Source organism: Amborella trichopoda, chromosome 13, assembly GCF_054954075.1.
Source record: "Amborella trichopoda isolate Santa Cruz 75 chromosome 13, AtrichopodaSantaCruz75HAP2 v2.0, whole genome shotgun sequence".
NCBI classification, from domain to species: domain Eukaryota; kingdom Viridiplantae; phylum Streptophyta; class Magnoliopsida; order Amborellales; family Amborellaceae; genus Amborella; species Amborella trichopoda.
This window is the reverse complement of record NC_142348.1, coordinates 45,228,826-45,350,721: the sequence shown is the minus strand read 5'-3', so window position 1 is coordinate 45,350,721 and position 121,896 is coordinate 45,228,826. Positions and strand designations below refer to the sequence as shown.

Below are 121,896 nucleotides of genomic sequence, written 5' to 3'. Positions count from 1 at the left end.
TTTTTTTTTTTTTTTGGGGTAGGCCTTACTTCTTTTTAAAAATAGTTTAGGTGCTGGTTTTTTTTTTTTAAGGTGTTAGTGGTGTAGTGTGTGGGAACGGAAACCACCATGGTAATATCTTTTGTTTTTTAAAAGGGTGTAGTTTGTATAGAGCCGAAGCTCTAAACAATCTAAGTAAAACATACCTTCAAATAATGTCGAAAAATGCAGTTTCAATACTGGAAATCTTTGTGTTAGCCTTAAAATATATTTTCATCTTTGATTATAAAATTTAAAGCTTAAAAAATAGCGTAGATCGAACACGTCTATGAAAACTTGAAAATCTTAAAAATTGGCTGTCTAAAAAAATGTTACAAGATGCACTATTTCCAAAACTTGGAGTCCATTTTTTTCTCATGTCCATGAATCTTAATGTCGAGATGATCAATTTGAGGATATTTGGGTATCTAGTGAAATTTTTAAGATGGGCTCTAATTTGATTGTTTAAAGCCTCGAATCTTTATAACCTTTTTTCTTTTTAAAATAGTTTAGGAGTTAGATTTTTTTAAGTGGTAGTAGGGTGGTGTGAGTGGGAACGAAACCGTAAAATTTTTTGTTTTTTTTTTTTTTTTAATTACTCATTTCATCATTATAAAGTAGATTTCATCTTTTGTTTTTTTCTTTTTCCTATTTTTTTTTATTTTTTGAAGTACTCAAGTAGATTTCAAAATTTATGATTGAAAAAATCTTCTTAAGTAGGTCATTGGTCCAACAGAGTAAGTGTATAGTATGCTCCATCAAGAGCATGTTATTCTCAATCAAAAGAAAATAATCAAATAAGAAGTATTAATAAAAACAACAAAAAAAATGATCAAAATAAAAACATTAAGGTTAAATAAGAAAAAAACATCAGCTAGTCGATGTGAGAGAAACATTGGACATAAATGAAGGCACAAAGCTGTGGTTAAGAAAAAGAGAGACATCATTCCTTTTCAAAAGACCTTATTCAAATATGTGCACTGTTAAAATAAAGAGCAAACCCTGTTGGAAGATGGAAGATGCAGTTTTGGTGCTGGAAACTCGTGATTGTCTGAAAAAATTTGTTTCTACTCTTATTATAAAATTTAAAGCTCTAAAAAAAGATGGTGGATTTTTAAAACACTTTAAAATCTTAAAAATGATTGATTCAAATATTGTGTTACGAGTTGAATCATTTTTAAGACGATCTTTTTTTTTATTATCCATACTTATAGATCTTGATATCGAAGATGACTAATATGAGAGTTTTCTAACACTGCAACAACCCTTTTTAATAGATTTTCCTTCAAATTTTCATTTAAATTTTATTAAATATTTTATTTATTATTAGGACCATTTATTTGAAAAGGAGGAAAGAGGATGAGGAGGCCTCAAAGAGAAAAAAAAAAATATGGGAAAAAGGAAGAGAGGAGATGAAGGAAGAGAAAGGAGGAGAAGATAGAGGAAACTATTCTATTTATTGTTCTTGAGAAAATTGGCAAACCCATCCAGGTACATGTCACTAAGCTCCTTATTACCAAAAATTGGCTTCATCTCTCTTGCCTTGACCCTAAGGGGTTCCCCTTCCTCTTCCACCATAACAAACCTCAAGGCCTTGGCAATTGAAACCTTAGTGAAACTCCCATCATCTTCATTGCGCTCTACCTCAAAGCCCAGCTTCTTCTCTCCCAAGAGCCTAGCATTGATCCCTTGGTCTATAATGAAAGGGAGAAGGATCAAAGCAAGGCCATGACTTAGGGCCTCTATGATAGACCCCCACCCAGAGTGAAATAGGCACCCCCCAATTGAGGGGTGGGCGAAGATCCTCTGTTGCGGAGCCCAACCGATGCAGATGATCCCTTGCCTCTCAGTTCGACCTTCGAATCCTTTTGGTAAGATCTCTAAGCCATCGTGGGTCTCGAAGGGCTTCCTAAGGGCCCAAACAAATGGCAGCTTAGAGAGCTCTAGACCGTAGGCTATCTCATGCACTTGTTCTATACTCAGTCTACACTCACTCCCAAACCCAACAAACACAACTGACCTGAGGGGCTGGGCATCTAGCCACTCAAATGCTGTGGACCACTTGTTCTCATCAATCCAGCTATTGTCGTTGCCTTCTCTCTCTGCTTGTGAAGGGGGGAGAAAGCCTAGAGGGAATACAGATTTTTCATAGAGCTTCTCGAAAAGATCGATATAGTCTCCGTCGAACTCCTTACCTGTTCGAAAGGCCACAACTCTACAACCTTCTAGGATGGACTGTACACGGTACCAGTCAGAGACACCTGATCCATTGTGAAGGTTTGTGAGGACTTGTTGAAGAAAAGCTTGAGCTTCATGGCGCCTGAAAGCGATAGTTGAAGGGAAGGTGATCCACTCGGGTACCACCATTAATTCGTCGACAGTCGTCGTTCTACAGAGACCTTTCAAAGAGTGGGGAGGACCAAGAAAGACAGTGAAAGCCGTCGAGACAGCATTAAACCAGCAACAGGGGACCCCATATTTGGAAGCAATGGAAGTTGCCCAATATGGTGCGAAGTCCACTACAATCCAGTCTGGAGAGACCTTGGCAACGAGCTCCTCAAAGGGTGCTCGGAGGCCATCATAGGCTTTCTTGAGGTAGGGCACCTTCTTTAAAGGGATGTCTGTGGTGGCCTCTGCATTTTTTGGGAGGCCTTCTACTGAGGGTAGGGGGAACCCCACTAAATTTATCTGGGGTGCTAATTCTGGTGGAGTTGGAGGCAATCTTTGAAGGTTCCTAGGAGTGGAAATGAAGGAGACTGTAATGCCCTTTTGAGCTAAGGCTTTGGATAGCTCAAAGAAAGGGATCATGTGCCCAAAGGCCAACCAGGGTACCATCACAACATGAACATTCTCCCGCTCCATTTCTCATCGCATACGCCTTATCAAAAGAAAGAGCTAGTATATGTGGGTCTGTGTCTCTGTGTAACTGTTTTTGATGTGACTGAAAAATTTATCTCTGGTGACAAGAAAGAGCTAGTATATATAGGTGTGTGTGTCTCTGTGTAACTGTGTTTGATGTGAGTGAAAAGTTTCTCTGATGACGAGTAAAAAAAATGAAATTGGAATGTACAATATTTCACAGGGAGAAGAGGTAAACATATTGGTTATTTTGTAAAAGACAAATGTGGTGGTATAAATTTGGGGTTGCCGTGGTAGTACTATGTGAGCCTTAGCTAACGGTATAAAATGGATAGAGGCTTGTATAATACCCACTGATCTACCCAAAATAAAAAATATGGTGGTCTAAAAAAGTCATAGTAAATATAATAGTTGAAGAAGCTTTTTTTTGGTGAATGAGTGGGGATATCAGGGCCTATGCCCTTTTTATTAAATAATCAAAAAAAAATATTATATGAACAATTCTTAAATAGCCTTTGGCAAGGGAACACTAACAACATCAGATAGAATGAAAGGCATTACAAAATTAGGGGCGTAAACACCTCACACCGCTGCTTCATTCATAGAAACCACTGCTTTGGCCAAAGAATCCGCAGCCATTCTGGCCACCCTATAAGCATGTCGGATCTTCCACTGTTGATCACAAAAAGATGCAAGCTTAGAGCTATAATTAGTCAAACTTAAGTGCAATCTCCAATAAGGCCTGCAACGACTACTCATATAATCAACAAGAAGCTTTGGCGTCACTTTCATTAACAAAAGATACACAGTTTAACTCCAGAGTGAATGAAATTCCTATATCAAGTGTATGGAATTAAGCAATGTTATTAGAATTGGTATCTAACGGAACTGCAAAGGTCATGATCAATGGTTTAAAAAACGGATCGGTGACACGGATCGGGCATCTCAAAAACCGATCCGGATCGGTGAATCGACGATCCGGATTGGGAATCTGCTGAATCGGTCGGATTAAAGCTTCAAAAAAATCCGAAAAAATTATTTAAATCCAATAAGAAATGAGGGTACTACATTATTAACTTTCATTTTTTTCATCAATTTGTGAATATTGAGATACTCTTTCCCTATATGAACTTATGTTGACCATTAAATTTACATCACACAAAAGAAATCATAGAATTATCATAGATTAATTATATAATCATATATGGACAACAATAAAGAGTTGACTAAATCGATGAAAATTTGGCCACTAATATCTCGAATTGGCAAAAAACCCCAATCCGCTAAAAAAACCCAAATTATTACAACCTAACTAACTATAATATTATATACCAACAATATTTTATAATTATTTTATTATATAAATAATAAAAAATCCAAAATATTTTATAATATCATCTAATTTAAAATGTATTATTGACAATTGTAAGAAAAATAGTACACTACATGATTTATAATACAAAAATTAATAAATAAAATAAAAGATTTGGTTATCAATGTAGAAATTATTAGAATACGTACCAATTTTCTTTAATTTTTTAGGTTTCTAGAATAAATTAGTAGAAAAGATTGTTAGCAGAAAGAGAGATTTCAAATGGCCTCATTGTATGAATCCTATCTTTAATTTAATATTACTAAATTTATGTTAAAGACTATCATGTTATAAAAATAAAAAATATAATTAGACCTTTTATTCCTAGGTTGTATTAAGAAATATCTTTTATTTTTTTGACAAGAAATACTTGTTGTGTTATCTTTTTTTTTTTTTTACAAGAAAAATATGATACTTGTTTATTATCTTCTTCTTCTTCTTTTGTAACAAAAGAAGAAAACATTGTACTACATTTTTTTTTGCTTGTTGTATTACTTTTCATTTTTTTTACAAGAAAAAAAAAAAATGACGTTGCCAAAGTACATTTTATTTTTTTATGCCTTTTGTTTTATTTTTTGCAAGAAATACTTGTTATATTACCTTGTATTTTTTTTACAAGAAAAATAAAAAAAATATTATATTTTTTATCTTTATCTTGAAAAGCCTTTTATTTTTTATTTTTTCTAATTTTTTACAACAGTATTTTCTGCCTTTGTTTATTTTTGTTGTCAAAAATGTTTTTTATGCCTTTTGTTTTATTTTTTTGCAAGAAATACTTTTTATATTACCTTATATTTTTTTTACAAGAAAAATAAAAATATGTTGTATTATATATTTTATCTTTATCTTGAAAAGCCTTTTATTTTTAAATTTTTAAGCTTTTTTTACAACAAGAAAAGCTTTTTATTTTTTCTATTTTATTTCAAGTTTTTTATTTATTATCTTGAAAAGCTTTTTATTTTTTATCTTTATCTCTATTTTTTATCTTTATCTTAAAAAAAATGTTGTATTATAAACGACGACGCGCGGGGTTCGAACTCAAGACGCCCGCCCAAAAATTCAAGGTTGTCAACCAACATCACCACATCACTTGATGTGTTTCATTAGCAACTACAATATAATACATATTGAATCATCTTGCTTGAATGGCTTTTTGTGGGAATTATCCCACATTGAAGGATGAGAGACCCTTTGTTCTCTATAAAGTGTTGTGTACTAGTCATTCAGTCACGCGTGTAGAAAAGCGAGGGGGGCATACGAGCGAGGTGAATTGCCACGCGTGGAGGGTTTGTAGGTGCCACGTGTCGCTCTCGTGAGGCGGCCACATGTGAACCCAAAAATTTTCGGTGAAAATCCCAATTTTACTATTGGAAATCGCCAGGAATCGTCCGGTTCTCTCTAGACACGGGCGATTCCCTATTTTTTCGTGAAACCGGCTCGGTAGCCGACGATTCCCAAGTCGAATCGGGCGTTTCCGGCTCGACTCGGCGAGTTTTCAAACATTGGTCATAATGAATCCTCCTGAGTCGAACCGGGCGTTTCCGGCTCGACTAGGCTAGTTTTCAAACATTGGTCGTAATGAATCCACCTGCATCATTTCTGATAATGCCCCCATAGCCAACACTACCCGGATTCTGCCTAGACCGATTTTTTCGTGGAACCAGCTCGGTAGCCGACGATTCTCGAGTCGAACAGGGCGATTCCGGCTCAACTTGACGAGTTTTCAAACACTAGTCGTAATGAATCCACCTACATCATTTCTGATAATGCCCCCATAGCCAACACTACTCGGATTCTGCCTAGCAACCCCATCAATGTTAAGTTTAAAAAAGCCTAAAGGAGGAGCCAGCCATCCTACATTATTCTCATATATCTCCATTCAAATTTTCATGATAAGGGTAAAAGGTCTGGGGTCCTGGTGGTAGCACCCCCATACCCTAGTCATCACAGACACTACCCCACTAATATTTTAAAAAAACTAACTCTTAAACTATTTAAAAAATTGATAGAACATATAAATTTATTCAAATTCTTAAACTAATGAAAAAAAATAGCTTCCAATAACTTGTTATAAATGAAAATACTACTTAATTTTCGTAAAGCATTCTAAAATTTGTCGTGAGAATTTGAAACGTGGGTATAAACTATTTTTAGGTAATAAATGTTTTACTAAGAAAATAAAATTTTTTTTATTTCAATAAATCTTAAAAAAGTGCAAGAAATGAGTTATCAATGAAATTTTTGAGCACTAACATATGCTTTAGAGTGATTGATTAACGACTAAGGTATGAAACAAGTATATCAAAAAATTAATTTGATTTTGGACTAGGGAGGTTAACAACTGATGTTGTTTTCATATTTGGACAACTGATTGAGAAAGTTAGGATGAAAGGAAAATACCTCCATATTATTTTTATTGATCTAGAGAAAGCTTATGATAGAGTACCTCGATATTCAATTTGGTGGATATTGAAAATGAAAGGAGTCTCCAGATACTACATTGACTTGGTGGGAGATATGCACAAGGAAGAGCTAACTGATGTGTGAATAATTAGTAGAGAGATGTGTAAGTTTTCAATGACAATAGGTGATGCAGATAAAGGAAAAAATCAAAATTATAATTTTATTATTTTTTTGAGTTATTTTTCTTAAAAAAAGAAAATGCATTGGAGTAAGTTAGATGGGAAGATTTTGTATGTGAGTTTTAGATAGATAAATAGATGAAGATAGAGATTTACGTGGAAGTTCGAGAGAGAGAGAGAGGTGGTAGGTGACTCTTATATATATATATATATATATATATATATATATATATATATATATATATATATATATATATATATATATATATATATTTGGGTTTTTTCATTTGTTTATTTTTATTTCTTCTGAGTGTATTTAAAAGGGAGATGTCCATTCTTTGTAAACAGAGCATTGGATTTGAGTAAAGAATTTACGTCTTATGAAAAGATCTTTTAGGGTGGACTCCCTTGTCTACCTAGAGATGGTATATTCTCTCACTCTTTATTATTATTTTTGTTTCAATTATTTTTCCCTTCATCTTCCCCATATCAATTGGTTTCAGAGCCTTAAGATACATGTTGATCAAGTTGTGAAGAGTTTAGATTATTAAACATATATTTTCTATTTTTTGGATTTTTTATAATATTTTAACCTTTTTTTGCTACAGTACTTGACACTACTTGAGCCGTGTTACTCGGACTCGGTCCGAGTACATCGGGCACGGGCCGAGTACTAGGTCTGAGTAGTAGTTTCCAACATTGGTCATTTCATAAAATGCATAGGTATTATAAAAAAATCAGACAAAATATATAGTTGATAATTTTCAATATACAAAGAAAGGGGAACGACATTGAATCAGCACGGTCTCAAAAAAAAAAAAAAAAAAAAACTTAAAACACTATGAGCAAAACTCAATAGTTAATTTATCTATATACTATAGAAATCATTTGGAGATAGCTTTTATAAAGCTTAGGATGTCTATCTTAAACGCAATGAACTAAACCGACCAAGAAAAAAATTGTTTCAAAACCTAGACCTAAAGAGATCCATGTCGGATCTCTGGATTGATGATCCAAATCGAGTCTGGATTGGATCAAACCAGTGTGATTCTAGTTTAAAAACAAATAAAATAATGTAAAATCTAAACTAAGAGTTTATGGGCCGGAGATTTACAGGGACCTAAGATAATATTAGATAATCTTAAAGAGAATATATGCATAGGAGAAAGAAGAAGGGGTGGGATGTTGGGGATATAGGGGCGAATACAACCGAGACCAATACTATACTAGAACCAGTTTAATCCTAACCGATTCTTATCCAAATAGATGATTCAAATCACAAATGACCGGGTTTTAAATAACTGCAAGTGAAGCATGTACACACATGAGACAGATCACATCAATTTAAAATTTTCTATGACGAATCAAAGGCGAAAAGCATGAGAGACTTGTCACATTCAAGTTAAAGAACAAATAACATATAAAATACCAGTTTGGTTTATCAATAAAGAATAGTAGATGTCTAGATCCATGAAAATTGGTTTGTTTTATCAATAAACAATGGTAGATGTTTAAATCAATGATGGTGCATAAAGATCCACTAGCAATTTCTATGGCCCCTTGTGCCACTGAAAATATAAAAAAGCAATGTGGTAGTGGACCCAAATGGTTTTGCCCTTTTGGCCACACTTGCAACTACTCTTACTCAAATTTTGTCATGTTATAGTGCCCTATTTCAATACAATGAATGGAAGGACTTCTACACTCCCAATTCTAAAAGTATGACATGAAAGGAATTTAGAGGATAGAAAACAGTGGAATTGTGATCCCAACCCCTCCATTATCTCAACAGTGATCTCAAACAAAGTCCAATTGAGTAAATCATGGGAACCACTTCTTCATGGACAACTAATAATTAAGGGCAGTGTTTAAAAAATCGGTCACTCGATCCAAAATCAGGTGATCTGAATCGAGTATCATCCAATCTGTCTTGAATTTAAGTATAAAATGGGATATGACTGAGTCCTTACCATAAATAGTCTAGATGGTCTTTTTTTTTTGAAACACGTCGAGATGATGTCACGAACTACAAACACCATTTTTTTTTGTGATTCTAAAATAGTTTTTAATATGTTTGTCTCTTTTTTCCTTTTTTTTTGTTTCCAAAAAACAATAACATCTCGACGATTTATGACAAGGACTCACTCGGATCCCATTTTATACTCAAATCCGAGAGGTACTCAACTCGGATGACATCACGAACCATAAACACGTTTTTTTTTTTGTGATTCTAAAATAGTTTTTTATATGTTTATTTCCTTTTCTCTTCTTATTTTTGAAACACATCGCGTCACGAACCGGATTGTGACCTCACATATTTTGTTGCCTTTTCTTTTCTATTCTTTTTTTTTTTGAAACACGTTTTTTGTAATTCTAAAATGGTATTTTATATGTGGGCACTCTGCAACATGGTCCATGTTGTACTGCTGCTTAAGTACAACCTCTTAAAACAAACGGCCTTGTTGCTTTTAAAGAGCTTGGTTCAATAAAATTACCGATGTGGGACAATTCCCACTTAGCTTCTTGCTATATGCAGGGCAAAGAGAGAGAAAAGGTTTAAGTAGAATACACCAATAAAAGGTTAAAATAATACCATTTTTTAATAAGATATTTTGGTTACAACCCACCCATGGCTTTTATCAAAATATAAACAGTTTGAATCGCAAGTTATTGCCTTCATAAATCTGTAACTTTCCTCTCTCTCTCTCTCTCTCCATGAGTCTCGTAAACGATATTCTATAGACAAGTCTTTTTTTATAGACAAGTCTCCTTCATAAAAAATATAAACAGTTTTTTTTTTTTTTTTTCTAGGCTCCGAAAGATCAGCCAGAGAAGTTTTGATCTTTTTTCGGTAAAGGTCCTTTTGATTAGATGGAGTAGACGAGGACGATGGAGAGCGTGGAGGTAGTAGACGAGCACGATAGAGAGTGTGGAGGTAGTAGACGAGGATGATGTAGAGCGTGGTGATCGTGTTCAGAGTGTGGAAGGTTTGAAGGTGGATGTGGTTAAGGTAAAGTATAATTTGTGTTTTGGTCTTTTTATGGATGTTGGTTTTCCTATTGAGGGTTCCTTCTCACCTCCATCTACTAACATCTTCGGATTGAGTGCTTGGGCTAAGAGGGGATGGAATCTCTCTTATGCTCCAAAGGTTAAGATCTGTGGGGAGAATAAGATTGTTTTTTTGCTTCGATCCAAAGAGGATGCGGAGATTGCACTGTCTAATGGGTTTGTTTGCATTAGAGGGAAGTTGTTGTCATTGGATACTTGGAAAGCTTCATCCCATTTGTCTTACATGCCTAAATAAAGCCTCTGGATTCGTTTAGTTGGCATTCCTTTTCAAGCGTGGATAGTGGCCAATATTTGTTTGATAGCAAATTGTTGAGGGGAATTTTGTGATGTCGATATGGACTCCTTTACTAGGCTTGATCTTCGAGCGGTCAAAGTCCGTATTTGGAAGTTGATTGGGGTCCCATTCCAAAGACAGTTAGACTTTTGGTGGGTCACGATTACTTTGTTATTTCCATCTCTTCTGAGAAGCGGATTCTGCAACCGGTAGCGATGATCTCTACAGCTGAAACTCAGGAAGAATGGAAAATGGTTTCACATCGGAAAGGGAAGATTCAAAATCTGACAGCGGCCGTGGGGAAGGTTTTTCCACTGGCCAATAATCGGAAAGAAAACCGCCGGTCGTAAAGAAAAGAAGGTTTCAAAATTTAAAAATTCCGAAACGGTGGATTCTTGCTTTCAAAATTTAAAAATTCCGAAACGGTGGATTCTTGCGGGCCTTTTCAAGGAAGATACAGCGCTTTCTAAGTAGTCCATTGAAGACAAATCAAATGATCTCGCGAGAGCATCGGTTTTTGGCAGTTCTTCTAAAGTTGATGGGATGGCGGCACAAGATTCGGAGAAAAGGATCGACGTGCCGGCGAATGAGGCACTGCTATGGTCTGACCATCATTGCTCTTTCTCCTTCTTCTCGAGAACAGCAGCGTTGCCTGGTTTTTCTCCCCCTTCTAAGCAGTTGTTTCCGAAGGTGCACGATGGAGTTGGTTCTGACCATTGGAGTTGGTTCTTCATCTTCTCGGCTCTGGTGGAGGTGGGTTACCAAAGAGGCTCAAAGCTGCTTGTTCATTATGTGCTTGCCATGATGTACCCATTAAGGCATCGTAGAGCGGCTCTCAGGACTAGGGTGTCTTCTCACCCTTCCTTCGACGCGTTGAATGTGGATCGCTTATCTTTTGTGGTGATCGATGACATTGAGGACAACCAGTTGGTAGTCGGGGATGGTGTGGATCATCCAAATCTGGATGTGCAAACATTGATGGAGCTGGATTCCTCTGATGATCTTGCGATGGTTGGGGTGGAAGATACTCCGCCATTGAGTGTTATCCCAGCGCCTGTGCGCCTCTTGCTCCAGTTCTCTACCTCTAGGACGGAGACCATGACTGTTCAGGAGGAACCAGAGCTCTCTGCTCCTGTTGAGGTTGCCGCTACTACCCTTGCATGATGGCTAAGGTTCATTCTTTGGTCTCCGACTCAAGGATGGACTTCAATATCCCTTATTGGTATAGTTTTCAAGGATATCATTGAGAAAAAGAGGATAGAGAATAAGAAGGTGGATGAGATAAATAATACTATGGCAGATGTTCCTTTGGTTATGGGTCAAGGTTCTTCGACTTTAAACGCTTCCCTTATAACTCTGTATTCTAGGATTGGCAAATCTAAGGGCAAAAGTAAGGCCATGGCCAACCCTACAAGGTTTTCGGCGAGGTTACAGGCACGGTAGAGAATTCCAATGAATGCTACTGAGAGAGGTATTATTATTGCTGATGAGCCTGCTGAAGATAGTTTTGTTTCTTCTGCTGATGTAGAAGAGTTGGATGAAAGCTTGGAAGAGGCCATGATTATGGAGGAAGCCTTTGCTGCTTCTTTTAAGGATGGTCTAGGTTCGTCGTCTGCACCTTCTTTTTAATGTTAATTCTATCATGGAATGTTCGAGGTCTAGGTGACCTCAAACGGAAAAAGGATGTTAGGTTTTTAATTTTTAAATATAAACCTACTATTGTAATTCTTCAAGAAACTAAACTGCCTGCTCCTTCTGTTATGGGAGTCAGGGAAGTATGGGGATCATGTGGTGTTAATGTTGTTGGTTCTGATGTTGTTGGTGCCTCTGGGGGTTTTTGGTTTTTGTGGGATCCTTCTGTGGTTCAATCTTTTACTGTTATAGTTAAATTGAACCTTTTATTTGTCGGTTTTGTGGGTCCCCATGCTGCCTTTAAATGGGGACTGGTGAATGTGTACGGTCCACACACTATTGCTATTAAGGAAGATTCTATCTCTGATTTGTCTGATATTTTTCGGTCTACTGATTTACCGCTTTGTTTTAGGGGGGACTTCAATTTCATAAGATGGTCGGAAGAAAGTAGTAATGGGGGGGCTATGAATAGTTCTATGCACATGTTTAACCAGTTTATTGAGTCCAATGCTCTGGTTGATATGTCAATTTCGGGGTCTCGATTTACTTGGACCAATGGAAGCCTGATTAACCTTTCGATCTCCCAAACCCAACAAACACAACTGACCTTAGGGGCTGGGCATCTAGCCACTCAAAGGTTGTGGACCACTTGTTCTCATCAATCCAGTTATTGCCATTGCCTTCTCTCTCTGTTTGTGAAGGGGGGAGAAAGCCTAGATGGAATATGGATTTTCCATAGAGCTTCTCGAGAAGATCAATATAGTCTCCATTGAATTCCTTGCATGTTCGAAGGGCCACAGCTCTACAACCTTCTAGGACGGACTGTATACGGCACATGTCAGATATACCTGATTCATTGTGAAGATTTGTGAGGGCATGTTGAATATAAGCTTGAGCTTCATGGCGCCTGAAAGCAACAGTTGAAGGGAAGGCGACCCCCTTTGGGTACAACAATTCAGTCCTCCGCAGTCGTCCTATTATTGAGAACTTTCAAAGAGTGGAGAGGACCAAGAAAGACAGTGAAAGCTGAGCTGCAAGCTTTAAACCAGCAACAAGGGACCCCATATTTGGAAGCAATGGAAGTTGCCCAATATGTTGCAAAGTCCACCACTGGAGGGACCTTGGCAACGAGGTCCTCGAAGGGGGCTCGGAGGCCATCGTAGGCCTTCTTGAGGTAGTGCACCTTCTCTAGAGGGATGTCTATGGTGGCCTGTGCATTTTTTGGGAGGCCTTCAACTAAGGGTAGTGGGAACCCCACTAAATTTATATGGGGTGCTAATTCTGGAGGAATTGGAGGAGGTTTCTAGGGGTGGAAATGAAGGAGACTGTAATGCCCTTTTGAGCTAAGGCTTTGGAGAGCTCAAAGAAAGGCATCGTGTGCCCAAAGGCCAACCAGGGTACCATCACAACATGAAAACTCTACTGATCCATTTCGCATCGCATAGGCCCTAGGCCAAGAAATAGATAGTATATATAGGCCAAGTAGCTACTTAATTAAGGAAAAAGTTTATGTAGAGCGGAGGCTCTAAACAATCACTTTCGAGCCTACATCAAAAATTTCCCTAGACTGATATTATTTTGATGCTAAAATTTTTTCAAATTGATCATCTTGACATCTAGATGCATGGACATGAGAAAAAATTTGATTTTAAGTTTTGGAAATAATTTATTTTGTAATGCATTTTTTTATCGTCAAATTTCAAGATTTTCAAATTTTCATAGATCTGTTGATCTACATCATTTTTGAAGTTTTAAACTTTATAAATAAAGATACAAATATATTTTAAGGCTATCACAAAGATTTTCAATGTTAAAATCACATTTCTCGACATTATTTAAAGATAGGCTCTAATTTGATTGTTTAGAGCCTAGGCTCTATAAAAACCACACCCATTATTTAATTAATTGTTTAACACTTAGACATCCTAGGCTCAATTCCTACATGCCCTCTTCCTAATGACTCACCCAAAAAAAGTTTGAAGTACCTAAAAAGGAAAGTGACTCTTTAATCTTTATGCATATGTGTTTGTTGGTGTGTATGTGTCTGAGGCTCTGAGCTGGCGTATGATATTTTATCTTTAATAACAAGTAAAGAAAAAGAAATTGGAATCTTGCAATATTGATAGGAAAACGAGGTAGACATATAGGTTATTTCCAGCGTTCGCAAAGTCGGCCGAGTTATTCCGGCTCGGGCCCATGCGAACCCTGAGTTGTCCTAAGTTGAGTGTCTGACTCAAGGATATTAAAAAAAAAAGAAGTCATTAAAAATCCTAAAGTAAGAAATTTATTTGGGATATGTCATTTTGGTAAATATTGGAAAGTGTTTTGGTCATAAATACTTGTTTTTATATTTTTCACTCATTTTTAGATTATTTTAAAAATACCCTTAGATAAAAGTTGATTTTTTAAAAAATCTTTTTTTTTACTATTTTTAACCTCATTTTGATGTGTTTTCTTGATCTTTCTTTACAAATATATTTTCTATTTTTAGATTTTTTTTTTCCTTTTATAATTTCTTAACATTGGTCATTTCATAAAAAGAAAATGTGTATTGAGTCTCCAAAAAAATTAGCGAAAATTATATATACCTTTTCAATTTCAACTTTCTACACATCCTACTCCCTAATACTTTTTGTATTATACCCTAAACCCCAACATTATTTTTTTCTTGTATTTACCCCCAATCAAATAGTCAAAGTATTTTGAGACCAAAATACCCTTTTTCATATCTCTTCTCTTTTTTTTCTCTTTTATTCCTTTTAGACATATAACCCTCTCTTACTTTCTTTCTCTACCCCTCTCCAACCATCCTCTCTTTCTCTCTCCACCCATTTCTCTTTCTCTAACTACTCTCCCTCACTTTCTCTCTCTGCCCTCCTTGATTTTTTCTCTCTCTACTACTCACATGCCCATAATGCGGTCCAATACATTTTTGTGTCGGACCGAAAAGAATTTTACAGTCCAGCACAAAAACGTACCAGATCACCAAACAAAATTCGGCTTGGCACAAAAACATGTTGGACCGCATCAGATTCCAATAACTTTCACATGCCCATAATGCGGTCCAGTACGTTTTTGTGTCGGACTGCAAAAAACTTTTCGATCAGGCACAAAAACATGTCAAACCGTATTATGGGCATGGGAGTGGTAGAGAGAGAAAGAATGAGGGAGGGTAGACAGAGAAAGATAGATAGAGAGAAACGATGAGGGAGGATAGAGAGAGAAAGAGTAAGGGAGGGTAGAGAGAAAGAGAGAGAAGATGGGTGAGAGAGAAATATAAAAAAAAATGTTAAAAAGGGGAAGAGAGAGAGAGAAGAAAAAGGCATTTTGGTCTCAAAATGCTTTCATTATTTGATTACGGGATAAATACAAGAAAAAATAGTCTTGGGGTTTAGCGTATAATAAAAAAAGTATTGAGGGGTAGAAATGTAAAAAGTTGAAATTAGAGGGGGATTTATAATTTTCCCAAATATTTAAAACTAAAATTAAAACATTATGAAGAAATGCACAATCAACAAATAATTTATCTATATATTAGAAATTGTTTGAAGATAGCTTTTATAAAGCTTAGGATGTCTATATTATAAAACGTAATGAACTAGACCGACCAAGAAAAAAATGAAGTGAACAATCTTTCAAAACCTAGACATCCATGTCGGATCTCTAGATTGATTATCTAAATAGAGTATGGGTTGGATTGAACCAGTGATGCAAAAGAGTATTTAAAAACAAATAAAAAATGCAAAATTTAAATTATGGGGTGGAGATTTAAAGGGACCTAAAATAATATTAGATGAGCTTAAAGAGAATATATATATATAGGAGAAAGAATAAAGGGGTGCGGTGTTGGAGATAAAGGGGAGAACGCGGCATGGGACCAATACTATTCTAGAACCAATCAACTCCTGACCGATTCTCTTCCGAATTAGCAATCCAAATCAGAAATTGTTGGGTTTTAAATATATGCAAGCGAAGCATGTATACACATGAGAGAGATAACAATAGTTTAAAATTTGATATGAAGAATCAATATGAAAAGCATGGGACTTGTCAAAATCAAGTTAAAGAACAAATAACATATAAAAAACTAGTTTGGTTTATCATAGAGAATAGTAGATGTCTAGATCCATGAAAACTGGTTTGTTTAATCAATAAACAATGGTCGATGTTTACATCAATGATGGTGCATAAAGATCCACTAGGGATTTCTCTGTGCCCTTGTGCCACTGAAAATATAAAAACAGTGTGGTAGTGGAACCAAATGGTTTTGCCCTTTTGGGCACACTTGCAACTACTCTTCCTCAGATATTGTCATGTTGTAGTGCCCTCTTTCAAATACAATGAGTCGTAGGACCTCTACACTCCCAATTCTAAAAGTGGGACATGCAAGGAATTCAGAAAACAGTGGAATTGTGCTGCCAACCTCTCCATTATCTCAAGACTGATCTCACAATTGAGGTAAAGGAAAAAGTTTATATAAGGATGCAACCTTATAATGTAGAACTAAGGATGCACTTCAAAAATCCATCGGAAAAGGTAGTTTTAATGTTGAAAAGCCCTTTGATTGACCAAGAAAAATAAAAGATTTTAAGTTTCAGAAATAGTGCATTTTACAACATATTATCTACACCGTCCATTTTCAAGATTTTCATATGTTTATAGATCTACTTGATTTTAACCATTTTTTAAATTTAAAATTTTATAATTAAATATAAAAATATATTTTTTTATATAATCCTAATAACATTTTACATCAAAATTATATATCATGATAAACTTTGAAGGTGCACCTTACCTCAACAGCTACGGATGCATCCGTATTGGAATCGCTTCTTCATGGACAACTACAACAAAGTCCAATTGAGTAAATGATGACTTAGGTGAAGCTAATGATGACTAGATGGATTACTTTTAATTATGTCTCAATGTTGAAGATAAATTTGATATAGAAACTTCCTTAACATATGCAAGAAGTTTGGGTACAAATTGGCCATTGCGTCGGGCGATAGAATTCGCGGCGTTCGGTTCTCAGGCTCGAGTCTTACAAACGTCAAGGTAAGAGGATCTTACTCCCCACTGAGCTATGGAAAAAAAGAGAAAAATAAAATAAAAACTTCCTTAATAGGCTTCAAACTTCTTTATCAAAACTAGTTACAGGAGTAGCATTATAGTTACAAGGACGCATGGGTCAATCATTGACCATGGACGATGGATGGCCCTTGTGTGTGGCATACTAGAGATGGTGTATATTGTACAAGTTCTTGGTGAAATTGATGATAAAAATTTTGGATCCGTGAAATTTAATTTTGAAACTAAGATTTATGCCTCGCTTACAAAAAAGGAAAAAGTTTATACAAGGTTGCAACCTTAAAATGTAGAATTACGTATGCGTCTCAAAAATTTATCGTAAAAGATTGTTCTGATGTTGAAAAACCCTCTAACTAATCATCTCAACATCGATATTATATGAATATGGAAAAAAAAAAAATTGATTTTTAGTTCCAGAAATAGGGCATCTTACAACACATTATCTAGACCATCCATTTTCAAAAACATTTATATGTTTATAAATCTACTTGTTTTTAACCATTTTTTAAGTTTAAAATTTAATAATTAAATATGAAAATGGATTTTTAGATAATCCTGAGAATTTTTTACACCAAAATTAAATGTTATGATAAAATTTGAAGGTATGCTTTGAATTGTTTAAGATTGGAACCTTATAGAAACCACACCCTATGAAAAAACTAAGAAAGACAAGGCAAAGTGGAGATTTTTAATGCAACGGGATTGAGGAACTTGCATCATTGGTTTTGGCCCGGAGATTCTCAAGAAACATCCAGGGAAAATACCTGAATAAAAATAATATAAGTGGAAATTTAAATGATTGTTTGTCATAAAAGTAAGAAACTTTATCAAATTACCTATGACAGATGAACAATTTAACGCTTTACCCTTATCTTTTATTTTAGCTTCAAAATACCCATAAAGTAAACATATGGTCTTGAGTTGGAATAATTCCAAACGGTAAAATGTTGATTAGTTAATCCCATATGGGCCTTTTGATAAAGGGAAATTGTTTCATGCGGGCTGGACTTCCTTTCTACATATGCGGTCCAGAACGTGTAAAGCATCCATCTTAAAGATGGATGCAAGTAGGTGTTTCATTTAAAAACAATGGAAACTAACAGTCCAAATGTTTTTTTACTAGAATTATTATTTCTAATTTTTAAAATTTATTTATCTTTTCATATTCATGATTTCCGTGTTAGATATTACGTGTCCTTAAAAATTAAGTCTTAAAATCCATCTCAAAAATAGATTTATTAAGAGTCCTATATTTCTACATATGCAGGCTCGGTCGCATAAAATCCAGATCCTTTGATAAATTTACCTAAAAGAAATTAACAATCCTCCTGGTCCAAATATAAAAGGAATGTCATGATGAGACTTTTAACTGATAAAGGAGATGAAAAGAAAAGCGAAAAGATTATATGCTCCTGCATCAACAATCTTTAAATTCAATTCTAAGCTAAAACTCCCCATTTTGATGGATGCAACCTCTTCAACTTAGTGATTTATTTTAAAAAATAAAACACTATAAAATTAAAATAAAATAAAATTTTTAACATGATGTGCCTGTTGAATGAAGAATAATTAATTTGATGACCATCAAATCTAAGTGCTTAGAAACTTAAAATCTTTTTCTTTCTTTCTTTTTTTTTTTTTTCTTTTTTTTTCCTCATCTGGTCAATATAAAAAAAGAGATAGTTGAAAGTAGTGAGAAAAGACATGGGGACTCATAGCATCATTGAGGATATGGCCTCTTATAGAGCATAATAGTTTGATTGTTGAGAGAAAAACACCGCTCGTCGGTAGAGAAAAATTAGACATGGATAAAAACAAAAAGACATGGGAGAGAGAAGCACATCATTCCTTAAACAACCTCAAACCCAATTAGAAGATGAAGTCTGATGCCAAAAGCTCTTAGGATAACATGAGAAATCTCAGTCAACTCCTAATTATGAAATCTAAAGCTCTAAAAATGGTGCAGAACAACTAGATATGTAAATACCTAAAAATCTTGAAAATGGATAGTCCATATAATGTGTTCAAAGATGTACTATTTTTAATACAAGAGATCTTTTTTTTTCTTCATATCCATACATCTCGAGGTAGAAAAAACTTTTCCGATGGGTTTTCCTTCCACTCCAGCTTATTAAGTATTCTATTTATTATCCTTGAGAAAATTGGCAAACCCATCCAGGTACATGTTACTAAGCTCCCTATTACCGAAAATTGGATTCATCTCTCTTGCCTTGATCCTAAGGGGTTCCCCTTCCTCTTCCACCATAGCAAGCCTCAAGGCCTTGGCAATTGAAATCTTAGTAAAACTTCCGTCATTTTCATTGCGCTCTACCTCAAAGGCCAGCTTCTTTTCTTCTAAGAGCCTAGCATTGAGCCCTTGGTCTGCAATGAAAGGGAGAATGATCAAAGCAAGACCATGTGTGAGGGCCTCTATGATAGACCCCCACCCAGAGTGGAACAGGCACCCCCCAATTGAGGGGTGAGCTACGATCGACTGTTGAGGAGCCCAACCGATGCACACGATCCCTCGCCCCTCAGTTCGAGACTCGAACCCTTCCGATAAGATTCCTGAGCCATCTTGGACCTCAAGGGCTCCCTGAGGGCCCAAACAAATGGCAGCTTAGAGAGCTCTAGACCATAGGCTATCTCATGCACTTGTTCTATATTCAATCTACACACTACCAAACCCAACAAACACAACTGACCTTAGGGGCTGGGCATCTAGCCAGTGAAAAGCTATGTCCCACTTGTTCTCATCATTCCAGCTATTGCCACTGCCTTCTCTCTCTTTTCGAGCTGGGGGACGAAAGCCTATAGGGATTACAGATTTTTCATAGAGTTTCTCGAGAAGGTCGAGATAGCCTTCCTCAAATTCATTACATGTTCGAACGGCCACAACTCTACAACCTTCTATGGTAGACCCGAAACGATAACCGTCAGAGACGCCCGAAGCATTGGGAATGTCGAAAGAGGCATCTTGAAAGATTTTATGAACTTCATGGGGCCTGAAGGCAATAGTTGAAGGGAAGGGGATCCACCCAGGCACCACTGTGAAGTCCTCGACCTTTTTCCTTTCATTGACACCGTTCAATGACTCAGGAGCACCGCCAAAAGCACAGCAAGCTGCGCTGAAAACAATAAAAAAACAACAAGGAATCCCATATTTGAAAGCAATGGCAGGTGCCCAATATGGTGCAAAGTCGACCAAGATCCAGTCTGGAGAGACCTTGGCGACGAGCTCTTCGAAGGGGGCTCGGAGGCCATCGTAGGCTTTCTTGAGGTATTGCACCTTCTCTAGAGAGATGTTTTCTATGGTGGCCTTTGCATTTTTTGGGAGGCCTTCAACTAAGGGTAGGGGGAACCCCACTAAATTTATCTGGGGTGCTAATTCTTGAGGAATTGGAGGCAATCTTTGGAGGTTCCTAGGAGTGGAGATGAGGGAGACTCTGATGCCCTTTAGAGCAAGAGCCTTGGATAGCTCAAAGAAAGGCAAAATGGAACGACACTGCCCTTCCATTTCTCTAAGCAATGGCATTATGATAAGAAAGAGGTGGTCTATATAGGTCAAGTGAGTCTCTCTCTCTCTCTCTCTCTCTCTCTCTCTCTCTCTCTCTATATATATATATATATATATATATATATATATATATATATATATATATATATATATATATATATATATATATATATATATATATATAGGTCAAGTGAGTCTCTCTCTCTCTCTCACGCACACACACACAAAGGGTAGGTATGAGGATGTTTTTATTGGCATGGGTTGTGTGAACTAGCATGTGAAATTTATCTAAAGATCCAAATTATTCCTGATCTCCACTAGCCATTATCGTTTTGGAATATGTGGTAGAGAAGCTAGTATTTATTTATTTTATTCTTGTTTATCTTTAGCAACATTTGTCTCTTTCTTCTTTTATATCTATTGCCCATTTGTATCTGGATTATGGATTATGAGGTATGTTTCCCTTTATCCTTTTTGGGAGCAAAAGACAGAAATGTCAATCCTGTGCAGCAGTGCTTGCAACCATGCTCTGTGATGCAGACTTATACTTGTATTGATCAGTGTGAACAGTATCATTGAAGGTCATGTTCGAACAGGAAAATTAATAATTCTATGAGTGTTATAAGGCTTGATAGATTTTCATTCTCTGGTTTTGTCAAAGAGCTATCTGATAAAGTGGGTATTAGAAGAAATAGCAAGTGCATCTTCACTGCAATACATGTTTAGTGTAATGAATTCCCAAATGGTTTTTGCCAAATAGATTTGTCAGCTTGTTGTGCAAGATGAATCAAATAAGTTTCCAGGGACTATCCTCCATTTGTTGCATGCTTTTACTTTTTAGATTCTCTTTGGCATGTGTTGATGCAAATAAGGACTCCACCTGTGTCCAATACTTTACAAACTTGGCACTCTTGTTTAACTTTTTTTCTTTGTCATTATGAAAGTACTATCATTATCATCTGAGCCGTATCCCAACTATTTGGGGTCTGCCATTATGAAACTATTATATCACTTAAAATCCTACATCTCCCGCCCCCCTTTAAATGTCCAAATGAAAGGTGAATTGAGGAATTGGCTTTTCTAATATGCATATATGTGTCGAAAGTCGACAAATGTATCCATGTCCTTGTAACATAGATAAGAAGTTATAAAGAGGATCGTGGCTGGAGGGACCGGATAGATAGTCATTTATGTAAGGTACATTGGACAAAGAGGTTAATTTTGCGAAGCAAACATCAATAATGGGCATCATGTCTGGTGTTGAGAAAAAAACATGTGCAAATTTGTATGATTTTCTTAGAATTTATCATCTTTACAATGTCAAAAATCTGGCATTAGAGGTATCTAGTCATCACTATGATTTCTTTTGAAAGGTTCTCGTCCAATCATCAAATGCCTTGACTTGGGCTAGAATTCAATATCAACATTCGAGATTCAATGATTATGATTTTAGAGACATTTTACATTTATACCCACTTCTAGATGAGAGAGAGCAGACTTTAGTGGTTGGCCATGTGTGCCGCAGACCTAGTACAGTATCTGTTAAGATGTGCGAGTTAGTTCAAGTGGAAGGCTCAAAAAAAACAAAAGGTAGATCCAAAAGACATGGTTAGAAGTAGCGAGAAAAGATATGGGAACTTATGATATCACTTAGGGTATGACCCTTAATATAACAGAATGGCAGACCAGGATTCGTGTTGCCAACCCCAAGTTGGGAAAAAGCTTTGACAATAACGATAACGATGATGATAACCCACTTCTATTGCAAATAATCTCCGGTTATGAAATTCTTGATTATGCTTTCTAGGTCAAAAACTGCCCCACTTAACAATGGTTCCTTTACAAACTTTCGAGTTAGCATGGCTCGTTGGTAAAATTTGAGTTGATGTAGGATGGTGCAAATAGTAGTTGATTGTTGATTTTTACCATTGAAGAATACTTAATCCAGCTGAAAAGGTTTTCCATTATATTGTTATTTGTATTGAATTGGAGATTATTCCATACCTTGATGGCTCAGTGAATGTATATGACTGCTAGTTATTACGTGAGAATTGACATAAGACATAATAGAAGGAAACATACCAAGCATATCCATGATAATGCAGATTGTGTCAAATAAACAGTTGGTAGTGGGGATTTAATAGCTTTATTTGATTAACGAGGTCAAATTCAAATGCGGTCTCTTTCCAAAAATTACATCTAGAGGAATTTAGGATCTGAAATACATCTTAAGTCAAATGCATTTCTGTTTTAGATCATGATTTTGCAGCTCAAAAAATAGTGTAATTTGATAATTTAGGAAAATTAAAATAAATGGTGATGAAAGGTTCAAAAAAAAAAAAAGAAGTTAAAATAGTTTCATGATCATGATGGTCAAAATATCAACAAGTCAAATTCTAGATCATCAACATCATCATCGTCATCAAAACCTTTTCCCAAACAATTGGGGTGGCCTACACGAATCCTACTTAGATAAAGAGCAAAGTCATTGAAAAAGTTTATTACTTACGATAAAAGTCGTTTGAATATCGCTTTTAGAAAGCTAAGGATGTTTTTTAACTTGTTAAATGCAATAAACTAATCTGAGCCCAGAGAATTTTTGGTTACTTATTAAAACCGTGGAGCTAGTCATCTACGCATTCCATATAACGAGATCATTTACTTTTAGCACAAGAAGGTCACAATCACTCGTGTCTTTTAAATTTCAAATTGGGTGGTTACGAACAATGTAATTGACTAGAATCAAAGTTCAAAAAGAATATTTCGATCTTCATAACACACCATAGCCATCTAAAAATGAAGAATAAGGTTTTAAACTATGTTTATGGGGCCATTAAAACAATTGGTGGAGGCCCATAGAGTTGTTGCCATTTGTTGTTGTCTATGCAATCATGCATGCATACCTATATATAGTTACATTGTTTTTCTTTGAAAAAAAGATAGTGTCAGTTAGGCTGTTTACATAACATTTTCAGGCAACAGTCCAAATTGAATTTATATCCAATCCAATGGTCACGATCTCATTTTGTATTTAAATTTTTTATTTATTTCTACAAATCCAAATCACTTGAAATTTTGAACATCTATTCTTTAAAATTATGATAATCTAATAAAAATATTAAAAATAATAATAATATGCAAAAAATAAATTAATCAGAATACCCTCGAAATTTTTCAGGGATATTTTAATCAATTTATATTTTATGAATTATTTTTTTAATATATTTATTAAGTGCGCCTTGATGAAAAAATGAACGCCTGAAATTTCAAATGATTTAAATTTATAAAAAAAAATAAAAATTCAAATATAAAATGAGATCGTAACTGTTAAATCAACCCATATTCAATATCATCCGTTGGATAAGATTGTTATAAAAGCAATCGAGCTTACTCAAATCTTTTTCCTTTTTCTTTTGCAGTTTACATATAAACATATTTATAGGCATACAAGCATACGAGAGAGATCACATCAAGCCATGTGATAGGTCATATCCAATGCATAGGAGGCATCGGATTTGACAAATTAAAGTGAAAGAAGAAACGACATGTAAAAAACTGGACAGATTTACCAATAAAAAATGTTAAAGAAATCCATTAATGGGCATTTGCATAAAGGTTAACGTATCAATTTTTTAACACCTCTAAGCTTATGCCACGAACTCAATGAAGATAGAGATGACATTGAACAAAGTTTCGACTCCCACACACAATGTTGCAACTACCCTTTATCTTATTTGGTTATATATTTCGTTCTTCTCAGACTTGGTCAATTATTCTGGCCCTATTTCAAATAAAATGGGTGGGATGGCCCAGCACAATTTCCCCACTACTTGGGAATGGGGTTGAGGTCGCAGTGGCAGCACCATTTGAGCCTTAACTATCGCTCTAGGTTTTCATTCTTACCTACACATTCAAAAACTATGATTGTTTCTGAAAATAGGTAGAGGCCAGTATTCCCCAAAAAATAAAACAAGAGGCACTAGTATGGTGGTAGGGCTGGCAATAGGCTAGGCGGCCCAGCACAATCTTAAATAACTACAGCCTGAATCAAAAAATGTGACTCGAGGGCCCAGCCAAAGCCAAGCCACCATAATCCAAGGGCTAGGCCAGATCGTGCTTTGGCCTGGGCCACGATAGGGCTAAACCAAATCTAACAACTTTGTAAAATTTTTAATGAATCTATATAATAGTGATAATTATCAAGACCTTGACTAGACCAGTCGATCCAATAAGTTGGAGTGCCATGAGGTGCCTTTGTCAATTTACTCCAAAGCAAAAATTGGATTTAATAAAAAAATTGATCAAAATTCGTGTTTTACTGGCTTTAGCCAATCAAACCAGCTGATTTCGTCTAGTTTAATTGGCCAAATAAGTTTTTAATATATTTCATAGCTCAAACTTGTCATTCTTATTTTTCTATGTTTCTAAAATCTAGTCAACCAGCAATCATGGTTTTGATTAAACCTGATCCCACATTGGTTTTTAGCATAATCAATATTGATAACACTATTCTTAGTTAGCTCGCTTCAAATTTTGTAGTCCCAATGCATATAGACCTAGAGCATACATTGTGCTCCTATGGGAGCAAACTATGCATTTACTCCCTCAGTCAACACCTAGCTAAGTTGATTATTTTTTTAGTCTAAAATTTTGGAAATCATATAACAATTATATAATTTTAAAAAGAAAAGAAAATGATTTTATAGTTTTTTGACGCTTAGATCTAACCCTTCAAAAATTAGATGGTCTCTATTCAATCTTGAGGCATTAGTTTTTCTAGTGCATAGAGAGTTTCTGTCCTTTTCTTTTTTTCTTTTTCTTGTTTTTCCTGAGATTATTCTTTGGGCTGTAGAGATTACATTCCCAAATTGTAAGATCTAAAGAGTATCCCCATGATGTATTTTGTCTAAAGGAGCAAATGAATATTATACTCCCCCAAGGAAAGAAAATATTTTGGTTATGGACCCATTCTTTTATACTGCCCAAAAAGGAAAGGTTAATATTTCAATAAAATATAAAAAGGAATATGCAAAGAGGGAATGTTGGCTGTTAGTTCACTTACCTGCAACCACTGCCCAAACCATGGTTGCCCAAAACTCCATCTTGGATAGTAATTCTTGACCCAAAAGATCCGGATCATTGCTAATTCATTTCTACCCCCCTAAAGTACTACCCAAAAGATCCGGATCATTGCTAATTCATTTCTACTCTCCTAAAGTATTTGGAGTCAAAAAATGGTGCATATTTGATGGATATTAACCACAAGGATAAAAATTCAATCTCATGCTGTCCTCGCCACATCAAAACGATGTTCATTCCGTTTTCATTGATGGAAGTGCACCGCAGGGGCAAAGAAAGAACTTATATATGGTGTTAATTTGATAATGTAGATGCGAGACATCTTACAAACTGATTGAAAAATGTTGTTTTGATCATCGCAACCTCGATGTGTATGGATATGGAAAAAAAAAAAAAAACGATTTCAGAATTATTAAAAATAGTGCATCTTCTAACACATTATTTAGGCCATCCATTTTCAAGATTTTCGAATTTCTATACATCAACTTGATCCACGTCATATTTGGAACTTTAAATTTCATCATTATGAGTAGAAACATATTTTCAATCAACTGTAAGAATTTCCGACACCAAAACTACACCTAACACGGTTTGGAGGTGCCTCTTTGATTGTTTACGGTGGGCGCCTCACATAAATAGCACCCTTAATTACATGGCAAAACCACTTTATAAAATTATTAAGATAGTCAAATCATCCCATTAACACTAGGACTGGGGCGGTTAACTAGTTGGTTTCAGACTTGGGTAGCCCAACCAAAAACAGTGTATGATAGACTTGAACCTGACCCTAATTCACGATGACTAGGCCTAAGCCTGACCTGATGCTAAAGAAACAGGTCAAGCCGAGCTCTACATAAATATGAGAAAATTTATTTTTTTATAAGAATTTTGAAGTTTGGCTCGGGCCAAGCCAATGCTAGCTTGGGCTAGGCCCAAATATATTTTAGGCCTCCCAAGCCTTAATACATGGCCCAAACTAGAAATAGCCCAACCCAACAACCACCTGGTTGGCCCAGGCCCATTAACAGCCCTAACTAGCAAGAATACTTTTTAAGTTTCATTACTCTCACTCTCAGGTACTTCATTAAAAAACATATATTAAAAAAAATAACCAAATTGCCCTATTAAAGTTTAGGACTTGAACAAGCAAAGCATTTCAAGAATTTTATTGATTCGAGCTAAATGATATAAATACTACTTATGATAAATGATATAAAGTTTTACCATTAAAGGAAGGGACCTTCGTGACAAAGGCAATTATAAGGACATCTTTTACGAGGTACTTAAGTGTGAAACTTATAAAGCATACATACTAATATCAAATTGGACGATATATTGTAAAATGGCATGAGCATTCAAGTAATATTTTTCAAAAGGGTGAGGCTTGCATGATAAGGTTGCAAGCCCAAATATTTAAAATAAGGCAGACCTCCAAACTTTCTCATAACACGCAATTTTGATGTCAAAAATTTTTAAGATGGCCCAAAAATCTATTTTCATATCTAAATATAAAAGAAAAAGTTTATTTTATCAATCACTCTTGGTTGAGTTTTACTGTTTGACTTCTTCAAAGTACACAAGATTCATGGTTCGAGTAAATGATAATAAGGCACCATCTGACTTTCTAAGCCAAATTGCAATTTGGGTTTATTTGAAATTTTTTGACCAGAAACTTAACTTCAATAGATATTTGATTTGCAAATTTGAATTGATTCCTAACCGCCATTGGGCTCCCCGAATTGAATATTTCACAAAATTACTCCCAAGTACTTTTGTGAAATATTATGCTTGGCTCTCTCTCTCCAACACCACCACCATAGCCAGCACCACATCACCACCACGACTACCACTCCACCACGACCATTGCCTAACCACCACTATTCCACTTCTACGAAAATTATTAAAAAACCTTTTTGGAAAAATAGAACGACCACACTGCCCCTCAATATTTTAAGGGTGTTTTGGTTATAAACTATCATAAATATACTTCAATTTTTGGCGTATTAGAAGAAGAAAAACAAACTTATACTTTTCTAAACCTCATCCATAACCATTTTTTTCATGTTTTGCCTTCTTTTTATCAAAATAGCACTCGCGGTAGTCGTATGACTGTGAAAGCATCACGGTATACTTAGTATTGTGATGGGTTGGGCTTAATGTTTTAAAGGATATCACAGTACCATGATGACCACGTAAAGTATCACGATACTTAAAATGTAATTATGACCACAAAGGAGTATGACGATGCGTAAAAAACCATGACAGTCTTTAGTCTATGTTTTGGTAGGAGAGGCTTGTGATTGTAAAAGTTCTTGAATGCGATGTTCTGGGCCGTAGGGGAAGTTTTTAGGTACGGTTTTGGAGGGACCAGAGACACCATGGTGGGATTTTGGGGGGGAGCTGTTTCAGTAGGTTGAATGACTTGGCCATTTGGGAGTAAAAAGATGAACGGGTGGAACAGAGAAGTTACTGAACAACACTTGCTCCCATCAGAGTTCATTTAGATAATTACCTTCTTAATGGATTCGAAAATGTTTGGTAGAGAATTATGAATCCAGTGAGTGGGGGCTCTTGCCTCCATTGAATCCACATTAACTTGGACCAGTAAAGACCCGTACAGTTACAGTAGAGCTTCAACGATCTCTGAGGATACCTTGAATCCCTTAAGGACAAAGGTTGTCAAAGGAGCTTCTGTAACTGTTAAGAGTATGATAGTGCCCTTTAGAGGTTTAGTCTGCAAGCTGCATGAGTTGAGTTTTCAGAAGCCAGCTATTTGCTCTCACATCTCAAGTACTGATTAAGTCCATAATTGAATACCCATTCATTTAAGTCCTAATTAGTACCCTAAGAAATTACGAGATCAGAACAGCCCCAATGGTCATCGAGGTATTTTAAGCGTTATACCTCACATAGTTATCGCGGTATTTTAAGCACCATGATACTTCACATGAAGTACAGTGATACTTCAAAACATTAAGTTCATTACGGTACTAAGTATGCCGTGATACCTTCACGATTATACAACTACCGTGAAGGTTATTTTGGTCAAAAAAACTTGAAAAATGCAAAAAAAAAAAAATTATGGACGAAGTTTAAAGAAGTACAGGTTTTTTTTAATAAGCCAAAAATTAAGCTACATTTCCGATAATTTCTCTTTATCTTTTATAAATATTTTTTTAAATATTTTTGTAGGTGAGATCCTATGAGAGGAATGGACACCCCGAATTTGGAGTCAATATGACTTACAAAAAAAATTAAAAATAAAATAGTGTTTTGGTCTGACAGTGTAAATGGAGCCATCTCAGCCATCAATATATATTGGACAACTAGGAGCCATCTCAGCCGTCCATATATATTGGACAACTAAGAGAGGGGTGGCCTATATAAATTCCCTGTACTTAGTGGCATATAAAAAGCTTTCTCTAAAAAAACTAAAGGCGAGTGCGATCATGGATGTATCGTAGACACATAAGATGCAACTGAGCAAGGTTTAAAAACATCGTTTAGTAACCCAGATCACCACTCTGGAAAACTAGTCTAGATCGATGGATTGGGGGTCTGGATCTGCGATCCATCCTAGTAAACCACAAATAAAAAATTAAAAATTAGGGAACAAAAAATTGAAGAAAATATTTAAAAAATAAAATGGATCTGGTTCTCCGACAAAACTGACTGGTTCCCAATATTTAGCGGGATCCAAATCGGCCGCTTTATGTCCAAATCACATATTTGTAAAACCTTGCTACTAAGGGTTGAGAACGTCCAGTTTTTTTATAAAAAAATGACATAATTTAGCATATTCTAAGTTTTATTTTTTGCACCAGCAACATCATCCAATCTAGGTAATACACTCTCTCTCTTTGGATTTATTGGGTGAATCGCAACGTCGCAAAAATACAAAATATTTGGATTAAATACAGATTACATACCTTTTTCGAATTTGATTTCCCTTTCTTGGTTAGTGTCGGTCTTTCTTTTTGCATGCAGCTCTTCCGGGTCGAGAGTTTGATGCCGACAACTTTAGGCCAATGAACAAAAAGTAAAATATATGAAGTGCAAAGCCTGAGCCTTTCATAAAATGCCTAAGAGCTCTTAAATCACGTATGAGTTTTCTTATTCTAAAGTTTCTAGAGATAGAAACAGAGAGAGACAGGTGCTTAAGGCGTACAGAAAGACGGTCACTTTTTATGAGGTAAAAAAATCCCATAAGAATGAATACTTCTCTCTCTAAACTCCTTTTTAATGGGAATGTCCCACAACGGAATCCTGAGGATTTATCTTTACTGTTTTGGATAATATTCACACCAGTCAACCATTTTTCTTTTTTCCAATAAAAAGAATGTCGTTGTAGCATTAGGTAGCAACTCATGATTCAGGTGCTTGTAAATTCTGCATTTGGAAAACAAGTATGAAATTTAGGTCCCATAGTTGCATCTCAAGTTGTTTGTTCATATTTGTCTCACTTTTCATATACAGCTCGTCCCTCCAGTTTGATGCCCTCTGTGCACAAAAGCGCATTAAAACAGATTCTGTACCTTAGACATGATACATTAAATGGAAGGAAATCTCCATACTCCTCTAGTTCCTCCGGCCCATGTCAACCAAAATATAGAGATGGAACTGTGTTACCACAAACCAAAATGGGTTCAGGAAACTTCTAACCAGAGGAAAACATGAAGATACGTGTTAATAGAAAGGAAGACTGTGAAGGAGGGGACAGACCATTCCATAGTTCATACTACCTTTCATCAGACGATCTCAAAATAATTCTCGGTGTACAATAAAGGCCAACAGTACGAAAATGAAAGCCAAAGTCCACAGAAGCAAGGCACCACATGAAATAGAAACAACTATGAACGGTACTTCATAAATCGAACCATTTTCATCTATCTAAAAGATGAAACTTGTCATGATCAAGCATAACGTAGCAACACAAACTATTCTGCATGCTGTATACTTCCTAACTCTCTTTTGAAGAAAATGCGACAAGAGTAGCAATAGAAAAAGACAGCTTTCTCCACACTTTGGGCGCGTTTGGTACACGTGAGTGTGAAAAAACTCCCTCATATGATTAGGGATGGGAGTATTTTCACACCAATGCCAATCACAAAATACTCATCCATTCACATACCAGAAGTTCATGTACAGATCTTTGAAAGGGTTGAGGGCCAATTCTAAAATCAATATCAGCAAGCAAAAATTTGACCTTCATAGACACCTTTCTAGCATTCACAAAAAGCAGAAATAACAACCCATAAGCAGTGTTTGGATCCAAGAAATAAAATTATGTAATGATTTTCACTTCCATGTCATATGTCATAAACACCACATAATGTTCCATAGATCTTCACATGGAAAGGGGAAAGATCTTCCACACCCTTTCAATATTCTATATGGATTAAAAAATTTCAGTTTTGTGATGATTGCCGACTGCAGCCTTAACTACTTGACTTAAAAGACAATAACGTTATTAACATAATAAGCGTACTATACGTTCACAATCATATATTGATGTCCAATAACTCCTGCATCCTTACATACATTTGCTGAAAGGAACCATAGCTCTGGAAGGATGTCTGTAAACAATCTCAATTGCTGGTCCATATCGTTAGATGTATTAAAATCAGTGGAATTCAATTATGTGTCATGTTTCACCTGACGTACTGCAAGACCAGGTGAACACCTTTGCTGTCAAAGAAAAGGTTTTTATTTTTTTTCCACCGTGAAGGAATAAATGAATTGAAAAAAATCAAATTTGTGGTCCAGATTAGATTCTGAAATATGAGCTCTTGCCAACCATCATCAATAACCTGAAAAATGTGAGGTTTCTTTTTTGGTAGTTGTGAGGAGAAATTTTATGCTTGAAATAGTTTTGATATGCCACTATTCACAAATAGTCACTTAGAGAGGCAAGAATTCCCCAATAGTCACTTAGAGAGTCCGTGCCTTTAGTATCTATAGTACACCTCTTTCTTGCTGGTGCGAGTGCACCGGTGTGATGTATCCTTCTGAGAGACCCTCCCCATCCAACTCAAGCATTGAATCAACAAGTGATGACCACCCCAGATATGAAGCCAAATATCCATTTTCAATCATCTCATTCAAAAGCATATGCGCCTCCTGAAACGACCCAATTTTACACAGCCCCCTAATGATGATATCATATAATGAGCCATTCACAGGCACTTTGTTATTAATCATTTCTTGAAAAATACAAAGAGCCTTTGACAAATGCCCATTTTCACAAAGCCCTGTGACCATAATACTATAAGTTGAAGCATCAGGTTTCCCACAACTTCCATCCATTATTCTCTCAAACAATCTCATTGCATCATTGAGTTGTCTTTCTCTCCAATAACCAGTGAGGAAATCATTGATCACACTAGTTGTTGGAACAAAACCACCTTTCGAAAGCTCATCAAAAAGCCCAAGAGCCTCATTTGTTTTAGCTATCTCACAAAGAGCCTTAATAACACAAAGGGTGATCTCCACATTTGAGACCCACCCCTTTTTCCTCATGGTGTTAAAGAATTCCATGGCCTCAGAGACCCTACCAGCACGACAAAGCCCTCTAATGAAGGAGCCATAAACACAAGTTTCAGGCACATTTCTCTTACTCATCAGTGCTTTGAGCACAACACCAGCCTCTTCTAACTGACCGACATTACAGAGGGACCTGCAATAGGCCTCATAAGCCATAATCTCAGGGATAGCGCCACTAACATTCAATTGGAAAATGGCTCTTCGACCAGGCTTCACGTTAGGAACTCTCAAAGTCGTTTCCTTGTTTATCAACTTTTTGAACAGCTTATCAGCTTCTCTAAGCTTACCCGATTTGCATAGCCCATGAATGAAGCTCCCATATACACATATATCAAGAGTGTAATTTTTCATAATCATACTTCTAAGAATTATATCAGCTTCATACACGAGACCCAATCTACAAAAACACTGGAACATCAATAGATGAGTGATGTAATCCGGTTGGAAGCCATTTTGCTCCATGGCTCGAAGGACCTCTCCTGCCAAAAAGGCCTCATTTTTCTGACAGAGACCCCCAATTAAAGCCAAATAACTCTGATATTCCAAAATTACATTCTCCATTAAAACTCGCTGACAGACATTTTTGGCCTCCCTGGCTTTTCCCAATTTGCAGAGATAGTTCATAAATGTTGAAACATTTATATTTGCCAAAGACCCATTACCTATAATCTCCTCAAAAGTACATTCAACGTCTTTAATTCTACCATCCTTTACTATACAGTGAATCACAATACTGTACAAGAAAAACCCAGAAATTTTTGGGTTCCTTGTCAATTGGCTCAAAACTTTCTTTGCCCTCACTAATTGGTTAATCTCACAAAGGCGATGGATTACCAAAACTGAAGTTGCAGAATCAAATAAAAGGTCATTTTTTAGCAATGAATCTAGAGATCTTAAAGCCTGTAAATTTTTGTTTTCTTTTTTGAGAACTGTGAATAGGGAGTTGAAGAGCTTCATGTATGTTAAAGGTTCAGTGACTTGTTGGGTAAGAGAGAAGTTTCTTGAACAAATGAGTTCATGGGTGAGAAGACTTACTTCTTTTGGCAAGTTGGGGAAGATGAAGGGAGATGTAACATGAACCAGAAGGGCTAATTTTGCGGAGAAGAAGGAAAGACCTTGTGAAGTGGGAAACCTTGTGACCAGCAGCCTCATAGATGTGTCGTGTAACAGACCAGGAGAACAGGGGGGGAACAAAGAGATGGTTTTCTTATACGCGTGTGCGCATTAGAGATCAAAGTTTTACAGCCACAATAAATAAAGAAACTTACACAAAAACTGCTATAATCACTATATTCTCAACATTGCCCAATTGTTTTTTCTTTTTATTTTTTTAGGAAAATATATCAGTATACCCACTTTTTTTTAGGTTTCCTTTCTAAACCGACTTAGAAATTAAAGTATATCTTACAACATTTACAACATAGGGATCTCATATAATATTCTAAACCAACCTAGATTTTAAAATATATCTTACACCATAGAGATCTCAAATAGTATATGGGAAATATTTCTATACTTCCCCTATAGGAAGATATATACTTCCCCCTCCATACAACCGCACAATTTAGATCCACTATTTGATCTAGATCTGATACTTCAGAGTCTTTTGTTTTTATTTTTATTTAAAATTATGAATATGAAATTTGGTACATGTCATCTTCTCAATGGGACGTACTTCAAAAAATATTAAAAATATTTTTTCGATAAAATATAATAACCAAAATACCCTTTAAATCTTTTAGGGGTATTTTAATTATTTTATTTATTGAGAAAAAATAATATTTTTTACAATTGCAAGTTTAAGATAGGAGTGGACACCCAAAAATTGTTGTCAAAATATTTTGTAAAAAACAAATTAAAAAAAAATTAGTATAGTGATGTGACTTTTATTGGGGCCATCTTAGCCGTCAATTCAAAATAGACGGTTGGATAGGGAGAAGTATATAAGTTTTATGTTGTAGCTGAAGCATAGAAAGCTAGCCCATAATATATCTTCCCAGCAAGCTTTCTATGTTTTCCCTGCAGCATAAAACTTATATGCTTCCCGATATCTAACCGTCCATTCTAAATGGAGGGCTAAGATTGCCCCAATCATAATGTCACGTCTCTATACTATTTTATTTTTAACTTTTTTTCTATAAACTATTTTGACACTAACTTTTGGACGTCCAATCCTCATTAAACTCGCACTAGTGAAAAATAGAAAAACAAATATTTTCAATAAAATAAATTGACCAAAATACCCCTGAAAGTTTCAAGGGGTATTTTGATAATTATATTTTATCAAAAAAAAATTAATATTATTTATAGGTGCGCCCCAATGAGAAGATGCCATGTACCAAATTTCATATTCATACAACTTGTATAATAAAAAAAACTAAAAATAAAATTCTTTGAGACGTCGGCTCTAAGATCAAATGGTGAGTGACTCTCTTGATTTCTCTCTAAATCCCGTCTTTCTATCTTCTAGTTTATTTCTTCCTTTATTTAACTTTTTTTTAGGAGTTTTATTTTGTGAATGTAAGGCAAAATGAAGTCGATAGACCATCTCAACTCATACATTCAACTAGGTATTTAGAAACATGGGAAGCAAGAAGGGGGTTTTAGAAAGGAACAGAAAATGATGTATTTTTACTTTTATTTGAACTAAAAAAGTGTAGTCAAAAGGAATAAAGTTAGTTCAGGGGGTTAGAAAATATACTCTATGGGATCTTTATACCGCCAGACATGTTTTCAAACTCCGGGTCTGTTGAGAAATGAAACCTAATGAGAGGGTATACAAAGATATTTTTCCTCTTTTTTTAAAAAAAATAGATAAATTGAAGATGATGTCACACATAGAATTAGTGTCGGGTGGGCAAAATGGAAATGTTCAACCGGAATTTTATTTGATGGCCGCATACTAATAAAGTTGAAGGAGAAGTTTTATATGACAGTTGTGAAACTAGCTTTGCTTTACACAACAAAAAGTTTGGCAGTCAAAAAACAACATACCCATAGGATGAGTATAACTGAGATGAGGATATTGAGATGGATGCGTAGCAAAACAAGAAGGAAAAAAATTCGAAATGAATACATTCAAGAGAACTTAAGTATGGTTCCAACAAGCGATACGATGAGAGAAGTAGACTAAGGTGGGTTGGCCATGTACAATGTAGACTAAGTACAGCACCTGTTAAGAGGTGTGAGTTGGTTCAAGTTGAATGCTCAAAGAATGTAAGAGGTAAGTCCAAAAGATCATGGTTGACTGTAGTAAAAAAAGATATGGAGACTTATGGCCTCACCAAGATATGACTATTGATAGGGATTCATGTAGCCAACCCTATGTAATTGGAAAAAAGCTCTGATGATAATAATGTTGATAATCCATTTTTCCTCTTTTTTATTTTTTTAATTTCCAACACTTTAAATCTTCAACATACAAAGTCTCATTTGACTTTAAATATTGAAGATATAATGTCACATTTAACTTTGGATCTTTAATGTTCGAAGAATGGGCTTTATATACCAAAATCAAATGTGACTTTGAATTTTGAAAATTCTAAGTAGCAACAATTTAAGTAATTAAAATAAATCAAAGAGAAAAAAATATATATTGGGCTAACTTCAAATCTTCAACATCCAATCCTGACAATAATCAACTCGAAATAGACTAATGAACTCTCACTTGAAGAAAGCAAAGGCCCAAAAAATCAATTGCCCAAAACCAATGGGTAAGTGTAGGAGCAATAGACAACACAAAATGTCATAGATGAAAAGGGGGAAAAGCCTGAAAGCACTTCGATTTCAAGCTTTCGCTATTTTTCATGGTGCTTTGTGCCTCCACTTATGGAGCTGTTCTCTGTCTCTCTCTCTCTCTACCAGAAAAGAATTGGATTCTCTATTGCTTATGGGATGATTCATTTTTGTGAACCAAGGCCATTGAGACGCTTATTTGGTTTCTGAGAAAGAAAATAAATGTAATACAGTTCTATTCAGTGTTACGGGACTCAGCTTAGCGGCCGAGTTGCCCTCCGTTGCGTGTATAATTCGTGGTATATAGAAAAAAAATTAAAAAAATTAAAAAATAATTTAAAACATGGAAAAACTGTATATTTTTTTTTATATGTAATTTACATCCATTTTTTATAAGTATAATTTCACTTTATTTTTACATCCATCATTTATACTTTTTAAAGTTTGCTTTTGTTTTTATTTTACTTTTACTACTTTTATTTTAATTTTCATATTTTTTTTTTTTTAAAAAAATTACTAGCTTCGTCAAAGTATCCATAAACCTCAAACCTTACCTCTAAAATTCAGTAAGAAGCCTTGAATGGTTAGAAACTAACCTATGAGCAGGTCTGGAATCTCGTCGGGATAGTTGCCAGGTAGGGCAACCTATCTGGCAACGCCAACAACTGAAGTGGGGTTGTTAGGCAAACAATTCAGCAACATCAACTATAACGCCATAGATGGCAGAGGCCTAGTTGAGAAGTCGGTGACTGAAGTTACGAGTCTGCAAACCGAGCGTCATGAGTCGCACCAACAACCCCATCAGCATCGCCACTATCTAATTGGTCAAAACAACCTCCAACCCCTAGGTCCTGAAATACACAAATCGCAGCCAAAAAGTAACTATCATTGTTTAGATGATGGTTGTTAGGACCGGGACCAACAACGTTGGAGCACAAAATTGATCTGGAAGATGCGAGTAGCAACGCCAACGACACCACTATTGTCGTTATTTGTTTTTTGTCACGCCACCACCAGGCCACATCGTTCGTAAGTCTCGCAGTTGCGTGTTAGCCAAACGATGCACGTCTCCAACTCCCCGGATGGCAATGCCAGAGAGCCTACTAGTGTCGTTAAGTGATGGACGGCCTAGATTTGATCCCAAACTTTCAAAGGTGATTAAAGGTGCCATTTGTTTATAAATAGGAGTCGAACCCCCTCATTTTGATGATCACACTCTGAACCATCTATTTAGACTCTGTCATACCTTACACTGACCCTAAATCTTCCTAACCTGGTAGACTCAAAACCCGATCTAGGACACCTGAACTCAATTTTTGATACTTTCAAACCCTAAAAAAAAAAAAAATTGACTTTGATCGCCTCGCGTGGTGGAATCCTTGAGGATTGCAGAAATCGACGCATCCACACTACTTTTGAACTGGCACTGGCTCCAAGTATCGGGCATGGGGGCCCAAGTCACGGTACACCCTGGTTTATGTTCTTTTCATTTATTTTCTTTCGTCTATTTCTAAAACACATCTTCTCAATCTCCCCCTCTTTTCTCGGAACTCCATTTCAAAAATTTTGTGCAAGTTTCTAGTTTTGTCATTTCAGGAGCCAACACCACTGGCGTTCTGGGCAAGGGTAGCCTTGTGGCCAATCTCTTGCCCAAATCGTAATTTGACTGAATCCATCCTCCACCGAACCCCCTTTCGACAAGTATTTTATAAAGATAACAATGAACTTAAAATGTAGTATTTATTATTAAAAATGGGATTGTGAAATTATCAAACATATCCCTATATTTTTCAAAAATTCAAAATTACTAAAAAAATATTAAAAAACTACATTCATACTCAACAAACTTTTTTTTACGACCCAAATGCATTTCACGGCCTAATTGGACCGTGATGCCGAAGTCCCTGTCGGGGTTTTCCTTGGGCATTAGGGCCATGTTACCTAATAGGACCGTGATGCCTAGGGCCCCTCACTCGGATGCCTTACATTCATCCAACGTGTTCTAGGGCATCGTGGCTTTAATAGGATAGTGATGGAGCATCACATATCCGTTAAGGCCATGATGGTGTATCATGGCTCTAATAGAGAGCCATGCTGCCCAATAAAATCAACGATTGGGAGTCCCTCGATATCACTGGCCTATTAGGACCGTGAAGGGCATTTTGGGTTAAAAAATTATATTTTGGGTATGAACATAGTTTTTAAAACTTTTACTGTGTTTTGAATTTTTAAAAAATATAAATATATTTTTTATAATTTTCCATTTCTTAATATTTTTAGACCACTCATTTTAACTTTTTTAGAATAATTTATTTATTATATTTATATCATAGGATATCTTAACGTAGACATTGGTGGAGATATTGTGCCATGTGAAATCTAAAATTCATGTCTAACACGAATTTTCGAGAGAAGGATCACCAAAACCTTTTTCCTTAAAGTTCACAAAACACGTCGTAGTTTGCCTTCCTCATCAAGGATAGGACAAGGCACAATGAGGTTAACATATCTTTTCAACTTAAATTTGTAGGGTGTGCTTTTTATCCTTTTGAAATAAATTTTAGGTACATTGTTTTTTTTGGGAATTGTATATCATGATAATATTTATTTTTTTGTACAAGGAGGTCATAATTATTTTTAACCATTGAAAATAAATTTTAATGGCAGAAAATGTGTTACAACATTCAAGAAATTTTGTTTTAGATTTTTGGCCCAAATAATGACATATCCTTAACCACCCGATTTCAAATCTAACGGTCAACCCTGATTATGACCTCTTTGTATTAAAAATAAATGGTCTCATTGTGTACATTTTCTTTTCTTTGGGAGCTGCATGATATAAAAGGTCCCACCGAGTCTTAAATATTGGATGTGAAATCATATATATCGCAATATTTGAACTTTATATCTAGAAAAAAAATTCAAAAACCTTTTTTCTTTTGGAATTGTATGCTATAAGAGGTCAACTGAAATTTGTAGGGTGTGCTTTTTATCCTTTTGAAATAAATTTTAGGTACATTGTTTTCTTTGGGAATTGTATATCATGGCAATATTTATTTTTTTGTACAAGGAGGTCATAATTATTTTTAACCATTGAAAGTAAAATTTAATGGCAGAAAATGCGTTACAACATTCAAGAAATTTTATTTTAGATTTTTGGCCCAAATAATGACATATCCTTAACCACGCGATTTCAAATCTAACGGTCAACACTGATTATGACCTCTTTGTATTAAAAATAAATGGTCTCATTGTGTACATTTTCTTTTCTTTGGGAGCTGCATGATATAAAAGGTCCCACCAAGTCTTAAATATTGGATGTGAAATCATATATATCGCAATATTTGAACTTTTATATCTAGAAAAAAAATTCAAAAACCTTTTTTCTTTTGGAATTGTATGCTATAAGAGGTCATAGTGAGTTTTAGCTATTGGATGTAAAATCTTACATATTCAAATATATTGTAATATTTGAATTTTTTATAGTTTGAAATAAATAAAATTTAGGTGTTGGGTGAGTGTGGCCATTAAAAGCCTTATGAGTGCTTGTAAAATGAAATGATATAGTGGAACATGAACTCAGTGGGAGTGTAGTCCCTCGTGGACCATACTAAGCAAACGATATTTGCTGATACCAGATTGTGCTTGACGGTCTAGGCTAGTCGGTTCCCATATTTCCTAGACATAGAGTATAATTCGATAAGGGTTCTATTGGGTCATCCCTTTATGAGGTTGGAGTATGCCCAGATGAGTGAGCGGATGGATTGTACGACCCTTGTATGTGATGGTGGCCTTTATAGACGAGGGCCAAAGCCTCATCCATGTATCATCACACGACATGCATATTGATATACTATTTCTGGAAAGCAAGTCACCTTTCAGGGGTGAAGTATATGCATGTACAAGAGATAACCCATGCGTCATAAGAGTCATGGTCGCTTCGGTTTAGGTGACTTTGGTCCGTCTCTAAGGGAGAACCTGAAATCCACATACTGGGATTACGACCCCTTAGCTCATCAGCCAGACTTTTGTGACAACTAATGAGTCCCTGCAAGGACTGTGGGTCATGGGAAACACTGGGTCGGTTTGATAAAGCAAGTGTGGTCTGTAGTCCACAATTGAATGTGGAGTGCTCAAGTATTTGATTGATTTAATTCTTAGACCATATGGATCATTTTCTCATGTAATGAATTTAATTATATTTGTTTTGTGATATATATGATTTTAGAATTATTATTTGAATTTTTCTAGATCTCTGAATATTTTATTTATCAAATTTGGATATATAAAATCAGAGATATTGATTTTACAGTAATTTAAATATTCAAATAAATTATAAAATTATATTGTTGAGTTTCAAAAATATTTAAAATTGTATGGGGGCTCATTTTACACATGGGCCCACCATGGCCTAGATGGTGGGGCCCATGAGATCCTCTCATGGGTGACACGCTCCACCCATCTAGAAGCTTTTTATTTTGTGATAAGTGATTGTGTTTTGGAAAAGTATTGGCTTGAGGAAGCTTTGAATGAATTTTTGGAAAGCATGAGAAGACTTGTGCATTATTTTTGTATGCACAATATTATATTTAGAATTATTTTATTTAATTTCCTATCGATGGAAAAATGGTTTAGAAAATGGGGATAAATGTTCTAACACCTTCCATAATGTTGATGACCCATCTATGGAATGAATGACTCAAATCTCTCACTTCATAAGTCACCCAATATTAATGGTTCATATTCAATCTCATGAGGCAAGTCTCTCTCCTAAGAAACCCCAATTTCACTCAAAACCTATAAAAAAAGGATTGTTTCTACCTATAATCTCTACACCTTATCTCTCCTGATAAAGTTTATCTCTCTCTCATGAAAGCCCAAAAGAGGCGCGCCCCACTCTCTCATATTTAATCTCTCTCTTCCACATTGTAAAAAGGGGCTAAGGATTTAGGCTATGTGATTCTTCTCTCTCCTATCTCTCAACTATGAATTTATGGCTAAAGGTTTTAAGGTATAGCAAAAAGATAATCCATCTCTCTCAAACTAGGTTGTTAAGAGAATTCACCTAGAGTTCGAGTTTATGATTAAAGGGGTCCATGTTCTATTGGTGCGGCGGCTCGGCCTAAACTTGTTTTTCTGGTTGAGATTGAAGGTTGATCATTGATCCTGCGCCATCGGATGATAGTGACTCGGTGTGTGGTGTATAATAAGCCCGATTGAGGTAATCTCTGACACTGTTTTTTTTTTTTGTCATATTTAATTATATTATTTTTATATTTCCAAGCATAAGAATTGTAGATATTTTCTTTGTTTAAATAAATTTTGTTTAATGACATCAAGGTTTTTAAGATCTTAGATTTCTTAATTTTATTTTTTTGCAGCAAGAATTATTGTAATAAGACTACTTGTAAGTGATATTTGCTAAAAAAAAGAAAAAAAAAAAAATGGGTGAAAAGAAAAAAAAAAAAAAAAAAAAACGTATTCCCCTACAATATCGCATTAATCTTTCTTTAATCAGGGACACTACTTCTATAGAGATTGTATGCTGATGTGAAATCTTTTATGTTGAAGCGTGTCCCCACATTTGACAAATTTTGTTTTGGACTTTCTATCGAGTCAATAATATATTACCAAGTACTTGATTTCAAATCTAGGGGTGAATTATAATTGTGTCATTTTTACATTAAATATAAATAATTCAATATTTCAATTTAATTTTCTTTAAAAATATAAATATTTTTTTAATTCATTTTTTCACCGTCCATTTTAACTTTTAGTGGACATACTTTTTGACATTTACTCTAAGATGAATGTTAGAGAGACAAGGTACGGTAATATGTGAGTCTGCTGACTCACTAAAACCGTGTCCTTATGAAAATATACAATGATGTAATTTACGTGGATGTGGTTTGCATAAGGTTGCAACCTTAAACAATCTAATTAAGGTGCACCTCTAAATTTTATCATAAATGTAATTTTGATATAATTTTTTTTGTTGGATGGCTTGATAATCTATTTTTCATCTCTAATTATAAAATTTTAAACTTTAAAAATAGTTTAAATTAAAAATATCTATAAACACATGAAAATCTTGAAAATAAATGGTCTCGATAATATGTTGCAAGATACACTATTTCCTGGATTCAAAATCTTTTTTTCTTTTCATATTCATACATTTCAATATTGGAATGATCAATTAGAGGGTTTTCCAACATCCAAACAACATTTATAATGGGTTTTTGAGGTGCATCTTTTATTCTACATTTTAAGGTTGCAATCGTATATAAACTTTTTTTTATTTACTTTTGGTACAATGAGATCTTAACCATTATTGACCTGTTCGATGCGAAGGGGATGTTTAATTGACTAGGCACGATATCCAGAATAAAACTTTTTGAATTTTTGACACACTTGACACATCTCAGTCCTTCAAATATCACATCCAATGACTAAATTGATTGTGACCGCCTTGTACCAAAAATAACTAGTAATATAATATACAATCCTTATTACTGTTCTCAATCAATTATGTGTTTTTTGATAAGTATATTAAAGTTAATTCAATACATATATATATATATATATAATATTAAAGAAATCTATACAATGACCGTTTACTTTTGATGCAAAGATGTCATAATTATCATTGATTGTTGGATTTGGGATCGGGTGGTTGAGGGTGTGTCATTATTTGGATATAAAGACCAAAACAAAATTTCTTGAATGTTGTGATACAATTTCATCTAATAGATTTCATATCCAATAGTCGACAGTGACCTTTTAATAAGTAGTTTCTTAGTATACAATCTCAAATATCAAATAGTTATGAAAAAAGTTTATATAAATGCGAGGCTCTAAATAATCGAATTAGAGCACACATAAAAAATTTCACTAAAAGAGGTTGTTGATGCTCAAATATCTTCAAATTGATTATCTCAACCTCAAAATGCATGAACATGAGAAAAAAATGGATTTTAAATTTTGGAAATAGTGCATCTTCTAACGTATTTTTCGACCGTCAGTTTTCAAGATTTTTAAGTTTTCATATATTTGTTCGATCTATATTATTTTGAAGCTTTAAATTTTATAACTTAAGTTAAAAATTATATTTGAAAAATTATCAAAAATATATTTTAATTTTTATTTAATTGAAAAAAAAACCCATCAACTTTCATAAACCCCATCCGCACTATTTTTTTTTTCTCAATTGGATATCTTATAACCAAAATAACCTTATTTTTTTTCTCAATTTTGATATTTTTATAACCGAAATAACCTTTACAATAAATATATTAATATAATGACTACCGCATTTAAAAATTTATAAAAGATCATTCTATGTAATACGAGTAAGGTTATTTGATTGAAAACAATGTCAAAATAAAAAACTAGTTGAAGGTGTGCTTTCCTTCGATTGTTTAGAGCCTCGGCTCTATACAAACCGCAGCCAATTTTATTTGACAGTGGTCCATTTCCGAACAATGGGAAAAAGCAGACCCAGGCACCTTTTAAGGTTCACGAGCGAAGCAAGCCAGAGTTTTCTCCTGATTTTAGAGAGAGAGAGAGGGTTTCTATGGAGGAAGGCAAGAGAGAGAGTTAGGGTTTCCTTTGGAGAAGCAGGAGAAGAAGAAAGCATTTCCCACCGATTAAGAGTGAAACAGCAGCATCAGTAAGGTTTTCGTTTCTGTTCAGATGAAAAAAGAAGGAAGCTAGGGTTTTCTGCAAGTCTTCTGTGAGAGAGAGAACCAAATGGCAAAGAAAAAACCAGAAGAGCTTTTATGGGAGAGTAAGAGAGAGAGGTCAAGAGATACAAAAGTAAACGAGATGTAATGGTTTCTCCGGATAACAATCGAGGAGAAGTAAACAAGGTAGATGGGTTTTCATTGAGAGAGAGAGGGATGGAATTTATCTAGAGAGAGAGGGAGAATGGAAGGTCCCGTTGTTGCAACACCAGAGAAGCGCGTATTCCACCATTTATCTACTGAAACAAATGGAACAATCCCCCCAAATGTCAGAGCTTCTCCTCCTCCTGTGGCCACCCCACCTGGCTCTACATGCTTTCGGATTCTATGCCCTGTAACTAAAACAGGCGCCGTTATAGGGAAATCGGGCTCAATAGTCCGACAATTGCAAAAGCAAAGTGGGGCGAAGATTCAAATCCTAGAGCCCATTCATGGATGCCAAGAAAGAGTGGTTCGCATTCTGGCCTCTGATAGGAGGGATCATAGTGGTCCTTCTTCTGCTCAAGAAGCCCTGACCCTAGTTTTTGAGAGAATTGTTACCGCTGAGAATGAAGGGGGCCAAGGTGGTGGTCCTGTAATTTGCAGGCTTTTGGTCCCTCAGGTCCATGTGGGAAGTGTTATGGGGAAGGGTGGACGAGTTGTTAAGGGAATTCGAAAGGAGAGTGGAGCGAAAATTAGGGTTTTGACTCATGACCAGGCCCCACCTTGTGTGTCTGCTTCAGATGAGCTGATACAGGTAACTCCCCGAGTTTTCTATGAATCGTGCTATGGATCAATCAAAGAATTTGTTTTTGTTCTGTTGCCTGCCTTTTGTTGAAGTTGAGAGTGAAACTGTGCTTTCGTTTTTCCAAACTATTTGAAACCAAATTTTCCTTTTTGTGAAGCTGAGACGAGGGTTCCTTCTCTTTTGTTTTGTTTCTTTTATTCCATATTTTGATTTATTTATTTGAAAATTCCATATGGGATCATTCATTTTTTGTTTTTCCATTCATTTGTTTCATTTCCGTGTTTTCTTTTGGGTTTGTGAATGGTCTTCTTTCTATTTGATAGTCTTGAGTTTTAATTATTGTTCTTGTGCCATTGAATGCCCGGACTAGTTTTTCCTCATGTTTATTTACATAAGATTGTTCTTATATGTAAATTGGAGATATAAACTTATTCTTCATGTTCTTATTAAGAATACCATTTTTCTACTGTTATGTTATTGTCTGTTTGTCCTAATGCGCATCATTTCTTCTGTAATTCTCTCATTAACAAAGTGTGGTGTTGGGTTTGTTGTAATTTTCTTTTTGATATAAGGAGTTGGGTGGCAGAGCCACAACATGAGATCAAGGGTTCCATTCATGACTGGCAAACCGAACCAATTATTCAGCAACTGAACTATGATATGTTGTCACAAACTGTATAAATGTGGGTAATATTTTACTGTTGAGTGGTCATATTTTCAGGTGATCCCATGCGAACTTCTGTTAACTGTAGGGACAGAGTTATAATGGATTACTGTCCTATCGACCGGAATATTGAAGGACATCTTGGATTAATTTGCCCCAGTATGGTTAATGTTGTGTTTTGTATCTTTTTGGTTATAAGAATTTTAGGAACCAGAGAGGAAAGCATTAACAACCTTCCAAAAAAAACAAAAAAAAGAGGTCAGAGGAATCTTGGTGAATGATTTCATGTGTCTTCTAATGGAGGCATATTGGTCAAATCATCTAGATGACATGGAAAAGTTATTGGTGTTGATGGTTGATGAGAGCTTTCATTGAGTTGGTCGAGGGGTCTGTAGTCCCCAAAATTTCATTGGCCTGGGCTTGGTTTGTAAGGGGTTCCCTTCCTGATGCATGATTCGTATAATTGAACAATAAAAAATCTCCAATTATGAAAGAATTAATCAATTTCAATAAGAATGGGTGGAGAAGTACCCTGAGCCAAACTTTACCCAAGACTGAAAGACTGCCTGGATTTGGTTTATGGGGTTGACGAACTCAGCTTTTTCAGTTAAAATTTATTTGGTTGTTTTTCCTGTTTAGTGAATTTGTGCGGATTGGTGTTCATCCTCTCTTCTGATGGCAAAGGAAGCTATAGATTTTATAAGAAAATCGAGCTTTCTAAAGAATCATTAAAGATAGAAATCATAGGATGAAAATGTATTTACATACACACGTGTGTTTGTCTGTGTCTGATTATGTGCCTGTGTATTTGTGCTTCCTTCTGTGTTTATGTGAAGTCTTCCATAGCATGTTAAATTTTGATACCTCATACACTTGTACACCTGTAATGTGCTTAGGCAACATAGTCATCGACGAAGTCAATGCTCTGTGAGCAAGCTAGAAACTGGTGTCACAACCGTGCTTTGCTGTCCGAAGAACACATCGAATTATACATTGACACAGATCCTATAGAATATGAAGTTCACATGTCCTTCCAAAATGTGGTGTTCGTGAAACTTTGAGGCATGAATTTTATTTTTTTTAATAACTTACTGAACCACTATTGCAAGAATTTTCTGGCGGCTGTGCATGTGATATAGGTTGCAATTGTATGGCTACGAATGTGCTTCATATCATGTTTTAATTGTATTTATAGATAATGCAATTGTCTTATTGCTTAGTTTATCATTAAGTCATTGAGTTCTCTGCTATTCTTTATTTAAAAAAATGTCATGTTAAAGTTTTCTTTTTTTAATTTTCTTCCTTTTGCAATTTTTCCAAAGTCTTCTTAGGGGAAACCAAAATTTGAAAATTCTATCAAGCAATTATTTCACTGCAAAATTCTCCAAAGTGCAAATTGGTAATTATGCATTCATTCAACAAATATCATCAACTTGGCGACAGATTATGGGAGACCTATCAGCTGTGAAGAAAGCCCTTCTCTCTGTTTCCACCTGCCTCCAAGAAAGTGCACAATCAGACAAAGCACGGTTTGAAGCAAGTGGGTCTGTCGGGTCAACCTTTCGTCCGTCATTTTCTAATGGGCATGGAGAGTCATTTTCTCAGTGGGGCCCACCACATGCAAAGGGATCACCTTCTTCAGGTTCGTCCACTGAGGGGCCTGCTGATTATTTTGTGGGAGGACTTCTTTCATCAGTGAAGGATGGTGTTGCCTCCATGGGTCAAAGGAAGCCAGAACAGGAGCTTGTGTTTAGGTTGTTATGTTCGAATGATCGACGAGGAGGAGTAATAGGGAGAGGAGGGACCATTGTTAAAGCAATGCAGAATGAGACTGGTGCAGCGATAAATTTTGCTCAGCATATGCCAGAATCAGACGAGTGTGTAGTTACCATATCCGCAATGGAGGTTTGTGAGGCAAAATGTAATCCTTAACTTTTGTGTTTTATTTTTTTACTTGACTCTGTATTGTTTTCCTTGTGAGTTTCCTCTTGTCCTATCATCCTATTTCTATTATTCTCTTTTTTTTTTTTGATGAAGAATTTATGGGGTAAGTGTACTGAATTCAATGGACAGTGTTACACTCATTATATACTGAGCTCATCACCACCTGATAAATTGATGGATAGTAAATGGGGAGAAAGTGGGACCCACGATCAGGATTATGTCCTGTTAGCGTGAGTTCCTTACTCTATCCATCGCTATCCATCAATTCATTAGATGGTGATAAATCTAGTGGATTACATTTTTATGGTTTATTAGGTTATGCTATACTTAACTTTTATTTTTAATGGCCGTCGAGCATTGCTTCCATTTGTTTTATGATGTGTAAATTAGCATTTCTCTTTTTCTTTTCTGATGAGTAATTTCTCTCCTTTTTTCTTTCTCATCCAGTGAATTCTTCTGCTTTTATCTGCAGAACCCAGAGTCACGAATCTCTCCAGCACAAAATGCTGTGATTCGTGTTCATTCTAGGGTAGTAGAGGTAGGTATGGGTAAAGGTGCCAATGCACGGGATGCATGCATGCCAGCCCGGCTTCTGGTACCAGCAACTCAAATAGGTTGCTTGCTGGGTAAGGGAGGCACACTAATTGCAGACATGAGGAGGGCAACTGGTGCAACTATTATGATTTTCTCGAAGGATCAGGTGCCAAAATGCGCTTCAGAGGATGATGAAGTTGTTCAGGTGCATTTGCATCTATGTCCTTTGTCAGTAATGCATACATGCTCATAGATCTGTCATGTTTGTAAACATGCGCATTTACCTTTTAGAGAAATTCTATTGGCCTAAAGTGAATCTGAATGTTAGGATTCCTTTGTTTTGTGTTACTGGACAGTTGTGGCCCTAATTCTTTGTCAACAATCCAAATTATCCTATAAGTTGCAGAAAATAGCACTAATTTTTTCTAATTTTCTAAATTAATGTTCATTCAAAGATGCTCAAAGTTATCATTTTCTTTGATCTTTGATGGTCAAAGGTGTTACCGTCCCTTCACACAATACAACTAAAAATCAAAATAGAGGGGTTTTTCCCTTTATAGTTGGTTTTTCTATCATATTTGAAAACTTCCATTTTCTCTAATGGAGAAGCGTAGGTATATTTGTATCTCTTGTTTCTTAGAGGCCCAAATATTATAGAAAACTCTTTATGGGAATAACCCAACACTAGGATTTCAAGTCTCCAATCAGCATAATTGTGCTGGCTGCTAGACTCTGATAATGATGAGGAACAGTGGGGGCTGTGCAGATTTCTGGCGAAGAATTCCAGATTCGTATTGGTTTGTTTCATGTGACGACAAGGCTACGAGACTATATTTTTGGAGCTGGAACTCCCTCATCAATGGCTGCTCCAGAGATTTCTTCATATGACAAAAATCGTGACCCTGACTCTTCTTCAATGTACCCTCCAATTGGCTTCTCCCATGATCTAGATCATTCTTCTTCGCTGTCTCACAGTATTGACCGGTTGTATCTTCAGACTAGTGATCGTCTTGGATTGTCCCATGGCTGTGATCGCCATGCTTCACTGACGTTATGGCCATCCCTGGTAATGTTTTTGTTTTTTTATTTTTTAAATCAAAATGGATTGGTTTGAATCAACTCAAGAAACTGGTTTATGAATGGTGATTGCTATTCTTTCATGTATCCTTATTGTTATCCACTTTTAAGGCAGTTTGGCTCTGGCTTTCTGGTTAGGTTCTGATTCCATCTTTGAGGCATGGAGAGTGACCTTTATGCTCCCAAGACTACTGATGTTTAGCGTTAGGGTGCTCTATGCCATTTCCTTATTAAGAGATAATGTAGATAGCAGTGATTCAAAAAGCGGACCACTCAGCGCCTAGGCTGTCTGAATGGCCTGGGAGCATCGCCCAGCACCTAGGCGATCCGGAAGGCCTGGGCGCATCGCCTAGGTGGTACGGAACCCGCCTAGGCGGGCGCCCAACGTTTGTGCCCCGCCCGCGCAGGGGCGGAAATTTTTATTTATTTTTAAGTTGTATTGATTTTTTTTGAAATATAACGGGTTTAAAGGATGGGTTTTAAGTTCATTTCAAACCTAAACCCACAAGAACCCATTTTAGAGAGAAAGAAACCTCAGTTTGTGACTTTTATTGGATCGAAGTACTTCTCAAAGTTACAGAAAATGGATCCAAACATCACCAAGGTAGATTTGATTTAGTTTTGGAGATTTATAATCCTATTGAAGGTTGTTTTTTATTATTTTAGCACCAAAAAACATCTTAGAGGTGTGCAAAAATTTATTTTTTAGATTGTTTGTTTTATTTTGAGATGTCTTTTTCAGGATCTAGTCAAATTGGAGATTCGAGTTGGAAATATGGATATAACTCGAATCCAAATGACAAGAAATGTATTAGATACAATTTTTGTAAAAAAGATATGAAAGGGAGAATAAACCGGTTTAAGAAGCATATTGTTGGTATTAAGGGGGATGTTGCCCTTTGTAAAAATATTTCTGAAGCTATCAAAGATGAGATTAAGCAATATATGAGTTTTGTAAAACAAAAACAGGAATAAAATCCTTGTCATTTGAATAGATATATTTCTGCTACTTCTAGAAGAAGTGATTCGGGTTGGAAGTATGGTTATAACCCAAAACCAAACGATAAAAATTATATAAGGTGTAATTCTTATGAAAAAGATACCAATGAGGGTATTAACCGATTCAAGAAACACCTTCCTGGTATTAAAGGGAATGTTGCTTCTTGTAAAAAGGTTTCTAAAGCTATTCGGGATGAGATTAGACAACTTCTGAATTTAAAACAACCAGAAAATGATAAGAATGAGTCTTGTTCTACATGAATATCTTCTCTAGGTTCTTCTAGAAGTGGTGATCCGGTTTGGAAGTATGGTTATAACCCTAATCCGAATGACAAAAATCCTATTAAATGTAATTATTGTGGAAATAATATTAATTGGGGCATTTATCGGTTTAAAAAACACCTTGCCGGTCTTGAGGGGGATGTTGCCCCATGTAAAAATGTTCCTGAAGCTACTAGGGAGGAAATTATATAATATTTGAGTTCAGGAAAGCACAAAAAGATAGAAAATGGTAGAGCAGCCAAGACTTCTAGGGCCTCATCTGCACATACTAGTAAGAGGGAGGTAGAAGATGAGGAGGAAGAGGCAGATTCAGAAGAAACAAAGGAAGACCAGTGTTATATTGAAGAGGGAGATGACTCTGATGATGATGGTCTCGATTCTGATGCATATGATGAAGTTGACCCTATTCTTTCTTTATTTCTGATGATGATGATGGCTGAAGACTCTTAGTGTTGAGTGTTGAGTGTTGACTATTGTGTCTGTATATTTTTTGAATTTTTGTATTTTTTGTATTTTTTTTCTGATTTTTAGTTTCTAGTTCTACTATTTAACTTTTGTGAGTAGAGTCTACAATGTATCTGACTATCAATGTGTGCTTGTATGGTTTTACTGTTTTAGCATTGTATGAAAAATATGGATTATGGATTATCAAAATACTGGGATTATGGTCTTAGGTTTTGTTTTTTTTTATTTTTTTTATTTTTTTATTTTATTTTATTTCAACTGAGCCACCCAGGTTCTGGGCGCGCCCGCCTAGGCGCTGGACGGCCTGGACCTCCATGGCCGCCTGGGGGCTGCCTAGCGCTTTTTGAAACACTGGTAGATAGTCCAATGGACACAATGAAATCATAATCCATTGGAATTATTGCCATCCAATGTGAAACAATGATGGTCATTGCGAAATATTTTGAAAGTAATCAATGCAAGCAACTGGTTTGTTGGTGGGTGGTTGTTGTTTCACTCGTGTATCCTTCTTGATATCCACTTACTTGGCTTTCTGCTTACCTGCGGATTCTATCTTTCGGAGCATCTAATGGCCGTTCTTATTCCAAGACTAATGATTTCTAAGGTGTTCTATACTTTCTCTTAGTTGAGAAAAACTATGTAGTGTCCAGTCGACTAGGGAAATCCATAATCCAATGGGTTCATCAGCATCCAATGAAGCAATGGATTGTGATGGAGAGAGCATGGGATCTATCAGAACAGGACATGACCACAATCATGGGTCCCACCTCTATCACCATCATTTGTTTCATAGGATTGGATGATCCCCAGTGAATGGTTGCTTTCTATATTCAATTGTTTTGTACTTCACTTTGTTCAGTGGCCAATATGCTATTAACTTGTTTTCATATGGATGTAATTTGATTTTGAAAATGTCTTGCTCCTATCAATAGAGCGTCCCAAGACCTCTCTCTTCCTTCTGGGATTATTTGCTTTTTGCTTCTATCTATTGATTTCTTTGCTAAATTGAATAATCGTGACGTTGCCTTGCATATGTATCTCTGGACAGTGAACATCAGGTTCTATGATTCTGTTTTAATTCCAAGTGTGCTTACAGGCTGTGGAGGGGGATGGAAACCCAAAAGCCATTCCAGATGTTGGGAATGGCTTGACAACCCTCAAAGGTGGCTTAGGAAGGTAACCAACCATCTTTGCTCTATGTTTATTACAGAGATTTGTCGGTGAAATAATGATAGTCATGCAGTTTGCTGATGTCATTCATGCCCTGAAATTTGTTGTCAATCGAAAAAAAGCCTTGATAACTGTCTCCACCATGCATCCTTTGTATTTATCTAAAGAAAATGTATACTTCCTCTTTTACGTTTTCCCTTATCCTCTTTCTCTAAATGGGTCAATAAGAAGGATGACTCCACTATTTTGCAGTTCCGAATAGGGTTATGATTTATCAAAACCTAGTGTATGTTAATTTAAGTTTTTGGACTAGCATGTCTTGTGAAGCCCATTGCTTCTGTCTCCTACTACAGTTTGGATCCAATCGGCAGATAAGTTTCCATTAGAAAATGAATTTAGCATTTCTAGATTACGGTTTGTTTTGTTAGAAATTTAAGGCTGGTGTTTTGCTTATATTTGGAGCAAATATAACCGCTGATTATGTTTTCTGTTATACACAGTTTCAATTGTGGCTGTTGGCTTTGGCAGTTGGCTTAACAAATTCCATCCATCATGCAATTTATTGAGTAATTACATCAGAGTTAGGGGGTCAGGTCTTGTTTTTATGAGATATCCTGCAAGCAATTTTACCGTGATGGAATGGAGTATGGCATACAGTACTCCAAGGGAAAATTCCCCATTTATTCCTGATTGATTGTGAAAATCAATCATAATTGGCCACAGCTATGATTGATTTATCCCCACTCTGGCATTATTGGGAATGGATGCATGAGTTTGGATTACTGGATACCTTACTGACATTTTTCATTGGATTATGGTATACTATTCCCTAATCTTGAGTTAGCTGAGAGGACTGATTTGTTGGATTTGGACGCGTTATAGTTGTATAATATTGTTTGTTGTATAATCTTGTAGAGAGATTGAGAGGTAACTTGCAAAGATAACCAAGAGAGATAGATATAGAGGTCATTTGCAATTGTTTTCTTATAGAACCCATCACTTAACATACTTTATTATTTGGCAAGCCATTGTAATTATTCTATCGAGAAGTATTTCATTGAAGATATGTAATGGTACTTTGTGCAGCGTAACCAAGTCGGCAATAGTGACAAATACAACAATAGAACCCATGACTTAGCATACTTTGTTATTTGGCAAGCCGTTGTAATTATTCTATAGAGAAGTATTTCATTGATACTTTGTTACTTGGCAAGCCGTTGTATGTAATGGTACTTTGTGCTACCTTGTGCAGCGGAACCAAGTCGGCAATAGTGACAAATACAACGATCGAGATTGCAGTTCCAGAACATTTACTTGGTTCTGTTTATGGAGAGAACAGGACCAATCTTAACCGAATCAAACAGGTAATTTATTTTCTGTTATGTAGATATGTTTGCCATAGGGTCAAAATAGTCCGCAATGTTTTTTTTATTTTTCTACTGAGTATTAGTTCATAGCTTGCTTTTTTGTGTGTTTGGTAGTAATTTGCTCTGGTGTTTTCATTTGCTGAGTAGCAATTTGCAATTAAGACAATAACAAACCCTAGTTTGTTTACTGACAATGATGGAACTGGAAGAAGGAACACCCTCTACATTTGTATATAACCTTTTTTTTTTTTGGGTAATTCAATGGGGATGACGAGCCCCTACCCGTTTTTTCAAATCGTTAGTGGTTTTTTAATGTGTTAGGTGAGAATGGAAGCCTAGACTTTAGCTGGGGCACATGTGGTATTACCATCACGACCTCAACCCCGTTCTCATATATAACCTATTCCTGAGGTAAAAATCCCAAACATTGATATGTGAGCAAAGTAGTTTGATTCAAAATGGATTAACTGATCCGGATCAGGAATTGCTAATTTGAATTGGGATTTGTTGGACATTGTGCGAACCTTGTCGGAATTGGTGGTTCTTAAAAATGTAAAACACTATGTCTCTCAATGCCAACTAAGCTGGAACAGCTTATTTGGCCAGTGCAAGCGCTTCGTTTGCATTATGTTGGGGGGTTCGAATCCCACTCCCAAGAGCTTTTGCTCTTTACCTTTTCTTTTACAATCATCGATCTGGATCATTAATTGTTGATCAAGATCGAGATTTGTTAGGAATAGGTGGTAAAATATTATGTTTCTTTCCATGCTTAGTTGGCTAGCATGAGGACACCATAGTTGGGGTTTCGAACCCTCTCACAAGCACTTTGACCCTTGACCTCTTTTTTTTTTAAACTTATATAAACAGAAAAAGAAGCGGGAGGTTTGACATGAACCATCATCAGCCACAGTACTAGGCAAACATCTGCCGCAATACTAGGCTACCTAAAATAATTGTTATCAATCTCTACATTATTTATGGTATCCTTTTATCCTTTTTCTAGTTGTTATCAATCTCTACATTATTTATGGTATCCTTTTATACTTTTTCTGGTTTGCACTGCCTCAAATCAGTGTTAGCAATCCACCCCACCAATCCATCTTTTAGAAAGCTGCCTCAGAACAAGGCCTTGGTTGGGCTTGGTTGATCATGATGTAGATTTATTATTATTATTATTATTATTGTTATTATTATTATTATTATTGTAATTGGATTTTTCCCATTTTCATTATGTAATTCGCTACCAAAATAAAAAAGAACAACTTGACCTTGTATTGGATTGAATTAGGCCTCCCTAGATTCCAAAAGTATACTTTTGACTCATCGAAAACCTATGTTATAGAGGAGTCAAAGGTAGCACCGGCAATGTGATCTAACTACCACGTCAACACATGTAAAGTTTTTTAGAAATTTTTATAAAGCTTCCAAAATGTTATGTAAGGAGACCTATGCAAATTCACTATATATATATATATATATATATATATATATATATATATATATTTCATTCAAGGAAGTTTGAAAATATTTTGTACTTATATATCATTTTTACCAAATTTCAAAACATTCGTGTTTTATGGCACTATTATGCAGTGGACTTGCTAAAAGGTGGGCTTGATTGGTAAAGTTTTTGGTATGACAATACTTATGGCGCGTTTCGATTTTGGAAGACGTGGTTTTGGCAATGTGAAGTGCTATGTAAAAAGTGGATATTGTGAAAAGTGGATATTGTAGTATCCACTTATATTATTTTTAATGTTGAAGATGTATGTTGTAGGTTCCATGGTTACAAGTGTTTCAAAAAGCGTTAGGTAGGTCCTAGGCGGATTGGGGGATCCATGCCACCTAGTGCCTAGGCGGTGCCTAGAACCTGGGCGGCCCAGGATTATGCAATTATTTGAGTATCAGATTATCAATTATATTCAAATTATACTATAACATTTAGCACACATTCCATAAGTATAAGCATAATCCATAAGTCGGTTCATACTCCATAATCCATATCCAATTAAAACTTAAAATATTCCAACCAACCAAATTATAAAACTATGAAAGTAATACTTGAAAACTCAAAAAAATCTTTAATAGTTCAAATGTTCAATACACAATACTTCAATCAAAGTTCAAACTTCAAAGTAACAAAGTTTAATAATTATTCAACAATCAACATTCATTCATCATCAGAAAATCTTGGGTCAGCTGCATTGGCATCATATTCATTGGAGTCGACGGAGTCATCACCCTTCTCGACATATTGCGACTCTTCTTCCTCCGTCTCTTGTGAACATGCCTCTTCTTCCTCTACCTTTGTTCTTTGTGTAGAAGCTCTAGTGGCCTTAGGAGGGTCAACTAATGTCCCTGAAACATCCATGACCATGTCCCATGTCAATCGTTCATGTCCCTCGACCTCATCATCATCAACTAACCACTCCATAGCATTGTCTATATTTTTTGATCTGATGGGGTCTCTATTATCTCTCTTAGCAAATTTGTCCTTTAAGAATCGATTGTATTTGACATAGGCAAGGCCATTGAGCTTTTTTGATTCAAGCATGTTTCTTTTCTTTGTATGAACCTAACAAAATAAAATGAAAGTGAACTAATTAAAGTTGGTCCAATGGCGATGAGGCAAAGGACCAAAATTAAACCTCAGCTGATGTCCCTGAAGTATCATTGAAAATTTGGGCTCTCGCTTTTGCATTTCTCCATAGCATCATATATGTAGCCCATAGAAGGATTGTCACTATCAATCATGCGAAAGACTTTGATAATAGGAAAAAGTACCTTAAGAGCACTCTTCAACCCTCACCATAAAGCCTTAGAAAGTATAATATCTGTCACCTTCTTCCCAACCTGAGCTTTAGACCACTTGCATGCTCTCCACTCATCTGAGGTAAACATCTGTCTCAACTACATTATCCTCGAATGTATGCTATTTAGGCATAAATACTGGGTTGCAAGTCTCGTGACCCAAGGCCTCACAATCTCTTTCTTCTTTTTAAAGGTACGCATCATGTTGAGGGTGATATGGTGGCTATAAATGAAATTCGTAACATATTTGGCCTTCTTCACTGCACGTGATATCTCAGTTAAAGCGCCAAGAGCCTCAAGCATGAGGTCTATACAATGTGCTGTACATGGTGTCCAAAAGATTCGAAGATAAGCTATGCGCAACAAATTAGATGCAGCATTATCTGTGACAACCTGTACAACAAGATGCTCTCCAACCTCCTTAATTTTCTTCTCTATTACTTGAAATATATAATAGGCATCATGAATATGATCAGAGGCATCAATAGACGTCAAAAAAAAGAGTCCCTACTGGACAATTCACAAGCAAATTCATTTGACTTCTTCTCTTCATATCACTCCAAGCATCAGTCATAACTCATAAGAGAAACCCCATACTGAGCCCATGCATCTTTCTTAAGTTCTACAACTTACTTTGTGGCACTCATTGCCTTTTTTAAATAAGGCTCTGAAAGCTCATATGGGGTGGAGGGTTTCATCCCAGGGCCAAATTGGCCAATTGCCTCTACTGTAACATAAAAGTTGCTCAAATGAGCAGTATTAAATGGAATGGCCACCTCATAAAACCATATAGCCAATCTATCTCTCTCTTCCTTTTTGATTCTATTTTCTATAGTGGTTTACTTTTTTGTTTTCTCTCCTACAATCTCAGGGTCAGATCAAGGTAAGAAATTATCCATAGGGCCTCTAACCTGAGGCTTCTTACTCTTAGAACTAGAACCAGAAGCAATTACAACTCCCTTCCCCTCTCCTTTAATAATGGATTGCTCAACCTCTTGACATCCCTCCCCAATCCTTTCCTCATCACTATCATCATCATCAAAATTGACTCGAGCCCCAGATCTAATCTCTGCTATAGAGGCAAAACTCTCATCTTTTTTCATTTTCACCAAGTTCATAAAATTCTTTATTTCCTCTTGAACAACATCAGGAGTTTTTTTACATGGGGCAACATCCCCCCCTGATACCGGCGAGATGTTTCTTGAACTGATTTATGCTCCTTTTTGTATCCTTTTCACAAAAATTGCATGCAATTTTTATTATTAGGATTTAGGTTATAGCCATATTTCCAATCGGGATCACCATTCCTATAAGATCCGAAGAAGACATCTTAAAAATAATGCAAATTATTAAAGCAATAAAAAAAATCATCTACTTTGAGTTTGATTGCTCAATCTTCAAACTTCCACTTCAAAGATGTTTCTAAATACTCAAAATCTTCTAAAACACCTCCTAATAACTTTGCAAAACTTTTAAAAGTAAATAGATGATGTTTTGATCAATTTTGGTTAACTTTGAGTAACCCTTCGATCTAAAAAAAATCATTGCAATCTAGTTTTTTTTGGTGGTTTTATCTCTTTAAATTTGGCTCAAACATGGTTTAGGTTTCAAATAAACCTAAAACCCTAATTTTTTGGTTTAAAAAAAAAAAAAATGACGTAAAATGCCTTCACGAATTTTTTTTCCGCCTCTGGGTTGGGCGTTAGGCGGCCGCCCAGGGATTGATCATACAAATTGGCCGCTTAAGCCTAGGCTTTTCGGATTGCCTCGGACTGCCTCAGCAGCGTTGGGCGGTCCGCTTTTTGAATCAATGAAATTTGCCCTATTAATTCCTTAGAAGATGCAGTTTTGAATCCGTGTCTTCCAAAAATTTTACATGATTTATAAACCATAGTGTGTATTGGAAGACGTGATTTTAGAGGCCGCATCTTTCAAGAAAATGGATATCGTGGGTTCTATGATCTCCTATAGAACCTGTACTATCCACTTTTTGACGTTAAAAATAACTTTAAGTAGATACTTTGATATCTATTTTTCACAAAGCACTTCCTATTACCAAACAGGGAAGTGCTAGTGTCCGGAAGATGTGGTTTCCAAAACCATGTTAGGCCATACACGCCTTATGTTTCAATCCTCCTATTGTATACCCTCCCAAAGGGTAAAAAACCACAAGAGAAATCGCAAGGAACACTTTTGCCGTAGGGTTAGAGCCTTTATCCTTACTATTCCAATGTCAAAACTGTTGATACGTGATCGCGAGGATCCCCACTGTGACTCTGGAGATCGATTTCTTGTATTGTGCACATTCTCATCTCTCTCTCATATTGTGGTATGTATTATCAGATCTCGGGGGCCAAGGTAACAGTGTATGATCCACGGCCAGGAACAACTCAGGGGACGGTGATCATATCAGGGACCCCAGATCAGACCCAGGCAGCCCAGAGCCTTCTTCAGGCCTACATTCTAAGCGGACCCGCCTCACCATAATATCAATGCTTGTCCGATATTATGCTGCTCTATTCAAACGGCCTCAGAGCACTTGGAGTCCTTGTGCAGATTATCTTACGGTTGTGATTTGCGAAATGCGTTTTTAATTTTTATTTTTTTCCTTTTCTTTTGGAGCAGGGGTCAGCAGTCGACAATATCTGTGTTCGATGGAAATTATAAAATTATAACATGACGTGTGGTAGCAATTTTCACAAGTTTATGTTAAACGAATACTTAGTTTGAAGGCAGCTCAGAGTTCTTGGAGTTATGGAGAATGAATCAAATAGAATAAGAAGAATGAAACAAAATTTTCAGTTCTACTTTTTCTCTGTTGCATGACCATCTGGTGTTGATACATGAGAAAGATGTTCATGAATATTATTTTCTTTTCTTAAATGTACATGAAGAGAGTGCAAGCGTGTGTGTGAGAGAGTGAAAGGAAGATTTGAGAGAATCAGACATGCCCATGAGCTTGTGTAGGCAAACCATTTGAGTATCAATTGAAGAAGTCATGAAAAAGTATTTTCATCAAACATCAGATGATTCCCTACATGCTGCCATAAATAGAGGGAATCGCAGCAAGCCACACAGATAACTCACACGATAGATAAGAGGCAGAGAGAGGGGCAAGCGAGCCATTCTATGCAGTCGTAGCAACTTGCGGCGGTGGCGGGTTTGGGGCTTTGTAAAGCAGTATTTCAACATTGTCATGCACACCTTGCAGTAGTAGTTCGCCTTCGTATGTTAGTATCTTCCTCCTCTTGGCTGCTCTGAGTGTACCAACAAGGGCCTCAAAGATATTTGCACACCTATCATCGTTGAAGAGGACGCCAAATTTCACCTTTGAAACATGAAAATCGAATAAAATTAGCTACCACGAAGAATGAGCAAAAACTTTCGGTTTTGATATGTGCATGACATATACACATGCTTCACATGTGCACATTCGAGCGCCGCTGCTAATCCGTTATGTGACTCAACCAATACAAATCCTAACTGAAGCTTCAAATACGTTTCAGTGTCAAAGTTTGCATGAATACACATACACCGCTAATCAATTGAGAAGCAAGTACGGGCAATTTAGACAGGAACTACAGTGTCCCATAGCCTCCGAGTAAACAATAAGTAAGGAAGTCTGGTGAAATCAAAGAATCATGAAGAACTACTTTAGTTTCCAATACCTATTTGAGATTGATGGTCAAGAACTTGGTGCCATTTCTTATTAGCAGCCCCCTCCAGCTGATCTGATCCATAGGAAATGAAATGAAGCCAGACTAATAATGAAATTCCTTGACCCAAGTAAGAGAAGTCAAATACTAAGACCCAATGGTGAGCAAGTCAATGAAGCTTGTTTAAAGATGTCATATAGGTCCCTGTAAATATTTTATATAAGAGACATCGAGCCTTGTGGAAATCGAGTTTTTAATACTGAGACTGATAAACTGGTGATGAAAATTGATACCATACTATGTATTGCATATGTGATATAGCTAGCCCATGTCCATTAGTTGGGAAAAGGCTTTGACGATGATGATGATATGTAATATGGCTATGCCTTATGGGGTTTTGCATTGCTAGGGCAATAAAAGCCTAAAGAGGTAAAGCATAGGAGGTTTTTTTAAAAATAAGTCTGCAAAAAGTGGTAGGAGACTTTAATTCTTCCAAACAATAGACTAGGTTTTCTAGTAGACACTACAGAGAAAGATGAACCAGCAGAATCACAACTCACAATTAAAGGCATTAACTGAATAATTAAAAGGTTAAGCATAAGTTAGCAAGAATGCTTTGTAGTGTTACAACACAAAAGTTGCATGATTCCATTTTATTTTAAGACAGGGTTTCCTTATCAAATTCAAATAAAAGCCTCAATGCCTATCCTTTCTAGGGAGGAAGTTTCTGACAATAAAACACACGGCTCTTCCTAGTTGCATGATGGCTTAAATAATTTCAAAGAACCTTAACCTCATGTCATCAAGGATCTAAAATGGATAAACCATAAATAACTTTTATGAGTCAATGAAAATAACCAAGTGAAATCTTCCTCATTACAAATGGGAGAGCGATGTCAACAAACAATGATCTCAGTGTTATCGAGGAGTGGGAATGGATAAAATCTGATGAATGTATGGGAATCAAGGAAAGAGTCACATGAAACCCTATAAAAGGCTCACAACAAGTTGGGATGGAAACCAGTGTATCTCATTCAGTTCCACATTTCATCAATTGATTCCAAACCTAAGGCATACAAATCTGACTTTGATGACCTTTCTTTCGAATAAAGCAGATGGGTATATTTGCTTCATTTCATTTTGGATGAGCACGTGTGTGATCATTAAACTCTGGAGCGCCTAGACCTAAGGGCGTTCAGAACCTGCATGCAGGATAAATCATTTGGACAGAAAAGCATTTAACCACAACTAAGTCATGCAGTCAATATGTTTCTGCATATGATAAGGATAGATAATGCTTATGTAAAAAGGAATTTTGGGGAAGCTTCCTCAAAGTTCCTTTTTTCAATCAAAACCAGGAACTCAGGGCAAGCAATGAAGGAGATCAGTTGGAAGATCCCTAAAAGTTTGAAACACCTGAGTGAACATCAAAGTTGTGGAAAGTAAATTGAAATGGGTATCTATTTGGGGAGGACTTCGGGCGTCTCACCTGCACACTTATGGAGCAAGGAATCAAACCAAAATGGTTGCGGTTAGATAAGAGTACTGTGGATCCATTGGACTTGTGCATATACTATAAAATAGGTGGCCTGCATAGAAGCTCATGCAAGACTTATCGAAGTACAAAAAACAGGAAGAGAGAAAAAGAATCAAGCCAAATTGAATGATAGTTGATTGAGTAAAGGGGTGAGTGAACAAGACATTTAAGAGTGGTACTTTGACAGAGATCAGAAGTGCTGATTGTAGAATTCCCTCTCTTTCCATGTCTAACAATGAAAGTTATGCTCGTCATATTTTCAGATCTCCATCCTTTCACTTCACATCTTTACTGTAATTTATGTCATATTGAGAGCCATTGGAACTTTGAGAAGATGGCATGGATATCTTATATCATGCACTGTGTTATTGAGCCTTGGGGAAGAAGGAATTCAAGACATCTCCAACCATTGAAAATATATTCTAGGAGCTTTTGACAAAGTTATTTGATTGGAAAAAATTCTTGGTGAATTACAAGCAAATAAAGATAACTATTCTTAGCACGGACAATCTCCATCTGAAATTATCATTTATTTCATCTTGGACTCAATTGACAATTGCGAGATGCCAGCATTGACTGCAACAAACATGAAGCTATAAATGACTCATAAACAGGGTAATAATGTGTCCAGTGAGGCACACTGAACAGAGGCATAGCCATGTAAATATTAATCAGCAATTTTTGTTTAAAAAGGAATATATATATATATATATATATATATATATAGGAAAAGTATATAAGGAGACCATTTACTTTTAGTACAAGGATGTCACAATCAAATCTTGTCTGTCAAATTTTAAATTGGATGGTTGTAAGTATGTTATCAACTACCCCGTTATTCAGTAACTTGGGTAATTAAGGAGCAAGGGGGAAACTTAGCATATATTATAATGGCTCACTCCAAGCTTTGGTTGGATAATGAGGTAGTTGAAATTTACCTAGAAATCAAAATTAAAATTTCGAGGCCCCCATGAATTAATGGCATTTTAATTTGAATGATTGCTGAAATGTTTTCTTGCATATATAGAGAAGCTTGATAGTACATATCCAATCACGATCATTTTCAATTCTTTAATTTGAATAAAAAGTAGTGTTTTCTAAGTATCCAGCCATTATAATTGCAATCGATCCAAATTACTTGAGAGTGGAAAGCGTCACAACCCTTGGATCACTCAAATCTGAAATTGAGAAATGGATCTTCCTTTTTTGTATAGTGGGAAAAGAATTAGATAAATTCGTTTTTGATAAATGAAATTCCTTTTACTGCAAAAGAAAAAACAACCAGCAAAAATGGTTTTATCAATAAAATAAAATGCAAACATGTACAGAACTTCAATGGACGTTCTTGCACCAGTGAATACAATCAACAGAAGCATCATGAGAAATCACACGTAACCCACATTATGAATCATATAAAATAAATGATAAAATGCAGATATAATAGTAAAAAATATTACGACAGTAATTTTACTCAAACAAGAGAGAGAAATTTACTTTTGAGCCAATTCGTAACAATGGTTGCAGCGATCAGATGAGAGCAAACAGACAAAGATTGATATCAAGAACCTTTAAATCCCCTTTAACACTGCATTTTGTTCTTGGAAAAAAAGGAAAGAAAAAGGAAAACTTTCCCATTAAAAGAAAGAGCAGAGAGAAGAAAAGAGAAATGGGGTTGATACCTTGTAAGAGCCATCGTTTTGGGGTTGACCCAATCGCTTGATCTCTTCTTTGAGCCTCTCCACTTCTTCATCAACATTCAAAGCCATCTCTCTCTGTGTTTATTTTTTAAGATAAAAGAAAACGGTGGAGAAATATAGATTTCGCCCTCCTTTCAAGATTAGATATAAGTTTTTCGCCTTTTCAACGGGTCCTTAATCATTTCCCCTTTCCATAAAGGGTGAGGTTTGTACAAGTTGACAACCTTATACTATTCAAGTAAGGTGCACCTCAAGACCATGCCGAAAATGCAGTTTTTGTGCCGCAATGCTTTGTGATGATATGAAAATATATTGTTGCCCCTAATTATGAAATTTAAAGTATCATTAATTATGTTGATCAAGCAGATCCATAAAATACTTAAAAATCTTGAAAATGGACAGTCCAGATAATATGTTAAAAGATTAACTATTTTTAAAACTAGAAATCCATTTGTTTCCATGTCTATGAATCTTGAAGTCAAGATGATCCGTATGAGGGTTTTTAAACGTAGAAACAACCTTTTCTAGAGGGTTTTTTAGGTGCACCGTATTCGTATAGTACAAGGTTGACATCTAATGTAAACTTTTTCTTTTTCTAAAATGAAAAATGAAGCCTAGAGATCTCTCCCTCCCTCCTTTGGGGATTAGATAATGACTGAAGTTTATATAAGGCTTAGGTTTTATGAAAATAAAATAAAATCTCACTTTAAATTCTCATTTGAAAAATACTTTCAGTAGTCGAAATCTCCATCATAACACTAAAATCAATTTCCAACACCAATAATAAAATTTGAAACTAAAAAAATACAAATCTTACGGATATATGAACACTTATTTTTAGGGCGAGATGGATGGTCTAGATAATTTGTTGTAATATACAATACTTTTAGATATTGAAATTGTATTGTTTTTTTCACAATCATAACTTTAGGCTGAGATGATCATGTAAATGTTTTCCAACACTTGAATTGCAAATTTCAATGAGTTATGAGGTGATGCTTTACTTATTTTGATAGTGTTGTAACCCTATCAAACCATTTTCCTTAAAACATTTCATTTTAAAATTTATTTTGGATTATTTTTTTTATAGAAATTCAAAGCTTTATTAATCTAGAACTAAAATAAATTATAGAGTTTGAGACGATAGTCTAAATTAAAAAGTACCTCCTTTGGCACGGAAGTCTGTTAAACCATCGGCCTCACGGAAGACATGCACGAAGGAGAAAAAGAAAGGTCTAGATATATCCCAAATTTGGAGCAACATGGACCGAAGTTCCCAATGTGGTTTTGACTTCACTCAATGACAGTAAGAGAATCACTTTCCACCACACCAAAGGATCCTAAATTCCTTGCCACAAAAAGTTTTAATCCACTGAAGAGAGCCATTAATTCCGCACTAGTTCTGTCTCCCAGTGGGAATGCATTGGAAAAGATAACAGCTCCATTCCAATCCCTCACCACTCCTCCAAAGCCAGTAGGACACGGATTAGCTATAAAGCTCCCATCAAAATTAAGTTTAGAAACCCCAACCGAAGGGGGTATCCATCTCCCCTGAGGCCTGCATTTAAAATGCCTCAAATGGAAAAGATTTGTTAAATTTCTCCTAACATCCACTTCAAGAATGTCTTTTCCCGCTTTTGTGATAGAACATGAAAGAAATGGAATATAAAATTTTCTCTAGAATGATTTCCACAGGCAAATAAATCCCATCAAACACTCTTCTATTTTTTCTCCTTCTAGACGTCCCAAAGAATCAACCCTCTCGCTATTTGCCAAATAACCACACCAGTTTGTGGAAGTCAAGAAACTGCGAAATTCGAAATAATCCCTTTAACTGTTGTAGGCATAACCATGACACTCCCAAGCTGGTCAAAGAACCGGTGCCAAATATTAAGCGTAAAAAAGCAATGCAAGAAAAGATGGGCTCCTGTTTCAGCATCATTTTTACATAATAAGCAAATATTTGGCAAGATATTTCCTCTTTTGATGAGGTTATCAACAGTGAGAACCTTATCTTACACTGCTAGCCACAAGAAGCCTTGAATCTTAAGCGGTACGGGCCATTTCCAAACAACAGTAATTTCCGACATAGACCTCCAACGATCATGGAAAAGTAAATTATACATAGACTTCATTGAAAATAGTCCATTTGAAGCAAGCTCCCAGACAACCTCATAAGCTTCGTTCTGCAGAATATACACCTATTGCAGAAGAGCTAACAAACGAACAAATTCCTGGTCCGAAATTCTATTATAGGGGAGGACAATATTCCAGAAAACCTGGTTACCTCTGATTTCAAAAATATCAAAAATAACGGCATCGGGATTATCCATAAGCTGAAAAACCAAAGGGAAAACATGTTTTAGAAGGGAATCACCTAGCCATTTATGATAACAAAAAAAAATATTACAACCATCCCCAAGATTCCACCTAATATCCCTATGGATCAAAGGTTTACATGACTTAATAGATCTGCAGCAATAAGACATCCTCCTTGTACCATTTTTTAATCCAGCCCACATATGAAATCTATCTTCTCCATATTTAACAAAAATAACTTGATACCATAGCCGGTCTTTGAAATTTAAGCTTCTCCACCACCATTTACACGGCAAAGCCTGATTAACTAATCTAATTTTCCTTATACCTAAACCACTTTCCTTTCTAGAAGTACACACCCTATCCCAATGGAGGTGGTATTTTTGAAATTATCAAAAGAACCCCAAAGGAAGTTTCGCATCAACACTTCAATTTTCTTGGCAACCCGAGGAAGAATCTATAGTAAAGACATTTGATAGATTGGCCAATTTGACAAGCAAGCTTTAACTAAAGTAATCCTTCCACCCAAAAAAAGATATTTATACTTCCATAAATCAAGCTTAACTTATATCTTTTGAATCACTTTATCCCAAACGACCATAGGTAGGCATCCATCTGAAATTGACATCCCCAAATACAAATTAGGGAAAACTTCTACCTTACATTCCAGCACCTCTACAATATCACGAATCAAAGACTCATCACAATTAATACCAATTGCTACAGATTTTTCAAAATTAACCTTAAGCCCCAAAGACACTTCATAGTATTGCAAGAAAGTAGCAATATTTTCAATTTGGTCCCAATTAGCCTCACAAAAAAGCAATGCATCATCAACGTATTGTAAGTGCGATATACATAGACCATTATTAGGCAGAAGAAATTCTTTAAAGTGTCATTTTACTTCAACGTTTCGAACAAAGCGATTAAAGCACTCAGCATAAATGGTGTACGGGAAAGGGGACAATAGATCACCTTGACGAAGACCACACGAGGCTCCAAATAAACCAGAAGGGCATCCTTTGAAAAGAATAGAAAAATGTGCAGATGATAAGCACCCATATATCCAACTTCTCCATTTGGATTTTTCATGATCACTCCTCAGCCGTAATTAGACTGCATCATTCTTATAATTGTGAATTCATATATCCAAGGGTATATGTATTATTTGTAATTGAATATGTGTTTCAAATCATAAATCCTTGAAAAATTAGGGCAGACATATGCATCCAGCCGATGCCCAATAAGATTTCGCAATATTTCCCGTTAAAAAACCAATGGGTGTGGTTTGTATAAGGTTGAGGCCCTAAACAGTCAAATTAAGGTGCATCTTCAAATAGTGTCAAAAGACGATTCATCACTAGAAATCTTGGTGATGTCTTTAAAATTCATTTTTATTTCTAATTATAAAATTGAAAGCTTGAAAATTAGTGTAGATCTACCAGATCTATGAACACTTAAAAATTTTGAAAATAGACGGTCCAGAAAGCATTACAAGATGCACCATTTTCAAGACTTAAAATCTATTTTTCTCAAGTCCATACATCTTGAGGTCGAGATGAACAATTTGAGGATGTTTTGGCATCAACACAACATCTTCTAATGGATTTTTGATGTACTCCTTAATTTGATTATTTAGAGCCTCACCCTTATATAAACTTTTCCTAATACGAATTCCCAATATTTGCAATTTCCCAATATTATATGTTGCATATCGTTGTGAACAAGTGGATTAAACAGTCCAAACAATAGATCGCACAAAGTTCGAATAACATATTCCGTGGAACCCACTGCCACCTTCATCATACAAACCAGTCCTGAACGGTGTCAACCGCATGTTTATGGTCATGCTACTATGATTACCATATGGAATATTTTCTTCTTCAGCTAAACTATTCTTCATAGCGATACCGGGACCGTTGATCGGACGATCAAGATGCAATTTTGGACATGTGAAAGATGATCATGCGGAACTTGTTTGAAAATTCGTTATATTTTTCTTCCAAAGCCTGGTTTGATGGTGGAACTTGTGTGTCAGGGGACGCACTTCTACAATGGCGTCATGCGGCTCCTGATGCACATAACATCATCTTCGAGTTGGATTTGAAAAAAGGGTATGGTTTGTATACGGCTGAGGCACTAAACAATTGGAACCTTCAAATAATATCAAAATATGTTTATTTTAGTATTGAAAATATTTATGATGTTTTGAAAAATTATTTTTACATATAATTATAAAATTTAAAATTTCAAAAAAAAATGGTGTAGATTGAGCATATCTATAAACACTTTATAATTTTAAAAACTGACGACGCAAAAAATACATTACAAGATGCATTATTTCTAATATTAAAATCCATTTTTTCTCGACGCCATATATCTTAAGGTCGAGATGATTTATTAGAGGATTTATGGCCATTGAAACAATATCTTCTATTGAATTTTTGAAGTGTCGTCTCAATTTGATTGTTTAGGGCCTTACCTTTATAAATAAATTTTTTCCACCAACAAAAATTTGACGTTTAAAATTGGAAAAAAGTTTATATAAGGTTGCAATCTTAAAATGTAGAATTACATATGCACCACAAAAGTCCATCAATGGATGTTTTAATGTTGAAAAACCTTCTAATTGATCATCTCGACAACGAGATATATGTATATGTAAAAAAAAAATATTTTGAGCCTCATAAATAATATATTTTGCAATACATTATCTAGACCGTCTATTTTCAAGATTTTTATATGTTAATTTTATAGATCTACTTGATGTTAAACGTTTTTGAAATTTAAAATTTTATAATTAAATATAAAAATAGATTTTAAAAAAATCCTAATAAATTTTATACAAAAATTTAAAAAAATTTGGAGGTACAATTCAATTGGATTGTTTAAAGTTGCAACCTTATAAAAACTGTTCCCTTTAAAATTACCTCACCTAATTTTTTCCTTTTTTTTTTTGTTTAGGTTCATGTTTATTATGGTTGAGATTTCCATTTCTTAAAATTTTGAATTCCTTTGTCCTTTAAATAGGTGAGTAATGGGAACCGTGTACTCGAGTAAAACAATATTACTAAAATAGCCCTATTTTATTTTTAATTGACGCTCCAATCCTTAGCACTAAGGAGAAATGACTATTACGCCCATGGTTATCCGTTCTCTTTCCAAACCTTTTACAGGTTGGATGGCATGCATAATGTGCCGATCTTAAACAAATTGATGATTTTCCTTTTGGATCATCGATCTAGATGAGAATCGATCAGGACTATATCAGTTTTGTGTTGATCCTAAACAACTCAATGATTTCTCTTCTGGATCATCGATCTAGATGAGAATCGGTCGAGAGTACATCAATTTTATGATAGTATATATCTTGGTTCAGTTCCTCTTGAAATCGCCTATATAATTCTCTCTTTTTCTAAGTTTATTTAATGTTTCTTTTGGTAAACTTTATATCCCCACCCTATAAATGTTTATTTTAATTTTTATATTGTCTTATTTATTTTAATAGTTTTTTTTATCACTGATCCAAATCAATCTAGACTTGATGTAAATTGCCAATCTAACCATTCAACATGAGTATGTGGGTGAACGATATGCCCTGCTTATTCAAATTTTGAAACACTGAATCAAAGAAAAGCATATCTATGAAGTGTATTGAACGATGTAGTTTTCTTTTTCCTATATTTTATTCTTGAAGATACTGAAATATATAGTTTTGTAACTTTTGTTGTTAAAAAACTATGTGATGGCCTAAAAGTTTATTTTTGGGGAAAATATGGATTTTCTAGGCACTTAACCCCAACCTAATTTTTTCTAGCAACTCTTCCCCCTATAAACTATGCTTCTTAGCAAATACCCCCAATACAAAAAGTTCATTTTCTTTTTAATTTTTAATTTTTTTTATTTATGAAAATACCATTCCGTTATATAACAAATCATTTTCGCTGGATACGGCGGATAGGCATTTGAAAGAGGCGATCGGGTAATTATTTTGTTGGAATGCGCGGTCCGGCATTTGATTGTGGTGGTCAGGGGATTGTGCTATTGGAGAAATGGGCAGTCCGGTGTTTTGAAATAGCGGTCTAGAATTTTGAAAGGCCAGTCCGGCGTGGCGGTCGGAGGATTGTGCTATTGGAGAAATGGGCAATCCGGTGGTTTGAAATAGCGGTTTGGGATTTTGAAAGGCCAGTCCGGCGTTTTGAAGTGGTGGTACAACGCAGTCTGGCGGCCGTCCGGCATTTTGAAGTGAGTAGTCCGGCTTTTTGAAGTGGCTATCCAGCTTTTTGAAGTGGCCGTCCGGCTTTTTGAAGTGAGCAGCCCGTCATTGTACAAGTGTAGTCTGGCGTTTCCTTTTATTGAGATCTGAAAATGATTTGTTATATACAGGAAATGTATTTTAGTCAAAAAATTGAATTTTTTGTATTTAAGGTATTAGCTAAAAGAAATTGGTTTTGAGAAAAAATATTTGGTAAAGTGCCTAGAAAATCTATATTTGGAGGTTTTAAGTAATTTTCCTTATTTTTGCCCCTAATCATGAAAACTAAAGCTCCAAAATTTGAAAATCTTAAAAATAAACGTCCCAAATAATATGCTACAAAATATCTTATTTTGAAAACTTACATAGTTTGTTTCATAACGATAAAACTTAGGATGAGAAGATAGATTGAGTGGTCTTATAGCAACAAAAAAACCTTTTCTGGTGCTACGAAAATTACACGCTAAATAACCAAAATGAGGCGAATCTGGACCGTTCAAATGTTGATGAATATAGATGTAGGACCCACAATGTAATGGACGCCCAGGCGTGACTTTCGAAATGTCCCGATATGGTATCTGGGCCGTCAATTCCCATTTGTGGGTCCCACATAGTTAGGCCGGTAAACAGAACAAAGAAAGAACGTTAGGCCTGAATATAATGAACGGCCTAGATTCGCCCAATTCTCTTGGCCTCCCTTCAAGGGTACAATAGTCATTTATGGTAAAGATCTAGGGTATTATAGTCATTTTGCTTTTAGTTTTTGTTTCTTCTGATGTTTTGTCGGTGTTATAAGCGGCGTACTTCAATTCTCATAAAAAAAACATTATATAAGAAAAAAAAGGAAAAAAAGACAAAATTCGTTATTTTTCATGAACGCTTGAGAAGAAGCAGAATCACGAAAAGGTGATACACTTAAAGTTTCTGGTATGTATATTTGTTCCATTATTTATTTTTTAAATGGGGATTTTAGACTGACAGAATAATGTCTCTGGTAATGGTGATCTTCCCCGTTTCAGGGTTTTTTTAGGGCTTCTATTGACCTTATTTTGAGAGAAGCATGAATATTTAGACTTATGGGTTCTTATGGTGATTTGCGTCTTGTATGTCTTGGAGTTTCTATGCAGACGATGTTTTGATGTAGGGTTTTGAGATTTTATCCTAGAGAGTGGGTGAAGGTGTTTTTACTGGGTTTTCATGTTAGAGAGTTGAAACCTGTCTAATTTACCTTGGGTTTGTTTTTGTAAGCTGTGATATAAACTGGGTTCGAATATCCATCGTTTAATGCATTGAGTACTTAGCAAAAGGAAGAGGAAAAAGTGAGAAGATTAGAGTTGTTCATTGCTCGACAAAGAGTTTTTCTGTGACCTTCTGAGTACGCTATTTTCTGTATATTCTCTGTGAATTTGGGGGTTTCCTGCAAAGCCAGCCCTGTGTTTAGGGTTTTCTTGAAGGCCGTTTTGTCTTATACTCATGCTTTAAGATTTTTGGAAGCGAAATTGATGTGTTTCCCTGAGAACCAATTGATACACAGAACGCCGAAGTTTTGTTTCAATTCTGTATGAACGTAAGGTTTTCTGCAAAACCAGAAAACCCATTTTCATTTTTTCTTTACAGAAACCGTTTTCTTCTCATTCTTTTTCGAGCTTTGCTGTTTGATGTATGTGATAAAAATTTCTTTAATTGAGAACATTAAAACAAAGGGACAGTTGCCCCGTTATCAACAAAGGGACAGTTGCCCCGTTATCTAAACCAGGTGTTGCATGATCAGAGATAGCCTTTAAATGGGAATTCAAGTGTGCCCAATGCCCACATTCGCATCATGAATCTAACTAACCAGATGAACGAGATGCAACCTGAGCCCCAAGACCATCATCAAATGGACCCACATTACATGGATGATCATGACCATGGCCTTGAGCATGCCGATGATGTCATCGAGGATGACGATGATGGTGGTGGTGGTGATGACACCATGGATGGTGATATCCCTTCAGACTCTGGCAATGTTCCTGATCCCAATGCCATAATTCCTATGAGGGGTCAAGGATCAAGTCAGCTTACTCTCTCCTTTCAGGGTGAGGTCTATGTGTTCGATTCGGTCTCACCTGAAAAGGTACGAGAATTATATTCCCTTGTTTCTGTGTATATGAAGCAATCTTATATTGATATATTTGCTTTGGGATATATACAGGTACAAGCAGTGCTTTTACTATTGGGAGGACGCGAAATACCTTCTGCTCTTTCCGCCATGCCACTATCCAGTCATCAGCTCAAGGTATTGATGTATATTTGGCAACTTCTCATAGCATGTTCTGATTTAGAATTTTCTCTTTTTTTTGATTGGGTGTTCTATTTTGGAGTTCCATCTTTTATTTTTCTAATATGAACAATTTTCAGGGCATTAATGATCTTCCTCATCGCTTAAAGCTGCCCCACAGAATCGCTTCTTTGATCAGATTCAGAGAGAAGCGAAAAGAGCGATGCTTTGAGAAGAAGATTCGGTACACTGTCCGTAAAGAGGTTGCCCTCAGGTGCGAGTCCCATGTCATAGTTTGATAATATTTCATGCGCTTCAAAACTGGAATAAGTTATGAATGTAATGGAAATGTACTGAATTTAAGGAAAAAAGGCTGTATCACTCGCTTATGTTAAACTTAGATGGGTATTTTGTTTTTGTTTTTTGAATATGTTAACTGTTGTATTGAAAGAGGTTGAGGAAGTACAAGTGTCTATGGAGGCGACCCACAAGTCGGGTCCCTCGGCAAAAAAACTTAGATGGGTATTTTAAGGACTATTATATTTTTTGATTATGCCATTATTTGTAAAGTCCTGTAAAGGAAGTGCATGGATTCATTATTACATGTCGTATTCTTTAACTATATAGCTCAGGTTAATACTTATTAAATAACATGAGACATAAATTCTAGTTTTGATACATTCTCCCACGTACCTACGAACCTACTGTCACCGAAAACCTTAGAGATGGTTCCCGCAATAAGGGACTTGAACAATCCACGGAAGTGCTATCGCTTATGCCAAGGTTTACGATTCGCATTCCTTATCTAGTTCTACTACTAGACTACTGAGATGAGTCAGCAGATGTGAGTCTTGTTTCCCTGAGATATAAATTATCGTTTTGTTAGACACAGAATATATATAGTAAAACAAACCTTATTAACTTATTGTTTGAAATGGAGGGTTTATGAAAACTTTGTGACATGGGAGGTCCCCTCTGGCGCCAAATATAGAACTAATTAAAACCAAATCCTAGCCAGTTGGCTTTTTGTTAATTGGTTAACCTTGCAATATTATTAGCACATCGGCCATTGTATTGGGTAAGCATGTTTACTCAACTTCCCTAAGTGATGTCTGTTCCAATGGTAATCTACCTCATCGAAGTCATTCCCTGTAATGGCTTTCCATATGTTTTAGTCATTCAAAGCCATAAGAGGAAGTAACCACTTGGTGTTCGATTTCCTGTTGTAATACTGAGACCTCCCTTGCTGTCTCATCCATTGGCCAGATTGATTAGCAAAACATGCAAGTCTTCCTAGCTGTGTCCTTCTGAGACCTCCCTTGCTGTCTCATCCATTGGCCAGATTGATTAGCAAAACATGCAAGTCTTCCTAGCTGTGTCCTTAGTGGGACAACTGACCATGGTGCTTCCTTCCTAGTGAAACCCAACACATGCTTAGTAAAATGTTCATGTCATCATGGTTGAATTCCATCTCTCTAACTTGGCAAAGTGGGGATCCATGGTTATCTTCTTAAGCTGATTATAGGGCTGCAGCATCAACCACAGTGTGATATAGTATGTCTTTAGACTTTACTTCTTGATTGAGGGGTTTTACTTTATTTATTTATTTTTATTTGACAAATGCGGCGTCATTAATGTCTTTGGCAAGATTGTATTGTGATAGGGTAACCACATGGGAATGCCAATTTGGGAGTGAGGAATGTTCTCCAAGTGCAAGGTTCTTGCAATTTAGATCTTATTCCACATTCCCTAAAGAAAGAACGGAAAACCTTACCTTTGAAAGTTCTGCTTGTCACCTATAAAATCTTGATTCCAAAAGCAATCTCCCATTCCTCTAGAAAAACCACAATGAAAGATTAAATGATTATATGTCAATTGCCTCCTTACCAACATTATAGCAAAACAGTAATATATTGTGCAGGTGTCCCTTGTTGACATCCCAAGATCATGGTTCAAAAACTTGGCTGGTCAACCTCGAACTCACCCAGGTTGACCTGACCTTCCATGTCATTAATTGGACTCTCTTGTGTACCCAGTTTCATTTTACTCAAGCCTGATTTTTTAGCTTCACTTGTTGACTCTTGCAACTTGTCTGAGTGTATGTAATTAGATGAGCTTTGTTATTTCACTGTTCGAAAATTCGACTGCCCGATCGCCTATGCGAAAAATTCAAAAAACGCCTAGGCGTTGTCTAGGCAGGGTCATTATGCGCCATGTCTTTGGGCGACCCCCTAAGCAGTCAAGGCGCTGCCCAGGCACTAATGTCTGGGCACCCACCTGTGACACTTTGCGTATGGGCGGAAAAAAAACCTCGGCGAGGGTCAAAAAATTTTATTTTTTAAGGGGGAAAAGGGTTTTGGGGGGTATACTAAACCCCCAAACAAAAACCGTGGCCTTTAGGGTGAGAAAACCCCCCAAACACCACTTTTTTGTGATTTAACGAAAGATCAATAAATATTTTTATTTTTTCGATTTCTTCCCAAAACAAAAGCAATAGTTTGTGGGTGGATTTGGAGCTTCGAGTAGTTGATTTTGAAAACTTTTGATGACCCAATCGATGAGGTTTGCACCGACATTGATTTGATTTTGATATTTTTAAAGTATTATCATATTTGAAAAAGGCTTTTGATTTTATTTTGCTACAATATATTATGTTGTGAATCATGTGTACTTTGTTTTACTTTTTTTTCTCTTACGATATATTAAATTGTTTGTAGGTAAAAGATTGACTTTTTTTTTGATTAATTGATTTTTTTTTTGATTAATTGATTTTTTTCTCATTTGGACAATGAAATTGTGCATATAATGTATTCTTTTATGAATAGTTGATTACTTTTTTTTGACAATATATCATGTTTTGTTATTCTATTATTATTATTTTATTTGATAAATAATTGATTACGTATTTATGTTATATCTTAATAAATTAAGTTTTAATTCTTAAGGTGAAACTAAGATCTTATATATTCATTTAAGTCTTATTGTAAAGTAATATTAAGTCATACTGTTTTTAAACTATGGGGGCAATTTTTTTGAGGATTATGAGGGAAACCTGTTCCTAAGCGGGCTCCTAGGTGGGCGGCCAGGCACCCAAAACGCCTAGGCGCCCGAATCTGCTTGTTTGAACATTGGTTATTTGATGAGTTTCTTCTTTGCTTAAATAAAATATTTCTTCTCCAATTTATGGCAAGGGTCTAAATGTTATGCTCGTATTTATCTTATTCCATTTTAGATTCTCTTGATTAGGAATGTAGGACATCTCATCTTCCACATATCCTTTATCATTAATTTTTAAAATATATTCTTATGATACTTTCTATTTAAGCCTTCTTTTTGTTTTTTAAATTGTATCATAACAATATCACTATAATTTCTGTTCTTTATGGCATTGTATAATGATATGATTATCAAGGAAGCCAATTTCTAACTTTACTTCTTTCATTTCTAAGCATGCAAGGCCTCTCTCTCTCTTTCTCTCTCTCTCTCTCTCTCTCTTACTCTCTCTTTCTCTCTCTCACTCACTCACTTACTCACACATACACAGACTCACACACAAAAAAAAAAACAGTTTTTTTTGATTTATAGATGGTATAGGTTGCCGAGTCAGATGGAGTAACATGTAGACCGAGCTGAGTTCGAGTCTGGAGTTTTCTAACCATACCCTAAACTTGTTCATGCCCTATAAGCTTGGGCTTTCTTCAGTTTGTATTCTGTTTGATTCATGTTATTAATATTTGGTATTTCAAGCGATTATATTTGTTCATTGTGCTTGGGAGGCATATTTGTTGGATTTTAAGCTCATGATTTTATCAGAAAATCTGTTTCAATAATTTACTTTAACGATTTGGAAAACTTTCCAGTACTTCATCAGTATTTTATTCTTTATTCAAAGCCAAACAGTTTATCTGAATCTTTTCCAATTTTCTCGATATAGAGAGTCAAAAAGTGGATCTCTATACTTTCTTGGTGGGTAGAAAAAAAAGAAGTATCTAAATGAATATTTGTGAATCTTTTCTCCACAAAAAATAGAAGATATTATCGGAATCTTTTGCCTGTAGGGTGGATAATACTCACTCTAAATCTTTTTTAAACAAATATCTAAAAGTTAAAAATATATTTTATCTTACTAGTAACAGATAACGTTTATTTTTTTTGGTATGAGCATACATTAGAAAAAATTTCTACTTTTCTCTGACTTGTTAACCTTTATTTTTAAAGCATTATGTATGTTGTATAATATATAGTAACTGTACGAGGGACACCTAGAACATTGGCATATGTGTTATCATGTACGTAACTGCTTGTTACCATTCAATAACAGTGGATAAGCATATCTGAATAGCATCTTTTCTAAAGTATTTTGACTCAAGATTTTATTGTTTCCATGTCTCAATAACAATTTATTGTTCCATGGTGCACACGTACAAAATAAGGAAAAAACAGGAGTTTCCATGATTTTACCACCTAGTCAATTTCAATAGTCCCTCTTCCATTGCCATATGTATTTACATGAATCTTTTATCTAGAAAAAGCCATATCGTTCTCAGCACTTTATTTGCCTTTCAATCCTATGGTGTTCTGTTAGGTAGGAAAAATATAATACCTCCCGGATGGCATATTAGAATGGAAAATCTGTTAGCTAATAACTATTTTTGCTAAGCTGTCTCTTGCAATAACCAACATGTTGAAGTACTTTTTATACTTATAGTTAGTGATAGCCATTGATTGGCATTTATATTGGGGAAAGCTTTCTATGTGACCCCACGCACATATAAATTATATGTGACCCACTTCTCAGCCGTTCGATCTAAATGGATGGCTAGGATTGTTTGTGTCACATTGTCATGCCAAAACACTGTTTTATTTTTTATTTTTTTCCCTACAAAACCTTTTTTAGTCCAATTTGGGGCATCCCACCTTCTCATTGGGGCGTACCGAGCAAAACAAAAAAAAAAATCTCGTGAAAATAGATAAACCAAAATGCCCCCAGAATTTGGGATTATTCTGATAATTTTCCACTAAATATTTTATATTATTTTTATCATATGTGCCCATGTCAGATGTATGCATGCCCCAAATTTCATTGCAAAATGATTTGTATAATGAAAATTAAAAATAAAACACTTCGAGCTGTCAAATCAAGATCTGATGCTCAAGAGCCAACTTGTGACATTGTGATCGAGCCCACCTAGCCATCTCTACTTAAATCTAACAGCTGAGACCAGGAGTCACATATGCGTTATATGTGGGTGGGGTCACATGTAAAGCTTCCCCTTTATATTGATGTTGGAGAGTGAGTTTTTGTAAGGTAATAGGCCCTTTTGGGAGTGGGTTGGTCATTTCAATAGGGAAAAGAATGGCCTTGGTAGTCCCAATTGAAGTGGCTTTTTGAGGAGAATTGTTGTTCTTGAAAGATCTATCTTGTGTTTGGTACTACATGGTTTGGCACTGTAAACCCAAATTATTCTCCTGAAACTCATCCTCTTTACGTGAAATGATTTGCTTGCCCCTAAATGACCTGCATTGATAGGGAATTCCAATTCCTTGTGCTGTCTAGTACATCCTAATAGATTGCCTTATGGGTGCCAGATTTTGGGTGCCCATACCATGTCATAAATAAATCCTCCTCTATCAGTTGCTGGTTCGGGGTTTCTTGTCCCTCTCTTCTTGGACCTTTTTTTGTATTTTTCATGTAGTCAATTTTTGTATCATATCTAATTGATTCCTTGGTTACCTCTTGGGACCCAATTTTATGTTCATAGATTTCTTGATTTCTCCTTCGTAGATGCCTGTGGTATTGGTGGTGGCCCGACAAGAAGACATCCACGGGATTGACTTGTCGACTCCTTGAACAGTACTAATACTCCTTGGATAGTACATTAACACCTCAATAGTGCATACTCCCCTTGCAACGATGTATACCTTTCTTGCCTCCCTTCCATGGTTGCTCCTGCCTAGGTTTTGTGGACGAAATCACTTCCTTTGGGATGATTGAATAGGAAATTATTTTTCCAATCCCTCAACATCCATTAATTAAATTGATTCAGGCTAGTGAGGAAGTCTATATATTCAATTGGGAATAGTTAGAAATGGAGTCATGATGGATGGAACGGCAAACCAAACCACCTGAGTTGGGAACACTCAAAATTGATCTGTAGCAGGATTTCATTGATAACTGTTTACTATTTTGACTTCTAACCTAAATGCTTTGAGACCCTTCTTAGATATATCAGTGAAATTTGGTAATACGAGATAGAATACACCTTTTGAACTTCTGCATATTTTCAGACATTGAAAAGATATTGCTAAGTCATTTCCCTAGAGGCCTGGATTTTTAAAGTAATTGGAGAAATACTTGGAGGAAACTCTTTTCCTATGCCACCTATTTGTTCAGAAATGATGGTCCCTTAACTAGCTTGGAACTTAGTTAGTGAAAAACTTCTGGAAAGCACCAACAGGAACCCTTGCAAGCATTGTAATGCTTTTGTTCTACTTATTTTAACCATCCTCAATTTGTGATCATAATCTATGCAAATGTGTTCTTTAATTATCTGAAGCAATTTTACATTTTACATTTCTAGTTCTTTATCCAAAAAGAAAATATTGCATTTCTATTATGCCTGATAGATGCATTGTAACACTGAGAAGAAGTTTCCACAGTTGCCCTTTTGATTGTTTTTATCGAGGTGTCTTATTTTTCTTCTAATTGGAAAAGAAAAAATCAACCTTTTGCCTTTAGCTAGGGTTGCTTTTGTCCCCCCCCCCCAAAAAAAAAAAAAAAGTTTCTAGCTGTCTGTCACTTTTACCCATGCCTGTAAGAGTTGGGATTTTCTTCCATTTTTACATTAATCCCATTATATTCTTCACTAAAGCTGCTATATAAGATTTGGTTAACTTTAGTTTACACTGAGAGCAAAATTATGGTCCAGTTAAATAATAGCAGAATCCTAGTTACATTTAAATAGTGGAAAAATTTTAAGTATCATGTTCTGCAATGGCTTAAAGTCAATTTCCATAAAATGAGAAACAAACAAGTTATATAATTATTGATAACATCATATTTATGGTGACTGGGGTGCTTGTTAGCTTTCTATTATTTGTAATAGAATTGATTTATTTCTGTTTGTGTTACAACCTATCAGGATGCAGCGAAAGAGAGGTCAGTTTGCAGGGAAGGGGAATCCTGACGATCCAGATGCAGCCAATGCTGGTTGGGACAGTCAGACTTGGCCTCAGGATGGCAATGAACCAAAACATTTTTCAAAGTAAGTGCCCAAATCCGATTTCCAATTTTTTTTTTTCATCTCTCAAAGTAAGTGCCCAAATCCTATTTTCAATTTTTCTTTTTGAGTCTCTCTCTCTCTCTCTCTCTCTCTCTCTCTCTCACGCATGCATGTGGTTTGCAGACTGTGTGCATGCATGTTTTTTCACATGATTCATCCACTTTTTCATTAACTTGTATATGGGAAAGGCTCGATATTTATGTCCCTTGATCCATCTAGACTGCTTGGATAAATCCTTCAAGGGCTTGCTGTATGGGAAGGCTTGATATTTGCTATTAGTTATTTCTAGTTTCATCATGATTGTCTTGGGCATCATACATTTTATGTTTTGGATAATTGAATTCATGGAGATTAAATTCAATTGACACCTTCTTTTATATCACATTATGGCCATCAAGAAGAGTTTGTTCCATGTGTTTTACAATATGTAAAGCGACTTGAGTTGAATCTTGCTCCTTGCACATTTTAAGTTGCATTATATGGATATTATAATATCTTTTCGAGTTTTTATTACAATCTAAATTGAAAAAAGTTCTATAGATTTTGAAACTGGTATATAAATCCATCCTCAGGTGATAAATAGAAGAATACGAAATTTGTTTGGTGAAGGTATTTTTGCAATGTGAGTCAAATGGATCTGTTCGACATATTTTACTGTTTTCCCCTTCTATATTTGGGATTTCAAAGTTCGAGCAAAATTTTTATAAAGGAAACATCTATTGCAGTTTTGAAATATTGGTCAAGTGAGAACAAAAAGTAAAGATATATAAAATTTTAGATGAATTCTACAAAAATGCTTTTGGTATTTCCAATATTAAAACATGGGTAAAATGGTTACTAAAATGGGGTTACAAGTGAAAAAATCTCCCATCTTAAGTTCCTGCATGAGATGAACACCTGCATAACCTATGCAGTTCTGGCCTGATATTTCCCCTTTTTTGTTACTTTGAATTTATGTTTTAAATGGTAAGCACGATTGTAAGATTTCTGAATGTGGATTAATTACTTTTGGCATGTTAGTTTTCCTAGTTTCATATCTCATTTTGGCCTGAATACTTCAATGTAGTGATTGATTATTTCATTTGATGTGGAACATAAGTCTTTCCCTATTATGTATGGGAAAATGATATCATGCAACCGTTGTATAGTAATATGATGCAATGACCTTAAAAAACCATGTTATGGCCATCTGTTTGATCCAAATTTTGAAATATACACTCTTTTCATTCTAATGAACAATCACAAAAAAAGAAAAAAATTGAAAACACAACTTAAAAAGTATTTTTTAAGCCCAATTAACATAGGCTGTTCATTTTGGTGAGATGATTAGATCTGGGCCTTAGAAGGATTTTTTCATTTCCAATTTTTTTTGGATGGCTTTATTATCATTAGATGAACAATGTTAAAAAAGGAAAAAATGATTTTGAGTTTACAAATGATTTTTGAGTTAAGATCTTGAAATTTACAAAAGGAATGGTCTAGATTCGTTTTTGGAGGGGACTCATTTTAACCATATCTAGGGTTCAAATTGAACTTTTTTTTTTTTGGGATTGATTATTGAGATGAAGAGAGAGTGTGCGAAATTTGGAGTCATACAAATACCACAAACATGGTTTTCTAGAAGTGTATTTCCATTATACTATAATACAACCGTGGCATTGGATCATTGCTCATTATGTATCGGAACATAATCGGTTACTTTAGAGCTGTAGGTGTGTTTTACCTTTTTACATATTAAATATATGATTGATAGTTTCAGTTAATCGTTTGTTGATTTTTATCTTTAAGTATTAAGAGTGCTTGGAATCTCTTTATAATTTGGCTTCGAATAAAAGTCTTGACAATTCAGTTCTTCTTCATTTCATAACAGTACTAAACACCGCCTTGTGTGTTCCAATGAGTAATTTATGAAATGGCAGAAATAACATCGTCATTCTAAAATCTATTGTGTTTATTGCCCTACGATAAAACTGCTTTGTTTTGCTGTTCTTTTCTTTTTTAACACCAAAGATGTAATTTGTACAAATTGTTAATTAATATGTTCAATATTTACATAGATCAACCCATAAAAAAAAATGCATTTTCATAACAAAAGGTTTTCAATATTTACTAAGGGTGCAGTTTGCATACGGATGCATCCGTAGGTGTAGAAGTAAGGTGCACCTTCAAATTTTATCATGGTATATAATTTTGATCTAAAATGTTCTTAGGATTATCTCAAAATCTATTTTTATATCTAATTATAAAATTTTAAATTTAAAAAATGGTTAAAATCAAGTAGAGATCTATAAACATATGAAAATCTTGAGAATGGACGGTGTAAATATATTGTAAAATGCACTATTTCCGAGACTTATATCTTTTTATTTTTCATAGTCATACATCTCGATGTCGAGATGATCAATCAAAGGGTTTTTCAACATTAAAACTACCTTTTCCGATGGATTTTTGAGGGGCATCCGTAGTTCTACATTATAAGGTAGCATCCTTATATAAACGTTTTCCATTACTAATGTTTGTTTCACCAACTCATTGGTTCTTGCTTCTGTTTGCAGATGTCAACATTGTGGCATTAGCCACAGGGCCACTCCTCTGATGCGCCGTGGGCCTCTTGGTCCCAAGTCTCTTTGCAATGCATGTGGGCTCATGTGGGCCACCAAGGTTGACTTTTTTTTTTTTTTTGTTTCCCCCCTGCTTTTTTGTTGTTTTATGATTTGGTAAGCTTTATTTTTTTTAGGTTGAATTATTTCTGGGTAGTTCAGTTATATAAATCAAACTGGGGACACGGTGTTGCAATTATCAACAACTTACCTATCAAGCCCAGGCCCAATTCCTAAGCTGGGCCCTTTGTATATTTTCGACTGTGATGTGCTTTTTAATTTATGGATTGAATTTCATTGGTTATGATGGATCGATCCATTTGAGGTTCCTTAGCTACTTTTAGAACTTTTTATTATTTTTCTCTGCTTAGTTCAGAGAGAGAGAGAGAGAGAGAGATGCTAGTTGTTTTGGAACTGAGGGAGATGCTGCAAGTTGTGATGCAAATTGAATTGCTCTTTTGGTACCATGTGCAGGGGACGTTGAAGGATCTTTCTGGCTCCAAGAGTTCAAATCCTGTTGTGACTCAGAATCCTGTCGATTCAAGTGAGAAGGTATCGTCGAAACATGATTGAAATGCAAAGGGGAAGATGGAAAATATTAATATCTTTATCAAAATCTTCTAAGCTATAGAATGCCTTACCTCTCTTTGTGTGTGTGAGAGAGAGAGAGAGAGAGAGAGAGAGAGAGATTTAAATGTGTTCTGTACTTTTTCAGGTTGAAGGTAATGTGGAAGAAATGAGGAGCAATAGCTGAGTTCGAATACACTCTATAAGTGATGACTTAAAATGTGATGAATTTGGTTGTTAGGGTGCACAATGTGGTCGATGTTATCTGCACATATATAGATATTTATGGGTTGAGATTTGTGTTGAGACTTTGAAATCTTTTAAACATATGAATACATGCCCTCGTGAACAAGTGCTCAGAGAGAGCACGCTTTTCAGTTTTGGTGCACCCTTCCTAGTAAAAATCCATGCCATGTTTGATTTTTCTCTGATGTGCTTTATCTGGGTGATGTTCCTGTGTGGGGGGTTGGAATGGGTCCGGCCAGGTCTAGGTAGACTGGAAACCAACTTATAAGTTGGACTTGGATGCCACCCGGGGTTGGGGCCGGTCTATAAATAAAAAACAAATAAAAAATCTAAAAACATTTTATAATATATACTTAATATTATGTATATATATTTATATTAATATACTGGGTCGGGTTAGGTCAGTTTGACCTTCGAATGGACACAACCTGACCCAACAACCAGATTTAAGCCGGAGTTGGACCCCAACCCAATCTGAGTGATGTACCAATCCTCGACATTTTTAAATTGCATTGACATTTATCACATGAGCAATTTAGAAAGGAAAACGTTTATATAGAGCCGAGGCTCCATTACCTCAAAAATTTCATTAGAAGAGATTGTTTTGATGCTCAAATATCTTCAAATTGATCATCTCGACATTAAGATGTCAAGGCATCAGAAAAAAATAGATTTTAAAAAATATTTTCATCTCTTATTTTTAGGTTTTATTTTATAATAGACTCAAGGTTTTAAAAGATATTTTGGGGCATAAAAATTGTAGACTTTATTGCTTTTAACCTTTTGAGTTAATTTAAATTAAACTTGGTTGTTTTAGACCAAATAAATCTACAAAGATGTGCTTTTTGTAAAAGCCATCGTCTCAAACTTCTTTCTCTCTCTCCTTGCATCCGTTATCTCTCTCTTTCCTATATGTCTCCCTTCACTCTCTCTCCTCTCGCTTTTTTTTCATATTTCCCATCTTTTTCCCCACTCTGTCTCCTCCCAAATACACAATGTATATCGAGTGAAAGAGAACAACAGATAGAGAGAGAAGAGAGCGTTGAGAGTTTCAGTATAAAATTATAGAAATATTCATGTCTGCCATGAAGAATTTGATCCCCTTTCATTCAATCTTTTGAGCCTTTCAGAGGTTGGGGATCAAGAGTTCAATCAAGGATATTTTTGAGCTTTAGATACCCTCATTTCAAATTCAAGATGATGAGAATCAAGGTAAAGACCCCAAGACCCATGATGATGAACGGGAGCTTGAATGGTGGTGGCTTTGAAATAGTGGTTGTGAGCTTAGGCCTGGAGGAATGCTTGTTCAGAAGAGAAGCCTAGCTTCTGATTAGGCTTCTTCTGCTCTAGTTCCCACCATTAGGGTTAGAGTAAACTATGGAGTGTTGATGCATGAGATCCACATTAGTTCTCAAGCCAGTTTGGGGAGTTGAAGAAATTGCTTGCATCCAAGACAAGACTCCACACTCAAGACCAAAAACTTCTCTTTACAGATAAAAAGAGAGACTCTAATGTTTATTTGGACATGGAGGGAGTGAAGGACAAATCAAAGATTGTCCTGATCAAAGATCCCACCTGTTAGGAGAGAAGGCATATTGAGACGAGGAAGAATGCTGTCACACCCCAAGAATTTACAGTACTGTTATTCCTGAGATGTGACAGACACAACATATATACATCTATTGATAGGACAAATTTACAGTGGCGAGGTCTTACAAAGTAACAAAAGAAAGTTTAAATAAAACTACAATATCTTCCCAAGGTTGATCTTGACGAAGACACAAATGAAACCGCAGTTATCCTGAAAAATGTTTACCATAGTTTGATGAGTTTGGCTACTCAGTAAGTGATCATCATAATCCTAAAAATAATCATGGTTGAAAGATATCAATATTTAAAAAAATGAGATCTATTAACAGAAATGCATCAATAGTTTCACTTTCAATAAATGCATAATTAAGTAAATCCGTGTAATTAAAATGCTTATAACACTTTTAACGGCAGTACATAATTCAAAGGATTTCACAAAATACCCTACTGGCGTCCCAAGTAGGTCACCTATATACCCCATCAGCGTCCTGATGGGTCCACTTAATCTCTATCGGCGTCCCAGATAGGTCCACTTAATCCCTGCAGGTCCACTTATACCTCACCGGCGTACCGGATGAGTCCACTTAATCCCTACCGGCGTCCCAGATAGGTCCACTTATACCTCACCGGCGAACCGGATGAGTCCACTTGTATACTTAAATTATTTCTAAATCTCTTTAAACATTCGAAAGCAGCAATATCATGTACTCAACATATCACTGAAACCATTAATATGAATTTCACTTAAACCATTAATAACAGTCACTCTTTATAATATTTCAAAAATAACCAATCAAATATTTTGGGCTCAAATTTAGAAAGGTAGCAGTTTGTAAAGGCATTCTAGCATAATTGCCAATTTAATATGTATAGAAAAACTCTTATAAAAATTCAAGAATACGGAATTATCACAATTTATGGGATGTTAATTTGCAAATAAACATTTCACAACAATACTATAATCAATTGCAAAAATGTCAATTTTTAAATAATACGGCAGTTATTTGCACACGAATTTTACAATGTCTAAATATTCAAAACAGTAGAAAGAAATATCACAATTTTACTAAAAGCAGAAATATCACATTTATTTCTAACAATAAACAAGAAAAATAAATAAATTTATTTTTCTAATTTACAGCATTCAAAATTTCTAACATAGATAAAATATCACAATTTTTATTAAAAAGATTATTTTTCAAGATAATGAGGTCACGTGCGCATAAAATTTATCGCGCCTAAAATTCATGATAATAAGCAGAAATAATTATTTCATTTTATTTTTAAAAAGAATGGATTATTTTTCGAGACAATGAGGTCACTTACACATAAAACTGATAAAATAAAGATCCTAGACGGAAATATCACTATTTATTAAAAATAGACTATTTTTCAGAAAGACGATGTCACTTACACATAAAACTTATAAAATAAAGATCCTGGAAGGAAATATCACTATTTAACAAAACTTATAAAATAAAGATCCTAGACGGAAATATCACTATTTATTAAAAATATACTATTTTTCAGGAAGACGATATCACTTACACATAAAACTTATAAAATAAAGATCCTGGAAGGAAATATCACTATTTATTAAAAATAGACTATTTTTCAGAAAGACGATGTCACTTACACACAAAACTTATAAAATAAATATCCTGAACGAAAATATCACTATTTATTAAAAACAGACTATTTTTCAGGAAGACGATGTCACTTACACACAAAACTTATAAAATAAATATCCTGAAAGAAAATATCACTATTTATTAAAAACAGACTATTTTTCAGGAAGAGGATGTCACTTACACATAAAACTGATAAATTAAAGATCTTAGACGGAAATATCATTATTTATTAAAAATAGACTATTTTTCAGAAAGACGATGTCACTTACTCATAAAACTGATAAAATAAAGATCCTAGACGAAAATATCACTATTTATTAAAAATAGACTATTTTTCAGAAAGACGATGTCACTTACCCACAATTATTTGAGAGGGAGCTTCCGATAAAAAATTCGGTTCAAGAGAGAAGTTCACTGTGTTTCGACCAGAGAGAGATCTCAAAATTTTGTTTTAAGGTGGGAGTGCTCACATCCCCTATTTAAATTCTTATAACGTATTATTATATTATTTTCTTACGCTCTACCTCATACCTGAGGTGTCGCGTTAAAAGCAGACTTTTATCGTACGAAAACCACGTCCGCTAAAGGACGCTGCCAGCTGCAAGCAGCAGGAGGCAAAAGCGGGCAAAGGAAAAAGTAAAGGCAAAGCAAAAGTTAATCCAAAGCAAAAGTTTTTGAAAATAGTGATGGTCCCCAAGGACCATCATACTCAAACAAAACATCACCTATTTATAAGCATATTTTCTCCTTTTTTTATTTTTTATTTTTTTATTTTTTGAAATTTTAGAATTGTTACATTCTTCCCTCCTTAAAGAAATTTAGTCCTCTAAATTTGTGTACCTGATTATTGAAAATATTTTTAAATTTCCTAAAAATCTTAAACCTATTGTTCTGATACCATAATTGTCACAAATGCAAAGATCAAGAGAGCTTCAAAATCCATTGTAGAGATTAGTTTAGAGGTGGAGAAGCCTGCGGCCCAGGTTGCTGCTCTTGAGATTGTTATTTCTAGACGTGGAAAAGTAGTTAAGAATGAGGTTTTGAGTTTGATTGAACTATTGATGAATCAGCTTACTTGATGGCGTTGTGGCTGACTAGCTATAATGAATAGTAATATAGGTGGAATGGGCTGTGATCTTCATCATGCGGTTCAAAATACATATCATTATTTTAATTTTAATTATTTTTTAATAAATCGGATCATAATGAAATTTAGACATGTATACTAAAAAATAGGGTGCACAAATAAAAAATATATAAAAAATATTTTCCAAAATATAAAATGATCAAAATACCCCTGAAAAATGATGGGGGTATTTTTGTCATTTTAAATTATTAAAAATAATTTTTTTTTATATTTTTATATGGTGCCCAATGGTGTTAGATACATACACCCAAAATTTCATATTAATCAGATTTATATATAAAAAAATTAAAATTAAAATAATGATGTACATTCGGAATCGCATGAGGAAGATTTAACGACTCTCATTCCACCTATATACTATTCATTATAGCTGGCAAGTTGATGTAAGGTTTACCCATATATATATATATATATATATATATATATATATATATATATATATATAGATATATAGGAAAATCTTCTTGTTAGCCCTTGGGTTAATAGGAAAATATGAATTAATGGTTTAGATTCAATCTGGGCCGATCTCATTTTGTATTTGAATTTTAATTTTTTTTTTACAAATCCAAATTACTTGAAATTTTAGACGTGTATTTTTTCTCATCAAGCAGCACCTAATAAAAATATAAAAAAAAATAATCTGTAAAAACAAATTGATCAAAATACCCCCAAAACTTTATGGAGGTATTTTGATCAATTTTTTTCATATATATATATATTATCACAAAAGCATCGGCTTCAAGCTTTTCGCCATGAAAGGAAGCAAATCTTTGTACTCCATTGCTCAGTTTTGACTTATTTTTGTGGAGAGAGAAAGGATTGGGTTGGATTTCATAGAGGTAAGAGGTTACTAGGAGAAGAGAGAGAGGTGTTTGGAAAAGCACGGGAGGAGAGAAAGTGAGAGGTATAGGAAGAGATAGAAAGAGAGAAGTTTAGGGTATATAAGTGAAGAGATATAAATGATTGGGTTTAGAAAGAGCATGTCTTTCTTACATTAATTTAGTTTAAAAAAAAGGTTTAAAGTGACTAGGGGTTGGAAGATATCTTTTAAAACTTTGAATTTATCAAGAAATGAAACTTAAAAATAAGAGATATTGAGATATTTTGTCTAGATTTTAAGTTTTGAAATAGTGCATCTTATAATGCATTTGTGGACTACCAATTTTCAAAATTTTTAAGTTTTCATAGATTTGTTTGATCTACACTATTTTTGAAGCTTTAAATTTTATAATTAATGATAAAAATATATTTTAAAACTATCACAAAGTTTTTCGGTATTGAAACCATATTTCTCAACACTATTTAAAGGCGCTCTACAAACCGCACCCATTTAAAAATATAAATTGAGTATTTCAAACGTTGAAACTTGTGCCTTTGTGAACTTTGTTTATTGTGAAATTTTCTACTTGATCATCCTCACCTGTTCAGCTCTCTCTCTCTCTCTCAAGTAAATCTTGGTTCCAACCAAATTTTAGGATTAAGACATACCAATATTTTGCATTACATATCCCCACTTGCACGGTTCAAAAGAAGAAAAAAAAAAAAGGAAAAAAAAAGATAAAAAATCCCACTTGCGTTTATTTTGCTCCTGAAGAAGCAAAGCGTTCATTTACTTCTTCGAGCAAATGAGGGTCGTCTTGGTCTAAATTTTGGGATCCGTTTAAGAATCAGTATGAGTATTTTTAAAAAAAGAAAAGAAATGGAAATTTATCAAACCATACCGAAAATATCAACTATTTAATATTTCATCCATTTGTCAATATATGCCAAAAGGCCCAAAACTATTGATTATTTTAACTCATGATTATGTGTCTTGATGTGATTTTTGAAATTAAATTAAAAAGTGGGTGAAATATTGGTTGATTTTCCTTTAAAAATTTTATATGAGACTGAGGTTTTAAACAATCAAAGTAAGGTGCACTTTCAAACAGTGTCAAAATATATGATTATATTAAAAATTAAAAATTTATTTTCATCTCTAATTATAAAACTTAAAAATTAAAAAATAGTGTAGATCGAGCAGATCTATGAATACTTGAAAATATTGAAAATTGATAGTCTTGATAAAACATTATAAGATGCACTATTTTCAACACTTGAAGTCTAGTTTTTCTCATGTTCATACATCTTGAATGATGGAATTGAAGGTTTTCAACATCAAAACCACATCTTCTAATGAATTTTTGAGGTGTGCCTTAATTTATTGTTTAGGGCCTCACCCCTATATAAACTTTTACCTATAAAAATTATTGGACACTATGTGCAATCTTACTTCTTGTTGTTTTGTTGTTGTTTCCGATATGCATATTTGAGTTTTATTTATTTTTATATTTTTTTCTAAGCTAGGTTGAGTAGGTCATGTCTCTAAAAACTTGACCTAAGAAAAAGTGATTATTTTGATTGATGGAGCACACGTAGATTTTGCTCCTATGAAATCATATGATCTTGTTCATAAACTATTATAGTTTTGTAAGTGGGGGCAAAATCCTCCTCCCCCCTCCCCTTGACAACCTAGCCTTTTCGAGGATATTTTGGTATAAAAAAAAATTAAAATTTTATATAATAATCATTTTCGATTGGTTTGATAAATTTCTCTTAACATTACATTATTGGGTGAGGTAAAGCACATCTTTAAATTTTGTTGAAAGATGTAGTTTCAAAGTAAAAAAAATCCATATTCAGTTTTAATTATGAAATTTAAATGTCCAAAACTAGTGCAAATCAGCAGATCTATGAACAAAAACATTGAAAATAGACGTGTAGATAACCTATTAAAAAATACATTATTTTTAAGACTTCAAAAATTTTTTTTTTCTTCTTTATCTCTGTACATTTGAAGGTCAAGATGATCGACGTTTCTCAATTTTAGACTGCTCTTTTTATCTGGTTTTTAAAATGCACCTTCGCAACCTTGTATAAGCTTTTTTTTGTCTAACATGTCATATATTGTCTTTTTCTAAACTAAAATACTAGTGTCACTAAATACACAAAAAGTACAATGAGAGAAAAAGAGCAATTACAAATAAACAAAGTTTCTATCAATGATGAGGTTGCTCCTTGATAGTGCCTTGTCTAGCCAGCTCATCAACCTCTCCATTTGCTTCTGCACAAAAGATACCCCTAAGCCTTTTCAGGTATCTTGGATTTCCAAACATTAATATCACAACTTCCAAAGAGTCATATCACTCATTCATTTTATAACATTAATTGAATCCCTTCAACTATAGTATGCAATTCTTGTAGAACTGCTCTTATTTTAGCATAATTGCCTGTACTCTGACTACTGAAAAGAAAGCTATAAATCTTCCAACATGATCTATATTCACACCACCCACACCATAAATTTTTTATTTATGTTTGGATAGTTTGGTCGGGAAGGCAATTTTAAGGTTTTAGTTAATGGGGTGGTGTTAATAAAAATGAAAACCACAATGTAGTGACTAGGGTGTAGGGTTGCTAACCCTAACCCCTTTCCAAAAGTTTATTTTGAGAGAGAGAGAGGGGGAGAGGGAGAGTATTTTTTAAGTAATTTAAGAAGAAAATGCCCTTATTTGTTTTTTCAAATAATTTACAGATTACTGTTTTGATGGTATTAATGGTGTGGTGTTAGTGGAAATGAAAACCACAATATAGTGACTAGGATATGGGGGGGGGCTACAACCACGACCTGAGCCCTTTTTCCAACATGATTGGGATTGCCACAAGAGCAAAAATAAAAGTTGAGATTAATCATACCAGCTTTTGGGGGTTTCCACCATTGTTCGTAAAATCGCCCGATCTAACCGCCAACCGAACGGTTAGATCGGACCCGACTAGTGGCCGGTTCCGGTTTTGGGCAGTTAGCGTGATTAACATGTATTTAAAATAAATAAATAAATGTGTATAAATTCTCAAAAATAAGGAATTTGATTAGTAGTGTATTTTTAAATATTCTTTACATTATGGTAAAGATTAAAAATTGTTTTGGTCATTAATACTCATTTTATATTTTCCTATCTATTTTAGAAAATTTTAAAAATAGACCTTGAAAATTATAAAATAGGTTAAAACCCATTTTTTTCATTAATTTTCAACTTCTTTTGAATGTGTTTTGTTTTAATCATTATTTATATATTTTTTATGTTTTACTAGATTTTTTTTTGTATTTTTTTTCAACACTTTTTTGAACGCCCAGGGCTTGCCCCCTTAAAGCGGTTGAATCGGCAGGTTTAACAGTTAGGCTGGTTAAACTGCTTCCATGCCCATATCTGGTTAACCGTTCCGGGTCGATTTTACGAACACTGGTTTCCACACACTACCAAGTATTTTCTTTGGTCTTCCCAATTTCTTTAAGACCACAACTGAAATCAGCTCTTAGAAACCCATTAGAGTCCTTTCTTATCATTAACCAAGTAATCGTCATCTTCAAAATTTGCCTTTGAATTCCGTCTAAGCAGAAAAAGTTTATGTTAGGATGCAACCTTACTTGTAGGAGCAAGGTTGCAGACTTGCAGTAATCTACATAGCCTATATTATTTGTTTGATGTAAATTTGATTGTCTCAAAAGATGTGTCACTTTGTAGTATTATTTTAAAAAGTGTATCAAATTTACACATTTCAACTAAAATAAAAACTTCTTATACTTCTCCAAATATAAAGAAGTTATATACTTCTCTCTATATAGCTGTATGATTTAAATAGACGACTGAGCTGGACTCGATCACAATATCACACATTTATATTGTACTATTTTTAATTGTTTTTACAAAATATTGACACCAAATTTTGGGTATCTACTCCTCTTAAACTCACATCAGCAAAAAATATTAAAAAAAGTTCATGATAAAATAAAATAACCAAAATGCCCCTAAAAATTTTAGGGTATTTTGGTTATTTTATTTTATCAAAAATATTTTTTAATATTTGTTTAGGTGTGCCCCATTGAGATGATGATACATACAAAATTTCATATACATACAATTTGTAAAAAAAAATTAAAATACAATATTCTAGAGCGTAAGATCTAGATCAAACGGTCAGTACAACACGTGATCTAAATTGGACAGTTGTATGGGGACGTACATTACTTCTATACAATAAGGGAAGTATAAAAAACTTTCTCCCAACTAAAATGGACATTGAAAAACATCACAACCTTACATTTACAAATAGTGTGTCATCTTTATTAGACGGCACCACACCTTTTAAATATTTTTCTATTTCTTTCTTTTTCATGCTTGCATATCCACCTCAATCTTCCTAGCAAAGAAAGGAAGGTTTAAGTGATTAATAATTTCATTTACATGTCTGATTAGTAGTGGATTAAAGGTCCAAAACCTAGGAATTAACGCAAGGGAGCCATAATTATAGTTAAATATTTGATTATGCACTATCAGTTCGAGTCTTATTAGTTATGGATAATGGAATAATTCATTTGCATAGTTTTTTTAAAGTAATAATTTCTTTGTATTCTTACAAATAGAAAAAGCACTGGATATGGTGAGTCTTGCTTGGGTTGTTGTAATAATTGTTTTTACAATTTCCTTTCACTAGTATTATGGGGGGGGGGGCGGGGGGGGGGGAAGTAGACTCTAGGAGTACTACTAATTTTGTTTTGACCAGGGGTTTAAAAAAGGGATTGGTGCCCCGGATCGAACACCCCAAAAACCTATCTGGATTGGTGAATCGGCAAACTGGATCAGGAATCGGCTGAATCGGTCAGATTAATCTTTAAATAAAATCCAAAAAAATTATTAAAATTCATTATAAATGTTGTTTTTTAGAAATCCATTAAGAAATGAGGATACCACATTATTAACTTTCATTTTTTTCATCAATGTGTGAATATTGAGATGTTCTTTTCCTGTAGGAACTTATGTTAACCATTAAATTTATATCATATAAAAGAAAAATCATAGAATTATCATGAATGAAATACATAGACTACAATAAAGAATGACTTAAATCGATGAAAGCATGGCTACCAAAATCTTGAATTGGTAGAAAACCCTAATCCGCTAAAACAACCCAAATTATTACAACCTAACTAACTATAATCCAAACTTATTACAACCTAACTAACTATAATATTATATACTGAAATTGAAATTATTGATTTATATTTTATAATTATTTTATTATACAAATAATAACAAATTCAAATATCTTATAATATCATTTAATTTAAAATATATTATTAACAACTATAAACAAAATAGTACATTAAATAATATATAATACAAATAAATTAATAAATAAAATAAAAAAATTGGTTATTAATGTAAAAATTATTAGAATGCTTACTAATTTTTTGAAATAACACTTTAATTTTTCAAAAATCTAATTTTTTAGGTTTCTAAAATAAATTTAGTGGCAGAGATTGTAAATAGAGAGAGAGAGATTTCAAATGGCCTCATTGTATGAACCTATCTTTAAATTAATATTGCTAAATTTATGTTAAAGACCATCATATTCTAAAAATAAAAAATATAATTAGACCATTTATTCCTAGGTAAAAAAAAACTAACAATAGGCCTTCATAGATGAGAGGGAGAAAAAGAGCTAACATGCTCCAAGTTTATATTGTATTGCCTTTATGTATCTAATTTAAGCTTATAATAATCACAGTTTATATGCCTGCTTGAAAAGCGTTATACTTGTTGTATTACTTTTTATTTTTATTTTTTGATAAGAAATATTTGTTGTATTATTATTATTATTTTTTTTTGACAAGAAAAATATGATACTTGTTGTATTACCTTTTTTTTTTTTTTGACAAGAAATACTTGTTGTATTACTTTTTTTTTTTATGAGAAAAATAAGAAAATAACAAGAAATACTTGTTGTATTAAGAAATACCTTTTATTTTTTTTATTGACAAGAAATACTTGTTGCATTACCTATTATATTTTTTTGACAATATGATACTTGTTGTATTACCTTTTATTTTATTGATGATTGAACTAGGGACCTTTAGTAGGTAAGAGGAATGTGATAACCAAATATACCACAGTGCCACTTGTTGTACTATTTACGTGAATAAAAGGCTATATTAAAAAGAGAAAGTACATTAAGGAATTGTCCTACATCGAAGAGATGTGGGAAGAAGAGGCCATATAAAACAAGAAAACCAACCCCTACTACCACGAAATATTGATGCGTGGCCACGTGTATATGGGTTTGTCGACCCTAATGTCATCAGGGCGATCCATGACGATTGTCATGTCATTTGCCAATCTATGACGTCATACGCATAATTTACTATACAAAATTGAGAAGAACACATGATTTACCATACAAAATTGAGAAATCCATGACGATGCCGATGTCCTGAATTGAGAAGAACACATGATTTACTGTACAGAATTGAGAAATCCATGACGATGCCGATGTACTGAATTGAGAAGAACACATGATTTACTGTACAGAATCGAGAAATCCATGACGATTGTACTAAATTGAGAAGAACACATGATTTACTGTACAGAATCGAGAAATCCATGACGATTGTAATGTCATAAATCGATGACGATTGCAATATCATACGACGATGTATAAAATCGAGAAAAACCAATTATGCCGATCTATGATGTCATACACACGATTTACTATACAGAATCGAGAAGAACTGATTTACTGTGTACAGAATCGATAAAGGTGTTTATTGTACAGAATCGAGAAAGGTGACCAATTCTCGTGTAACGACTCGCCGTTTTGTTTTGACTAATTGAATCATTAATGAATCGTTTGGTGAAATAAAAAATAAATTAATAATCAATTAATTTATAAATTAAAATGAGTTTATAAATTTTATTAATTATATTCTAAGATATAGGATTTATTAATGGGTATAAGGCTTAGGCCCTAAACAATCAAAGTGAGGTGCACCTTTAAACAATGTCAAAAGACGCCGTTTTAGTTATGAAAGTCTTTTGATGACCTAAAAATTTAGTTTCATATCTAGTTATGGAATTTAAATCTTCAAAAGTAATGTAGATCAAGTTGATCTATGAACACTTGAAAATTTTGAAAATTGACTTCAAGATGCATTATTTCTAAGACTTCAAGTATATTTTTTTTATGTCCTTGTATCTCAAGGTCGAGATAATTGGATTTGAGGGTTTTTCAACATCAAAACAACTTCTTAATTTGGTTGTTTAGGGCCTCAACCTTGTATGATTTTTTTTTTATTGATATTTTATTATACTTATATCAAATAAAAATATTTACTTTATAAAAAATAATATTTTTAATTATGTTCCATTATTATAAAATCAAGTTATTTATAAAGCAAAACACTTATAAACTAATACTATTATATAGTATTAGGGTATATGTGTAAATTCTTACCTATAGAACATGGTTTGAAAAAATGGATTCCTGATCCGGATCGTTCATATGGAAAACCGGTTCGGATCAGTGAATCAACGATCAAGATCGGAGAATCGGTTGGATTAGTTAGTTTTAGCTTCAAATTTTTTTCAAAAAGGATAAAATTTATTGAAAAATCTAATAGTTTACAAAAAAAAAAAAAAAAGGGTATTGTATTATGTGCTTTCAGTATTTTGCCAAAAACCCATATAAGTAGATGTCCAATTGGATGGGTTGGGGTGGAGTCACCAAGCCCAACAATTTTTCTTGGAACTTTGTGTCAAATCAATGACACTCTTGCAACCAACTATTTTGAAATCTAAAGTACATAAATGATTGTAACTATAGTTGAAATCTAAGGTACATAAATGATTATAACTACCTTGTAGAAAAGGTAAATGGTCTCTTTGTAGACAATCCCATTTATCTATGTTTATATTTAATTTAGGGTGCGGTTTGTGTAGAGCCTAGGCTCTAAACAATCAAATTAGATTCTACCTTCAAATAGTATCGAGAAATGTGGTTTCATTATTGAAAATCTTTGTGATTTTCATGTTTATTTATAAAATTTAAAGCTTCAAACATAGTGTAGATCGATAGATTTATGAAAACTTGAAAATCTTGAAAATTGACGGTACAAAATTGTGTTACAAAATACACTATTTCCAAAACATGAAATCCATTTTTTTTCTGATGTCCATGTATCTTGATATCGAGATGATCAATTTGAAGATCTTTTGAGTATCAAAACAACCTCTTCTAGTGAAATTTTTGAGATAGGCTCAAATTTGATTGTTTAGAGCCTCGGCTCTACATAAACTTTTTCCTTTAATTTATATCTCATTATAGCTTGAAAATGTTGATACACTTCTCCATTGATTTATCATAGAGACTTTTTATTGAGTTGAATTATTTTATTCTTGAAAATATCGGTCTCTTTATTTTAGGAGTGGTAACCTATTCCCCGGACTTATCATACTTTAATATCCATAGGAATGTTGCCAAAACCCAAAATTTTAAAATACAACAAGAAGCATAATTGATCTACCCAAAAAATAATAATCAAGAAGCATAATTAAACTAGGAAATTTTTTTGTACCAGTTTATAATTAATTCCTCGAGTTCTTTGATGTGAGTTATAAAAGCCACCGTATTTTTTTAATAAAAATTGTGAATTTAAGTATCAAATTTCTAGCGTTCTACGAAGACAAATTGAGATATGCTAGAAAAATACACTTGATTTTAGCCTAACCTAAAAGTTCATTAAAAGATGAGAGATATTGGGCCATTTAAAGGGTTTTAGGTCCTTTAAATAAGAACCGGAACTTAATATCTCTCACCTTTAATAAGAAAAAACAAAGTTGTAATAAAAGTGAAAGATGTTTGGTCATTTAATCCTTTAGTATTATTGTATTGAAAATTTAAAAAAGGAAAAAAGTTTATATTAGGATGCTACCTTATAATGTAGAACTACGAATGTCTCTCAAAAATCCATCGAAAAAGGTAATTTTAATGTTGAAAAACCCTTTGATTGATCATCTCGACATCGACATGTATGACTATGAAAAATAAAAAAGATTTTAAGTCTAAAAAATAGTGTATTTTACAGCATATTATCTATACCGTCTATTTTCAAGATTTTCATATGTTTATAGATCTACTTGATTTTAATTATTTTTAAAAGTTAAAATTTTATAATTAGATATAAAAATAGATTTTTTGATAATCCTATTAACATTTTACCTCAAAATTATATACCATGATAAAATTTGAAGAGCACCTTACCTCTGCACCTACGGAGGCGGTATGCCAGCACCCTTAAAAAAAAAAGAAAAAAAAACCAAAGTTCGCGCATAAAAAAAATGAATAAGCAAGAACCAATGAGACAGAGATGGAATGGCTTTCCCACCTTGGGGATATAGCCAAGAAAAGGGACCCAAATCACTGTAAATAAGTCTCGTGCGTGTCTCCTATGGTCGTAAGGGTATCCAATGTATAAATAAAAAAAATTTAAAAATTAAAATTTGAAATCAAAATAAATAAGATATGCCCCGGTTCATTTTAGAATCGGTTGGTTTGCTTTTGACAATCATTATCGGTCGATTTGAATAAGTAGGAACTCAATGAACCAGCCAGTTCCTATTGGTTCACTTTAGAACTGGTTGGTTTGCTTTTGACATAATCATTATCGGCTGAGTTGTATGTAAAAACATTATTTTGGGTGCAGTTGACATATGAATGCATATGTAGGTGTAGAGGTAAGGTGCATCTACAAAATTTATCATGGTATATAATTTTGATGTAAAATATTCTTAAGATTAACTCAAAATCTATTTTTATATCTAATTATAAAATTTTAAATTTTAAAAATGATTAAAATCACGTAGATCTATAAAATAAAAAAATCTTGAAAATGTACGGTGTGAATAATATGTTGTAAACTGCACTATTTATGAGACTTCAAATCTTTTTATTTTTCATAGTCATACATCGTGGCGATGATCAATCAAACGGTTTTTCAATATTAAAACTACCTTTTTGGATAGATTTTTTAGGGGAATCCGTAGTTACATCTTTATATAAACTTTTTCCTTATTTTTATGATATATTACTCATAAAAAACATGATTTTTATGAAAAACAACCTGTCTCAGTCCCTCTCCCCGTTCTGAGCCTATCTTGGTGACTTGTAAAACACTGCTGGACTAAACTATTTGAATGGACAATCCCTATCTCATTCTCTCCATAAGGGCTCCTGATTAGAGCTCATTAACATGGCTTGGAAATGAGAGCTGCATGTTCCCGGAAGACCTTCATCAGCTATGGAAAGCCCAACTCAAACACATCTTTAGAATATCAAATGTCAGAGAACAGTAAGAAATAAAAAAAAAAGAAGAACAAGTGCAGAGGTAATGGGGGCAGAGAAAGGGGGGAGAGGGTGGGGGTGGTTAGGCCCGTCAAGCAAAAACTGGAACTGTATGTTTGGATTGGATATAGATGTCATTCTCACTCAAATGAAAAATATATTTTCCATTCCTGAGATGTAGGATACAATATGAAATTGAATATTTATATATATGCAACATGCCTTAACAAAGAGATAAGGGAAAAAACAAAGAACGAATGGAGGCTCTTTCCCCCTTTCATATACATTTTCTTTTGTAAGTAGATGTCTTCTCTGAATCCATATCATGAAGAACAACTTGATCACAAGCCAGGATTTGATTCCCCCACAATAAAGCTGTCGTCCCAAGTGGTTTATTAGTTTTAGGCAATTTTAATGGGACAAAATGCCAAGTCTCCCAGAATTAACAACTTTATATTTAGAGACAAATTTCTCAGACACCCATTTCTCATTTCTTCAATTTACAGTCTCCAGGTCCTGCAAGTGAAGCACTGCTGAAACCTTGGGGATCAGATATTTTCTGGGTTCGTTTTTATTGGTCCTAAAATCTTTGAGATTTGAATCACTTGAACTGGAAGGCCTCTTTTGGCATTCCCAAGAGAGAGAGAACTGTTGCAGCAATATGCCTTGAAGATAGGCCTGCTTCCTCTATCTGATCTTGTGGAGATCCATGGTCAATGTATCTATCAGGTAGTACCATGGCTCTTAACTGTAAAAGTTGACTTCTAATCAGAACCAATCATAAGAAACTCAAGGAAACAAAGGTCACTTCTCTCTCTCACTCAAAACTACTATGAGTAAATGATTTTGAGTTCTAGTGTTTGAACTGTAATTACCTTGAGATTTCCATCGAGAAGGCCATCTAAACTTAGGAGATGAGAAACATGGGATCCAAAACCTCCAATGGAGCCTTCTTCCACTGTGACTAGGATTTCGTGTTCCCTAGCCAGTCTTCTGATAAGGTCGAAATCTAGAGGCTTGCAGAAACGAGCATCAGCAAGTGTAACATTGATACCTTGCTCTTTTAGCAATGTCGAAGCTCCAATGCAGTTCTGAACAATGGACCCGAATCCAAGAATTGCCACTCTACTGCCCTCCATCAAAATTCTTCCCTTCCCAATCTGTTGATTAATAAATGAAACTATCAGAATTCCTGTTATCTCTCTCTCACACACACACCCCAAAAAAACAAATGGCCAGCTAACCGCAAGAGGAGTTCCTTTGTTATTGGGAGGAACTGTAGCGCCAACTCCATTGCCCCTTGGGAACCTGAAACAGCTCGGTCTATCATCAATGGCAGCTGCTGTAGCAACCATGTTCATCAGCTCAGCCTCATCAGAGGGTGCCATAACCACCATGTTAGGCAAGCAAGCCATGTATGCAATATCAAAAGCTCCACAATGTGTTGGCCCATCAGCTCCAACTAGTCCTGCTCGGTCTAGTGCAAACCGAACAGGCAATTTTTGAAGATCCACATCATGCACCACCTTCAATTAAAAAACAAGAACAAAATAGACCTGTTCTCTCAGTTCCTTTCTAGAGAGTATCAGGAGGGATCTTATTAATTTTGATGTCGGGTAGTTTCATGTGAAAATCCAGAGAGAAGGATTCTCACGAAAAATACCACATTTCCATTTGAAATTTTAGATCCTTGGAGAGAAGAATTCCCATGAGAAAACAGAAACCTACCTCTTTCCATGATTTGAATTCTCCAAGAAAGAGAGAGAGTAAAATACAAAACATAGCATTACATAAGTTAAAATTCTTGGAGGGAGAGATAGAGAGATGGATTCCCATGAAATATACGTCACCTTTCTTCTGAAAATTTCAAGTTCTAATTTCTAAGATATGGAAAGAAAGAAGGAATCCTTTTCCAAATTGTTGGAGATTGACTAAGATAAAGAGAGAGGAATACCTGGTCATAGCCTCGTTGGAGGAAGGATGAGTAAATGGCACAAAAAGGCTTGAGGCCCTCAGTAGCAAGGCCTGCAGCAAAGGTAACGGCATGTTGCTCAGCAATCCCAACATCGAAGCATCGATCAGGGAACTTCTTTTGGAAGAAATTGAGGCCAGTTCCACCACCCATTGCGGCATGGATTGCTACAATCTTATTATCTCTCTCTGCTTCTGCAATAAGAGACTCTGCAAAGTATTGTGTATATGAGAGAGTGGGAGATTTGGATTTGAATTGTTTCCCAGTTTTTGGTTCGAACTTCACCACCCCTGTCAAAAAATGAAGAGAGATGATCAACCAACCAAAAAGTAAAGAGAGATAATAAGCTGAAGGATAGTTCTTGACTAGTATGCATTGGAGAGAGAGATGGAGGGAGAAAGACAGGGAGAAAGAGAGGATTATGATAAAAAAGGAGAAATGGTACACTTGCTATTCATTAGTACTACTGCATCTTTATGAGAGAAATTAATTGATAATTATTAAATACTAGTTGAGAGAGAGAGAGATTGGATTAGAAACTAAGAAGACATTGTAAGCTCAGTGTTAATCAGTATTTAGGAGAGGATTATCAATGGAAACCAGTACTATTTTACGACAGAAAAAGACGGAAACATCAATAATTCTTGAGTGTTCCTCATGAGAGAGAGAGAGAGAGAGAGAGAGAGAGAGAGTCTCTTGGTACCATGCATTTTATCAGGAGCTGCCTCAGCAGGAGGATAACCCTTTCCTTTCTCTGTGACAATATGGATAAGAACAGGCCCAGGAGCGGGCATGGCTTTCACCTTCTTGAAAATGGTGGTTAAGTCCTCGATGTTATGGCCATCAACAGGGCCAATATAATACAAACCGAGCTCCTCAAACAGTGATGAACCAGAAGCACTAATCATTCCCCTTGCATATTCGTCAACTTTAGCTGCAACTTCGTGGGTTTGCCCACCAATTTGTTTTGTGATGCTCTGAAATAGAAAGAATCCAAGTTTCAGACACGAATTCGAATTCAGATGAAAATATCTCTCTCTCTCTCTCATGAACTTTACAAACCTTTGCAGCTTCACGAAGCATGCGGAATTTGGTGCTGGCCTGAAGCCTAGTGAGAGCACTACTAAGAGCACCAACGGGAGTTGCTGGGCCATCAAGAGTCGCAGTGGGGAGAGAAACCTGCTTATTATCATTCAAAATAATTATAAGGTTCGAGTCCAAATAACCAGAGTTATTCATGGCCTCATAAGCCTGGCCAGCAGTCATGGCCCCATCTCCAATCACTGATATAACATGGTTGCTCTTCCCCAACAAGTCCCTAGCAACCGCCATCCCTGCAGAGAAAAAAAAAAAAACTGTTTAGATCCCCCACTGCCAGTCCTTTTCTCAAATGAGAAAGGAAAGTTCCAGTTGGTGGGCAGCCAGGGTAAAATGTTTGCCACATCCCTGTCATGAATTCTGATCCAACATTATATGTTCGTGCTAGCGTATCCCTGTCATTGATTCTGATCCAACATTATATGTTCGTGCTAGCATATTTCCAGTTGAACTGACTGAATGGCGAAACAAGATTCATATAGCGGGCTCTAAATAGTTGGATAAGGCTTGGATAAGAGAGAGAGATGCTTACCAAGACCAGCAGAAATACTCGTAGAGCTATGTCCAGCACCAAAAGCATCATGGATGCTTTCATCTCTCTTAGGAAAACCTGCAAGGCCTGAGGTTTGTCTAATGGTGTGCATTCTGGACCTTCTTCCAGTCAAAATCTTATGTGGGTAAGCCTGAAAATTTTTTCAAACATTTCTTCCATTACTCAGTGAACAGTCCCTAGTTGAGGCTAGACCTAGCTAGCAAGCTAGAGAGAGAAGAAACAAAAAGAAAAAAGTTCTGAATTGTCTATCTCCACTAAATTAGAAGAAAGAGAGAGAAAGAAATAGCCTTTCAAATTCCCTTCCCACACAATGACTCAGTAACATAGTTTGTAACTCCAACAAAAATTAAAAGACAGAGAAAACAAACTTTTGACTATTCTCCCCTCCTGCCCTTTTTTCTCTTTTTTTCTCTCAAGAAGGACCAAATCCATAAGAAAAAGGAATCTTTTGAACCCCCGCCCCTCTCTCTCTCTCTCTCTCTCTGTTTTTTACCTGATGGCCAACATCCCAAATGATCCTATCGTCAGGAGTGCTGAAGACATGGTGGAGTGCCACAGATAGCTCCACGACTCCAAGGCTTGCACTCAAATGGCCCCCTGTCTTTGCTACTGTATATACGATCTCTGCTCTCAACTCAGCTGCTAATTGCTCCAAATCCTGAAATATTTACAGAACCATAGATTACATCTCCATGAATGTATGCAACTGTTAATCGACTCTCTCTCTCTCTCTCTCTCTCTCTCTCTCTCTTGAAATAATACCCAGCATCCTAAATTTGATAAACACAATTGCAGTTACAGACCAGAGAAACCACAGAGACTCATTTCATCTACATTAATAACTGCAACTGCCAATCAACTTCTCTCTCTCCAAAAACGAAGAACTTGATAAGCCCAAGTGCAATTGAACGAGAAAAACTCAGAGGAATACCTGAGCAGACAGATTTTTCATATGATTGGGGTAATTAATTGTGTCCAACAAAGGAGTCTGGGGTTTTTCCTTGGAGAAATCAATCTTCCAACCACTTTTCTCTCTCCTGATTATCACCTTCCCCTCCTCCTCTGAACCACTGGCCCTCACACAAACCTAAATACATCACAACGGAAATACACACAATGAGAAAGAAAGAACGAATGAAAAACCCAAATCAAAATCCCCAATTGCAAGAGCAAAACAAAACTGGACTGCATGTTTCAGAGGACTTTCAAGAAACCCAGTTCAACAAAAATGCCGACTGGAGAATAAAAGATCAAAACCCAGAAAACCCAAATGAGAAAAGAAGCAGTCATCAAAACCCAGAAAACCCAAATGAGAAAAGTAGCAGCAGTAAGTGGAATCACATGCCTGTCTTTTGGAAGACGAGTTCCCTCTGTATTGTGGGGGCCTCTGTAATGGAGAGAAACAATTTAGTGGGTTCGCAGATTGCAATGGGTTTGCAGTCGCCATGAAAGAAGCTGATGCGGCCATGTTTCTAGAGAGAGAAAGAGAGTTAAAGGGAGAGATGGTTTCTAGAGAGAGAGAGAGGGGTTAGATGCATGAGAGACAGTGAGAAATTGAATGGGAGGGGATGGTTTTAAAGGGAGAGAAGAGAGGGAGTGGGTGGTGGGAAGAAACTCATGCCTGAGTTCCTCACGAGGGGAATCTAATGGGCCCAGAAGCAACAAAACTTTGCAGAGTCCTAAGATCTGTAAAAAGCTCATTTGATTGTCATTAGATTTTGATTTTGAGTGAAAAAACAAACAATTGTTTAGCTAAATTCTAGAGAGAGAATTAATAGTGATTAGTGATGGAGAGATGTGGATTTTGCTTGAGGGGATCAGCCAGCCGGCTCAGTAAGCAGATACCCATTTGCAAGAAGCTTTTGTCCCTTGTGCTGGCCGTGTGGGCCCTGTACTTCCTCTACTTTTCCACCCTCTCTCTCTCTTTCTCTCTCATGGCTCACTCCTCTCTCTATCTCTCTCTTTCTCTCTCATGGCTCATTCCTCTCTCTATCTCTCTCTTCAACCCATGTGGCTCAATTCCGATTCTCCTCTCTAAATTTCCATTTTTTAAAGGTTTTAGGCCATGAGAAAATTAATTTTTTGTTATTTAGTACGTTCATGTAGTAAATGCCTCTCTCTCTCTCTAAAGCAAACGTGTAGAGATGCACCTTGTTTACTTAGAGAATGCCTCTGTACCTCTCCCCAAAGCAAAGGGTATACAAAATGCAACTTGTTCATGTAGATAATGCCTCTCTCCCCCTCTCTCTCTCTCTCTCTCTCTCTCTAAACCAAATATGTACAAAAATTTCTTTCTCTCTCTACACCAAATGTGCATAGAAATTATTATAAAAAGTTTCGACAAAATTTTACTATTTAATGCAATCCACCTCTTCTCTTTTATCCGGGTTTGAAAAGTTTAGAATCCTCACCTTTTTTAGGTAACAAATATAACTAAAAATGCACCTACTAAAATTACCAGAAAGTTTCTTATTTCTCTCTCATTTCCCAATCTTAAAGATATCAATTTACATTTACGGCCCCTATAAAAAGTTTGTACATTCCCTTCGAACTTTTTTGCCTGACTTTCTCTTATTTGGTCTTCAATTCTTCTCCCTTTTGACAAAATATTTAGTGGTCTCGTGGGTGCATACCCACTGTTCACCCAGGATGACTAAGTTGGCTCTATTGGAACCCGAGCTGAGCTCGTACCAAAGCTGGCCAGGTCCAAGCCTGCCATTGCCAGCCCCCATTTTTGTTTTGAGACATAACCACCTCTACTTATTGATCAACCTCGAAAAGAAAATTAAAATAAATAAATTCAAACACTTTGTGCGATTGTAGATTGAACAAAGGTATCAACTTTGGGGCAATTTACTTGGTTAAAACTATTTCTTTCTCGAATTAAATATATGATGATTTTGAAGTAGATCTCAAAATTCAAGATTGAAATCATGTTCTTGATAGCTTTTTGTACTAGAGGGAGAAAATTTATAGTAGATCTTACCCGAACAAGCAATAAGCCTGTTTCTCTTGCTTTTCGTGTCTTATTTTTATGGCATTTTCGGCACGTCTTTTATTGCTTTTTCTTTTTTTCATTCTTCTTCATTTTTTTTTTTTTTTTAATGAGAATGAAGGGTGGGATATTATGTTGAGGCATCTACCCCAACTACTGATGCCCCTATCCCTTCCCTCAATTTTTCATTCATCTTTAGCCCCTCTCTCTCCGTAGGAAAATTTTGACAATGGCTTTAATACATTTGGGGATTCTTTAAAGGACAAAGTTTATATAAAGGGTCTACTTAAAAAACTCCCTAGAAAGGTTGTTCTTATGCTAGAAAACTTTCAAATCCATAATCTCGACTTCGAGATACATAGATATGAAAAAATGGATTTTTTAGTGTCCCAAAAATAATTTATCTTTTACCACATTATTTGGACCGTCCATTTTCAAGATTTTTCAAACGTTTATAGATGTGCTTGATCTTCACTATTTATGAAACTTTAAATTTCATAATTGGGTGCAGCAATAGATTTGCATATGGTCGCAATACTTTACAACGCCAAAACTGCATTTTTGGCTTAGTTTTGTAGTGCACCTTCCTGAATAGTATAAGGTTGACACCCTGTACAAACCTCACCCTTATTTAAAAGCAAATATGCATTATTAAGGAGTCAAGTCCCAAGAGAGCCATGGCCACTGGTTAAAAGTAAATGCCATTCTAAAATTAGTGGTCTAAGTTACATTAAAAAAGAAAATACTAAGAGGCCTAAGTTACATCAAGGAGTAAAAAAAGGGGGAAAAAATAGGGATCCAACTTACATTTCTACACTTTGGGATGCTTACCAGAATCAATCAATTGACTTTCATTTGGGTGAGGTTTGTATCCAATGCCTTCTTCATACTGTAGAAATAAGGTGTACCTCTAAATTTTGTCCGAATATGTAGTTCTAGTGTTAGAAAACTTATGATGGCTTAAAAATCTATTTTTTTTTTAATTGTAAAATTTTAAATTTTTAAAAAAGTACAGATTAAACAGGTTTATAAACAATTAAAAATAGATTACCTGATGTACTACTTTTAAGATTTGAAATTCTTTTTTTTTTTTTTTTTATCCATACGTCTTGAAATCAATATGAACAAAATGGGAATGTGTTTCTAGCTCTGGAACACTCTTTTTTAGAGGACTTTTGAGGTGCACCTTACTTCAATAGTATAAAGTTGACGCTTTATATAAACTCTTTTCTTTACATTTTACCCCACAAAAACAAATGCATTCTGATTCTCTCTCTCATCTTTTACTTTTTGTCATTTTAATCTTCCCCCAAGTTTTTCATGCACCAGTTTGTATCATTCATTAAGCATAAATTCTATCTCAAATCTCATCTTTTACTTTGCTGACTTTTAGCCATTCACCATGCATGGAATAGAATGCTCTCTCTCTCTCTACATTTTCTTAGATGGTTCTCAAACACACTCTCTCTACATTTTCCTTCTCTCTCTCTCTCTACATTTTCTTAGATGGTGCTCAAACACTCTCTCTCTACATTTTCCAAGATGGTGTTCACACACACACTTTCTCTCTTCATTTTCTTAGATGGTGCTCACACACACTCTCTCTCTTTCTATACGTTTTCTTGGATGGTGCTCATTGCCGTAGTCCTAAAGGCATGCATATAAAAAGTGTGGTCCAACTTGTGAGGTGTGGACTACCAAAACGCGGTATGTTAGCCAAAGCCCACTCTTGGGAATTTCTAAGCACTTAAAAACTAAAACTAAACCAACCCAGGGGTGGCATCCAAGTCAGGTCAACGGTTAGGTCTAAGTCTGGGTTTGGGTCGAGATATTAGACTGAAAAAGTTGGGTCAAGGTCTAATTGACTTGGAAGTGGGTGGGGTTGGGGTTGGGTCCAAGTCCGGTTACACCCTAAATCCATTCGGTCGGGTCATCCCCAAGTAGGTCATGCTAGTCTCAAGCCAAGAAAAATGAGCAAGATTGTGTTAGATAGACAACTAATGTAAAATTATACCACATTTTTAATGAACTAACTAGGGGTGGAATTCAAGTCAGGTTAACCATTAGGTTTAGGCCTGGGTTGAGATATTAAACTGAACGAGTTGATCAAGATCCAATTGACTTGAAACTGGGTAGGTTTGGGGTTGGGGTTGGATCTAAGTTCGGGTACAACCTAAACCCATAGGGTCGGGTGGGGCCCAAGTAGGTCATTCTAATCCCAAATCAAGAAAAAGGAGCAGGGTTGTGTTAGGTAGGTAACCACCGTAAAATTTTACAACATTTTTTAATGAATCTTGAATCAATGTTGTATGATCATGCTAAGGCGTTCCACATAAGCGATGCGCTTGATCAGACTGAGGTATTGACCATTGAGTGAAATAGTAGAATAGCGTGTAGCTAACCTCAAATAATTGAAATAAAACTCGATGACGAAAACTATGATATATAGTGTTTTTTATTTATATCATGACCTAACCCAACCGATTTACATCTTTCACCCAACTTAGTATGTGATCCATTGTGTACCAGTGCATCTTTCACCCAACTTAGTATGTCATCCATTGATAGCATGAAAATCTATTTTTGTATGTGAATATAAAATCTCGTGCTTCAAAAATGATACATATTTGGCCAAATCTATAAAAAGGACATGACTTAAGGGGCAAGTGCCATTCTTTTAGGGCCATAACTTTAAATTCATGTATTCCTAAAAAATGCAAAGCAAAACTTGAAAAGGAGACTTGCCTTTTCGATCTCATAATCATAGATATAAATAAAGAGTAATAGATTTCAAGCTTTAAAAATGATGAGATTTGTATAAGGTGTTCACCTTATACTATACAAGTAACGCACCTCTAAATTTTACCGAAAGATGTAGTTTTGGTACCAGAAACCTCACAACAACTTGAAAATCCATATTCAAACCTAGTTATGAAATTTTAAATTCCAAAAAATAGTACAGAAATCTATAAATGCTTAAAATCTTGAAAATATACAATCCATATAACTTGTTACAAGATACATCGTTTTTAAGACTTAAAATTATTTATCTTCTTTATATCTATATATTTTGATGTTGAGATGATCATTTGAAAGATTTTCCTACTAAAAAATGCTCTTTACTATTGGCTCTTTTAGCACTTTTTTTTTTTCCTTGTTAAATTGACTTCTCTCTCCAAATTAGACATTATTGTCCTTGAAAAGGTAGGAAGACCACAATCCTTCGCATCTCGTAGGGATGTGGTGTGTTTTTTCTTGTTCCTGCACGTGCAGAGTCTAATGCTAGTCCCCCACCTCTTGCGGGAGGGAGAGAGAGGCCCGATTGTACTAACAAATGGAAAAAAAAAAGTTTGGCTCATCATCATCATAGTTTTTTTCAATTAATTGAAGTCGGCTACATGAATTTTGATCCGCCATATACTTCATTTAATGTCATACCCTCAATGAGACTATAAATCTCAATATCTTTTCGGACTACTTCCAAAAACCAAAAAACAAAAAGTTTACTACAAGATATTATAATTGGATGTGGTTTGCATAAGATTAGGTCCACATTCAAATTTTATTGTAACATGTAATTTTGATATAAATAATTCTTGTAATGGCTTGAAAATCTATCATCTCTGACTATAAATTTTAAACTCCAAAAATGGTTCAAATCAAATTGATCTATAAACATATAAATATCAAAATCTTGAAAATTGACAGTCTAGATAATGTGTTGCAAGATGTACTATTTTTGGGACTTGAAATCTTTTTTACCATATTCATACTTCTCGATATCAAGATGGTCAATTAAAGGGCTTTTCAACATTAAAATAGCCTTTTCCAATAGATTTTTGAGGTGCACCTTAATTTTACATTTTAAGGTTGAAACCTTATATAAACGTTTTACATTATAATTTGGTGGTTAGTGAGCTAATGAGAGTACAGGTGGCAATGGGCATGGCCTAACCCTTGTCGACATAGGGCTGGCCCAAGCCCTGCCCTATTAGGGCGACTGGGCCAAAAACAAATAAGCAAAATAGAAGAAAAAACAAGAGAAAAGAGGGGTGGACCTGGCCGAATGGGGTTGGCACTGGCCCTTGGGCCACAATTTGTGGCCCAAACCCTATTTTTTAGGGTAGAGTCAACTGGGCCCAATCGGGCTGGGCCGCCTTGCTCATTGCCAGCCCCAAATGAGAGGTTCGAATGGACGAATATAAAATCATGTGTTGGCGATGAGCATTAGGATGAGAGAGAGAGAGGGGTGCGAATTAGGGTTGGTAGTGGACCAGGCTAGGCAGCCAACCCTGGCCCTAGCCGGGTTGGCTGCCTAGGGACCGGTCCATGCTAGCCTCGGCCATAGCAATGCCTAGCTCTAGCCTTATTAGGGCTGGACTAAAAATTTTAAAAATTAAGGATCAGGCCGGCCATGTCTAAGCCTAGGCCCTGCCGTCCTGGCCCTGGTTCAGATCCCAAGCCACACTTTATGGCCAGACCAGGGCACCCCTAGTGGGGGGTCATTCGAAAATGGAAATCAAGTACATGCCAAGAAGCATTAGACTGTGAGATATATATATAGAGCGAGAGTACAGATACCAAAAGTAGAGGGATGATACATGATAGAACACAGTGTATGGTATTATAGGTACACCACAGGAATTTACCCTCCGGTTCCAAAAGATGGATGGTGAAGAGCAGTGGTTTAAAAAACGGATCGGTGCCTCAGATTGAGCATCCAAAAAATATATCCGGATTGGTGAATCAGCGATCTGGATCGGGAATCAACCGAATCGGTTCGATTAAGCCTTAAAACAAATCCAAAAAAATTATTAAAATTCATTATAAATATTGGTTTTTAAGAATCTAATAAAACATACATTATTAATTTTCATTTTTTTTTATCAATTTGTGAATATTTAGATGTTTTTTCTTTATTTATATTAAATAACTTATTACAACATTATATCACTCGGCGCAAATCCCACATCGAAGAATCAAAGAAAGTTTAAGCACTATAAATACCTGTACAATAGCATCAATGTTGGCACGATTGAGAGAAGGGGTACACCTGCGGTTCTACCTTTTAAACGAAATTACCAAAATATCCTCAGTTAGTGTCTTGCCGCTATGAACAATGATTTACAATTCAAAATCGTCGGGTGAATCTCTCTTTTACAAAAGAATCGATACAAAGTGACCGATTCCCGTGTCGATTCGGACGAGTTGCGACTCTTAAAACCCTGAAGACTAATTAATCATGTGCAAGGTGTTGATATATGGAGATGTGGCGGGTTACAATTGATCTCCACCGTCAGTCATTGGGAAAGAATGGTGGATGCCATGTCATGTACCATACGCCATGCACCAGCCCATCACAGGTGCACGCAATATACCTTTTCTTTTTACAATGTGGAAACAACCTTAAGTGGCCAAACATTAAAGCATTATCATCTCTTTTTGGAATGTTAACATGCTTCATTGAAATGATGAAAATACTTTGTTGAAATGATGAAAATTACAATAGTGAGAAATAGCAAAGAAAAAAAAAAGAGAAAAAAAGGCGACGTCAAAGAAGTAAAACGAGTCATCATAATCTTCAAAGCTTTTTTTTAACTAATTGAGGTCGGCTACTTCCTTTCTGCTGGTCTATCTACTTCACCAATCCTTTCTTGTTAATATGGGTAAAGATCGTATTACAGCCGGAGAGATTGAATAAAATCTCATCCATACTGTAGCTTCAAATCCATGTTGTAGAGTTTGTAGATTTACACTATTTTATGACATTGTCTGAGAATCATTCCATAATCAATTTGTAGTAGTTCCAGCCATTAAAAGAGCTATTAAAACTTAGAACTTCTGATTCTCAGAGCTATAAATTACATGCTCCATTAGGGTAGGAGAGAGAGCCCCATTCTATCTCTTGGGTTGATCTCAAGTCCTCTTGCTCCACAGCCTTGAGCCAAATTTAGCCCTAGGTGGAATGTTATGTGATTTGGATATGTTTATTTGGGTTAAATTAGGATTTGAGATACTATATAATGTTTTTAGCTTTGTAATTGAGATATCCCATATGATCGTTCTTCTGACATTGCCATTGATTATTTTCGCCCATAGACAGTCACATTAATAATGAATCACGTAAACTACCTAATTGGGGAAGATAATTTGGACAAATTTTTGGGCGACGAATAGATGGGAAGTTTGGAGGGATAGAATTAGAAGGGTTTTTTTTTTTTTTTTAGTATGTTAATGTGTGAGGAGAGTTTTTAAAAATAAAATCATGGGTTCTTTGTTGAGTTGGATTTCACTGATTAAAAAAGGATGAGACTTAACCAAGGAAGACTTAGGATTGAACTTGGAGAATGTGGTCAAGTTGAATATGTAGAAATTTAGAGCCAAGGGATTTGGGAACGGCTACCAAACTTTGATGTGAGTTACTTGGGAAATTCAGGACCTGCTGATGTAGGAGAAGTGGTGAAAAAGTCAAAAGGTGTTCTCTTATTTTGATATTCGGGACTTTGTGGTTCTAAATCAACAAAACCAATAACCTAGACCTAACCCTAAAGCTTTTTCTTGAGTCCTATTTTGGCCCCTAGGAAAATAGTTTGAGTATCTTCATTGAACCCTATCTCACTACTTATAGCCCCTAAAGCCTTTTCTCAACTCCAATTTTTGCCCATAGGAAGTTTGTTTCCTTATCTACTGTAATTAGGAAGATGAAAATGAGTGTAATTGGTTTGAAGACTAAGTTTAGGTGAGCTGATGGCCTAGATTACTTACTATAGGTGCATTTGACACGTGGAGTTTTAGGTAGTGGAAGGGACTTTCTCACAAATTATGGAAGACTGTTCTTTCATTATTTTTTATTAAAAGAAGGTCTTCCAAAAACAAACTCACTTTAGCACTTAAAAAAGCTGCGTCGAAGGCTGCCTTTCCACTTTACACACACAATAATATCAAACAAGAAAGTAAGACATTTAACTCCGACTACCAGAAACTCCTACTTATTAAACATGCCCTATAAGAAGATTATAGATAGGTGAGAGAAGTGGCATAATATTTTTTTCAAATTATCAGGCTTTGACTTATCCAAATTGATAGAAAAGGTTAGGCCCTGAGGGGTGGGATATGATAAGGTTAGGCCATGTGGAGTGGAAACATAAATATCAAGATTGGTATAGTTTGTCGTACGTTATATTTTTAATGTAGCAAGGTCAGAGTAACAAACAAATGAAAAAGGACGCGGCTTAGGTTTTTTGAGAATGGGGTTGGGATTGTGGTGGTAGTGTCTCCATGCCTCATTTGAAGGTTACAACTTTCATTCTGACTAATGCATTCGAAAATTTGACGATTTTCTAAAGGAAAAAGATGCATCCTTATAATGTAGAACTATGGATGCACTTTAAAAGGTAGTATTAATGTTGAAAAACCCTTTAATTGATCATCTCGACATCGAGATATATGACTGTAAAAAATACAAAGAGTTTAAGTCTCAGAAATGGTGCATTTTGCAACATATTATCTACACCGTTCATTTTCAAGATTTTCATATGTTTGTAGATCTACTTGATTTTAACCATTTTTGAAATTTAAAATTTTATAATTAGATATAAAAATAGATTTTGAAATAATCCAAATAATATTTTATATCAAAATTATATAGCATTATAAAATTTGAAGGTGCACCTTACCTCTATAGCTATGGATGCATCCGTATGCCAACTGCACCATTTCCTAAATAGGTAAGGGCATGTACTTCCCAACTGATCTACCCCCAAGAAGAAAAGAACAAGCAAACAAAAAAGGAAAAAAATGGATGGTTCAAATTGCAATAGTACTTTCAAATTTAGAGATGAATTCAATTGCTATAAGGCCTAGGCTCTATGGAAACAAAGTAAAACCCTATTGTGAGTACTTGTTTGGAAGATATTTTATCGAAAATCTCCATGGCTCTAAAAATCAATTTGTAATACCTACTATGAAATTTGAAGCTAAAAAATGGTGTAGATCTTATGGATTCTTAAGCACTTATTTTTAGGGAGAAATGAACCGTCTCAATAATGTGCTATCCGCTATTTTTAGGGCTTGAAATACTAATTTTTTTCATAGCTATAATTGGTTGAGATGATCAATTGAAGATTTTTCGAAGCCAGAACTGTAATTTTAAGTGTGTTTTGAGGCGATGCGTTACTTATTTTGATAGGGCCGCAGCTCTTTCAAAATATTTTCCTTTAAAGATTCATATATGCTTCCATGTCTTCATGGCCCAAAATAACAAAAAATTGGGAAATCCAAATATTTCTTCTATTGACTGGTTTTTGGTATGGGCAATGAGATCAATGGTTTAAAATTTGGATCAATGAGGTGGATCGTCCACGCAAAAAATCTGATAGATTGCTGATTTGGACAATATAAATTGGCGATCCAAAAGTCTTAAAATAAAAAATTAAAGTTGAATTTAAAGAATATTAGACACAAAAAAAGGAAAGAAAAATAAAAATAAAAAGGGGGATTTTAAAGAGGAGAGGGGGAGAAACAGGCGCCTATAGTGATTCGGTCCTGGCCAACTCCCTATCCAGATTGGTGGGTTCTAAACCACTAGATTATACCCTTTGGGATAGCGAGAGTGTACGTTATATGTTGGAGATAATAAAAGGCTTCACATTAACAAACACACGAAAAAGATGGTCCTAATTGCAATGGTACTAACCAGTACTAACCAGTGCTTAAAAAAACGCCGAGTCGAACCGGACTCGCTCGGTTCGACTCGGGAATCGTCATGGACGGATCGAATCGGCGAAAAAAACGGGAATCGTCCGGTTCTAGAGAGAACCGGACGATTCTGTACAGTGACTCGCCGATTCACTGTATGGAATCGGCGAGTCCGTACAGTGAATCCGCGAGTCCCGTACGGATTTTTTTTTTTTTTTGTGTAATCCATGATAGATTTTTTTGTAATACTTGATCGATTTTTTTGTAATCTATGATCGAATTGTTTTTTTTTTTTTTTTTGTAATCCATGATCGAATTTTTTGTTTTTTTTTTTTTTTTTTTGTAACCCATGATAGAATTTTTTGTAATCCATGATCGAATTTTTTGTAGTCCATGATCGAAATGTTTCTTTTTTTTTCTTGTAATCCTTGATCGAATTTTTTGTTTTTGTTTTTTTTTTTGTAACCCATGATAGAATTTTTTGTAATCCATGATCGAATGTTTTGTAATACATGATCGAAATGTTTGTTTTTTTTTTGTAATCTATGATCGAAATGTTTGTTTTTTTTTTTGTAATCCATGATCGAAATTTTTGTTTTTTGTTTTTTTTGTAACCCATGATAGAGTTTTTTGTAATCCATGATTGAATTTTTTGTAATCCATGATCGAAATGTTTTTTTCTTTTTTTGTAATCCACGATTGAATTTTTTGTTTTTTTTTTGTTTGTTTTTTTTTGTAATCCATGATCGAATTTTTTGTAATCCATGATTGAATTTTTTGAAAATTTGTGCTTTTTTTTTTTTAATCCATGATCGAATTTTTTTTGTAATCCATGATAGAATTTTTTAAAAATTTGTGATTTTTTTTTTTAATCCATGATCGAATTTTTTTTTGTAATCCATGATGGAATTTTTTGAAAATTTGTGATTTTTTTTTTTTAATCCATGATCGATTTTTTTTAAAATTTGTTATTTTTCTTTTTAATCCATATTATTCTCAGAGAAAATGAGAGAGATGATGATTCTGAGGCCACCCTATCCCAGCCATATTATTCACATATCGAGTCCCAACAGCAACAGTGTAGGGATGAGCACGACAGTGCAGGTGAACATGAAGGATGGACAATCTTCGGGGATTTTAGATTGGGAACACCACAAAACACTAACACTCAGGGATTTGGGAATAGTCAGACGCCTGCTAATATCGATGATTCGTTTTTAGATCGAATCAACGAATTGTTAAACGAATTCAATCAATGGCACCAGCGTGACCAAGAAGAACAATAACGTCGTCTATCATTTTATTTTTAGATCATATGTTACTAATTTTATGCTTTATTGTAGTCCATGTATGTTGATATACTTATTCCATGATAATTCTATGTTTATCCTTTTGTGTGATGTAAATTAAATGCTGAATGGCGGTTCATACAGGGAAAGAACATATCAATATTCGCATATTCATTCAAAAATATGAAAATTCTTAATGGAGTATCCTCATTTTTATTGAATTCCTAAAAAAAAATATTTATAATGAATTTTAATAATTTTTTCGGATTTTTTTTAAGCTTTATTCTGACCGATTCACCCGATTTTCGATCCGGATCGCCGATTCGCCGATCCGGATCGGTTTTTTGGAAGCCCGATCCGAATCACCGATTCGTTTTTTAAACCATTGGTACTAACAATTCTAAGGCTTCCGGGCCTTCATGGGCCCAAAATACCATAATAGTAAAATCGCTTCTCTTGACTATTCCTTGCCATGTACTTTTATCATCATATGGGAAAGAGAAATATTTAATGAGATAATTATTTTAAAAAATTTGGATTGGTGGGGCTAATTGTTGACGCCATAGATTTGTGTTGCATCGCACGATTGTTGATTTGGAACGGTCCAAATCGGCGATCTAGAAAAAATATCAAAAGTGAAAGAATTAAAATAGGGGTTTATGAGTGGCTCTAAATAAATATTAGAGAAGCTTTAAAAAAGAAGAAACAATATGAAAGGGAGTTTTAGAACGGACTCGGTCTTGGCTTATTGTTTATCCAGATTGGTGGCTTCTAAACAATGAAATAGACCATTTACCTTTACTACATAGAGGTGTAAATACCTCAAGCCACGAAAAAGCCATGAAATGATAGTAAAGGGTGTCATTAACCTCACTTGCGATTTGAAAAAAAATTGTTTTATTCATACTTCATATATCTAATTTTATATCTGATAGAAATTTAGCCCGGTCCAAACTATCCAATTTTATATTTTACAGCTAAAGGTGTTTTTTATGATAAATAAGTTGTCTCTTTAGAAATAAGCTTGAGGTTAGGTGATTAAGGCATAGGTTGCCACAATATGACGTCTTGAATTCCATTCTACTACAAAAAAAAAGAAGAGACCCCATCCCCCATTGAACTACCCTGAAAAAAAGAAGTAAGTTTTCTCATTTCATTGATTAATTTATCATCTAATTCCTCTCTAATCCAATCGAAACAAGGATCAATCGTCTATTTTGCAACTTTGAAGTCTCTCTATGAATTTTTAGGACGCCAAATTTTGAGGCCTGTTCAACCTTGTGACTAACTTAAAAAATAGAATCAAACATGCTCCTTACGAATGAAATAAATAATGTTCCAACACGGAACCTAATTTTTGAAAGGTCAAATTTAAGTGTTAAAAAACTCAAATTCAATTTTTTTTCGAGAAAATAATCATCTAGTGATTTTGAAATCTCAAAATTCCAAATTGAAACTCTTAGGTCATTTTATGTAGATAGTATGCTCTCGTAAGATCATGGTACATATTCCTTAGCTAGTGTTGGATTCAATGAAAAAAAAAAGAAAAGAAAGAAAGGAAATTACAGACAAAAACCGAATACAGAAACAAGGAGTTTTATCACATTACTCATGAGAGAGAAACAATTTAACACCTTACCCATGTATTTTGATTTAATTTCAAAACACCCATAAAAAAGATAGGGTGCAGTTTGCATACGAATGCATCCGTAGGTGTAGAGGTGAGGTGCACCCTCAAATTTTATCATGGTGTATAATTTTGATGTAAAATATTCTTAGAATTATCTCAAAATCTATTTTTATATCTGATTATAAAATTTAAAATTTCAAAAATGGTTAAAATCACGTAGATCTATAAAGTGAAGCCTCCCTAAAAAGATAAATCATAATATTTGAATAGAGACTGTCCAAATTTTGGACTATGTGATCAAATATTTAGGATGGTGTTTTGTGACTTGCCCGAGTCAACCTGGACTCGGGCAAGGCTAAGTTCAAGTTCGGGTGTGTTTCATGACAACCCTCTCACCCTTTTTGAAGATAAAAAGCGGGTAAACAAAGAAAAAGAAGAACACCACCATGTTACTTTCGGTTGGTTTTTTGGATGATTTTCATGGTTGTTAATATTGTGAATTTTTTTTTTTTTTGTTGAAAAACTTTTAAAGTTTTGTCATCTTTTTAGACTTTTAATGATTTCTAGTGCCTCTTTTACATTCTTTTTATTTTTAACTTGGCCAGTCAAAAAAAGTATTAAATATAAAAAATACAGAAAAAAATCTAAAAATATATGAAAAGCACATCTAAAGATGATTAAAAAAAACACATCCAAATGAAATTGAAAATTAGTGAAAAAATGGATCTTAAAAAATCGATTTGTGCCAAAAGATATTTTTAGAAGTTTTTCAAAAAGATAAAAAAAAAATGTAAACATAAGTATTCAATGACCAAAATATTTTCCAATCTTTACCAAAATTATAAACAAAACCATTAAAAATGTATTACAAATAAATCACTTATTTTTTAAAATTTTATATAATTTTTCAAACTAAGCTCTTACCCCGTTTTGATCTAACCGGCCAGCTTCAAGTCAAACGACGATACCAACAAGACATCACGTGGAGCATGCATCACAATCCATATCAACATCAAAAGTCACATGGAGCATGCATCACAATCCATGTCAACATAAAAAATTACATGGAGCATGCATCACAGTCCATATCAACATCAACATGCACATAGAGAAGGAAAAGTGAAATAGGAGAAGAGCCCATAGACCACACACCGTCCACGTACGATGATTGATTCATGTTCATCACGAGTGAGGCGAGATACACATGGTACATCCACCCCGGAAGAGAGAGAGATGTAGAGAGAGAAAGCGTGTGTTTCACATGCATTGTCTCATCTCACAATCAGCATGTCTGCCCCGTGCATGCATTATTGGCAGGGGAAATGTGAAATTCAAGCCATTTAATTTAGTGTGACCTTAAAATTTTAAGTGATTTACGTAGAGACCTTAAAGTTTGGACATTCAAGCCATGTAATTTAGACCCACGTTGATCAAATAGATGGAAATTATGCTTTCTCATGTGATTGCGACACGTCCACTTAATTATCTTGACCTCGTTTGTTATGTGTGAATATAAAGAAAAATATAATTTCAAGTCTTTAAAATTGTGCATCTTATAACAAGTTATCTAGACAGTGTATTTTCAAGATTTTCAAGTGTTTATGGATCTTCTCGGTCTATACCATTTGTGGAATTTTAAAGTTCGTAATTAGGGTTGAATATGGATTTTGAAGCCATAGTAAGGTTTCTAATTCCGGAACTACACCTTTCAGCAAATTTTAGAGGTGCGCCTTACTTCTATAGTATAAGGCGGGTACTTCATACAAATTTCACTCATTTTTTAAAAAAAATAAAAATTCAAATAGAAACAATATGGTGAAATTGGCTAGAAAATGTTCAATTTCTAGATGGCTAGCTATGTATTTTAAAACAATAATATAGTTATTATCAGAATCCCAAAATTTCTTCAACTTTTACCCGGGGGAGCAAGTGTATTGTGTTCCTACGAGAGTATACTATACACTTTTATTCAATAAAAATCATACTTTATTTCATAAATTAATTTTAATGAAATAGTTGGTAAGGTGGAGCCCAGGGCAGAATGTGATGTTAGATGATTTAGGATAGAAAATAGCTGCTATTGATGCCAAGATCAAGATCATGAAAAATGAGTGATGATTATGCCGAAATCTATTCCCTTAACCCAAGATCTATGTCATATAAATGAATGGAAAGGGAGGGTATTGTCCCATAGAAGAGAGGCATGGCTTACGTAGAAAATCCTTTGGGTATGGTTGTTTAGATATTTGGATCAATTTCTTTTGTTATCTTGTTGTTTATCGAACCCACTTTGTCCTAATTAATTTCTTAGTACTCACTTTTTAATATTTAATTTTTTTAAGCAGATTTTCGATTATTGTATTATGGGAAACTTACAAAAACTCTCTTACCCCTTGTGTATTTAAAATTGTGTTGCTTACAGGGATGAACTTTAAATGGCCAGCCATAAGATGTAGTTTTGGTGCAAGAAACTTTCATATTGGAATGAAAATTTATTTCCATTCCTAATTGCAAAATTATTGCAGATTGAATATATATTTGAAAGTATCAAAATGGACCCCTTAGATAATGTTTTGCAAGATGCATTATTTTTATTTATTTGAAATCATTACTTTTCATATTCATTCATTTCAAGAGTTTTCCGATGCTGGAACAACTTTAGCAATTGGATTTTTGAGGTACGTCTTACTTGTATAGTATAAGATTCAGGCCTTACCAAGTTAACAGTGGTTCTGACTTCGGACATCCAAACCCTAGTCTTCTTTTAGTCAAAAACTGGTTCCGACTTTGGATGTCTGAACTAGTTTTTTTTTGTAACTAGGCCTATTTAGACATCCAATGTCAGAACCAGGCTTTTACTAAAAAAAGACTTTTGGACATTTAGTGCCTGGACAAGGTAATTGAGGAGAAATAAAGCACAAAAAATTAGGAACGAAGCAGAAAATAGAAAATATACTGAACTAGTCTATTTTTTAATTAAAAAAAATTAACGAATGCTTTCTATAAATTTCCCTTATATTGTAACAATACCCAAGCCTAAACTTTAGTTGCTTTTACGGATGATATCCAATCTATTTTTCTTTAAGAAATGAGACTATTTATCTTGTATTGGGTGGTCACAATTAATTTTGACAATTGGATGTGAAATTGAGTCGGTACATTTATTGCATTGACCAAATTCAAAATTCAAAAGAAATTTTCTTGAACTTTGTAACACATCCAAGCTATCAGATTTCACATTGGATGGTTATAAGTAATTGTGACTTCTTATATAAGAGGTATATCTCTTTAATTATTAATAGCTAATAATGACAAAGATAAAAGAGGTGCATCTCTTTAATTATTAATGGTTAATTTTATAGGAAAAAGTTTACATAATCTTCAACTTTCTACTAAAAAATAAGGTGCACCTCAAAAACCTACTAGACAAGCGAGGTTCCATTCATTTTTGGCTGAGGTTTGTATAAGGTGCTCATCTTGAGTAAAGCAAATAGACACGATCTATAAATATATGAAAATCTAAAAAATAGACAATCCAAATAACTTATACAAGATGTATTATTTTTAGTATTACGATTTTTTTATTGGTATCCATACATTTGAGATAAAGATAATCAAGTGGCAGGTTTTCTAACTTTTAAACACTCTTTTGAATTGGATTTTTGAGATGCAACGTACTTCAATAGTATAGGGTTGCAACCTTATGTAAGCATTTTCCTTCATTACCTCGATCCAAAATGGTGGTCCCATTCAGGCAACAAGCTGCATTTTGAAGGTTATAACCAAATGGAAAAGTGTACCACCCTACATGTACTATATTGTTGGTGTATTTCCGATGATCTCCATCACCTGTGCTCCTTAACGGATGGTGGAGATGAGCTTCCTTCCTCTTGCATGAACAATGACGTACTTGAGCAGCATGGTCCATCTCACTCTTCGTTGTTAAATACCAACGGTTGAAATGATATTTAAGGGTGTGGTTTGAATAAGGCTGAGGCCCTAACCAATCAAAGTGAGGCGTATTTTCAAAGCTACCTAAAAGCAGTGTTGGAAACCACGTCTCAAGGACGGAACTTGGCAATGGGCCGAGCTCGAGTAGCTGAGTAACTATAACTCGGGCTGAGTTTCGAATTACTTGGCCCGAGTCGCGGCAAGGTCTTGTTAGGTCAAAAGTGTTAAAAAAATACAAAAAAAATATGATAAATATCTTTAACGTAAAATTAAACAAAGCACATTTAAACGAGGTTAAAAAAATACTAAAAAAATGAGATTTTGAAGAAAATAATTTGTGACCGGGGGTAATTTGAGAAATAATCTAAAAAGAAGAAAAAAATGTGAAAATAAGTATTCATGGCAAAAACACTTTACAACCTTTTCCAAAGTGATACAACACATAAAGAAACAAATTACAAATATTTTTTTTATTTATATATATATATATATATATATATATATATATATAACATCTCTGAGCTTGACCACCAAACTCGGGATACTCAGGTTTGCCAGGGTGGCAAGCCGAAGTTACTCGCTCGAGTCGGAGCTGGTTTACTCAAGTAGTCAAACACTGCCTAAAAGTGCATTTATTTATAGTAATATTTAACTCAGAACTGGGTGAGAATGGAACTCTAGTACACCTAAAGTACTTTCCAAGGATTTGCTTGTTTGCATGTTTGTCCGAATTCTATGAGCAATATCCTTTTTTTTTTCCTTTCTTTTTTATTTAATCATGAATGTCCTATTGTTTCAATTACTAAAATGTAAATGTACAAATGTTACTTGTTGCCAAGTAAAATTGCAACCAGGTAAAATGAATATTAAAATTTGTTTACATGTAAAATAGAACTCTACTCACCTTGCCTTGCCAGCTACTCCTTAGCTTCTTTGTAGGCATGGACATGGTTAATGTTCTTCCCCATACTGAAGTCATGAATCTCATTCATCAATTCAATTAGTCGTCATGATCTCTGCGGTGTCTGCTTTACACCACTTGATGGTATCCATTCGGTTGGCTTCAATGATTATATCATTATACATACCCTCCATGAGTCTTTTGAACAGTGTTTAAAAAGGGTCAGCTCAGACTCGGTCGAGTTATTCGAGCTTGGGTATTGGCTGAGCCCGAGTTTTCCCAAATAGGGAAGTCAACTCGGGAATCTTAAAACACAAATTAAAAAAAAAAAATTTCAAAAATAAGAAATTTTTTTGTAAACATGTTTATTTGTCTTCTATCATTTTGGCTAAGTTGACCATGAGCACTTATTTTTATATTTTCGCTTTCTTTTTAGATTATTTCAAAAATACCCCCAGTCACTTGATTTTATAAAATTTATTTTTAACTATTTTTTACCTCATTTAGATGTGTTTTGTTTAATTTTATTTTAAATATATATTTTTTATTTTATTTTCTAAAATTTTTGAACATTTTTTTGCTGCTACAGTTCTTGGCCCAACTCAGGCAGAGTTACTCGGGCTCGGATCGGGTAGAGTCGTTCATTCAATCACTGCTTTTGAATATTGCTCTTACCCGACTTCATCTGCTATGATATTTTCCGGAGACCTGAGTATTTCATTTTGGTAACTCCATTATCATCCCTTAGCAAACACTTGCCTAAAACTCTCAAGTGAGTTTCTATCAAACTCAAAGTTGAGTCTTATATATCCTCATGGATTTCATATGGTGATTTTTTGTGAGGAAGCTGTAACCCTTGTTGTGTGATTCCTCCCCCTCGGTACTGTAATTCTTTATTATTTTCAGCCATACTTCGCATAAAAATGCTTTCGAAATTACTCTCTTTCATACGTTCAACATCAATTTCGACACTACTGGAAATCACCATTGCCTCCTGGCTCATTCGAGAGACCAGAGCTAAGTGTCACAACAATTTATTTTGGGTTTTACTTTTATCAACCATTATCAAGGAGGTCCTCACATACCCAAACAATAAAAACACCAAGCTAAAATTTAGTCTTTCAGACTGGACATATCTATACATCATCTCATGAAATGTTTTTCTTTGAAAATATAAAATTAAAAGAGATTTATCAAAGTATACCTTGTATGTTACCTATTTAACATTTGGAAAAACTTTTTTTATTTTTCTTACTGT

The 121,896-nt window shown here is 34.9% G+C and overlaps 5 protein-coding genes and 3 pseudogenes across 28 annotated transcripts; 3 read left to right on the top strand and 5 right to left on the bottom strand.

The window, feature by feature from the left end:
• Positions 1-1,456: 1,456 nt before the first annotated feature.
• On the bottom strand, positions 1,457-3,304 carry LOC18442624 (putative UDP-rhamnose:rhamnosyltransferase 1). Its single transcript, XM_006852839.4, has one exon. It carries the CDS (start codon positions 2,878-2,880, stop codon positions 1,471-1,473), a length of 1,410 nt encoding a protein of 469 aa, XP_006852901.1. The 5' UTR covers positions 2,881-3,304; the 3' UTR covers positions 1,457-1,470.
• Positions 3,305-12,373: 9,069 nt separating this feature from the next.
• On the bottom strand, positions 12,374-13,237 carry LOC110007960 (UDP-glycosyltransferase 91C1 pseudogene; annotated as a pseudogene).
• A 5,399-nt stretch (positions 13,238-18,636) lies between these two features.
• LOC18442621 (putative UDP-rhamnose:rhamnosyltransferase 1 pseudogene) lies at positions 18,637-20,471 on the bottom strand (annotated as a pseudogene).
• A 22,831-nt stretch (positions 20,472-43,302) lies between these two features.
• LOC18442619 (KH domain-containing protein HEN4) lies at positions 43,303-58,355 on the top strand. Of its 16 annotated transcripts, none has more exons than XR_016047574.1 (7): positions 43,303-44,246; positions 46,345-46,806; positions 47,318-47,584; positions 48,132-48,445; positions 51,299-51,378; positions 52,625-52,736; positions 57,894-58,355. XR_016047574.1 is itself a non-coding variant. In XM_006852834.4 (7 exons), exons 1-7 carry the CDS (start codon positions 43,695-43,697, stop codon positions 58,035-58,037), a joined length of 1,917 nt encoding a protein of 638 aa, XP_006852896.2. In that variant the 5' UTR covers positions 43,303-43,694; the 3' UTR covers positions 58,038-58,355. The 16 variants fall into 16 exon arrangements, 8 of the variants coding, with proteins under 8 accessions (XP_006852896.2, XP_088711987.1, XP_020528046.2 ...); XR_016047580.1 differs by having other exon boundaries at positions 47,293-47,584; positions 48,146-48,445; XR_016047581.1 differs by having other exon boundaries at positions 47,293-47,584.
• A 157-nt stretch (positions 58,356-58,512) lies between these two features.
• Positions 58,513-62,523, bottom strand: LOC18442618 (costars family protein). Its single transcript, XM_006852833.4, has 2 exons — positions 62,423-62,523; positions 58,513-58,878 (listed from the first exon to the last, which is right to left on the bottom strand). The coding sequence occupies exons 1-2, from the start codon at positions 62,507-62,509 to the stop codon at positions 58,678-58,680; spliced, it is 288 nt and encodes a 95-aa protein (XP_006852895.2). The 5' UTR covers positions 62,510-62,523; the 3' UTR covers positions 58,513-58,677.
• Positions 62,524-69,875: 7,352 nt separating this feature from the next.
• Positions 69,876-82,101, top strand: LOC18442617 (GATA transcription factor 24). Of its 9 annotated transcripts, none has more exons than XM_011628120.3 (8): positions 69,876-69,920; positions 70,786-71,130; positions 71,209-71,292; positions 71,415-71,548; positions 78,417-78,539; positions 81,113-81,218; positions 81,632-81,709; positions 81,873-82,101. In XM_011628120.3, the coding sequence occupies exons 2-8, from the start codon at positions 70,837-70,839 to the stop codon at positions 81,909-81,911; spliced, it is 858 nt and encodes a 285-aa protein (XP_011626422.1). In that variant the 5' UTR covers positions 69,876-69,920; positions 70,786-70,836; the 3' UTR covers positions 81,912-82,101. The 9 variants fall into 9 exon arrangements, with proteins under 9 accessions (XP_011626422.1, XP_011626421.1, XP_088711986.1 ...); XM_011628119.3 differs by having other exon boundaries at positions 70,771-71,130; XM_088855860.1 differs by having other exon boundaries at positions 70,744-71,130.
• An 864-nt stretch (positions 82,102-82,965) lies between these two features.
• On the top strand, positions 82,966-86,304 carry LOC148779257 (BAG family molecular chaperone regulator 1 pseudogene; annotated as a pseudogene).
• An 11,385-nt stretch (positions 86,305-97,689) lies between these two features.
• Positions 97,690-102,809, bottom strand: LOC18442616 (1-deoxy-D-xylulose-5-phosphate synthase 2, chloroplastic). Its single transcript, XM_006852831.4, has 10 exons — positions 102,521-102,809; positions 102,107-102,262; positions 101,669-101,833; positions 101,155-101,305; positions 100,587-100,858; positions 100,228-100,501; positions 99,507-99,814; positions 98,797-99,078; positions 98,428-98,712; positions 97,690-98,300 (listed from the first exon to the last, which is right to left on the bottom strand). Exons 1-10 carry the CDS (start codon positions 102,641-102,643, stop codon positions 98,154-98,156), a joined length of 2,163 nt encoding a protein of 720 aa, XP_006852893.1. The 5' UTR covers positions 102,644-102,809; the 3' UTR covers positions 97,690-98,153.
• Between the last annotated feature and the right edge of the window lie 19,087 nt (positions 102,810-121,896).

What these genes read in the sequence shown, in the direction of transcription:
- LOC18442624 (XM_006852839.4), bottom strand. Translation starts at nt 2,880, where the DNA reads ATGGAGCGGGAGAATGTTCATGTTGTGATGGTACCCTGGTTGGCCTTT.
- LOC18442619 (XM_006852834.4), top strand. Translation starts at nt 43,695, where the DNA reads ATGGAAGGTCCCGTTGTTGCAACACCAGAGAAGCGCGTATTCCACCAT. An exon ending in TTACCATATCCGCAATGGAG is followed by an intron (nt 46,807 to 47,317) that starts GTTTGTGAGGCA and finishes TTTTATCTGCAG; the next exon opens with AACCCAGAGTCACGAATCTC. An exon ending in ATCTTAACCGAATCAAACAG is followed by an intron (nt 52,737 to 57,893) that starts GTAATTTATTTT and finishes ATGTATTATCAG; the next exon opens with ATCTCGGGGGCCAAGGTAAC.
- LOC18442618 (XM_006852833.4), bottom strand. Translation starts at nt 62,509, where the DNA reads ATGGCTTTGAATGTTGATGAAGAAGTGGAGAGGCTCAAAGAAGAGATC. An exon ending in AAAACGATGGCTCTTACAAG is followed by an intron (nt 58,879 to 62,422) that starts GTATCAACCCCA and finishes CATGTTTCAAAG; the next exon opens with GTGAAATTTGGCGTCCTCTT.
- LOC18442617 (XM_011628120.3), top strand. Translation starts at nt 70,837, where the DNA reads ATGAATCTAACTAACCAGATGAACGAGATGCAACCTGAGCCCCAAGAC. An exon ending in GAACCAAAACATTTTTCAAA is followed by an intron (nt 78,540 to 81,112) that starts GTAAGTGCCCAA and finishes TTCTGTTTGCAG; the next exon opens with ATGTCAACATTGTGGCATTA. An exon ending in GGCTCATGTGGGCCACCAAG is followed by an intron (nt 81,219 to 81,631) that starts GTTGACTTTTTT and finishes TACCATGTGCAG; the next exon opens with GGGACGTTGAAGGATCTTTC.
- LOC18442616 (XM_006852831.4), bottom strand. Translation starts at nt 102,643, where the DNA reads ATGGCCGCATCAGCTTCTTTCATGGCGACTGCAAACCCATTGCAATCT. An exon ending in ACTCGTCTTCCAAAAGACAG is followed by an intron (nt 102,263 to 102,520) that starts GCATGTGATTCC and finishes TGATGTATTTAG; the next exon opens with GTTTGTGTGAGGGCCAGTGG. An exon ending in TTCTCGATGGAAATCTCAAG is followed by an intron (nt 98,301 to 98,427) that starts GTAATTACAGTT and finishes CAACTTTTACAG; the next exon opens with TTAAGAGCCATGGTACTACC.